The sequence below is a fragment of the Acinonyx jubatus genome, chromosome A3 (assembly GCF_027475565.1).
Source record: "Acinonyx jubatus isolate Ajub_Pintada_27869175 chromosome A3, VMU_Ajub_asm_v1.0, whole genome shotgun sequence".
NCBI classification, from domain to species: domain Eukaryota; kingdom Metazoa; phylum Chordata; class Mammalia; order Carnivora; family Felidae; genus Acinonyx; species Acinonyx jubatus.
In genome coordinates this window covers 130,653,785-130,793,868 of record NC_069388.1, presented here as the reverse complement: position 1 = coordinate 130,793,868, position 140,084 = coordinate 130,653,785, and the positions used below count along the sequence as shown (strand labels likewise).

The 140,084-nt window shown below is 50.1% G+C and overlaps 3 protein-coding genes and 1 long non-coding RNA gene across 19 annotated transcripts in view; 3 read left to right on the top strand and 1 right to left on the bottom strand.

The window, feature by feature from the left end:
• Positions 1-55,313, top strand: part of GRHL1 (grainyhead like transcription factor 1) — a 56,972-nt gene extending 1,659 nt beyond the window's left edge. For 2 of the 5 annotated variants that reach the window (XM_053201256.1, XM_027077865.2), the window contains exons 2-16: positions 2,361-2,547; positions 4,908-4,978; positions 6,878-7,268; positions 8,294-8,370; positions 9,821-9,977; positions 10,447-10,558; positions 11,565-11,659; positions 34,408-34,566; positions 43,115-43,202; positions 44,954-45,093; positions 46,165-46,202; positions 48,490-48,581; positions 48,936-49,021; positions 52,415-52,479; positions 53,611-55,313. In XM_053201256.1, coding sequence (XP_053057231.1) covers positions 2,482-2,547; positions 4,908-4,978; positions 6,878-7,268; positions 8,294-8,370; positions 9,821-9,977; positions 10,447-10,558; positions 11,565-11,659; positions 34,408-34,566; positions 43,115-43,202; positions 44,954-45,093; positions 46,165-46,202; positions 48,490-48,581; positions 48,936-49,021; positions 52,415-52,479; positions 53,611-53,725 — 1,752 coding nt within the window. In that variant the 5' untranslated portion in view covers positions 2,361-2,481 and the 3' untranslated portion in view covers positions 53,726-55,313. The other 3 variants (XM_027077866.2, XM_053201255.1, XM_027077867.2) reach the window with 3 other exon arrangements.
• Positions 55,314-80,902: 25,589 nt separating this feature from the next.
• On the top strand, positions 80,903-90,177 carry KLF11 (KLF transcription factor 11). Of its 4 annotated transcripts, none has more exons than XM_027077872.2 (4): positions 80,903-81,119; positions 83,034-83,303; positions 84,781-85,759; positions 87,594-87,730. In XM_027077872.2, exons 1-4 carry the CDS (start codon positions 81,078-81,080, stop codon positions 87,662-87,664), a joined length of 1,362 nt encoding a protein of 453 aa, XP_026933673.1. In that variant the 5' UTR covers positions 80,903-81,077; the 3' UTR covers positions 87,665-87,730. The 4 variants fall into 4 exon arrangements, with proteins under 4 accessions (XP_026933673.1, XP_026933671.1, XP_053057229.1 ...); XM_027077870.2 differs by having other exon boundaries at positions 80,908-81,119; positions 84,796-85,759; positions 87,515-90,177; XM_053201254.1 differs by lacking the exon at positions 80,903-81,119 and adding an exon at positions 81,254-81,413 and having other exon boundaries at positions 87,515-90,177.
• A 6,746-nt stretch (positions 90,178-96,923) lies between these two features.
• Positions 96,924-117,572, bottom strand: CYS1 (cystin 1). Of its 2 annotated transcripts, none has more exons than XM_027077874.2 (3): positions 117,151-117,572; positions 102,671-102,723; positions 96,924-98,570 (listed from the first exon to the last, which is right to left on the bottom strand). In XM_027077874.2, exons 1-3 carry the CDS (start codon positions 117,487-117,489, stop codon positions 98,456-98,458), a joined length of 507 nt encoding a protein of 168 aa, XP_026933675.1. In that variant the 5' UTR covers positions 117,490-117,572; the 3' UTR covers positions 96,924-98,455. The 2 variants fall into 2 exon arrangements, 1 of the variants encoding a protein (XP_026933675.1); XR_001432152.3 differs by lacking the exon at positions 117,151-117,572 and adding an exon at positions 115,916-116,295 and having other exon boundaries at positions 98,484-98,570.
• LOC106987066 (uncharacterized) lies at positions 116,355-128,507 on the top strand. 8 transcript variants are annotated; one of them, XR_008289695.1, is made up of 4 exons: positions 119,548-122,995; positions 123,344-123,436; positions 127,209-127,406; positions 128,309-128,507. It is a non-coding gene; the product is annotated as an uncharacterized LOC106987066 (long non-coding RNA). The 8 variants fall into 8 exon arrangements; XR_008289699.1 differs by lacking the exon at positions 128,309-128,507 and adding an exon at positions 127,784-128,026; XR_008289696.1 differs by lacking the exons at positions 127,209-127,406; positions 128,309-128,507 and adding an exon at positions 116,355-117,019 and having other exon boundaries at positions 120,548-122,995; positions 123,222-123,751.
• Positions 128,508-140,084: the final 11,577 nt, after the last annotated feature.

The window sequence follows — 140,084 nt, the reverse complement described above, 5'->3', positions numbered from 1 at the left end:
GGTGGTAATGTAAGATGTTAACATTAAGGGACACGGGGTGAGGGATATTCCTGTATTTTCTTTGCAGCTTTTCTGTAAATATAAAATTGTTCCGAAATAAAAAAATTTTAAGAAAAAAGTGAATCGCACCAAACGAATGGGTATATCTCAGATCAGTAAATCCAGATCAGACGTATTCCTTCCAGGTTGTAACTTACGTGTGCTCTTTTTCTGATTGAGGGGGTTAGATTGTGTATGGGATATCTTAAATGGATTAACCTGGTGTTGTCCATTAAGTGATCACTTGAAATATATTTCAGAAATCTTGGAGAGCTCATTGGTGAAGGGTTTAAGACTTACCCAAGGCAGTGAGGGGCCTTTCGAGACTAGCACCTGCCAGTGCCCGGCTGTCCTAGGAGGAAGTAGACTAAGACAGGCAACTGGGGACTGTTTGTTTCTTGACTTAGGGTTTAGATAAGGCAAATTTCCAAAGCTCAAATTTTGGCCTCTGGCACGCTTTGGAAATGTAAGGCACCTACCTTCAGGGTGATCCCAAACAAAGCCATTTGCAAAAAATATTCTCTGTTGCCTGGACAAATTTGGGATGGGGGTGGGAGAAGAAGGGAAGTTGAAAAACTAGCATTACGGGAATTGAATGAGCCAAGTGCTGTCATAATCTTCTGGAAGTAGCTATTACACTATTAATAATAGCTTAGCCGTGCCCCAGTAAATCACCTCAAGATAGCACTGATTCAGTGGTTGTTAATACTCGGCTCGGAATGGTGTAGGCAGTGCCCTTTTGTATGTGACGTATTTATTTCTTGTGCGTGTGAGATTTAAATCCACTCCTGCACTTCTAAGCAAACTGCCTCATTGAGTTTGTTTTGTGTTAAAATAGTACATGCACCACCTCGAGTCTTCTTTTCCGGCGAAATGTAAGCTCCTTGGATTTTATGCCTAGACATGAGTTTAAACCATTGACTTTGAAAGAAGACCTGATTTTGAGGTTACGTGGTCGGCCCGTGTCCCCACCCCTTTTCAAAGATGTTCTTCTTTCTCAAAATCCGTATCTGCTTTTAAAGGGCCTGGGTGACTGCCAAACCCTAACCTGTGTTGATTACTTGAAAAGATAATCAATCTTTCTACATTCACTTTTAGAGTAGGCAGGTCACCTTTAGGCCATTTAACATATTTCATTTGTGTGTTGCAATGAGGCCTGATCCTTAAATTTGCTTGTTAGAATAGTGATAATTCAGAGCCGTTTTGAACATTAACAGGTTTTTGGTGGGGTTTTTTTTTTTTTTTTTTTTTGCCCCTTCAACTTCATTTTGCTGGAGTGAGTGTTCCATTTTTTCTCTTTATTGACTTATTAAATAGCGCCAACCGAACAGTTGTTGAGACTGTTTACATTTCAGGGTTTTGGAATCAGTCATGTTTGTTTTAATCTTTAAAATTAAGTCTTCTGTAAGACTCTACTAAGATCTCCGTTGATTTTTCTGGATTTGTCCCACCAAACGACAGTGTTGAAACGAAACCGTTCTTGCCCGGTGTGAGAAACTAGAAAAGATTTTTAAAAACAAGATTTCCCACCTATTTTTTTTTTGAAAAAGCTCCTTTCGTTCAGTGGCTTTATTTATTGTCGTGATTCTCAAGTGTTTATCTCTGAGATAAACAGTTAACTCCCATGCCAGAAACTTATGCCTCCTTATTGATTTACAGTCCCCTTTGGCCACATTCCATGCTCAATCTGCTGGGAATCAGTAGAATATTCTAACTTTCTCATATACCCCGGAGGATTAAGCAAAGTTTCCCTTTTTCTTTCCGCCCCCTCCTCCTCTCCCCCTCCTTTGTGGGTAGGAAGGTTTTTAAGGCATGATATCAACAGGAGAAGGAAGGAAATAACATGTAGCAGCATGATGATCGAACCATGTAAACTCTTCTTGAGGAGGGTACAGTCCTGATCGGAGAGGTCTGAAGGGAGTGAATGTTCTGTTTTGCCTGACTTTGTCCTTGTGTTTGTTTACTTAAGTGGTTGAATAGCCTGACATTTTCTTAGAGCATTTTTTTGTTTTGTTTCGTTTTGCCAAATACTAGATCCTGGGTGACAGGTACAGGTAAACCGCCCAAGGTTTAGGTTCCCTGGCTGCCTAAATACCTTGCATCTTACTGGGTGACCGCTCGGCGTGCGTGTAAGTGGGTTGTCTCCCACTTGTCTTGTCTTCATTTTCTTTGCCAGGGCGGGTCACTGATGAAACAGTAAAGAACAAAGCTATTTGATTGGAACGTCCAGGAATTGGTTGTTTGGGTCTTGAAAAATGAGCTCATGGTGCCTTGCGGTAAAAAGTGCGATATACATACACGTGTTTCTGATTTCTCCGAAGCAAACGGCCGGTGTTGGTTCTTCAGAACGAAGCACTTTATCCACAGCGGCGCTCCTACACTAGTGAGGATGAAGCCTGGAAGTCCTTCCTGGAAAACCCTCTCACCGCAGCAACCAAAGCAATGATGAGCATCAATGGGGACGAAGACAGCGCGGCCGCCCTGGGCTTGCTCTATGACTACTACAAGGTGGATTCGCCTCCTCTTTTACAAACCTAACAACAGTCCGAGAGGCACTTGATTCAACAGCATATAAAACAGTAATTTGCTGGCAGAGTGTAATGCGAGTTGCTTCTCTAGTGACTATAAATAGTCTAATGAGTACTTTGGCTTACTGTGGTTCAAAACTGAAAAGGGACGATCATAGAATCAAAGGGTTGTTTTTGCAGTGTGTGCAGTAGCCCGCTGTGCTAGCTCTATCTGAGAGGCGAAGCTACCGCAGAAGAAAATGGTAAGATGTGTCGCATCGAGATTGAACGTTTTACCAAAGGTACTTCTCAGTGCCCTCAAGAAGAGACCGTGGTTCATTTACCTGTGCTCCAGCCGACATTCTGACGCAGTCAGAGTGACTTCCTTTTCCTTACGTGACATGACAGAGCTTTTGATTTGATTGTAGGAGTCGTGAAGGGAAAAAAAGCGATTTTCTAGTCTTGGGCTTGCTTGTTCTACGCTCAGGGTATATCTCGTTGCCTATTTCTGTAGGTCAGTGCTAAGCATTTATATCTCTGCCCGAAATCATTTATATCATTTATTCTCTGCCTGAAGTTTTACATGGTGTTCCTACCTGGAGATTTGTATCGTCGTCGTCGTCCTCATAATACTAGCCAGCGCTTACTGATTGTCTGTATCACGCTAGACGTGTTACCAGCACGTGTGTTCTTTTTGATCCCTCCAGAAGGCCTGCAAAATATGTGCTATTATCCCTATTTTGCAGATGCGAAAAAATTAAGTCCTCAGGTCACACAGCCAGGATGCGTAGCGGTCAGGGTCTCAGTCCCGGTCTGGATTGTGCCAAAGTCACCCTCTTCAGTATGCCATGCCGTCTCCTCTGGGACACACTTTGCTTCCTGTATTTACTTTGGCATTTTTCTCTCTGCCCAACGATAGTATGTGGAGATGGCCATACATTACAGTTTGGTTTTGCCCTATTTTTTTGTTTTTAGAACTTCCAAAGCCATAGGAAACTTAAATTTGACTGGAAAATTAACCCCCAGATACAGTCACCTAGATTCACCAGTTGCTTGCCTTCTGTTCCCTTCTGGCACTGTATTCTTTCCGGAATACAAGAAATGCAGAGGGGACAAAAGCAAAGAAGATAGTTTGATTATGGTCACCAAATAGAGTGGGACCTAAACGCAAGATTTAATTATTTTCTTATGTGAGGCTGTGTATCCGGCTTGTTGTGTTTGAGAGGCTGAGGTAAGATTTGTTTTGTTTTGTTTCCTTTGAATATGAAGGGAAACTTGTGACTCAGGATGCTGGAAGAAATCTTTGCCTGGGAAGTGTAGCCGAAGGATTCCTTTCAAGTGGAGCTTATGATATATGTGTTCTCCTTACGGCGTGTTTTATTGACTCAATCAGTATAAAAATCATAAGTTCCTAAGTATTATGAAGTTTGAGGTTACATATTTTTTTAGGTTTTTTTTTGTGTGTGTGTGTATTTATTTGGAGAGGGAGAGAGAGAGGGAGTGCGCACACAAGCGGGGACGGTGTAGAGAGGGAGAGAAAGAGAATTCCGAGCAGTCTCTGTACCGTCGACACAGAGCCCAATGCGAGGCTTGATCTCACAAACTGAGGTCATGACCTGAGCTGAAACCAAGAATCAGAGGCTTAACTGACTGAGCTACCCAGGCGCCCCAAGAAGTTTCATGTTTTTAACTGAAATTTTGAGAATGGGAAGACACCAACAAGTGTAGTGGCAGAAAGACTGATGTAATAATACTGATTGTAGTGCTTGTATATATGTATGTTTTAAATATAGGGTCCTAGAAGTATCTTACATCTTAGGGGGAGATAAATCATCACGTCTGTACTTTAAAGGTGACCATCTTATGTCTGTATGTCAGACTGCTTATGATCGGTGTAGGGTGATTTTCTTTTCTAAATGAACTGATGAGTTTGAGGGTTTTTTTTTTTTTTTGCATTTGATCTGAAAGGTAGGGCAATGGAAAGGAGCAGCGAGAACACCGAAAGAGCCCAGTTGTGTTTTCAGTAGCTTCTTGTTTGTTCCACCACGTGGATAAATGGGTAAAACCAGGCCAGTGGTTTTTGTTTAAGAGATGCGCCCAAACTCAGTGACACATTAAATTTGTGATGCCCTGGGTTTATTTGGCAACTAAAGAATCGTTGGCTTTTGCTTATTAACCTGGTGACCAGAACGGAAGCTCTTGAGGGCAGACGCTGCCTTCATCGCGTTGTCCCCACAGCCTGGCATTGGGTGGGCAGTCTGGTAAACCTGTGAATGGTTGAACTTAACTGAAAAATAAAAGGCTGGGTCTATACTCCGCTAAGTGAGAACTGAATGGTCGTCTCGTGTGTTCATATCTAAGGTTCCAAGAGAGAGGAGATCGTCAACAGCAAAGCCAGACGTTGAGCACCCAGAACCAGATCACAGCAAGAGGTAATGTCTAATAGCACAAAATCCTACTCTTGAAAAATGCCAGGTTTCTGCGAAAATAAGACTGGGAGTTTGTTTAAACGAAAAAGCTCTGGTGGAAGAGATAGGTGGTAATTACGATTCTGTTGCTCCGAAAAGTTACCAGGTTCTTTAGACATAGTTGCCTTTTCTGGAAAACAAAGCATTAACTCTCTTTTCCTGTGGAGGGATGTTTTTAGTAAGAAAGGAAGGGGAAGGGACGCGTTTGCTTATCCTCTTTGAGGTTCTCTCAAAAGAGGTGTGGCTTAATGCAATGGTAGGGGTCCTTTTAAAGAAATTAAGTAGCCAGCAATCTTGAATAATTGCCTAAGCAAAACTTAATGAAGTCGCTCGTGTTCCCAATTCTGTTCCCAATTCGTGTTGAAGTTATTTTGAAAATATTTTAGGTTAAAACTTCTAGAAAATTAAGGCTTCGCTTTGGCCAGGAAAAAAAATTAAATACATCTTTTAAATTTCCCTGTGTTCTATTAGTAATAGAGGAGTAAAACAGTTTTAAAGAAAGAATGACCACTCAGAATCCTACTGTCTTGACGATTTCTTTATTTACTATTTGGGTGTGTGTGCACATTTTATGCGGTTGTGGTTGTATTCACAGATCGGATTTGATAGTTTGGGTTCTGCCTAATCCCTTCTGTGAGTGTTTTCCACGTTGCTGTTTTAATTGTCATAATTACCCTTTGGAGAAGGGCTGATGGCTTTTATTATGTTACTCTTTATCATGGGCATTTTCAAACAACAGAAGTAGAGAAATAATATAAACCCACATACGTCATTCCTAGCTTCAGCAGTTACTGACATGATTCCTCCTGTTTGATCTACTCTTCCCTGTTCTCCAACTGTTAAATTCACTTTGTATTTTATTTGTTTTTTGCTGTAGTATTTTAAAGCAAAACTTAGTGTCCTAACATTAAGTCCCTGTCTAATTTTTTTTACTACCACGAAGGCTTACTGACCCACTTTCTAGATCGCTTTTTCCTTTTTTCTTTCTTGAGGATAAATTCTTGGGAGTGAATTTATGGTTCGAGGTTCGAACATTTCATTGATCATGCTCTTTTCTGTAAAGGTCAGCCTGTATTGTTTGAGGGAGCTTTGAAAATTCACGAACTGTGCCCTGGACAGGAAATCATCTTCTGTTGCCCAGAACCGTAACTAAACCAAAAAATAATTTTATGCAAATTTATCTACCTGTACAGTGTAACCGTAGGTTTTCTTGTGATGGTAGAGAGAGCCGCGTAAGTGCAGGTACTAGGGAGAGTGGTGGCCGAGTAGGGACAGTTTATACTTGGCAAACCCTTGTGCACCAGGCATTATTATACACAATCTGGTGTGCCGTCTCATTTCATCTCGCCACGACCTTGTGAGCATAGATACCACTGTCCTCCCCGCTTTAGAGAGGAGCACACAGTTACAAAGAGATGAGATAGCTTGCTAAAGGTCGTAGAGTTTGAACCCAGGCGGTCTGACTCTGGAACCTGTACTTGAACTTTCTTCTGCTCCGGCCATTAGGTTTATATCTTTGAGCTTCTAATGAAATAGGATAATTTTATCAGGATTATTGGGAATAGAGAGAATTGCAAGGTCTCTGTGTTTCAAATGAAATTTTACTTAATACTTTTGGATTTTACTTGACTGATGACTATGAAGTCTTTTTTTCTTTCTCGACTAATGGAATGTCATTGGCATTTTCTATTTATTTGGTTCTTCCCCAGTATTGTATTATTATTATTATTATTATTATTATCATTATTACTATTATTATTGCTGCACAGGACCCAGCAGCCCACTGCCATTAGGAACATTTAAAAATTGTCAACTGTATCAGCATTGAATTTGAAAACACAGTTTGCTTTTCTTTTCTTAAAGAAACAGCATACCAAGTGTGACTGAGCAGTCCCTCGTTTCTGCTGGAGAAAACAGAGTGCAAGTACTGAAAAATGTGCCATTTAACATCGTCCTTCCCCATGGCAACCAACTGGGCGTTGATAAGAGAGGCCACCTAACAGCTCCCGATACAACAGTCACGGTCTCCATAGCAACGATGCCTACCCACTCCATCAAGACAGAAACCCAGCCCCATGGCTTCGCTGTGGGAATCTCTCCAGCAGTGTATCATCCTGAGCCCCCTGAGCGGGTGGTGGTTTTCGACCGGAACCTTAATGCTGACCAGTTCAGCTCTGGTGCTCAACCCCCAAATGCTCAGAGGCGAACTCCAGACTCTACCTTCTCAGAGACCTTCAAGGAAGGCGTTCAGGAGGTACAGGAAATGAAAGCATCTTCCTAAGACATTTGTGTGTTTGTATAAGTATTGAGTTCCACCTCTTCCTTGTTACGTAAGCTTGAAACTCAGCCTGAAATGAATGGATTAGGAACAAAAGATTTTTTTTTTTCTAAGAGAAAAGGCCCATGGGTATAATTTGTAAACTAAACCTACAAAGCCAGAAATGATTATCAAGGGCACATGGCTAATCTTACCAGCATTTGAGTTAACAATTATGATTTCAGCTAAGTGATTTGTTGGAGAAAGGGAACCCCGTGCATAATCTTCCATCGACAACAGAGATCTCTTCTCAGCTTTTGTCCTAGACCAAAACAAGATTCCTGCAATTGCTCTTAGCATAAAATGATTTATCATGGACTTGCTTGGTCTCTCTCGGTTGGTAGTGTAGTCAGGGAGGCAGTAGGTCTTGATGACAAATGCGGTGTGTGAAATTTACAAATTAACCCCCAAGGCTTCTGGGGGGTTTTGTGGCGATGAACACCTGTCAGGTAAAAATTAGGGACTGAAGATGTTCGAAGCCATCTTTAACGTCTCACGGGGGACAGGAGCATCTGTCTGCTTATGGAGTCAAGGACTAGAATAGTAGCCTTTTCTGAGACAACGCACCGATCCATCCAGCCACGGTACAGACCTGATACTGTATCTTCGCTTGGTACGATGATTCCTAAAAGTCACGAGATTTTGGTTGCAGATTCTAGAGTTTGAACAGAAGTGAGATGTGTGGGAAAGATGGGAAAAGGGAATAACGTAGCACTCTGTGGGAGTACCCGCGGAGATTGTCCCCGTCGGATTGAGTGGCATGTAACATGGGTGGGTATTTTTCTTTCTTTTTGGTTTTCTCTTTACATCTTTTGTAGAGTGAAAATTTTTATTTTAAAGTGAATATTGAATGAGCAGTGGGTTGCTGTAAGCCACATACTCCTGTGCTGTACCAGATAATTGGTCTTTAGTAAGCCTGATAACCAGTTAAATAGTTGTGGCTTATTGCATTGATATTTCAGGTTTTCTTCCCCTCGGATCTCAGTCTGCGGATGCCTGGCATGAATTCAGAGGACTATGTTTTTGACAGTGTTTCTGGGTAATCGTTGTCTTTTAATTTGATTTTTAACTTTCAGCTCTTACGACTTTTTTGTTAATTTGATACTGGAAAATCAGAGGTGGCTTTGGTGTGCTTTCACCTGTATTTCATCTACAGTTACTGTGGTGTCATCTTTGCTCGAGTCCGTTTAACCTTGGAATCTGTACTGTGTTTCACGTTTCCTTAATTCTTGGTGTTGGTGCTTTTCCTTTCCTTCGGTTTCTTTATGTGATGGCTGCAGAATGGAATCTAAAAGAAGAGGTGAGGGGATTCAACTAGATCCCCGAGCTCCCTTCTGTTTGCAAGAGTGTGTACTTCCGTGAGAATTTAGGAATAACATCAGGTGGATAAAGGCTTTTATTCGTGATTAGGCTCGCTAACGGTAAAATAAATGAGGTCAGCTTTTTTCTGACCTGACAGCCTCTTCTTTTAAAACCTCACGAGATTGTGTCACACACTGGGAATATGAGTATCTTCCAAATGAATTGTGGAAATGTAAAAACACCTCCAGACGGTTTTTAAAAGAGCTTAGGATTTCATTTTATAATTTCGTTCTTTGCAGTTTTTGGTATGTTGTATTTTGAAGCGAACCCCGTTTATTTGAAAGCCTAGGATTTTGTGGGAATTGAGACTTCCCTTAGAGACCTGCCTCAAGGAGCGGGAGTCACAGACTCGAATGCCTTTAGGATCTCAGATAGGGGTCACCACCCTTTTTCTGTAAAGAGTCAGATAGTATATATTGAAGCTTTGTGGGCCTCCCAGCCTCTGTTGCAACTGCCCAGCTCTGCCACTCCAGCACAAAAGCAGCTGCCGATAACATGTAAATAAAGGGTGTGGTTGTGGTCCATAAAACTTGATTTGTAAAAATGGGTGTGATTTTCGACATCTGGCCTAGGAAGGCTGTTTAACACCTTTAGGGAGATTTATGCGTGTTACTTTAAGGTGGTGGGAAATGTAGGGAATCGTGGAATGCCCATCTAGACATTAAATTGCAAGCAAAACCAACAAAAAGAGTGCGGTGCAGACCACATCAGATTTAATCAGAGGACTACCAGCCACCTGTTTGCAACCTTTGCAGTGTCTTCTGGTTGCAACCAGATTGGCAACATGTCTTGGGAGATTTCCTTCCAAAATCCTTTTTTAGTCACGGGTATCTTTAGTATCCTTTGCTTCCCAACTTCGAATTTTTAACGTTACTTCATAGAACTTCTAGGAGGCATTTTGTAGCCCCACATATGAGAGATTGAAGAATTTCCGTGTCGCTAAAGACAACCTTTCTTGTGGAAGAAGTACCAGTGCCATTTATGATGTGACATAGTCAGTTGGATGTTTCCTGGTAGTCGCCTGTTGGCATACATCCACACTGAAGCGTTTCAGGATTGAGCTCAAGCATAAAGGAAGCTTCCCAAAGAGTGGATTAGAGATCTGTGACTTTTGTTTCATTCTTTAGGAACAACTTTGAATATACCCTGGAAGCCTCAAAATCTCTTCGACAGAAGCCAGGAGATAGCACCATGACATACCTAAACAAGGGCCAGTTCTACCCTGTCACCTTGAAGGAGGTGAACAGCAGCGAGGGCATCCAGCGGCCCATCAGCAAAGTCCGAGTAAGTTCTGCTCTCAGTTCTGTTCTCTAGGAAAGCTAGTCAGAGCTTAGCATTCCCCAGTCTGAAGAACATCAAAATGAAGATCTAAAATTGTGGTTTCAGGGGCGTCTCGGTGGCTCAGTCGGTTGAGCGTCCGGCTTCAGCTCAGGTCACCATCTCGCGGTCCGTGGGTTTGAGCCCCGCGTCGGGCTCTGTGCCGACAGCTCGGAGCCCGGAGCCTGCTTCCCATTCTGTGTCTCTCTCTCTCTCTCTCTCTCTCTCTCTCTCTCTCTCTCTCTGCCTGCCCCTCCTCTGCTTGCATTCTCCTCTCTCTCTCTCTCAAAACTAAATAAACATTTACAAAAAAATTAAAAAATAAAATAAAATTGGCGGTTTTAAGCCTTACCTGTAAAATATAACACTAAGTTTTCCGAAAGATCCTCGCCTCCCCCTTCAGTGTCTTCATGTTATAATGCCTTCTCTTTCATAGAGTGTGATCATGGTGGTTTTTGCAGAAGACAAAAGCCGAGAAGATCAGTTAAGGCATTGGAAATACTGGCACTCCCGACAGCACACAGCTAAACAAAGATGCATTGATATCGGTAAGTAGCTCCGGAGCCTGCTTTTATTCCCAGAGGTGCACGCATCCAGTTTTCTGATTCCAGTTATTTTTGGCAGTGACCAGCTTCCTGCCGAAAGCATTTGAATTTTTATGCCAGCTACTGATCTGTTCCAAACCCTGTCCTCGGCCTCCTGGAATCAGTGCTCTTAACCTTACTTCCTTCATGAGGACATGTGGCCCGTGCAGTGGCTTTCCATATGACACCGGGACCAGAGGCTGTGTAGCCTGCCCACGCAAGCGTGCCCTGCTCTTTGGTCTGCAGAGTTTTTGTGGTGAAATGTGTTCTCGAAGAGATTTCCGATCATTTGTAAATGATAGTAAGGTGGACAAAAACCCTAAAGAAACAAGTAAAAGGAAAAACGGCTAGCGTGCACTTACCTGACAGTGTCCCCCGGTTGCATGTTGAAGTGCACCGCTAGACTCTTCTGTCTTCAAAGAGGCCCAGAGATGCGTCACTCGGGTGTAACAGCAGACCTGTGCAAATCCATGTTTAATGAAGTGGCTTTATGAGAACGAATGCCTGGTCTCTTGCTGTGTATATAAGTTTCGTACAAAACCATTATCTATATCGCAAGATGGCTCTTAACCTGAGTGTTGCTGCTGCTGCTGCTTCTTTTTCTTTTTTTTTTTTTTTTTTTGTCTTTTTTAACTTTCGTGGTCTCTTTTCAGAACAATGAAAAGAACTGAGTTCTGATCTTGGCTCTCGGGGCCAGTTTCGTGACCTTGGGACAGTTACTGAAACTTTTTAATCCTAAGTGTCTTAATTTTGACATAAGGGGAAAAAATTAAATACTACATAAACTTGCCTCTATTTTAAGAGCGCTGTGATTTTTTTTCTTCATTTTTTGAACGCTTTTCAACCCAACAAAATGTTATATTAAGTTTTTCAGAGGTGATAATATGAAAAAACAAAGCGTACTTTGAACTGCTATAATCTCGTGTTGGAACCAGAAATCACAAATTTCTCTCTTTCGTCACTCATACAGCTGACTATAAAGAAAGCTTCAATACCATCAGTAACATTGAGGAGATTGCGTATAACGCCATTTCCTTCACTTGGGACATAAACGACGAAGCAAAGGTAGGTAATGGAGTTCAGGGCCTTTTCTGTTTCCAGCTTCGTGAGGAAAAGTGGGAGGAGTTTAATGATTTGACAACTGATCTTTTTCTCTCCTTTTTTTTTATGGTTTTACACGTTTTCATTCTTTTTTTTTTTTTTAAGTTTATTTATTTATTTTGAGAGAGACAGCATATGTGCGTGTGGACGCGCGGGGCAGAGAAGAGAGGGAGAAACAGACTCCCAAGCAGGTTCCGAGCTGTCAGCGTGGAGTCCGGCGCGGGACTCGATCTCATGAACCGTGAAATCATGACCTAAGATGAAATCAAGAGTCAGATGCTTAACCGACCGAGCCACCCAGAGCCCCTTCGTGTTTTCGTTCTTTTGCTCAGGAATAGGAGAATAGGCTCGGCTAAGAAGATAGGTTCTAGCCGTTAAGTCGTGCCGTGCATGGCAAGGAGACAAGACTTTGGGAGAAGAAATAGCCACTGTGTCATCAGCGGTGCCCTCTCTTCCGCTGGGTGGTTCACTTCCTCTCTCTTCAGCATTTTACATTTTCTGAAGTACAGCTTCTTGCCAGATGCTCTGAAACTGCCCTTGACCCCTCTCCGTCCTCTGAAAAGAACCACCCGTGGCGCAGCACGCGAGCCCGCGGGGTGGGTGGGAGCCTGTCACTGCACGCTGTGCGGCGCGGAGCCTGACGCCTCATTCTCTGTGCTCCGTTCCCTCATTTGCAGAGCTCATACCTGCCTCCTCTCTCCTTCGGGCACGTCGTGGGCTTATTCAAACGGTGCCTCTGAGGCTGTTGGAACTTCTTCAGAAAGGCCCTTAAGTACAAGTTGTTGGTAGCAGTGCTCTCGTATCGTTGCTCTCAAATACAGCTCGTGGAAGGTTCTCCTCTCTCGGGGTTTTAAAGCGAAGAATTCCCTCCAATTCACATGGTCACTTGGATCATTCTTTTTTTCTTTCTTTTTTTTTTTTTTTTAACGTTCATTCGTTTTTGAGAGACGGAGCGCGAGCCAGGGAGGGGCAGAGAGGGAGACACAGAATCCGAAGCGGGCTCCGGGCTCTGAGCTGTCAGCACAGGGCCCGAACCCACGAACCGCGAGATCGTGACCTGAGCCGAAGTTGGACGCTTAACCGGCTGTGCCGCCCAGGCACCCCTGGATCATTCTAATTGGAGTTTTGGGCCCTTTTAAGAAAAATTAAACATATTCTCAAGTCATTTCTGCCCTTCCCACAGATTCCTTTTAGAATAATCCCTCTTTCACTAAATTATTAGAGTTTGGGTATTTATTTTTTTTCTTTGGATCAGTTTAAAAATTGGGAGCTGAGGCAACACAAGAGAAACCTAAAATTTTGGGGCAGTTAGTGTAAAACTGCTCTTTACTCTTTGTTGCACTTTTCTACATCAGGGTCCCGGTATGAACTGAGGATAACCTTCCTGTCCTTCTCAACCTCTTTTTGTTTTTTGTTTGTTTGTTTAATTTATTCAACAAGAATTATAGCCATTATGGAGTAAGTCTGCCTCAGGTACTAATTATTACATCATTCAATTTTTTACTGCCTAGGGTTGCTTTTAAAAAATCCTACGAGCGGGTTCTTGAGGACCATGTTAACTTTGCAGTAGGATTGCTTTCCTTTCTTACTGTGGGCACCCTGTCCACGGCAAAGACGTGTCCTCAGTGGAGGATGTGGTGAGTGGGTCTGCCGGTCTGTAAGGAAGTGCGGGTTATTGCAGTTGCACTGAGGTGTTCCTCCTGACCACCTTGGTCCTATACAAGTGTCCTCAGGTTGCTTAGTCCAGAGTTCGGTGCTTGACTAAACCACAAATTCACTACAGAAGAGCTGTTAGGAGGAAAAGTAAACTTTTCACTTTATAGCATGGTTGTTACGGCTATTTTGAAATTAAACATCATAGTAAGACCCAGCAGCCTGCAAGAACAGTTGGCTCTGTGCCCTCTGGGTGCTTCTGTTATAAACGCAAACCAGGGATAGGTTTCCTGTTTGCCAGTAGGGACTAACTGAGAAATTGTGGAAGAGGTGATTGAGAGCATCTGAGTCCTGAGCCCACTTTGCTGACTTACCTGTGACCTTGGGTTTAGTCCCTTAGTCTACTCGCTCAGTTTTCTCCCCTCTGTCCCCCTAGGAAAACAAAAAGCCTAGGGTGGCCAACTCTCTTTTCTGTTGGCACGTCATCAAGTTAATAAGCACTTGTCAGAGTGCGAGGAGAGCTGGGCGGAAAGCCCTGCATACGGGCAGGGTGCTTTGTTTGTTTGATGTGTCACTCTCCAGGATGGGAGTGAAGCCAAGATGACGGGTGGGATAACGGCTGCTTTTATTCTGGAAGACCTTCAGCATATTTGTATTAAAGAGAAATATTGCTGGAGGTGTGTCTTAAGTAGTCTTAATAGCTACCTGTTAATTGGTATAGGTAAGTTCAGTTTCATTTCCCCCTTCAGACCCCCAACGCTGACTTGATCTTTAAGCTTTTGCCTGCTGCTGGAAAGAGTTCGTGCCATTTCTTAACGAGGCCGTTACCTTTTGATGCTGATAGCAGGCATCTGCTTCAAGCGTGTGTTGGAATTCAGTATGTAGATTTTTTGCCTTCCCTGGCCAAGTGGATGTTTTCTGTTTTTACACTTAAAGTAATTGATGCCCCAGGGCAGCTAGAGTGAACAAGTAAACGTGCAGAATCTTGTGTAGGTTTTTTTTTTTTTTTGCTTCTTTTTCAAAAGTATCCACTTTCTTTGCCCACTTACTTGTTCAAAGTTGGAATACATTTGATGATTCTTAATTCCAGTGCATTCTCCCCCATACACGTAAGGGTTTATTGTGTGTGTGTGTGTGTGTGTGTGTATACTGTATACATATATATGTGTATATGTACATATATGTGTATGTATACATATATATGTATACTACATATAATATACACATACTATATGTATGCTATATATATGTATATTATATATAATATGTATACTACATGTATATTGTTACATATATATGTAGTATATATATTATATATATGTGTATGTATGTATAAATATATAAATATATATATGTAGTATATATATTATATATATAATATAATATATATGTAGTATATATATACTATATATATTACTATACATATACTATATACTATATGTTATACTATATAGTGTAAATATATAGTATATTATATATACTATTATATAGTATATAATATATACTATTATACAGCATATAATAATATATACTATTATATAGCATATAATAATATATACTATTATATAGTATATAGTTATATATACTATTACATAGTTTATAGTTATATGTACTATTATATAGTATATTATATATATAGTGTATACACTATATAGCATATATATAGTGTATACACTATATATATACTATATATATAGTATATACTATATAGTATATATAGTAGTATATATATAGTGTATACACTATATATACTACATATATATATATATGGCATTCCTTTTGTCCCTGACACATCTTAAAAAAAAAAAATCTGGGGCGCCTGGGTGGCTCAGTCGGTTAAGAGTCCAACTTTGGCTCAGGTCATGATCTCACGGTCCGTGAGTTCGAGCCCCGTGTCGGGCTCTGTGCTGACAGCTCAAAGCCTGGAACCTGCTTCAGATTCCGTGTCTCCCTCTCTCTCTGACCCTCCCTCATTCATGCTCTGTCTCTCTCTGTCTCAAAAATAAATAAACATTAAAACAAATTTTTTTTTAATTAAAAAAAAAGAATCTAATACATCCTTTTGGCCATGCCAGAATGAATAAAATCAGAATTCTGTCCCAGTGTTGACACCTGAATCTTCCCTGTAGTTTCTGAAGCTTGCTTTGGAGGTGACTCTATTTTGATCCCATATCAGGTTGAATCTTGAACACCTTGGCTTATGTTCCACTTTGGGAAAAACACTGCCCAAACTGGACTCATCTTCCATCGTCCCTGTATATACTCCATCCGTCAGTGTTATCACATACCTATTACTGTGGGAACTTGAAGATATTAGGAAACTTGTCAAAAATCATGAGTTTTCAAAGCGGCAGGTAGGAGGGAGCTGCTTTGAAAAGCAGAAATAGCAAAGGAACAGTCCCCCAGGTGGCCCTACCCTCTGTGCTGTGCAGACCTATTTCATTCATTTGCCTGTCCTCCACACAGACTTGGATTTGTCTGGATAGTCCGGTATCTTTTAAAGAGGCAGGAATCTCTGGGTAAGTTAACCTTCATCGGCCACTCATATTCCCCTGTGGAATAACTTTTATCAGATTTCTTCCCCTTCAGACTACAGCTGAGATCAGCTGCTTGAGGTACTTTTGGCAGGGAGAAGCATTTGCCTTCGAAACATTGAAAGGTGGATCTCTGGTGAGGTGCGGAAGTTTTAGAATTTGTGAGTTCTGAGGGCACGGGTCACATGGGGAAGAGAGGACTAGGACGTGAGGAGGGCGCATGAGGAAGGTGGCATAAGACAGGCCCCTTCTTGGGCTGTATAAAGATTTTACCCGCAGCCGGCTGTGCTCCTCCCCCATCCCAGGGACTCATGATGGTAGCAAGGATCCAGTGCCCGCTACGACCAGGGCACTGCACGAGATGGAGGCTGACGATGCCAGTATTGCAATTCAGGTATCAGGTTTACTGTGGGTTAAATCGGCTTTTGCAGGGTAGCCTGAGATCCTGATTCTGACTATAGTCAGAAGACTATATATAACCCTTCTGACTAATGTTATAGTCAGAAGGGTGTTGTGTGCTGTTCATACTACTTTATAAATGGACTTGGGAGACCCAAATAAGTTATAAATTGGGACGGTTTTATTCCTCAGTTACAGTATTTCCAACACTCAATACTTAGTTCTGGGTAGGCTGCACATCTTGGCCTCGAGTTTTACATCTTGCTTGGATTGTAAATCTAAGAGTTCATAAGAGCATTGGGATTTGGTTAGTGATATGAAGTAAGGGCCTCTCAAAGCCTGAAGATCTAAAATAAATAGAGGAAAAAGAAGTTAGGGAGAGAGAATTAACTTCTTTGAATGTCTGTTTTATGCTGAACGCTGCCGGGGTGCCTTACGACCGCACTTAACGAGGCAGTGCCAGCTGCTCAGTACCGAAAAAATGACGTGGTCCTCTAGATGAGCACGTTTGCTACTTGGTCATCACAGGTGGCTGTCGAGCAGGCAAGAGTCTAGACCTTGAAATGGACAGAAAGTGTTTTTGACAGGAAGACTGTTTAAAATAGTAGGGGCACCCGGGGCGCCTGGGTGGCTCAGTCGGTTGAGCGTCTGACTTCGGCTCAGGTCATGATCTTGCGGTTCGTGGGTTCGAGCCCTGCGTCGGGCTCTGTGCTGACAGCTTGGAGCCTGCTTCGGATTCTGTGTCTCCCCCTCTGTCTGCCCCTCCCCTGCTTGCATTCTTCTCTCTCTCTCTCTCTCAAAAATAAATAAAATATTTTTTAAAAAATAAAATAAAATAAGTAAAGTAAAGTAAAATAAAATAAAACCATAGGGGCACCCGGCTGGCTCAGTCGATGGAACGTGCGACTCTTGATCTTGGAGTCGTGAGTTTGAGTCCCACATTGGGGGTGGAGAGTACCTTACAACAGTAAAATCTTTGAAAGGGTAATAATTCTCGTTAATAGAGGAGCGTTATGGATTCACTAGTATAAATTCCTGTAGTAGAAGAACACTTTGCTAACGGGAAGTAATTTATGTTGATTGTTGGGTAAGTGATGTTTAACCACAGAGAAAGAGAAACGACAGCTGTGTCGGAATCAAGTGAAAATTGGGCCAGCCCACTCAGAGGGGACCCTGAGATCCAGAGGAACGCTAATTGGGACGGATCCGTGTTGATGGTATAGGAACATACGGAATTACAGTTAACCTAGACAATATGGCAAACAAGAAAATAGCTACAGTTCAAAGCAAAGCTCAAGATTTCTTTGATCATTGAGATGTAGCTGTGAGCTTCACGAATACTAAGCAGACCTTTTAACGATGGAGTGGGCCCCAGGGATACAAAATATCTCACAGATTTCTTTTCCGGTGGTGACTTCTGAATTTTTACACCAGAACGTGCATTGTGGCGCAGCTCCTGTTCACAGGTTTCATTTTGAAACTATTGACAGCAAAGCACTTGCTGTCAGACAGGCATCAGGCTCCTGCTAGAGGAAGCCGTGTCGAGAAGAAGTCAGACGTGGGGTCTGATTGCGTGTTACTGTCTTGCGCGTCCGTGGCTTGCGACAACCCGGAGGTGCGGCCCTTTTTCCTGCAGGGCCGTCGTGGAGCCGGGTTGCTGTTTCACATCTTCATTAGACTCTCAGGAGGCAGCACTGCATTTCGGTCTGTGATCGGGCTTTCCGCGAATAGATGGAACTATGCCTTTTCCTTGGTGGCATGATCTTGTCGCGGGGGGGTGACAAAAATCAGTTTCCACATATGTTTTGTCTCCCCACGGTCCTTGAGGAGGGAACGAGGGAGCCGTCAGAGATAGGGCAGAACCAGAGCACCCCGTCCTGTGGGAAAACACCCATCCTCGAGAGCACTTTGTGCTTTTACGTTTAATCTGTCGGCTCTAAGAAGGAGCGCCAAGGCGTTCTGAAGGATCGTCACTCTGAGCCAAATGTTTTATGTGTCATGGAGAGAGGCTCATGTTACAAAAGAAAGAGGATTAAAATAGAATGCATAGCCCCCCTAGGGGACTGGAGCCCTGAGTAGCTTTACCGCGAGGGGCCTGTGCTTGGAGGCAGCCCTGGTTATCTTTCCCTTTTGTCTTCTTGTCTCGGCAGAAATGTGTGGAGTTCCTGGGGAGGGATTATTGGGGCTGGCAGAGTTCATTCTGTCAGAGGGGTGTAACCATCCCGGTAACTTGAACTTAAGGCTTTCTGTAGGTGCTTGTGGGATACAGGTTTATGGGTTTAATAACCGTTTGTTGTTTTGTCTAAGCGTAATATTTGGAGTTCATTGTGAGAGTAATTTTTAATTTGTTTGGACTGAGCATATTGCATGCATTTACAGGGATTCCATTCTAGTGAAGCATCAATTAAATGCTCTATTAAAGAAAGGTGTTGCCATGTTTGGTTGCGTTAAGCAGGGACAGGTTTGGTTTGTTTCACCGCTTTAAATTTCCAGTGTGAATGGGAGGGAGGAGGGAGAGAAGGGAGTCAAATACCTTACTTGCAATTGCAATCAAACGCAAGCAGGTGATTTAAAACAAAAGCATATACTCCCTGGCCTAGAGAGGAGTCAGGAAGCATTGCTACTTTTAAAACGAAGGCTAAGGGGCGCCTGGGTGGCTCAGTCGGTTGGGCGGCCGACTTCGGCTCAGGTCATGATCTCGCGGTCCGTGAGTTCGAGCCCCGCATCGGGCTCTGTGCTGACAGCTCAGAGCCTGGGGCCTGTTTCGGATTCTGTGTCTCTCTCTCTCTCTCTCTCTCTCTGACCCTCCCCTGTTCATGTTCTGTCTCTCTCTGTCTCAAAAATAAGTAAACGTTAAAAAAAAAATAAAACGAAGGATAAGAGGCTTTTAGTGTTCAGGCAGATGCTGGGCTGACTGCACTGAACGGGCTTATCCCTGTGTCCTGTCCTTAGAGCTCTGGGGAAACGGACAAGAAATAAAGAGCCACGCAGGCTTCAGAAGTGTCATGCGTCTGACTCCACGGGTTTCCTTTTGTGCAGGTTGACAGTATGTATTTATCAAAGTGAAAAATACACTTTTTTTGGTGCCAGAAAGATAGTCATATTCCTCTCTAGGGAATGAATAGTCTTAAGGGTTTTCATTTGATCAGGTTTGGAAATGGTGAGAAGTTTTTCCTGGTTGGAAATTGTGGAGAATGCCTTTAATTAGCTGATACGGATTAAATTCTTAGCAACTGGAAGGTTTGCTTCGAAGAAACTCTCCTGGGTCTGACTGTGAGGAAGGCTGCTCTTTGAAGCTTTCGTTTCTTTTTGCCGGATTCTGGCCTCAAAGTATTTCACGTGGCATACTCTTGTCGCCTAAGCAAGGGGTTTGTCCAGATGGAACGTAAAATGCACTGAATCCTGGTGGAAATTCAGAATCCGCAGGTAACAATAGCACACATTTATTGTAGCACATGCCTGAGGGTAAGAGCCAAGTGCATGATGTTTTTGCTTGGACAAGGGAGACACTTGGCAGCTGAAGAAAGCTTTAGTTCAGTACTGAAACCCGTATCTTGTGAAACAGGTTTGGAGCGTCATGTCTATTTAGACACCATTTGTGCTGCCACTTGAATTTGTTTTTCATTCTCTCTCTCTCTTTTCTTTTTTTTTTTTGTCCAATTTTGCCCCTTCCACCACCCTACCGCTGTCAAGAAACACTGAGCTCCTCTACAGAACTTTTCTTCTTTGACAGCTTGTCACCTCAGCCCTCCTTTTCTACATCCTTCCTGGAAATTCCATCTAAAGTGGTTTTAGAAATCTGTCATTTCCACCAGTTTTGCTACTCGTAACTAAATCAGAGAGCTTCGACTCTGGCCTGACATTCGTAGTAGTAACCGAATTTACCTGGAACGGATTCCAAGGCAGCAGGGGGCCCCGGACTTCGGGTTTCTTTCATACGGCAGATCTCTACGCGAGACTCAGATCCTTTAGTAAATCTCAGTGAGCTGTCTACATTCGTTACTCACTTGGGCACTTTTTCTTTAGCTTCTTTTAAAATGGAAAATATAATCAGGATTTTGATTGGAAGTCTGCTTGCCTGCCGAGTCTGCCCTCATGACCCATATGCTTACCTGCCCTGTTCTGAACCTGGAGATGCCGGAATGTGGTCTGTGTTTGCCTGTGTCACACCTGCATCCAGTTCTGCACATTTCACAACGAACGTCCTACTTGTTTGGGACAACAGGTGCCAAAACACTGTACCTGCCAAGTGTCCTTAAGTTCACCAGGTCCTGCTTAAAGGATATAACAGAGGGAGGTTAATACGTGGGTGCCTCTGGAACGTCTCTATGTGTCTCTCTTCCCATCTCCTTCTCTGTTTTCTCTGCCTCTGTTTCTCCGTCTCTGTCCCTTCCTTTTCTCCTTGTCTTTGTGACTTTCTCCCTGGCTCTCTCTGCTGTCTGCAGAAACAGAAGCTGCCATATGGGTGGTGTGGGAAGGCAGCACTGAGGCCACCGAAAGGGTGATGACTGCTGGGGCCTCGTTTTTTCATCACGGAAACACCCCACGTAGAGGCGAGAAGGTTTCAGGTTCGTGCCTCGTTCTTCCCAGATCCCTCTCCTCCCCGCCCTCAGCCCTCCAATTCTTTTTCTTATCTCTTGATGGTCGTTCAGTAGTCTGAGAAACAACACAAACACTAATTGCACACTTGGAAGCTTTTAGTTCCATGTAGTAGGATTTCTTAACCACCTCGTATCATCAGAGTAGTGGGGAGGTCGGACTCTCCGAGGCCGATCCGATGAGTCAGTAGCGGAACTGGATTCTACTTCTGAGTTTATGACTCAGCCTTTGATACCTGCTGGGGCTTCATTAATCAGGCGGGCACACGGAGTAAGTCGAGGAGCTACAAGGCAGAAGTAAGACAGTCAGGGCTTGTTTGGTTTTGTTTGTTTGGTTTTGGTTGGGCAAAAGAATACTGATCTGGATTCAGTGTCTGCTCTGCAGGGCTCAGTAAATGTTCGCGTCGACGCAGACTTTAGCCACGAATTGGATCTTGATTTCTGTTTTTTTTTTTCTAATTTTTTTTAACATTTATTTATTTTTTTTTTTTTGAGACAGAGAGAGACAGAGCATGAACGGGGGAGGGTCAGAGAGAGAGAGGGAGACACAGAATCCGAAGCAGGCTCCAGGCTCTGAGCTGTCGGCACAGAGCCCGACGCGGGGCTCGAACCCACGGACCGTGAGATCAGGACCTGAGCCGAAGTCGGATGCTCAACCGACTGAGCCACCCAGGCGCCCTGGATCTTGATTTCTTAGTTTACACTGTTTCCCACTCCCATTGGCTTCAGTTGACAGAACTTCCTACCAACCTACTGGGAAAATGGTGATTTTATTTTCATGAATCAGTGTTGTTGGATTTAGGGTGAGAATAAACTTTGTTTTTATGGGGCACCTGGGTGTCTCAGTCGTGTGAGCATTCAACTTCGGCTCAGGTCACGATCCCACGGTTCATGGGTTTGAGCCCCACATCGGGCTCTGGGCTGACAGCTCGGAGCCTGGAGCCTGCTTCTGATTCTGTGTCTCCCCACTCACACCTTGTCTCTCTGTGTCTCTAAAAAAAATGAATAAAAATGTTTAAAAGGAAAAACAGGTTTTTAAAAAAAAAAACTTTTTTTTTTTTTTTAAGTTTTTATTTAAGTGATCTCTACACTCAGCATGGGGCTCAAACTCACAACCCCAAGATGAAGAGTCACACACATGCTCTTCTGACTTGAGCCAGCCAAGAGCACCGGGAATAAACTTCGCTTTTGACCTCACGTTGTAATTTCATATGTCAGTAGAGATTTCTGACTAAGAAGAGTTGCTTTTAGGTATGTTTTCGAGTGGCTACCTTGACTGATGTGGAAGAGAGTAAAACTAAAATTTGTCCTGAGTTTTCTACTTTCAATTTAGTAGATCAGTTACGGTCTAGGAATAAAATTACAAACATTATATCCATACTTGACTAAGTTGAATTTTAATACTAGACTGGGTTAAAGTGATAAAAACTCCCAGAGGCAACTGGAACTGTATCCAGGGTGGCCGTGGCTGTCTCTGAGGGGACCACTTCACCAACTAAATCTCGTGACTTAATATGAAGTCAGTAGGAAGTTGGCACGGAGACTTCCCTTTGATTTAAAATACAGGGACCTTTAATTTCACGCCTCGTGATCCAAAAACAACCTGTGCTCACAGCCACTTGGGGGTCACTTTTTCCCTGTTTTTTTTCTTCCCTGGACAGTTTTCCCATTAGATTCTTGTTCAGCTTTCTGTGCATCGTTGTACCGGTGTGCTTTCAAGAGCGCGGGGTTTGGTCCCGGCCTCGTCTCTGCCCTCTCTCTCCCGCGTGCCTTTTATTATCTGTCTTCAGAGCCTGAGCCTCGGCCGCAACCGAACGCTGTCTCTCTTGAGTTAAATGGCATTGAGTGGCCAGACTCTGAAGCGTGTAAGGCTCACGCTAAAGGTAGATGTTTTTAGGGTATATGACAGATCTATAAGTACATTTTTGAAGTAGAAAACATTTTTCAGTTATCAGTTTTTTGATGTGTCTTCCATAGGTAAATTAACCGACTTTTCTTTTTTCTTTTCTTGCTTACGATTACCAGACCGTTGACACGCACTCGAACTGTGCGTCGTAACTGACGGTATAAAATATTGACATAGGTAGTCAGGTTATCCATATGCTGATACTTTTCCAAAAAGTCTGCTGTGTGTAATCTTGTTTGCAAGAGCAAAGCACCATTCTGACTTGAAGGATTTTTTTCGTAATGTGTTCTTTCTTTCTTTTGAGAGGGAAAGAGTCTGTGCACGCGTGAACAAGTGGGAGAGGGGAAGAGAGAGAGAGAAAGAGAGAGAAGGAATCCCAAGGAGGCTTGGCGCTGTCAGAGGACTCTGTTTTCAGGGCTCTGTCTCTTGAACCGCGAGATCATGACCTGAGCCGAAATCAAGAGTCAGACGCTTAACCAACTGAGTCACCCAAGTGCCCCAGGATTTTTTTTAACTTCAGTTATTATCGACCAGTTTATTTCCTTCTAGGAAGTCTGTGCAAGGTAATTAATCTCTTGCTACGGTGTGGAAGAACTGGCTTCTGAAACATGTTGCAGAGGGTTGTCTTTGTTAACTATACATTCATTCGTTCAGCAAATTCTTATACTTTTCTGTGCAAGAACTGTGAGGAAATAAAGAAATGATTGAAGCATAAAGCCTGTCGTCAAAAGAGATTACACCGTCTATGTAATGACACAGGTCATAAGTGAGGTTAGAAAAACTCTGACGATTTCTAGGGCAAAAGAGTACTTTCCGCTAAGGGGAGTGCTCTTGATGTGACTCTTTGAGAGCTTGCACCTGCAGAATATTTTTGCAGTCTATTTGATTGGGCTTTTTTTCTTTTTCCTTATTGTCTTTTCCCCCGCACGGATTAGCTGTTGCGAATTTCAGTGGAAAAGAGGCAGCTAGAATGGTTTAGCCTACAGAGGTGCTTTGACATATCGAGGCCCAGACATTGTGTAGTATAGAAAACGGCATTTGGGACTTGTCTTCTATGACACTTGAATCGAAGAAAATGTAGACCGTACCACACCCATCAGTATAGCATGCAGCTGCGGGTGAAGGGTCACAGATTTGTTTATCAGAAGCAAAATTGTTAGATACCTGCACTTTCCATAATGGAAAGCTGGTCACCGTAGATAAAGTTATCAAGTACAAGAGTGGATAGATGCAATAGAAAATCACCTCATGGCTCATTATGCGGCTTCATCTCGACCCTAGAACTTCTCTCTCTCTCTCTCTCTCTCTCTCTCTCTCTCTCTCTCTCTCTCTCTCTCTTTCCGGCTCTCTCTCTATAGATATAGATGTAGATATATGTCAGTGAGCCTCGAAATATCGTAATCTTTCCCGAATTAATTGAGGGTATGTGTATAGTCGATTTAATTATCCGCTCAACAAATATTTATTTTACGTCCAGAATGGGTAAAAATCTGCTGTCCGCCAAGATGACCTAGGTGTTCAGGTCATCTTGGAGGAGAGTTATGAACATAAATAACCTGTGAACTTGGGCAACGTGTTTCTAACCTCTAAGCCTCCATTTCCTTATCTGTGAAATGGGGTCAGAATAGTACCAATTTCCTGTGTTATTTTGAGGACCAGAGTCTGGTACGTTGTAAGAAGGCAATAGATACAGCTCAACTATCCTAGCAGCACGTGGTTCAATTTGGCTGGAGTTGAGGAGGCTGGGGTCATTTGTTTAGTGAACGTGTGGTTCTTATCGGCCAAGTGCTGCCAGGATGTTCTGGGAACGTAAAGATGAGTCAGATCTGGTCCAGCTCTCAGAAAACTCAAAATTTAGTGGGGGAGATCGCCACCCATGAGTCCATCGACAGAAGAACACAGAAAGCCTAGAGCGTCCCTCAGAATGGGGGGTGGGGGGGGTCAGAGGAGACCGTTGGGGACACTACCACCCACGAAAGGATAGTAGGAACTGGCCAGGCGTTCAGAGCCGGGGATGGCCGACGGCCTTGGGAGGTAGGGGTGCAGAACCAGCTGGATTTTGTGTGTCAAAGGGCCCAACGGTGTTTCGGCCTTCGTGGATGCAACCCGGCACCCCCTCAGTGACAAGGCAGAGCAGCCACAGGTGGATGTCGTGGTGCTGTTTTCAATAAAACTTTATTTACATAAACAGCAGCTGGCTGGCCAGGGTTTGCAGAGAGCTGCGGTTTGCTGAGCCCTGATCTAAATAAACCATTCTCTAAGGTGCTCGAACACTAATTGACCGTTATATCACATCACAGCGCAGTTAGGAGCGAGGAAGGATTAGTTCCCTTTTTGTAATTCAGTATTTCCACTGGACCTTGCCTGAGGTCTGCAGCGGGTGGGGGTGGGGGGTGAGGGGCGTGGGGGCCAGATCCCGAAGGCCCTGACACGCCCCAGCAAGGCCCGGGACTACACCCTGTAGATGAATGTGTCTCAAAACCTTAGGGTCTGTTGGCCAAGTGTACTGGCCAATGCTCAGTTTCTTTGAGATTTCTAATACTGTAGGCTTCTTTAAAATCATAGAAGATCATGTAAGATTTTTTAAAATCATAAGTATGTTGAAAATCACAGAGTACATACCTGCCGCCAGGAAGTGTCCGTGCCAGTGTTTGTGCTTGGGTGTCAGGTTTGGTCCAGATGAAGACCAGATGAGCTCTCGGGGTGCCCTGTGATCAAGCATTTTGCAGCTGTTTGGATAGAGCAGTATTTCTCAAACGAGGATCTGGATATTTGTTTACGGGTTAGGGAACTTTTTTTTCTCTTTTAAAAAGGATACATGTAGGGGCTCCTGGGTGGCTCAGTCGGTCGGTCGAGTGTCCGACTTCGGCCCAGGTCACGATCTCACGGTTCATGAGTTCAAGCCCCACGTCGAGCTCTCTACTATCAGCACAGAACCTGCTTCAGCTCCTCTGTCTGTCTCTCTCTCTTTGCCCTTCCCCCACTTACGCTCTCTCCAAAAGAAGTCAAACATTTGGGGGAAAAAAAGGATACATCTATTATTGACATTGGAGAAATAGCGCAGTAGGCAGTAGAAAACGTGACTGGAAAGGTCCATCAGCATCACCCATAGCATCTTGAATGCTGAGGAATGTAGTTGCTATTATGTAGCCAGTGGTGAGCTATAGAAAAGTTTTTAGTAAGAAATGAGTAAGATTCGTAGTGATAACTGTGCTCGGCGATCGCCTAATGTCACCGAAGCAGTCTCTTGTTTCATTTGGTCACCTGATTGGTAGCCATTTTATTGTCCAGAGGGCTCTCTACTTGGGGTTGGGAGAAAGAAGGGTTAGTTTGTGTAAATTGAGATCAGCTCTTTTTTATTGAGTATTTTGTTTTTGAGGGGCAGTATTGTGTGTATTTTAAGTTCTGTGAGGATTTGACAGTTGCTAAATTACGATTTAGAGGTCCTGTGTAGCTATTTGCAGACCCGTGGTTTTTCTGTCATTACCAGCCTTTAATTCAGTACCGATGTGTAAGAGGCATTGGGAGAAATACAAAAAATGTACTAAACACTGGAAAACATTTTAAAAGTTTGTTTATTTTTGAGAGAGAGAGAGAGGGAGGGAGGGAGGGAGGGAGAGGGAGAGGGGCGGTGAGCAGGGGTCGGGCAGAGAGAGAGAGACAGAGAATCCATCCCAAGCAGGCCCTGTGCTGCCAATGCAGAGCCAAACACGGGGCTCAAACTCACGAACTGTGAGGCTATGATCTGGGCCGAAACCAAGAGTCCCTGCTCAACCGACTGAGCCCCGCAGGCGCCCCAAACGCCGGAAAACATTGGAAAACCGTGGAACAACCTCTGCCATCGAGGGCCTTAGAGCACTTACATTTACAGTGTGGCAGAGTCCCCGAAGTGTTACGTAGAGAGGTGGCACGTTCAGCAGCCCTGTTTGTTCCTCTCTCTGGCCTAGGTGACGAGGGTATAGAGATGTGGCTCTTTGCCCCAGACCGAAGCTCCGAGTCTGGTCTCGGGGGAGAGGAGGCGAGCTTCTTAAGTACAACTTGCTAAGTAGTGAAACGGCTGTCATTCTATTTGGGTCATTAGGGAATGCTTCTTGGAGCAGTTCTGTCGATCGACCTTGGTCTTTATCCATGGGCGATGTCAGTAGAGAATGAGGTATGAGCTGGGGTGGGAGTTGGGAGCTAGATTTTGGACGGCCTTGATTATTTGGGTCCCTTCCGTCAGAGGGAAGTGAACCACTGACGGTGATGATAATTTATCTAGCCTCTTTCACTTTCTGGGCCATCGAGGTGATGTTACATGGACGAGTTCCCGTGACCCCTCATGTAATGAGCCTAACACTGTGTTACATTGTTTTAGTTTAAAAATCAGATCTCTTGGGGGCGCCTGGGTGGCTCAGTCGGTTAAGTGTCCGACTTCGGCTCGGGTCGTGATCTCACGGTTCATGGGTTCGAGCCCCGCATCAGGCTCTGCTGACAGCCCGGAGCCTGGAGCCTGTTCCAGATTCTGTGTCTCCCTTTCTCTCTGTGCCCCTCCCCTGCTCGTGCTCTGTCTCTCTCTCCAAAACAAATATTTTAAAAATTTGTTTTAAAAAGTAATAAAAATCAGACCTCTTAAAAAGAAAACTTTATCCCAGCTGTTATGAGGGTGGTTCATGTCTTAGCAAATCTAAAGGTTTACTTTTTTGTTCCACTCATTGAATAAACTAAATTATAAAATTAAAAGAAAATCATTTTCACCATTCTAGCAGCAATGTTATAAAAATATGCAAAATTCTACCCAGACCTCATTTAAAAAAATTTTTTTTAATGTTTATTTATTTTTGAGAGAGGGAGAGACAGAGTATGAGTGGGGGAGGGGCAGAGACAGAGAGGGGGAGACACAGAATCCAAAGCAGGCTCCAGGCTCCGAGCTGTCAGCACAGAGTCTGACGTGGGGCTCGAACCCACGAACTGAGATCATGGCTTGAGCCAGAGTGGGACGCTCAACTATCTGAGCCATCCAGGCGCCCCTACCCAAATCTCTTAGTGGGGAAAAAAATTAAGACTATATTATTTTGATGTCAGGTTCTTGTACACGAATAATAATAGAGAATGAGTATTAGAGTTGTGGTAAATTTTTTAAAACGAACAGGCTTTTTGTTCATGAAAAATATCCTAATATAGTGTACTTAAGTCGGCCAGTTTCATTATTTGGCTTCTGATTCAATACTTACAATTTTTGTAACTTTGGACTGATAAATTTCAAGTGCTTTGTTAACACTTTCTGTGAAATTATATTTCTGTAGTTTCTCCCCACACATTCACTTGTGAAAGCTCACAGATCTGAGTGCTCTCTTCAGACGGGACGGTCAGCATGTTTTACCAGCATTGTGCCTTGGTTTATTGTGTTAATGAAGCCCCCAAAGTGAGTTGGGGGTTTATAAAATATGTTCTCTGTTGCCCTCGCTTCACTGGCTGGGAAATGAACCTCTGAGGGCAGCCTGTGTTTTGAGCTTACTATGTCCGAGTGTCTCTGTCCCCCTCCCTTCTTCCCTTTTGAGAAGTAACAGCGGGGACAGCGGCCCCCAGCTCTGGGAACAATAGTGCGCGGCTGCCACAAGCTTCCTGGAAAAAGCATCAGAAATTAGTTCAAGATCTGATTTCTTGTTGGTTCTGCACTTGCAAGCATTTGGAATTAAAAAATCAGTACAAGTTAAGCCTTTGATAATATCAGTCTTTTCAATCAATTTTCAATCAATTTCAATCAATTTTCAGCTGAGGTTTGAAAACAAAATTTAATCTTCTGAAAAGTTTTAAGTGCGGGAATTCTCAGCCAAGAATGAGGAACTACATTAGAAAAACGGGCTGGACGTTTGAAAAGGAATCTTGCAGAGCATCTTCAACTTGTTTAGCAGTTTATTCTGTGGTTGGTTGTTTTTTTTCCTCTCTCTCCTAGCGATTTTGGTTGGGAGCACTGGATGCTCGTCTTCAAAGATTTATGTTTCATTTGTTTGAATAAAATCAGACTTTTCCTCAAAATCAGTGACAAGGAAGTGTGAACAGAGAAGAGGTTATCACATGCATGTATTCCATGGAGGAGGTGAACCTGTAATAATTCTCTTTCTTTGAACCTCTTTCCCACCCTCTGGGGAAGATATTGGCAGCTTTTCTGTGATCACGTCTTAGGAAGTATTTTTCTCTGCACAGTGACAATGGCCTGAACATTCGTTTTATCCAGATTTGGGTGACTTGGCCTGTTGTCCTGCTTATTCGGGGTGTCGCCCATTAGGTAGAACCCATCCCGGTGTTAGCGCTGCAAGGAGCAGACTGTAGCCACCTTGTTGCCCCCCCTCCCCCCGGACCTGGACGCGAGCTCTGCCTTTCGTTTCTACACTTGGCCTCCGACCTGCTTTGGGTGCTGCTGATTAAAGATTTGTCACCTTCCTAAATAAGATTCCCTAGAAACAACTTCTCCCTTAAAATTACCCTAGTCCCTTCTGTGGGTGTGGGTTGTACTGATAAAATGTGTGGTTCATGGGAAGAGTGAGACGTCAGCGGGAGCTCCTTCTTAGGAAGTCACTTGTATAGAAAGTGGAAATACTGAATTACAAAAAGGGAACTAATCCTTCCTCGCTCCTAACTACGCTGTGATGTGATATAATGGTCAATTAGTGTTCGAGCACCTTAGAGAATGGTTTATTTAGATCAGGGCTCAGCAAACTGCAGCTCTCTGCAAACCCTGGCCAGCCAGCTGCTGTTTATGTAAATAAAGTTTTATTGAAAACAGCACCACGACATCCACCTGTGGCTGCTCTGCCTTGTTACTGAGGGGTTGCCGGGTTGCATCCACGAAGGCCGAAACACCGTTGGGCCCTTTGACACACAAAATCCAGCCGCCTCCTGGTTTACACCGACAGGCGACAGCTGTCTTATGTGGCTGCGTTGTATGCCGCCTTAGCCCCATTTATTCACTGCTCCCTCTGCATCGTCCTTCTTTGGTTAAAAACATGTGCTGCTCACCAGGCACCAAGAAACAGGGCTGGCCCAGCATTGTCTCTGTCTCCAGGGCTTGGCAGCTCGGTGGGGGTGACCCACAGGTCACCCGAACGCACGGTTCACCCGCACACATCAGCCCCTGCGAAAATCTCACGTCACGTGAGGAATAAACAGAAGTATTGTTTGAAATATTTTTTTAACTGTATTTCTTTATTTTGAGAGAGAGAGAGAGAGAGAGTGAGAGCGCGAGTCAGGGAGGGGCACACAGAGGAGGTGGGTCTCGAGAGAGAGAGAGAATCCCAAGCGGGCTCCACGCTGTCAGCACCCAGCCAGACGTGGGGCTCGAACGCACCAACCATGAGATCATGACCTGAGCCGAAATCAAGAGTCAGACACTTAACCCACTGAGCCAGCCAGGCACCCCAAATTTGACAGAGTTTTAATAGGTTTTTTGTCTGGTCACTATTTCATGAACTGTGGGTTTCTGACGATTTGTATGACCTTACTGAATAGTAAGTTTGAGCAGATGCTTTAATCTTTATCCTTCCATTGGTTGAATGAATATTATTATTCGATAGGGTTATACCTCTGTAAAAAAAAAAAAATTCAATCAAAAAGAAAGCTTGAGGGGATACTATAAATACATGTAGGAATATCTGAACTCTTCAAAGAAAGGAAACCATATGTTGGGGCTTGTTTTAATCACCTCAGTTTTGGAGTCAGAGGAGGCCTTTGGTGGATCAAAGCAGTAAGTATACAGAAGATTAATCACCTGACGGCCGTGGCTTTTATCCTGACTGATTGCTGGAATTACTTGGGGAGCACCTGAAGAAGGCCTTGTGTCTGGAACCCACCCCAGGCCAATGACAGCACAACCTCTAGATGTGGCTTTACTGTCTCCAGGAAGGGCTGACGTCCTCCGGGTGATTCTGATTGAGTCAGGGACCTGAAGCATCCAAGTTCCCAGGCAGTGCTGATGTTCCTGGCGCCATGCTTTATGAACCTCCGCTTTATAAGATTCTTAATTCCGTACAAGTAGTTCATATAATTACTCGAAGTGGCAACTTTACACGGTACTTTTAAAATTACATGATTGGTAAAAAAAATTGATAAATGTATTACACAAAATTACTGTCCCTAATAAATACATAGTAGAGAAAAAAGCATTCACAATCTTTTAACGTAAGTGTAATCCTAGGACTCAAGAGAACTGATCTAGACACGGGGCACCTGGGTGGCTCAGTCGGTTAAGCGTCCGACTCGATTTGCGCTCGGGTCCTGACCTCGCCGTTCAGGAGTTGGAGCCCTGCCTCCAGCTCTGTGCTGACCGCGCCGTGCCTGCTTGGGATTCTCCTCTCTCCCTCCCTCTCTGCCCCTCCCCTGCTCTCTTTCTCTCTCTCTCTCTCTTTCAAAATAAATAAACTTTAAAAGGAAAAAAAAGTGATCCAAACGTCATCTAATACAACCTGCATTTGACAGGTAAGGACCTCGCCCATGGTCACGGCACTAATCAGCGTTGGAGCTGAAACTCCAGTGTTTTCGTTTTCAGACCAAAGGCTTTCCCTTCCCGTTGACCACGTTATCCCTTGCTAGAGCACACACACAAGACATCTTTGCACTCTTGCCAGTTTTCAGTCGAGGCTTACACATAGCAGATGCGTCCCCTTCAGTGGTGGCAGCGTGGACCCGGGACTGCCCTGCCGGTTCTTGCCGTGAAACAAGAGGCTTCAAGGAGCACCGCCCCCGTTTCTTGAAGGTCTTCGGCCCTTCGTCCTTCTCGTACCTCATGTCCCTGGCCTGGAATGCTTACGCTGCCCATCTTGTTCGCTGTTTACGGCCGTGTTTACGTATTTCTGTAGACGAGGTGGTGGTTTTTAACGTTGAGTTAGGAATGCTGTGAGCTTTTCTTTGTTGCGTTTAGAAATACCGCCAAGTTTGGAAAGAACTGATTTTCAACATAGAAGAATGTGCATAAGAGAGCAGTTGCCAGTAATCCTCAGTAAAAGGGTAATGTCCCTCTGAAGGCTCCGTGTTCAAGCTGATCCTAGGATTTGGTTCCTGCTTAGTTTTGCTTCGAATAGAAACTTGACACTGGGAAGCAAGGGGAGGTTAGGTTTTAGGTTGGATTACTGTGAAATCCTCTTGTAAATGGAATATCACTTTGGGTCAGAGCCTTCCTGGAATTGTTGAGGGTTAAGTGTAACTTTCCCAGGCTGCTGTTTTTGAGTCATAAATGGAGCCATGTGGCCTCGTATGACAGAGAAATTTAGATTTTCCATTTGGTTATAAAATGAAAAAATAACGGCGATTCGGTTGCCTGATGGGCTCAGATGTTCACAGGGACTACTGTCTTTCTGTCTGTCTTTTTGTCTGCCTTCCTATTTTGTCTTTCCATAGTCTGTCTCCTTAACTCAGATTTATACATCGTACGTGAAGTGTTTTTTAACAGCATACAATTGGCCATTGAACAATGACACAGATTTGAACTGCACGGGCCCACTTACATGTCAGTTTTTTCCGATAAATATATGGGAAACGTTTTTTTTTTTTTAATTTGCAACAATTTGAAAAAACTTGCAGATGAACTGCATAGCCTAGAAATAACTGAAAAAATTAAGAGAAAGGTACTGTAAGGCTCTAGCATATGAGTACATAGACAAAATATGCGTTAATTGACTATGTTATTGGGAAGGCTTCTGGTCAACAGTAGGCTCTTATGTAGTTAAGTCTGGGGGGAGTCAGAAGTTGCACGTGGATTTTCAACTGTTGGTAGTCGGGGGCAGTTGGTACCCCTAACCCCTGCGTTGTCCAAGGGTCAGCAGTACAGGAAAAGAGACCAAGTCAAAGCACAAGGTTTCCGTAATGGATTTGAAGTTCCTATGTACCGCTTTTGGCCCGTATATCTAGATTGCAGTGTTTTTCAAAATGAAAGCATTTTGTTTATTTACTGAAAATGAGTTAAGTGGGAAGTAAAATGGTAGCAGGCTAGGAAAGGCAACCCTAGGCCGGGCACTGTGCTCCTACGTATCGAGGAAGCTGCCGTGTAGAGAGCAAGGGGCTTGCCTGCTGCGTCTTGGCGCTGCGTGTAAAAATGGCAGACCGTTCCAGGTAGTGAAGAAAAGCCAAGTGATTCGGGTACAAAGTTGACTTGGGAAAGCGAGGTCACAAGGTGTAAAGGGGGGAGCCCCGGATATGAATTCCAGCCCTTTGCTTTCTACCCTGGGGACAGTTTAAAAAAAAAAAAAAAAAAACTCTCTGAGCCTCACCTGGAAAAGAAGGATTAACTGTCGCTCAGGGTTGTGAAATGAGAGCGTGTGTATAAAGTGAGTGCCCCGTGCAGGTCTGGAAGCGTTAGGTGCTCACCGCTGTGGGCTTCACGACACGGGTGGGGGGTGAGTGGCGGCCGTCTCTGGAGGTGTCACCGGAGCCCACGTGCCTGCAGAGGTGGAGGGAGACACAGGGAGGAGCTGTGGAGGTGGCTCGGACTGGGACAGAGGGACACAGGAGGAGGAGGGAGAAGGACAGAGATGTGAGGCAGGAATGGACGTTCGAGGTGTGTTTTGGGGACGGTAAATAGCCTGGTCTGAGGGACACAATGAGAGACGACTTTTCAGTCTGTTAATGTGGACAAGTTCTCAGTCTTTTTCGGGCGTTTTGGTCTTTTCCTTCTTGAAAATAACGTATAGACTAGAACAAGAATAAAACTCCTGTTTCGGCATTTGCAAACCTTCTAGAGAGCGGTGAGATCTTCATCATTACAGTTACAATCTTTTTCTCCTTACCCTTCCCACCCCCTTCTCTTTTATCTGCATTCTCAGAGCACCCCCCCCCCCCCCACTCTTCTGGCTTAAACTTCTCCCTGTCCGGGTCTCGGTTCAGCCAGTGGCACCCTGCGCTGTTGTGGTAGATCTGTTTGTGGTGTTAGGGCTGGGAGTTGTTGGCCCCTGGACTGGAAGGAGTCCAGCCTAAGGGTCTCGGGTCTTTGAAAGGCGCCGATTTTTAAAACTGTAATTCCAGTAATATCCACTGTGTGGTGCTCACGCACCAGATACAAATTCTAAAACTGGATGGTTGAAAGGGAGCTCGAATGCATCGTGACCGCGTATGAGAGGTTAAAACCCGTATCACACACAAAAAGAGGGAAATGGAGCATGTTCTTTCGGTGTACCAAGATTCACTTGAGTCTCTCCTAAGCAACAACCTCCAGTGCCGCTTTAATAGTGTGATTCACTGATCTCATAAATTCCCAAATATTAGGACATGCATAGGGAACTACAGGCCATCAGAGGTGGTGTAGACACGACACGGGCAGGTTCTCAGTTGGTACTGAGCTCCAGACCAGCTGCCTAGAGAACGTGGGCTATTGGTCATATTTAAAAATGACATCAAGAAAGACGTCCAGCCTCTTCCACAGTATGATGCTAAGCAAAGCTGCTGTCTGTTTTTTTCCCTTAAGGTCTGCCATTCCTCTGACCAAAAGTAGCTTTGAAATAGACCCTTTATTTTAAAAAGTTTCTTTTAAGTGAGCAGCTGAGCTCTCATTTAGAACATATTTAAGTGATTTCAGTGATGTTAGTATTTTTACAAGCTCTGCTAAGGTTGACTGTTGGTGCCCGTTACTTACAATGCCGTTTTTTCCCTCTGCAGGTTTTCATCTCTGTCAACTGCTTAAGCACAGATTTCTCTTCTCAGAAAGGCGTGAAGGGGTTGCCTCTTAACATCCAAATTGACACCTATAGTTATAACAACCGTAGCAACAAGCCTGTGCACCGGGCGTACTGCCAGATAAAAGTCTTCTGTGACAAGGTAAGATTGTCAGATTGGGTAGGGACCCTTAGAATGAAGCGTGTGAGTTTTACTCTTTCTCCCAGAAGATGACCAAGGTCCTCGTAATATTTAAGGCTGACGTAAACGTATTGCTAACAATACTAAGTAGCCTATTTTAAATGAGAAAGTATTGTGGTAGCCATGCAAAGACACATTATATCGGGGAGGGAAAAAAAAAAATCTCATTTTAACTGAAACACTAGAAGGTCCAGTGAGTACGTTTCGTTGGGCGTGTCGGTAGAGTCAGGCGGTGCGCGTAGGAGCCATGAGCTCGGTCGTAGGCGGCGCCCAGCTTACTAGACTTATAGACAGCGGCTGCCGTGCTGGAGTTCTTGAACTTGGTGTCTGTGGACTCCGTGCGGATAACCGGAAAGGGCTGTTCTTTAACTGGCTCACCCCCACTCCCGGCCCTTTGGTAAGTCGCCGGCCAGCGGGCTGAAGCAGGAGAAAGTGAGATTCAGGTTCTTCTGCACAGCAGCAAGGAGGCAAAAAGAGAAAGTATAGGCCCAAATGATCTCGGCATCATTTCTTTTCTCTGGAGAGGAAACGATCACTTTTGTCAGGTGCGGAGCCGCGGGCTGGGCTGGATGAGATCCAGGGAGCCGCGGGGAGGCCCGCTGGGCGTTGAAGATTGCAGACCGCGCTCTGCTCGGGACCTGCGTGTTGGCCATAGAGAAGTGAGCGCTCCGTTGAACTAAGACTGAAGACGGCTGTAACTTTTCCCTCTCAGAAAATCATGGGCCGCATTCTTTGCCATCCCCTCTTTTTAGCCTGTAAACCAACCAACCGACCCTCTTTATTGTTAAGATTCTTAAAAGGCGGGCCCCTGGGTGGCTCGGTCAGTTGAGCGTCCGACTCTTGATTTGGCTCAGGACATGATCCCAGAGTTGTGGGCGCCAAGAGTCGGACACTTAACCAGCTGAGCCACCCAGGCGCCCCCAGCACACATTGGTGATTTCACGGTTCTATAGGCCAGAAGTCGGACACAGATCTCGCCAGGCACAAATCGAGCTGTTAGAAGGTTGTATCTCTTTCTGGAGTCTCTACGGGAGAATCTGTTTCCTTGTCTTTCTGTCTTCTAGAGGCACCCGCATTCCTTGGCTGGTGGTCCCTTCCCCCTTCGAAGCCGGGAGACTCACATCACATCCCTCTGACACTGCTTCCGTCGTTGCATCTCCTTGTCTGGTTCTTCTGTTTTTAAGGACCCTGTGATTATATTGGGCTGACACAGACCATCTCGGACACTCACCCTTCTCTCAGCGTCAGCTGATTAGCAACCTAATGTCTCCTTTGCTGTGCAAGCTGACATATTCATAGGTTCTGAGGATTTGGGTGTTTACATCTTTGAGAAGCTGTTAGTCTGCCCCCCACAGGACTTCCATGTATGCTCCGTTTTACAAATGACGAGTCACATCAAGTGTGGAGCCGGGATTTCTGACCCCAAGGCACATTTCTTTCCTTCATACTGCATTCCTTTTATCAGGCAAAAGAAAACCTAAAGAGGTGTCCAAAGCCTACAAACTATAAGCCCCATTTTTTTATTATTTGATTCAACAGACTTAAAACTATTCTAGTTGTTTCCCAAGCGCTTACTCTGTTTCTGATGTATCATTCTGGGACCGTACAGTTTGTGGACTTATCCTGGTCCATGGATCACCCTTAGAATATCTGTATTAGACCATGTCAGCATGAGTTAGAATGAACTGGAGTTTTCCGTGTCAGATGGCAAAAATACAAGCAGTTTCTCAGAGAAGGAACTGTATCGATTCATGATCTTAAACGAATTTGGGTTTGTTTTGTTTTGTTTTTGTTTTGTTTTTTCTTTCCAAGATTTTATTTAAATTCAAGTCAGAGGCACCTGGGTGGCCCAGTCGGTTAAGTGTCCGACTGGATCTCACCTCAGGTCTTGATCTCACAGTCATGAGTTCAAGCCCCACATTGGGCTCTGCACTGGGTGTGAAGTCTACTTGAAAAAAAAAATGAAACTCAAGTTAGTTAACATCTAGTGTAGTATTGGTCTCAGGAGTAGAATTTAGTGATTCTGCTCATCACAGCAAGTGGCCTCCTTAACGCCCATCACCCATCTAGCTCATCCCCCAACCCTCTTCTCTCCAGCAGCCCTCAGTTTGTTCTCTATGGTTAGGAGCCTCTTATGGTTTGCCTCTCTCTCTTTTAAGTTTACTTACTTATTTTGAGAGAGAGAAAGTGAGCAGGGGAAGGGCAGAGAGAGAGAGAGAGAGAGAGAGAGAATCTGAAGCAGGCTCCATGCTGTCAGTGCGGAGCCCAACGTGGGACTCTGTCCCACCAGTCATGAGATTGTGACCTGAGCTGAAATCAAGGGCTGGATGCTTAACCAGCTGAGCCACCAAGGCACCTTGTCCCTCTCTGTTTTTCTTTTCTTTTCTTTTTCCTTCCCTTCCCCTATGTTCATCTGTTTTGTTTCCTAAATTCCACGATTTACTTTGCTTAGCATAATACACTCTAGTTCTATCCATGTCGTTGGAAATGGCAGGATTTCATTCTTTTTGAAAAATTTTTTTTTTACATTTATTTGTTTTTGAGAGAGTGAGACAAAGTGAGAGTGGGGGAGGGGCAGAGAGAGAGGGAGACACAGGATCGGAAGCAGGCTCCAGGCTCTGAGCCGTCAGCACTGAGCCCGACGCGGGGCTCAAACCCACAGACCGTGAGATCATGACCTGGGCCGAAGTCAGACACTCAACCGACTGAGCCACCCAGGCGCCCCGACAGATTTCATTCTTTTTGATGGCTGAGTGATATTCCAGTGTCTGTGTGTGTGTGTGTGTGTGTGTGTGTGTGTGTGCGCGCACGCGTGCGCACGCACCTGCTACATTTTCCATTCATCAGTCGATGGACATTTGAACTCATTCCATAGTTTGGCTGTTGATAATGCTGTTATAAATATCGGGGTGCATGTGCCCCTTTAAATCTGTATTTCTGTATCCTGTGGGTGAATACCTACTAGTGCAATTGCTGGGTCATAGGATAGTTCTGTCTTTAACTTTCTGAGGAACCTCCACACCGTTTTCCAGAGTGGCTGCACCAGTTTGCGTTCCCACCAACAGTGTAAGAGGGTTCCCCTTCCTCCGCATCCTTGCCAACTTCTGTTGTTTCCTGAATTGTTAACTTCAGGCATTCTGACGGGTGTGAGGTGGTATCTCATTGTGGGTTTGATTTGTATATCTCTAATGATGTGTGATATCGAGCATTTTGTCATGTGTCTGTTAGCCATGTGTATGTCTTCTTTGGAAAAATATCTTCATGTCTTCTGCCCATTTCTTAAGTGGATGATTTACTTGGGGGATGTTGAGTTTGAGAAGTTCTTTATAGATTTTGGATACTAGCCCTTTATCAGAGGTGTCATTTGCAAATATCTTCTCCCATTCCATAGGTTGCTAAATTTTTAGTTTTGTGGATTATTTCCTTTGATGGGCAGGTTTTCCTTTCTTTCTTTATTCTTCCTTTCTTTCTTTTCTTCTTTCTCTTTCTTTCTTTCTTTCTTTCTTTCTTTCTTTCTTTCTTTCTTTCTTTCTTTCTTTCTTTTTTGAGAGAGCGTGAGCAGGGGAGAGGGGCAGAGGGAGAGAGAGAGAATTTTAAGCAGGCTCTAAGCTAAGCGTGAAGGGGCTCAATCTCACAAACTGTGAGATCGTGACCTGAGCCAAAATCAAGAGTTGGATGCTTAAATGACTCAGCTGCTCAGGCGCCCCTACAAAGATATCTTGTTAATCAGTGGGTGTACAAAGATTAGAAACCGTTTGCTGTGTACATGTGTGCCGATGTACAACTTTTCTTCAGAGTTGCAACGTTGAGTGTGGTTTGGGACAACACATGATTTCATCTTCTGGAGTTGCTGCTTGCCGACTCACCGGTTCATTTGGATCACGTGGGGTAGGAGCATATTATCCAAGGTCTTGGATAGCATGGCCACTGTGTAGGCCAGTCACTGTTTTCTTTTTTTCCCATTACTTGTGCGTAAGCTCCGTACCATTTGGGTAAAAGGAGATCACACAAAGCTGTAGTTAGAAAGTAGGCGTCTGTACCTAGCAGTGCTTTGTGTGGCCTGCCTGAATGCCCGGATACCTTCAGCCTTCCTGCATATGCTGTCTTTGTAAGGCCCCTAAAATGACCAATGTTTCCCTTTTGCTGGAGCAGAGGTCTCCGCGGGGATGAAAATTGTTGGTCTCCTTTCCCCTTTGCCTCCCTCATGGCACATAGCAGTGGTAGGAAGTGTCATTTAATTGCGAGGTATCTAAGGGACGTGGCAGGTGATTTACACACGGCTTTCATCCCCAGATTCTACCTCAGAGCTCAGGGTTGCTATAAAATCCTGCACGGGAAGAAAATACGCATTGCTGTGTGTTCATTTTTGAAGTCCTTGAATCTTTCAACCACATGAAACTCCTCTATGACCTCACACCTTGATTCTTGTGTATCTTGTTGTAACTGCTGTTGCCCCTTGCGGTCGTAATTGCTTCTGCTGTTTTTTCTTTTGCATGTTTTATTTATTTTTGAGAGAGCACAAACAGGGAGGGTCAGAGAGAGGAGGGGAGAGAGGATCCAAAGCAGGCTTCGAGCGGACAGCAGAGAGCCCAGTGTGGGGCTCAAACTCATGAACCGTGAGATCATGACCTGAGCTAGAGTCAGACCCTCAACTGACTGAGCCACCCAGGCACCCACTTGTGCTGTTCTGCATTGTCTCGTGCTGCCTCTTCTCCGTGGAATATCCCACCTGCCTCCTTGATTCCCGCCTTTCTAAGATTTTACTCACCTATTATTTGGTGCCTGTGAATTCATTTTTCTCTGCTGGTTCTTAAAACTCTCACATTCTATGAATCTGGTCTACATCTGCAGTAAGAAACAGGAAATAAGACCTCTTTTCGTATCCTGCAGAGGTACTTGCATTGGTTTTCTCTCCTAAGAAGAAGGTTTTCTTAGTACTTTATTATGAATTGCTCAACTGGTTTGATGAATGGGATTTTCTCTTATTTCAGAAGCAGCAGTGATTTAGCAGCTTTTCAGACAAAACAGGAACAGGAATTGGATCTCTGACCCTTGAAAATTTGGCAGCTCCTCTTTCTACAAGCTTGTGTGTGTGTGTGTGTGTGTGTGTGTGTGTGTGTGTGTGTGTGTATCTGTAGTTTATCCGTATAGAGAAAAACATCATTGACATTTATTTCCTACAGATAGTTTTCTTCATCAGAGTGATACCCACCGTAGCTGTAACCAGGAACAGATGTCATACATCAACTTTTTAGGTCATGGCTGGAGGTGATTGCCCAAGATCAGTCTCTTCAGTTGTTGTGTGAGAGAGTGAAACAGCGTGAACTTAAATGGTTTTCTGTAATGCCATAGGACTTCCTTTAACATTTCTTGCAGAGTCTGTGATGAACCTTCCAGCTTTCGTATGTATGAGAAGTGTTTCACCTCTGGTTTTTATTTTTTGAGAGAGACAGAGGGCATGAGTGAGCTAGGGGCAGAGAGAGAGAATCCCACGCAGGCTCCACACTGTCAGCGCAAAGCCTGAAGTGGGGCTTGAGCTCACAAATTGTGAGTCTGTGACCTGAACTGAAGTCAGGTGCTTAACCAACTGAGCCATGCGGGCGCCCCTCACCTCTGATCTTGAAAGCTCCTTTTGCTGGGTATAAAATTCTGGTTGCCTGCTTTTTCCTTCAGTGCTTGAAAGACATGACTCTGTTGTTGTCAGGCTTACATTTCTAATGAGAAATCTGCTCTCATCGGTATCTTTGTTCAATGTGTCTATTTTTCTGTGACCCTTTTTAGATTTTTCTCTTCTTACTGGTTTTGAACAATTTGATGTGTTTCTTTACATTTCTTGTACTTCGAGTTTGTTGAGCTTCTTGGATCTGTGTGTTTATAGTCTTCATCCTATTTGAAAAAATTTCCAGCCATTGTTTCTTCAGATATGTTTGTTCTTGTGTCCTTCTTTGAGAATGCCAGTTGCACATGTACGTGTACGGCTGCTTAAAGTCCCACAGCTCACTCGTGCTCTTTTCATTTTCTAGAATGCCTTTCTGTCTCTGATTCGTTTTGGATAGTTTCTGTGCTAATGTCCTAAGTAAAGTTCATCACTCTTTGCCTTTGCCTTGTCTGACCTGCTCCCAATCCCATCCAGTGTGTTTTTCATCTCAAGATGTTGTAGTTACCGTCTCTGGAAGATCAGTTTGGATCTGTTTTAGATCTTTCATATCTCAATATGTTGTTTTTTCACTGACTTTTTGGACATATGGAATGCAGTTATAGTAACCATGTTAATGTCCTTGCCCGAATTCTGTGTCCATTTTGGGTGCTTTCAGTGGTTTGCTGTCCTCCTCAGATGGTCACGTTTCCCTGCTTCTTTATGTGCCTGGCCATCTCACTGGACACTAGACGTTGTGAGTTTTATCTTGTCAGGTGCTGCATGGTTTTGTAATCCTCTGAATCTTCTCAAGCTTTGTCCTGAGAGCAGGTAAAGTTACTTGGAAACATTTTGATCCCCTGCAGGTCTCACCATTACGATTTGAGAGGTGGGTCAGAAACAGTGCTCACTGTCAGCTAATTATTTGCTGACTGTTCTACCCACTACCCTGTGAATTTTAAGTTTCTCCAGTCTGACTGGTGGGAACAGGCACTATTTTCAGTGAGTTTCGGGCACTGTTTTCTCGTCTTTACTGAGGGCTTTCCTTCCACCCTTGGGTAACTTTCATAATTATACCCGTTTATCTCAGTACTCTGCTGACTACTTGAGGGGACCCTCCACAGATCTCTGGGGTCCTTCCTGGGGTAACTCTTTCCCCTTTGCTACTTTGTCCTGCTTCCTTGATCTGTCTGGATTTTCAACTCTGTCTCGAGCCAGGGAACCTAGACAGGGCTCACCTGTGGGACGCCCCTCCCTGTGCTGCAGCCTGGGAGTTGTGAAGGCAGTCCGCACCTGGAGGGCTCGTCTTGCTGGTTTCCCATTTCAGGGAGCCCTGCTCTTTGTTGCCTGGTAGCCCAGGCCTTGAAAATCCTTGCGGTGTGCAGCCATCTTTTTTCTGTTCAGGGTGGAGGGTAAATGATCTGTGAGGCACCCACCTTGAGCGGAAGGGGAAGTCCCGTATTCTTTTTTTTTTTTTTTTTTTTAGTTTTTTCTTTACGTTTGTTTATTTTTGAGAGGTAGAGACAGAGCACGAGCAGGCTGAGAGAGAGAGAGAGGGAGACACAGAATCCAAAACAGGCTCCAGGCTCTGAGCTGTCAGCACAGAGCCTGACGTGGGGCTCGAACCCACAGACTGTGAGATCATGACCCAAGCTGAAGTCGGACACTCAACCGACTGAGCCACCCAGGCGCCCCAGAAGTCCCGTATTCTTTATGGAGGTATCTGATAACTATGGGAGGAGCCGTCCTACTGTTTTAAAACCACCTTTTGGGAAGTGTAATTTATCATCAGAATGGAGCTATTGTTAAACTGTTGGAAGGGACCGAGAGAGACACAGACCAACTCTGTACAACGGTGCGGGGAGAGCAGACTTATTTACCTGTGTGCCATGTCGAGAAGGTGGTGCTTCTCGAAGGATCAGCGTCACATGGCAATGTTTCGAAAAGCAGGTTGTGTGTTTACCAACATGTTAGTATATTAACACCTTCTAGAAGAGTCAGGAGGGGGTTTGTGTTTGGTTTTTTAAACGTGGTTTTATTATATAATAGTGCCAAGATCCGTGGGATGATTTTTATTGGCTCTCTTTGCTGTCAGGGAATTTATTTTCAGAAAAATAAGCTACTTGTTCATATTTAACTGGGTGACTTGGTAAAGAAACCTATGCCACCCAGAAATAAATGCTACCAGATGAAGTCAAATGATTAATTAGTAGTTATGTTTTTTATTATACTGACTTGCTTAATTTCAGGTCATGTTTGTTAGTAACACGGTTTTGTATTTTTGCGGGTTCAACTGCATGGCACCGCCGTTCGTGTAATCGATATACGTCGTGTACGTATGCTCCCTCTATAGGACGAGGAGTCCACTTTTTCTCTTTTAAGTGATGATGCAGATTTCTAGTTAAATCCTTGCGCTTGTGAGTTACAGCGGTCAGATCTGTCATTCGGTTGACGCCAGGTCCTTGGACAGGATCCCAGCTTTCGGTGATGTCATTGCCCACGTAGGGACGTACACTCGAAGCAGGGGTCAGCTTGTCTGCCAGACAATGGGAACAGTCTCTGATGTTCTTGAAGGCAATGTGGTACATTAGCAGATTTTCTCAGCTTTTCATTTAACCTGACCACATGCATTGTGGAGGGGATTTTGCTTTGTTTATTGGTTTTTTAAGTAAATGTTGTTTCCCCATGGTTTCACATAGTTACACATAGTTTTAAGAACAGGCTTTTTAGAGGAAACTGCTATAAGCTCCATGAATATAATAAGTAATAGCGTTCATCTCCAGAGATTTTTTTTTCCCCATTAGTCAGATTAGGGTTCAATATTTTAAAGAGGATCAGATAAAGAATCGTGCCTTGTCTTCTCTTGACCTATAGGGAGCTGAAAGGAAAATCAGGGATGAAGAACGAAAGCAAAGCAAAAGAAAAGGCAAGTGTACTGACCCCAGCTCCCAGTTGAATGCCTGTAAGTAGAAATGTTTCCGCCAAGTGTTTCAGACCTTTTGCATTCAGAATGGCCACTGTGTTTTCAAGCAGAACATATAATCATGGATACTTAGTACTGGGAAGTGGTAGCATTGCTTCCTTTACCAGTTACAAAACCAGCCGAATGGCCGAACTAAGGGATTTTCTTGCAGAACTACAGGAAAGGGTTCTTGAGTTTTTCCAGAGTTCAGGCTGTTTTGGCTGTTAGTTTTAGTTCGGGTTGCTGATTCCAGTCCTGAAAAATAACACATATTCTATCTGGATAGCTGATGATAAAATTGGGACTTGTCTAGATTTTGAAGAATAACACTAATGCCCTTGAGAATTCAGGACGTCTTACTCCTGAATGAGTGTCGTTTTCCTATATACAGTATTCTAACATTATAGAATCTGTAGGGCTCCTGTTTGGACATTTCACTGGAAAGGCTTGCTTGCTTTCAGTCTTTCTTTCTTTCTTTCTTTCTGTCTTTCTTTCTGTCTTTCTGTCTTCCTTCCTCCCTCCCTCCCTTCCTCCTTCCCTTCCTCCTCCCTCCCTTCCTCCTCCCTCCCTTCCTCCTCCCTCCCTTCCTCCTCCCTCCCTTCCTCCCTCTCTCCCTCCCTCCCTTTCTCCCTCCCTTTCTTCCTTCCTCCTTCCCTTCCTTCCTTCCTTCCTCCTTCCCTTCCTCCTCCCTCCCTCCCTTTCTCCCTCCCTCCCTCCCTTTCTCCCTCCCTCCCTCCCTTTCTCCCTCCCTCCCTCCCTTTCTTCCTCCCTCCTTCCCTTCCTCTCTCCCTCCCTCCCTTCCTCTCTCCCTCCCTCCCTTTCTCCCTCCCTTTCTCCTTTCCTCCCTCCCTTCCTTCTTTCCTTCATTCCTTCCTCCCTCCCTTTCTTCCTTCCTCCCTTCCTTCCTTCCTCCTTCCCTTCCTCCTCCCTCCCTCCCTTCCTTCTCCCTCCCTTCCTTCCTCCCTTCCTTCCTTCCTTCCTTCCTTCCTTCCTTCCATGTAACCAGTGTTCATATTCACAAAATCCTGTATCTCTCAACTACAAGGGGAAGAAAATGCTGCTCTGTGGCAGTAGTGTTCCATCGGCAGTATGTGGGCCGCTAGCACCTGGTCTCTGAACAGTCTGTCTGGCTCAGCAGACATTTGCCCTGTAGCACATTGGTCAGGCCCCCCGACCGGCATCCACATACAGACGCCCAGGAGAGCTCATCACCGAGCACTGCAGAGCAGATGACAGGGGAAAACGGAGTCTACAATTTAATAAATAAAAAACCTAGACAGTCATACTTATTTTGAGCTTCTCTAAGGTTAAGTTCTGAGGTCAAGTTGGAGGTCTAAAGGTGTGGTGGGCTCTGAAAGACCAGAGTGCATTGCTGTTAGAATGTCAGCTGTTTAATCAGGATAGCTAAGGTGAAATTACTTCTGAGTTATGTGTATGCAGTTTGACGCTTTAGCCTTTCAGACAGAAATTAAACATGCTGCTTCAAATTTTCTTTATGTGTCTGTCTATATTTAAAAATAGGCTTTTCTCTGATTTTGGTAAGACGTTCAATTGATTGTAGTATAAATACAAGCAACATATTTCTTCACATAAACCATGCTTTTCTTCTTTGTTTAGGCAACGTGACCTGTACCTTATATAGTGCTGCAGTTTAAGTTTCTTAAATCTGAGCAAAGTGCTCTGTGGCCTGTATCTAGTCTGTGTATATAAGCTGTTGACCAGGGTGTCCGCGTTTTTTTTTTCTTTTTCAGTTTCCGACGTCAAAGTGCCACTGCTTCCCTCTCACAAACGAATGGATATCACGGTTTTCAAACCCTTTGTTGATCTGGACACTCAGCCTGTCCTTTTCATTCCCGATGTGCACTTTGCCAACCTTCAGCGGGGAACTCACGTAAGTAACCAGGATCCCGGATCCCGGGGCGGTTGTGAGGAACTAAGACTCGACACAGAGAAGGTCTTTGGCGTTGTTGTACACAGAGGCCAAAATTTAGCGAGGTTTGACCAGTGTTACGGGTCAGCTGTCTGGAACATTCAGTTGGGAAGTGTGTGTAAGCACTGTTGACAGAAATGCAGGACCAAGCCTGTCAGCGTCAGCTTCACTCTGTACCTGCGTATTTGTATCTTTGTTCATTTAAAGATGCTGGAACAGTAACATAATTTGAAGTCTGAGTCTGTGATCTTGTGGATTTAACTCGTGTGGTTCTGGGCAGGAGGGAAAAGCCAGAGGAGTCCCTAGGGTAGAGGCCCTAAGGGCAGAAAGAACGCCCAAAGGCTCTTTCCGTGGTTTTGGTTACTGAATTGCAGTTGGCACATGGATCGCCGGATCTTGGCAACTAATGTGAAACTAGCCACACCCTGCTTTGAGCAGAAGCTTCGTAGAGATAACAGCTTGCATAGAGTGGAGCCTGCTTTCTGTGCAGAGCTCAAAAAAGTATGCAGAAGAGACCCTGCCCTGCGCTTGGCGCCCAGATTTCTCTGGGCTCGTGACTTTATTTAGAGTTCTGGGGTGGGGGTGGGGGGCATTGCCAGTGTATCCAGTTTCTAATGAGAAACTTCTGGTGAGCAGGGGGTCAGCCAACTTTCTCTGTAAAGGCTCAAATAGTAAATATTGCAGGCTTTTGGGGTTACACAGTGTCTGATGTGACTGTTCAGCTCTGCTGTTGTAGTGCCGAAGCAGCCATAAACAACGTGCCAGTGACTGAGTGTGGCTGTTTGCCACTACATACTTTATTTATATAAACAGGCACTGGGCCAGACTTGGCTCGTGGGCCATGGTTTCCCAGCCGCTGGCTTAGAGGAGTTCCAGATACCTGTAAGAATCTGGTAATTGAAAAATAAGGCTAAAGGGTGGTGTACGAGGTTGGTCAAATTCAAAATTATTTTCGTTTTAGGAATAAGTCACTTAACGGACTGAAATACTTTGAGCATATACTTGAAAAGCTGTCTATTTTTTTGGTTTTAGGTCCTTCCTCTGGCCTCAGAAGAACTGGAGGGTGAAGGGTAAGGCTTCTGTTTTGTTTTATTTTGTTTAAATGTTTGTTTATTTTTGAGAGCGGGAGAGAGAGCATGAGCAGGGGAGGGACAAAGGGTGGGGGACGGGGATCCAGAGCGGGCTCTGCGCTGCGGGGCTCGAACTCACAAACCTCGAGATCATGACCTGAGCCAAAGTTGGATGCTTAACCCACTGAGCCAGCCAGGCGCCCTGTTTTGTTTAACAGGTTCTTTTTATCTGTAAACAATCTCAAACTTACAGAAAAATTGCAAGTATAATACAAAGAACTAATTTTTTCCTGAGTCCTTTGCAAACTCAGTGACCCACCATTCCTAAATACATGTGTATTTCTTGCAAACGAGGACAGTCTCCCACATAACAACAGAGTCGGGATATTAACAAGACACTAGTCCCAGCCAGTCCTCGTTCCTCATTTGAGTTTTGCCGGTTGTTCCAATAATGTCCTTTATAGCAAAAAAGGATCCGATTCCGACCCCGTGTATTCAGTTGTCTCCTTCAGCCTCAGACAGTCCAGTCTCTCCTTGACTTTCCTGACCCACTACTTCTGAAGATTAGAAACCCGTTGCTTAGAATGTCCTTCAGTTTGGGTTTGTTCGTTGTTTTCTCATGATTAGATTCAGATGACTCTGCACCTTGGCAGGAATTTCCCAGACATAATGGTGCATCCTCTGTGCGTCCTGTCAGGTGGCATAATTTCTGTGTTACCCCCTGCTCGTGCTGTTCACTCAGATCGCTGGATCAAGGCCGTGTCTGCCAGGCTTCTCCCCCGCGAAGCTATTTTGTAATCAGTGGTTTGTGGGGAGGTGCTTTGTGGCTTTTAAAGATCTCATTCCTCATCGGACTTCGAACTTATTCATTTTTTTCTTTATATCGGTACGGGCTCCTGGTTTCCAACTTTATTCAACAAGTCGCACGTCATTTACTTGCTCACATTGTCGCAGTAGGTCGGCGGACCCCTTCAAGCTGCCCCTGGGTCCCCTGACGTGACCCTCTCCCCAGCTCCTGGAGCGCCTTCCTCACCTTCAGGCATGATGTCTTCCAGGTGCTTGTGTTTTCCCTTCCCAGCTTGAGAACCTGCTCCTTCTCCAGAGGGAGCCCGGCCCTGGGTGTGCTCCTGACTCTCGCGCCATTGCTGTCACCCGCCTCCCCCAGCACACGGGCGCCCTCCTTGGTCCGCTCGGGCCCTGACTGCCCACGCCCCCAGACCCCCTCCTCAGCGCTCTACCGTGTTGAGGGGCCGGTCCCCTCTTCCGGGCTCCCCCTTCAGACCCACGTTGCCTATGGAGCCTTTTTCTCTGAAGGCCAGTCCTCCACTGCCTCTAACTCCTCGTGTGCTCAGAGCCTGCACGTGCTCTCAGGGGAGGTCTGGGATGTGCCGGCAACTGAGACGGACACGCTGAGTATTTTAAGGCCCAATTCCTGCGCCTGAAGTGTCGTTCTGCTCAAAGCCAAGCACTCTCTTTCTTCACTTCCAGTTATGGGACTGTTTCCCCGCTCGCCCCCACTGACCTCCCTCACAGCATAGAACTTGCACCCTGTGACTGAGCCTTGGAACCACTCAGTCCTCAGCGGTGTCTCCTTCCCCTCTTTCTTTGCACAGACACTACTGTATTCTGACCCTTTGGGATTTTATGCTGTGATGGTCTCCAGGGTCCTCTCCCAGGTTCTGCTGCGGGTCCTGGAGTCCCCTCCAGTCTCCACCACACACACGCGTTGAGTACAGCATTCTCGTCTCAACGAACCTTTGAAAGGTTTCCTAAATGCCTGCAGCATTAAGTCGGAAGTTCCTTATAGCCAGATGATCAAGGTATTCCATAGTAGAGTCCAGCCTTCTGGATTTGTCTTCCTGCAGAGCATCGTATCTTAGCCAGCCCGGCTCTGTGGCTACACTTCCCCCCTTGGTTGACGTGTTCTCTCCTCTGTTAGCACCTTGATGTACGTATCTCAGGTTCTACCTCCTCCATAAAATGTTTCCTGAAAAGAAGCCCTGCGTTCCTGCGAAGGCAGCTTGATCTAGTGTGAGAGCGATGGAGGGTGTCTGGCAGGTGACCTGAGTGTAGTCCCAGCTCTGCCATTAAGTTGTGTGAGCTGGTTCAGTCACTGTCTTCCCTTGGGCCTCAGGTTTTCATCCACAGACTGAGGAAGCTGGACCAGGTAAAGAACCAAGGTCATGTTAAATCTAAACTTCGGTAATGTACCCTAAATCTCTCCTTTGTTCCCACAAGCGATGTTTTCAGTCGGCATCACTGATTGCCTCGTTTGGATTGCCTGCAGGTCTAACTTGAAAAGGGGTCCGTACGGATCAGAGGATGACTTTGCCATTCCAACTCCTGCTAAGCTGACTCGGGTGGAAGAACCAAAGAGAGGTGCGTTGGTTCACATTTCTTGTGGGAGCTTTCAGTTAGAAGTGAATTCTGACTCTGTCAAAAGCATGAATTGCTCAAACCAACCCTGTCTGGCTTGACTTTCTCGAGCATTCTTCCGTCAGGCCAGCTCTTGGCTTGAAGCTTGGGCTTCTAGCAGAGTTCCAAGAAGCTGAGAGCCACGTTCCTCAAGATGGAGTTGACTTTGGTTCATGTTTACTGTTCCTGATGCAGATGTCTCTTTTTATTTTTATTTATTTTTATTCCAGAGTCTCTTATTTTGCTCATATGAGTAACCGCGTCCTTTCTCTTCCCCCCCCCCCCCCCCCCCCCGCTGTACTCCTGGCTGGGAATTAGTGCTGCTGTATGTGCGGAAGGAGTCAGAGGAAGTCTTTGATGCCCTGATGCTTAAGACTCCGTCTTTGAAAGGCTTGATGGAGGCCGTAAGTAGTGGAAACTTGGAAGCCCTCTTTCGAAAGTAAAACCCGCTTAAGTAGAAGTTTTCTCTGAAACAAATTTTATCAGACCTTCCAGATTCTCTGTTATACTGAAATCTCTGCAGCCTGTGCTGTGTGGCACACGTTTCATCCAGCCACACGTGGCCCTGAGTCATCTGCCGGGCCATCCCCGCTGGGTCTCACAGGGTCTCACCCAGCAGACTAGTTGGCAGACGGTAACCTCTGAGTGATGTCTACTGAACTGAATTGAGTGCTTTTGTCTTTGGGTTTTTTTTTTTTTAATGTTTTATATATTTGGGGGCGGAGCAGAGAGAGAGGGGGACAGAGGACCCAAGCAGGCTCTGCACTGTCAGCGGCAAGCCTGATGCAAGGGCTCGAACTCACGCACCGTGAGGTCATGACCTGAGCTGAAATCGGATGCTCAACCGACCGAGCTACCCAGGCGCCCCCTGAATTGAGTGCTTTTGCGATGGTCCGTGCAGTAGTTTTTGCTTGTTCGTTTGTTTTCTTAAACATTCTACTCTTTTTTTGGGTTTAGTTATTTTGAGAGAGTGCAAGTGGGAGAAGGAGTAGAGAGAGGGCGGGGAAGAGAGAGAATTCGAAGCAGCCTCCACACCATCAGCATGGAGCCTGATGGGGGACTCACACTAACTGTGAGATCGTGACCTGAGCCAAAGACAGACTCAACCGACTGAGCCACCCGGGCACCCTGATCCGTGTCGTAGTTTGTTATATACTTGGTTAAAAGCAGATTGCTGTTTAACAAACCATTTAGACACTGACAAAAATTATTTTTAATCAAATAGAGATCTTGGAAAATTTCATACATAAAAACAGTGGCTCCTTGGTCGGCCTTCGAAACACCCGATCCTGGGGAACGACGGAGCTTATGTCAAGTCCTTACCCAAAGCCTATTTTTGAAAATGTAGACATGTAGCCAGTGATGACCATAAGTCTTTCTCACAAGACCTCAGCAGTGAATAAAGTTACCCCAGCCGAGCATTCTGGGACTTCAGCAAGAGGTGGCCTGAGAAGGAGCCCATTTTGGCTTTGCTCCAGGACAAAATACAAGGAATCTACACTGTATCCTGATATTTATCAGCCCCCTGTAGGTCATAGGCATCTTTGAGCTCAGAGCATGTGCGTAACTGGGCTAGAAACCTGTTTCCTCTGGTTCTGCGGACAGCTGCGGTGCGTTCAATTCAATGAACAATATTTGTTAAGCATCTGCTTTATGCCAGATAGTGTTCTGGCTTCTCGAGTTACAAGAGTAAGTGACACATTGCCAAATGGAGTTTGGGTGTTAGGTAGGAAGGTGGGGACAATAAAATAGGCAAAGAAGGAACGCCTGGGTGGCTCGGCAGGTTGAGCGTCTGACTCTTGATTTCGGCCCAGGTCATCACCCCAGGATCATGGGATTGAGCCCTTAGTGTGGAGCCTGCTGAAGATTCTCTCTCCCTCCCTCTGCCCCTCTCCCTGGCTCACGTGTGCCCTCTCTCTCTCTCTCAAAATAAAAAAAAGAAAATGTTTTTAAATGGGCAAAGAAACTAAGAAGTAATTTTCCAGGCACTGATAAATGCAGTGAAGAAAAAGAAAGTGGTGGGGTACAGGGACGAGGACTGGGGGAACCACGGTCTCTCGGGGTCCCTGAGCTCAGAGGCATCTCCCAGCATATTGCCTTCCCCCACCACAGCCAGTGCCACCGTTAGCCTCTGCTCTGTGTTGTTTTTCAGCTTCCTGCGATTTCTCCTCGGTTACCCTTTCTTACCTTGTCTTCTGGTAACCCTTCCTCATTTAGAACCACGCAAACTCCTAATTATGGAGAGAGAAGAAACGAGAATGGTTGAGACTTTACGGTGCAGATACAACTTGCTTGTAGCCCGTAGAGGATTTGTCAGTGTTTCCTAATGGATGTTCCACAAACACCCGAGGAATTACTAGCCAGTGATACAGAAAAGAGGTGGATTTGTTTGGGGCGCCCGGGTGGCTCAGTCGGTTAAGCGTCCAACTTCGGCTCAGGTCACCATCTCACGGCTTGCGAGTTCGAGGCCTGCATTAGGCTCTGCGCTTGCAGTGCGGAGCCTGCTTGGGATTCTCTCTCTCCCTCTTTCCCTCCCTCTCTCTCCGCCCCTCCCTTGCTCGTGCATTCGCTCTCTCACTCTCTCAAAATAAATAAACTTTAAAAAAAATCATTTAAAAAATTGAAAGATAAACATTGATCATTCTTTTAAAACAAAAGGAAGTGGATCTGTTTGTACGAGAGCTTGGATGTGGGCTGAAAGGGGTGTTTTGTGAGCCCGACAGCGGTCCCAAGGCTGGCCTTCTGGCCTTTCTTCGTGCCGCCTTGAGTTCTGCTCTTCGTATGGAAGGTCAGCTGTGGCCCCAGTTTAGGGGTGGTCTGCACAATTCTGAATAAAGCATTTGGCCTAGACGGAGTCAGCTCATCCTTGGATTAATTCATCCTCTCTCTCTCAAGATAGCCTCTGGGCGCTCGTAGGAAGCCTGCAGACTTGACCCTGTACTGATTTCCCTGCTCCGTGTGGACCCTCGCCGATGGTAGCAAGGGGGGTGGGGGAGCTGGGGCCTGGGAGGGGCAGAGGGCCCCACCCCAGCGGCTGCAGCCACAGTGGCCGGAGCCCTGATGGTTTTGTGAAAGTCTGTGTTCTCCCTGGAGAGGCCTCCGGTAGATCTGGCCGAGGCGCCCTTCCTGGCTTGTGATCAGGGACTTGGACGTTTCCTGTGGGCTGTGGGACACTGAAATGTTTGTTTCCTTCTGGAAGCGAACTCCTGCTTTGTGCCGGACGCTCGTCAGTCGTCACCGCATCCCGTGGTACTCCAAGGGAGGGTCTCTGCTGATGAGGACTGTCACTTGTGTTGATTTCTACACTTGATCAGAATACTCGTGACGGTGTGGCTACGTGCCCTTACACGCTTCTCAAAAGCCGTAGAGTGTGAACCTAATGGGAACTGTGGATGCTAGTTATGATGCTGGAGTGATGTTGGCTCCTCACGGACGACGAAAGCCCCGCAGGGATGTGAGATGGTGGCACCCAGGGTCTGGTGGGTGTGCAGCTGTGTGCTTTCTGCTCAATTGTTTATAAACCTAAAGCTCTCTATAAAGTGTTCATTTTCTAAAAGGATGACCATACGGGACACTTAGGGACTTCAGCAAACTGGGGGGAAGTGACAGGCACCTGATTGCAGCCCCTCCAAAGGCAGGTGACGCCCCCCCCCCCGGGGATATGCGTGGTGTCGTGTATGTCTTTGCACGTGCATTTTTGAAAGACAGAAAGCTGAGTGACTGGGCACAGTATTTATAATTTGTGTTTTAAAGCCATGAGATTAGCATTTTATCATTATTTTTCTTGGTTCTTTTAGATCTCAGACAAGTATGATGTGCCCCATGACAAGATTGGGAAAATATTCAAGAAATGTAAAAAAGGGTAAGCATTAACTGGCATTTCTCCTCCCTCTAAACAATATCAGTCTCGCGTCACATGAACGCTATTCACGTGCGTTTGTGCCCAGTCTAGAAAGAGTTGTACAGACGTGAATGCGAGGATGTATTTTTTCTTAAGTTATCCACACGAAATTGATCTACCTTTCTGAGACAACTTTGTGGATCTTTTTTTCCAAGCAAAATTTTTATGTGCTCTTGCCTTGCTTGGCAGCAGTGAAATGGCTCCAGATCCCAGAGCCCAGGTCGAGATTTAGGAAGGGTAACCACGGTCGCTACCCCGTTTACTGAGCCCTCATCGTGAGGCAGGCACCCGATCGGGCACTTCGCATGCTAAGTTCCCACACTGCCCTCTGAGCTGGTGTGATGTTCAGTAAGTCAGGAGTTCACACGCAAGGCAGCTGAGGTGCAGAGAGCCTGAGCCGCGGCCACAGTCGGGCAGAGGTCAGTGCCAAGGCTCTGGTTCCGGCTCAGTCTCTGCTCCTTCTGTATTCTGTCCTGGATCATGTTTTCAGTCACTGGACGTTGCTGCCTCGTCCAGAAATGAACATTTTTAGTCCCGTTTCACTTGAGCGTCTGTGCTGTTTGACACGGGTGAGCCGAGTGTGGCTTAATTCTAAGGCAGATCCTAATTGGAACTTTCTCGATGGGCCTACCAGGGAGCGTTGGACTTACTAGCAGTTCGGTTAAAGTTTGAGGATCTGTTGCCAGGGAAGATGACTTGTCAGGGAGCCGTGGCTCCAGATCCCGTAGGTTAATTTTACCGATGCGCCTTGGGAAGCCGGCCCGGCGCGGTGCTGCTCCCGCAGACGTGGTTCGTGTGTTGTGAGGGCTCCTGCGTATCGAGTCGTGACCACGTGCTGAAGTGGTAACAGGGAAGAGGCCGGCGCGGTTTGTTTTCCCTCGGTTCCCGCACTGTTATAAGCGCTTTACTTGAGCCCCTCAAGGTAGGCACCGTGGTTACCCCCGTTCCACAGATGAGGGGATCGAGGCTTAGGGAGGTTTTGTAAATGACGCACCTCCTGTGCTGCAGCCAGTGAGCGGCAGCGCTGACTGGGAAACCGGATCTGGCTCGCAGTCGGGCAGGGATGAGCACAAGGGTCTCGCTGTCTTCCAGGATTCTGGTGAACATGGACGACAACATCGTGAAGCATTACTCCAATGAAGACACCTTCCAGCTGCAGATCGAGGAAGTGGGGGGGTCGTACAAACTCACCCTCACTGAGATCTAAGGGCACACCGCCGCCCCCCCCCCCCCCCCAGCGAGTTCATGAAGGTCTCACGTAGGTCTTACCCACCGGAAGCAGGTGCATAGCAGGCGTGGACGGATGCCGGTGGAAGGGACTCCTTTCGAGTTGGAGACGGCGTTGCGTTTGGCTGGTAGATAGCGTTCAACACGCCGCACTGGCGTTTTTCAGGCAGCCGAGGAATCCATATGCCATCATGTTTGAATTTTCTGATATAGATACTTAGGATTAAAAGTGAAACCTTTATTCCAAGATTTAATAGACTCTCTGGGAACCTTTAGAATATCTGCTACATTATTTATATAAAAATACTGGAATATTTGTCTCTTCAATGTTAGTGGGCCTGCTCACCAGTGCAAGTCAGAAAAGGCAGCGGGCTTGGCTTTCAGGGTGCTGTGCCCTTGCCCGAGCTCAGCGTGACCGACTGCCTCAGGGTAGGGGGGAGCGGCGCCCCAAGGGGGGGGGGTGCGCCCTTTCTCCCTCAGCCTCTCCGCCTCCAGAAAATGTTTACTCAAGTAGGGCATGTTCCTGAAATCTCCCCGTGCAACTTTCTTGAACATATCACCTGCCTTTCTCATGAAGAACCTAAATGGGTGACAGTGTGAATCAGTTAAGCTAACACTGCATTGTATATAAGTGCAATACGTTTTTGAAGGCCTGTGTCTGTAAATGTGTATATACGTGTCTTATACAAATAGATAATATATAAATACGGTGTCTGTACATACAGCGTAGAGATGCAACAAGGTCTACCTTGCAGACTTTCCCTAAACGAAAGGTTAAGTTATTTTTGGTAACGTCTACCAAGCAGACCGAGTCCTGTGCTTGGTGGAACTCACCAAAACGCCTCGTCTGCGTCCTCGCCAACAGCAGTCATCCCAGAGCACGGCAAAACCTGCCCAAACAGCAGAGATTCTGTTTGCTCTTGAGAATGCGGTTGGTTATTCGGATTTCTGCCCTAACGAACGAAGTAAAGGAAGAACGCCAGCGCATTTCCCGTCTGTTGCGTATGCCGTTCTCAGTCGTGTGTCCCCGCGAGAGTGAACACGCAGCAATCCTAACACATGCTGCGATTATCGTGGCCTCGGTGATACGACCCCAAATGGAGTCCTTCCTCATCTTCCTGTTACGCGAAGTGATTTCTAGTTCATCGTGTTCCAGAGCCTTCAGGCTTCGAGCACCTTGTGTGCTGCAGACCATTCTGGAAAGCACTCATGAGTGCATGAGACTGTATTACTCTGGCAGGGGAACAATTTGTACACGTGTTGAAATATATAAATGTACTAAAGAGTGTAATTTTATAACAAGTACAATCACGGGTATCCAGGTTCAGGGAGCTAGAGTAGGTCATTTGTGTAAGTAGGACTTGTAGTTGCATTTTTACGTTAAACTGTCCTAATGAAGTATGTGAACTAAATTAAATTGCTGGTTTTCTAAGATAAGATACCATGGGACACGGGTCATGACTATTTTCTATTTTGTGTTATGAAATTAATTTTTGTCTTGTTTGTTGTTTTTCACTGTATCACTGAAGATGCATTTTAAACCAAAGGGATTAAATTTTGTATATCTATTTCGTAAGATGTCACTTCCTGTCAACTCCATATCCCTTTACCCTTCCGTTACTCGCTAACGCGCGGTGTGAGATCGTAACCTCGTGGGGCTGAGAAGAATCTCCCTGGCATTCTCTCCTCATTTCTCAAACGGAGAGTCCTCTTTTCCCTTCGGCTTCATTTTTCCGTACAGGTGTCTGAAATGACCCAAGTAACTGTTAAATAAGGGAGCCCCGAACGATTGCCACTGTTACCAAAATGTAACCACTAAAGCCGAAGGTAGACGCTTCGAGACCCAAAATCTTAAGGGTTCTTAGTTTTTTAAAAGCTTAACAGAGCATGTTTGGTTTTAAAAAATCTGCCGATAATGTTTCAGTTCGTCAGACTTTCTGAATCAAACAGCTGTCAGGAGTTTATTCAGGGAATCCAGGGCCTGAATGTGATGGGCACTAAAATACATTTCTAACGAATACATGATCGGGTCAATGACGCGAACTGCCTGCTGGATCTCCCGTGATACCTATTCGTTGTTCACGTTAGTCCTTGGGCCGCAAGTGGAAAATCTAGGGGCAGACTCCGCTCCTGTCACTCAGCGGCCCCAGAGCCGGACTCCGAGCCTTTCGCCGGACTCCACGTTTACCAAGGCTCCAGGGAGCTCCCCGGGTTCCCTTCTGCTCCCTGACCTTCCCGCACGCAGCTGCGTCTCTTTCTCCCTTTGTCAGTTAGCAGAGAGGCTGTTTACAAGTCAGAAGCTCACAAGGCAGTCCGGGCTGGACCCGGAGCAGCAGGCCACGGAGTCGGCGTGGTCTGTTTAACGAGGCGACCGTCAGTGAAGAAGTCCCTGAGAGAGCGCCCAGAAGGGGCTTCCGTGAGGCGGACAAGACTCGGCAGGGAGGAAGTCCCAGAAGAAGGCAGATGTGGGACTGCGTCTTGGTAGGACCCCGCAGAGAGCACTCTGCACCTGGTTTCCATCCCTCCGGCTACTCTGGGGGAAGCGGTGAGCAGTGTCATCCAGTGTTGGCGATACTGGCCTCTCACCTGCAAATTTGGTCACCGATGTGTGGCAAATCCAGGCCACCCAGTCAGCACGCGACGTAGTCAGACCTTAAACCCACGCCCGAGGGCTGGCCCAGCAGGTGTAGGGTAACAGCAGGTACACAGGTGGTTCCTCTCCATTCACGTCTCCTCGGTCTCACATGCACTTGGCCCTGAACTTCTTTAGCCAAAGAAGTTTAGCCCTTCAAATCTTTCAGCCAAATTCTGTCTCAGCCCTCTTACTGTGAATGTAACACAGGCTAAGAAAAAGAAAAACATAGGGGCGCCTGGGTGGCTCAGTCAGTGAAGCATCCGACTTCGGCTCGGGTCACGATCTCTCACAGTCCATGAGTTCGAGCCCCGCGTCAGGCTCTGTGATGACAGCTCGGAGTCTGGAGCCTATTTCAGATTCTTTGTCTCCCTCTCTCTGACCCTCCCCCGTTCATGCTCTGTCTCTGTCTCAAAAATAAACATTAAAAAAAGAAAAAGAAAAACATAAGCCATTAGAGTGAATGTTGAGCTCCATGAGAAGATTTCTCTCAGAGATTTCCTACCTCTCCTTATCTCGCTCCCCAGAGATAAGCGTGGGTGGTCTCTCCACAGCCACACACGACTCCCTCAGGCAACGGAGGCTACTCCTGAGACGGTTTTACAAATAGTGGACTAGTTTTTCCTTCCTTTTCTTTCTTTTTTTTTTTTTTTAGTTTTATTTATTTTTTTTTAACTTTTTTTTAATGTTTATTTATTTTTGAGAGAGAGAGAGAGCGAGACAGAATATGAGTGGGCAGGCTCCGGGCTCTGAGCCATCAGCACAGAGCCTGACGCGGGCCTTGAACTCACGAACCGTGAGATCATGACCTGAGCTGAAGTCGGATGCTCAACCGACTGAGCCACCCAGGCGCCCCCCCCCCCTTTTTTTTTTTTCTTCAAACGTTTTCATTTATCGCCATCCTTTGGATGTGCTCTGGTTCCTGACTGCATGGTCCTGTCTGACGCCGGGATCGTCACCTGATCTGAGCCCACCGGAGAGCGCCCAGGCCAGGTTCCGCCATCACAGAAGGAGACAGGCCGACACGTCTGCCCTTGCGCCCCCAGCACACGAGTGCTGGGTCACCAGACACGGTCCGTAAATACGTTGTGGGCACTGCCACGTTGCCCTCCTCAGTGAAACCGATTTGCATTCCTACCCACCGAGTCTGAGAGTCTTTCCCGACATCTTCCCGCCTGGATTGGTGCTTCTTGCGTTGGAGTTGAAGTCGAACATAACTTCGCGTTCGGCGGCCCTTTGTGCTTGCGAACTGTGTACGTACGTCCTTGAAAGACTCCGTCCGTTGTCCCGCTTTCTCGCGTCTTGTGCCCTTCAGTGCACCCCACCATCCGTCCCTGCCATGCGCTTCATCTGACTGTACCAGACCCTTGACAAGGTCCTTGAATCCCCACCGGATCTAATGAAAGGAGCATAGAGCCCCCCTCCCAGCTGCAAGGGTCAGGAGGCGACACTAACGAGATAGACGTCCACCATTTCCCTCCACTGTCACATGCCCTTTCCCCCGCAAACTCCCTTTCCCAGCTCACCGATGACCTGACACTCTCTCTCTCAAAATAAATAAACATTAAAAAAAAAAAAAAAAACCACTTAAATACTCCCTCCTTGAATTATGATGTTTTGAGCATGCCATCTGATTCCCATTGAGGGGCTAGTTGATAACGATGACCAATAGATTTTCACAGACTCGAGCAGTCCAGTGTCAGCCCCTGGAAGATATCTTGTTCTTTCTGGAATGTTCTCTTGTATGTTGCTGCAAAAGAGGAGCTCTACCGCTCTCTTTTCCAAGTTCTAGAATTCTGAGGAAGGGGAGGGAATCTGGTGGGCGGGGTTTCTTTCGGTGATTGGGAGCGAAGATGGGACTTTCTTTCCCTCCAGCTTTCCCATTCCCAGGCGCGCACCCGAGCTCAGGTGTAGGTGCCCTTCGTGTGCTCGAAGGAGGGTCGTTTCAGTGATCGGGAGTGGAGTTTGTCTTCTGACCTCTACTCCCTTCAGTGCATGATTTCCCTGTCATTCTTTACAGAAAATTAAGCCCACAGCCCAGGGACACCGCCTCACACACGAGCGCACACCAGCCTGAGTGCAGGGACCTTCTGAGGACGCCCAGTCACATCATGGTTAGCTCTCCATTTCTCGCGTGACCTGGTTTCTTTGCCCTACTGAAAAAAAGCACAATTTGCTTAATTTTCAGGAAAATCTTAAGTGATACAAACTAAAAAAGTGCAAGATAATTTTTTACTTCCTATTTCCATTGAGGACCTTCCTTTTTTTCTTTTCCTTCTCTTTCTCTCTTTCTTGTTCTTTTTCTTTCTCTTTTTCTTTTTTCTCTCTCTTTTTTTCTCTCTCTTTCTGTCTCTTTTTCTTTTTTTTCTTTTCTTTTTCTTTTCCTTTCCTCCCTTTCTGTCTCAGTATATGTCAAGACCTCAACCACTGACCAGGGAAATTACGGGATGCAAACATGTTTAAGGATTCCAGCTGGCCTGTTATCTCATCTGGAGGACGGGCCTCACCCTGTAAACAACCATCTGCAGGAGGGGGCCATGATTCCTTCTGGTCTCAGAAGTTTAAAACTCACCAGGGAGTTGATCACGCAGGCCTGCTCTGCCTAGGCCGCCATAAAGGAGGGTGGGAAAGGAAAGTGCCAGTGCGGTTCACATATTACCCTTTGGAATGGACACAGAGTTTTCTGCCCAAATGAATCTAGACACAGACCTTTTAACTGTCACAAAAAATTAACTCACAGTGGATCACGAGCCTAGATATAAAGTGCAAAGCTATAAAACTCCTAGCAGATAGCACAAGAGAAAACCTAGATCCCTTTGGGTATGCCAAGGGCTTTTTAGAAACAACACCAAAGCACAATCCACGAGAGAAATAATTGACAAGTCGGATTTGACTAAAATCACAAACGTCTCCTTTGTGAAAGGCAAGGTGGGGAGAACGAGAAGACGAGCCCCAGCCTGGGAGAGAATAGTTGCCAAGAATCGTCTAGCAAAGGACTGTTGCTCAAAATATACAAAGAACTTTTCATACTCCACAATAAGACAACAAACTACCTGATTAAAAAAACAGGCCAAACACCTTAACAGACACCTCACCGAAGAAGGTATACAGATGGCAAGAGTGTGGAAAGATGCCCCACATCAGACGATCTCGAGGAGGTGCAAATTAGAACCACGAGGAGACCCCACTGCACGCTGACCAGAAGGACCAAACCCTGGAGCCCTGAGGACACCGCCCGCTGGGCCAGGGCCAGGAGAAGCAGGAACGCTCACTGGTGGGAGTGCAGAGGGGAGCGGCCACTCTGGGAGACAGCCGGGTGGCCCCTTACAAAACCAGACCGTTACCCTGTGACCCAGCGGTCGTGCTCCTCGGCGTTTGCCCCCAGCGAGCTGAAACCTTAGGTCCACACAAAAGCCTGCACACAAATGTTCGTGATGGCTTTATTCCTAATTGCCAAAACTTGGGAGCAACCCAGGTGTCCTTCGGTAGGTGAGCGGATAAAGAAACCGTGGTCCATGAGACAATGGAACATTTTCAATGCTCAAAAGCAATGAGCCACGCAAGTCATGAAATGATGTGCAGGCAGCCTAAATGCATGTGTCTAGGTGAACAAAGCCAATCGGAAAAGACCACGTGCCACGTGATTCCAACCATAGGACTTTCGGGAAAAAGGGAAATGATGCAGACAGTGAAAAGATCGGGGGTTGCCAGGGTTTGTGGGGAACGAATGGATAGGTAGAACACAGAGGATTTTCAGAGCAGTGGAAACGTTTTTTTAATTCTGGTTTTTGGGGGAGGGGGGCGTGTTAATGTTTATGTTTGAGGCGGGGGGCCAGAGGAGAGGCAGCAAGAGAGAGAGAGAGGATCCGATGTGGGCTCTGCGCTCGCGGAGGGGCTCGATCTCGCGAAACGTGAGATCCTGGCCTGAGCTGAAGTCGGAGGCTTAACCAGCTGAGCCATCCAGGGGCCCGTAGAGCAGTGAAAATATTACAATGATGGATGCATGTCCACGCGTCATTACACAATTGTCCAAACGCGTAGAAGGCACAACACCAAGAACGAGCCCCAATGTAAACTGTGGACTTTGGGTGATAACAGTGTATTGTGTGGGTTGAACAGTTGTGGCAAATATATCCTCTGGTGGGGGATGTGCATAGTGGAGAAGGCTGTGCATGTGCAGGGAAGAGGGTAGAGGGGAAACCTCTGTACCTCCCCAATGTTGCCGCGAACCTAAAACTGCTCTAAATTTTTTTTGATGTTTATTTATTTTTGAGAGAGACCCACACAGAGTGCAAGTGAGGGAGGGTCAGAGAGAGAGGGAGGCACAGAGCCCGAAGCAGGCTCCGGGCTCCGAGCTGTCAGCCCAGAGCCCAACGTGGGCTTGAACTCACGGACTGTGAGATCATGACCCGAGCCGAAGTCGGACACTCAACCGACTGAGCCGCCCAGGCGCCCCGAAAACTGCTCTAAAAAAATAAAGCCCTGCTAACAAATTGTTTGTTCCCACACAAATGCACAGACCTGCCCCCTTTCAGGTCTGAGGGCCTACGGGAACCCGCAAGCCCTCCGTTTCTGACTTGTGTGTCTAAACCCAAGGTCAAAGAGCGCTCCCGTGGGAGGTGTGCAGGCCACCTGTCGAGGCTCCTCATCCCTGGGCAGGGTCTAGGGGTGACCCTGTGCCCGAGGCGGGCACTGTGGGTAGCCTGTGTGACCCGATCTTAGGCTCAGCCGCGCAGGGAGGGGGGTTGTGGACGGGCACGGCCCCCCTGGCCCCCGGGACCGGGGACAGCCAGCTCTGCTGCCGTCCCCCGGCGCTCAGCAAGTTGGATGCTCCCACGTCCGCGTCCCGCTGGACCAGACGGAGCGGGGGACATCTCGTCCCGTGGCTGCAGAGGGAGCCCGAGGTGAGCCCGGTGGCCGGCACGGATGGCCCAGTTGCCAGGGACCAGCACGGAGCGCTTCGTCTCTGTTTGCGTGCTGGCTGTGATAAGAGTGAACAAACATCCTGCAGGCCACGCAGTCAGGCACAGGGAGCTGTGGCTCCAGAGGGCAAAGGTGCCCGGGGGACGGTGGCCGCGCCCCAGAAGGGCCCCAGGGGGAAACCAAGCGGGAGGAGGGAGCGGCTCTTGGTTCCCACGTCGGTAGTGCCGTCGGTTCGACTCAAGGCCACGCTGTGAGGCGGGAGGGCAGAGATCATCGGCGCCACTTTGCAAAGAAGCACACGGGCTCCGAGAGGCTCAGCGGCCCGGCCCGTGTCACACAGCAGTGGGCAGAGCCGGCCGGCTCTCAGCCTCCCCCAGAGCCATGTGGCCTCGGCACTCCGAAGGCAGCAGTGCCCTCGTCGTTTCCGTCCCGCTCCCAATAGCTGGCTCCCTTTTGCATTTTTGTTCCCATGGCATCTGTCCTCAAAGCCATCGGCTCTGTGGCCTAGAGCGGACAGGCCTAGCTGAGGGAGGAAACTCTGGAACGGTGAGTGCTGCAGGTCCCCTCGCCATTCTGTCCCTGTCTCTCCTCTGACAGCCTCTGCCCACAGCTGTGGGAAGACGGACAGTTGGCGGAAAGCCCCCGGAGGAGGCTCGCACCCGCCGACGCCCTGCGCCCAGGCCCCTCTGCCTGGCTCTCCGCTCCCGGCCCCGGCCCTGGCTGCAGGACCCCTCCCGTTAGGAAGCCAGGCCCCGGCCTGGGGACCCCCGGGTCAGAGGCAGCCAGGGAGGCGGCTGCAGGGAGGCCTCCTTCCGCGGCCTCCTCACGCCTGGCCCGCCCGCCTGGGAGGCCAGATGCTGGCCAGGCCCGTGTGAGGTTTGTGCAGCCTTCCCGGGTGGCTGAGGGCCAGGCAGGGGCCGGCCTGTGGGTGTCTGGCCCAGCTGGCCGCCGGCTGCCTTTCTCCCGCCGGCCCTGGCGCACAGCCCACGGCTGGCGCGACGCTGAGACCTTTCCCCCACTTCCAGCCCGGGCCTCCAGATGATTCCAGGCCCCTAAAGTTTCCAGGAGTCACATGTTGCCGGCGCAGTGCTTCTCGGTCGATTCCCAGCACCCCCGCCCTTGCTTGGGCCTGAAGGCCACAGTGGCAAACAGGGAAGGGAACCGGGCCCCCCCCCCCCCCCCGAGGAGGTCCGTCGCAGGCCTGCAGGGCTGGGACCAGGCTGGAGCGGGACGGGGGGCCACCCTCTGTGCACCGAGGCCCCCAGCGTCTGCCCCGGATCAGCACAGCGCCCGCCCTGCCCAACCTCCGCGACCTTCCCAGCCCCCCGCATGTCGCTGGTCGGCGTTAGTCCTGAGGGTGGGGCCTCAGTGACCCACTTTCTCTCAGTCATCATCATGGGACCCTCCCCGCATCCCCAGCCTCTCTTGTCTGCTTCTAATTCCCTCGACCTCGATACGCCCGGTCTTCCCACTCCTGAGCCCAAGGCATGGATGGAGAAACTGAGGCACAGAGGCGAGCGGAGGCCAGACAGACTGGGCCCTGGCAACCCCCAGCCCCAACCCCAGGCCCTGCCCAGACCCCGGAGCAAAGAGCTGGCTTTGGGGAGGCAGGGATGCAGGGGGCTGGGGGCTCCCAGCCTCCTCACCCCTGCCTGAGGGGCAGGAAAAGCCACTTCCCCAGAGGGACACGGGGCCAGGCCCCAATCCTGCCTCCGTAGCTCCCTGATCAGAGAGGGCATGTAGGGAGGCCGCCTTGGCTACCCCTCCCCCAGCGTCTCAGGGAGCCCCATCTAGATGGAAGCCGGCAGACATCAGATGCCCTCCCCCCACCTCCCGTAAAGCGCCTCCAGCCTGCTGTCTTATCAGAGGCGGCAACAGAACTGTCCCGACTGCTTGGGGATTGTAGGACAGAGGCACCAGAGTCAAGACAGTGGTCTGGGGAAGCAGTGAGGACTTATCAGCAAGCAGGCCAGGCAGTGGTGTCCCAGGCCACCCACAGAGCCCTGGGGCTTCCTTCCAGATCTCCAGGGGCTGTGCCCTTCCCAGGCCAGCCTCCTCCGGCTCCCAGCCCTGGGCAAGTGCCGGGCAACCTGCACCTGCCCAGCTCCTGGGTGGGCTCCCTGCCTTCCTGTCCCCTCAGGGACAGTTTCTGGGGGCTCACAGGCTGTGTGGGGTGGGGGCCAGGGGATGACTACAGCCCTTATCCAGAGCTTGAAAGGACATCATACCTGGTGAGGAGGGCCCAGAGCTTGGGGGCCTGGGGCAGGTGAAAAGGGGAATCTAATTGTATTTCTAGATGTGTCCCAGACATCTGGAAACGTCCAGGGAGCCGGATGCCTGGGTGCTGCACCCAGGGGCTGGTCTGAGAGGTGAATACATGATGGAAGCCGGCTTTCTCCCTGTCAGAGAAGGGTTAGAAGAACACAGGAAAGGAGAGAACTGGAGCGGACCTACGTTGTTGGTTGGAAGTGGAGACGCTCCCTCCGGGAACCCAAGTTTCCAATATTTACAGATTCAGAAGTATCAACGCGCATGTGTGTGCACACACGTGTGCACACACATGTGTGCGTGTGCGTATGAGTGTGTGCGTGCATGTACCTGTGTGTACGTGCACGAATGTGTATGCATGTCCGTGTGTGCATGGGCGTGTGCATGTGTGCGTGTGTGTGCATGTGTGTGTAGCTGCTCTCCCAGGGCAGCTGAGAGGGCCTGGGAGCTGGGACCCCCTTACAACAGTGGGCACACTTGAGGCCCAAACCTGGGCATCCCAGAGCCCTTCTCCACCAGAAGGAGTCCGAGTTCCTTGGAGAAACGGCCAGTCCCGGGGACGGGGGCGGGGCAGAGCACAAGATGAGCCCGGAGCACCTCGTTGAGCAGAAAGCAAGAACGTGCTCAAGGATGGGGACACGGTGGAAGGACCCCAGTGTCAGCTCAACGGGGCTCCGCCGGCCAAATCTAGGACAGCTCGGGCTTCAGAATAAGTGACTGTCACAGAACAAAATAGAAGATCATAATCTTACGTACACGCAGATGTAAACTGACAGAATACACCAAATTTTTAATAAAGGATCAGGTATTCACGTACTTTCAGAGTGTCATCCCTCAGAATATTTACGAATTACGGAATAAAAGAGCAGCGCGTCTACAGCGGAAAGCCCAGGAGACGTCACCTTAGTCGAGTGATCAAAATGAGCAATATTAGTAACAGGAGAAATCGATACAGGACGCAGAGACAGTTGCACCGAGAAGAACACGGCATCCCTTAGGAGGTGTTCCTGCCAAAGATGCCCCGCCTAATTCTAACTATTAAGTAGAGTCCGGGGAACCCAGATGGACGCCCCGAGTGGGCCCCTCCCCCACCCCCAGGGATACCTCAGACAATTCTCTGGCCCGATAGTTTTCCTAAAACATCGTCCGAAGTCAGGGCCTTCTCCATCCGGGGTACTTGTTCCATCTCACCAGCGTAGTGAAGGTCTGCTGTGTAGACAATGCCCAGGGCACTGGAGAGGGGTCCGTAGGGAGCGCCTGTCCATGGACGTTGCCAGACTCTGGCCTGAGAGCGGGGGGTGGGCCTGGGGTGGGGGGCGGGGTGGCAGGCGGGGGAGAGGGCAGAACCGTGACTCAATGAAGACCTCTGGAGAACAGGGAGGCGTTTGACCCCAAGCAGCCGAAGGGGCTGGGCGGTGGGAAGACAGGAAACAAATCCGGCTCCAGTGTAGTTGGAGAGCCCTGAAAGGGGGTGTTCAAGTGAGGGAGCACCCCTGAGATCGCAGTGCTCGAGGGGGGCACTGGGGAGTGCAGGCTGTCACCTGGCAGCCAAGGCCTTGCCCAGATAAGGAATGGCAGCGACAGGTGCGTGTGCACTGTGCACACACGTGCAGGTGTGCGCATGGGGTGGGGGGCGGGGGTGGCTCAGCCCGACGGGTTTCCAGTGGCCTGGGCTTCTGGGAAGGGGGCTACGGGGAGGGGGCTGTGTGAGGCTGGCCCCGAGTCCCTGGGAAGTTACACACAGTCAGCCTGCTTCCTGGGACACTGTTCCTCCCTTCTGTTTCTGCCCCCCGGGGAAATCTGCCATCAGGTGGGGGCATTGGCCTGGAGACGGAGGGCTGCCTTCCGAGGGCAAACAGGAAGGGCAGAAGCTAACCTTCCCCGGGCTCAAATCTGGGCGCCGTGCTGGGTGGGTGTGGGGGATTCTGCCGGCTTGCAGGGCTCCTGGTTGCAGAGAAAACTCTCTGAGGCAGAGAGCTGGGAAACCAACATGAGAAAACAGGCAGGAACCGTGGCCAAGGCCGTGCCCCAGAAATGGGCCACGCCCATGGCTGCCCAGGATATGTCCTCCATCCACCCTGTCGCTGGTGGATGCAGGGCTCCCCACCTGGCCTCCTGGGCCCCCTGTAGGTATCTCTGAGGGTGGAGGCTTGGCTGAGGCCCCAGAAGGGTGAGGAGGATTAACCCAGGGCTTCTGCAGAAGGACACAAGCCTGCCTCCGTCTAAGAGTTTCTAACCAGGTTTCCCAGAGACAAGAAGGGCCCGGGGGCGCGTGTGCTCACATCCCAGTGTCTCAGGACCACTGGAAAGGTGGGCAGCATCCAGAGTGTCAGGGGCTGCACAGAGAGGCCTGAGGGGTTGTGGTCTCGGAAGCCTTCCTGGAGGAGGTGACTGGTCAGGATGGCTAGCAGGAGCCCCCTGGACACATGGAAAGCCTGGGAGCCTGCTTCAAAGTAGGCCCGGCTTTGCTGCAGGGACCAAAAGCGGGGACTCGGGCTGGAGACAGAGTGTCCTATCAGAGCCATCTGCCTCCTTCCTTCAAGGGTCTTCAAGGATCTCCTTCCCCGGAAAGGGGCAGGGTCCCCTCCCATTGCCTGTCCCAGCTGACCTGGGGCGCCCTCCCCGGTCCTTCCCTGGACGCCTGCCTTACCCAGCCAGGACACAGCTGTGGGTGCAGCCCCAGGCCTGGGACTCTGAATTTCTCACTCCCAGAGAGTGGGTGGAGCCACTGAGGGGCCTTGCCCTGAGGGGCAAGTTCTAGACCCGAGGAGTCTGGCTAGAGACGGACAAGGGACGGGAGACAGCAGAAGGCAGGCGACTACTGAGAAGGCCGTGGTAGAAATCCAGACACAAAAGAGGTGGGGCAGGGGGAGGGGACAGACAGAGGGGGCTCCGTGAGCAGGGGTGACAGGGAAGTACTGACCCTACTTGGTGGCTGTTTGGATGTGGAGGGAAGGGGGAGTCTCAGCTTTCCCTGAAACGAACCTTCCCGCGGAGGGAAGGCAGCACGATTTCCGTCCCACCTCACCTGCTGTCCCTCTGGCCTGTCCTGGCATCGCCCAGGTCCCGCCTTGGGCCATCTCCTCCCCCAGAGCAGGGGCCTGGGCAGCAGGCTCAGAGCCAGGTGGCCTTCTGGAAAGGTGGCTCTGGTTTCCTGGAAGAACTAAAACAGCAAACACACGGCATTTCTCTGTACTTCCGACAGCGCCGGGCCCCCGCTCTGGGAGATAAGGCTGTGTACACAGCAACCCCCTGGCCAGGACTCACTCACCTCCTTCCCCCGCAGCTGCTGAGGGCAGAGGGAAGGGGGGCGGAGCACAGGGGTCCGAGGGCACAGAGACCCAGGAGCCAGTCTGCCAGCCTCCTTTCCCAGGGGAGGCACCTACCACAGGGATTCTCGGCCAGAGGCCACGAAACACTGCCACGTACCCGAGATCCGTGAGCACGCGGGGCCCGCTCTGAAGCCTGCATGAATCACGTGCGTGCGTGTGTGTGCACACACGTGTGCTGCTTTATCCTCTGTTCAACACACATCCAGGCCCGGGGCGTGGGAGTGGGATGTAGCAGGGACCAAGGTGGTGGAACCTGCCCTCACCGACCTCTCAGGGGTCGGACCCTCAAACGGGAGACACACAGGTTGAACAGGGCGAGCAGGAGCGCGTGCGTGGTGGGGGGTGGTCAGTGTTCTGGTTGGGGGCACGGGGGGGAGGGGCACACAAGCGTGGGACATTCTGGGGATCTTTAATGCAGCAACAGGATATACGTAGCTGCACCGGTGAGAAAGAACACAGGAGCCCACCGTCTGAATTTACACAGGACTCCCTGCGACTCCACCTGCAGCCATCGGAGGGCAACAGATATCGGACCCAGCTTGCGGCTGTAAATAATGAAAAACTGGGGCAGGTTCTATGAAACGCTGGGAGGCACGGCGGGGGGCTGTGGTTCCTCGAGAGGGTAAACTTGGGGACGGCTCCCGCTTTCCGCCGGGGGGGGGGGGGTGGGCAGCCCAGGGGCGTTCTAAACCACAGCACGGGGAGCTCATCTGCAGTGTTTGCTGATTTCTGCGGTGTAAATATTCCCATCGTGGCTGATTTCAAGCTACGAAGATAGCATCACTGCAAATGGAAATGAGGACATGGGTGCCATGGGCCGGTGCGAGCTGGCTGCAGCATGTGACAACCTGCAGAGACTGGCGATCAGCGGCTCAGATAAGGGAGGGAGCCCCGGGCGGGCACCGTGTGTGGTAGAAACATTTTTTTCTCGTGGGGACGCAGAGTTCCGGGCTCAGCCTTATCTTCAGGGCAGCTGTTAGGGTGGAAAGCGCTCTGGGGGCCAAGCACCACAGCCCGTCTCCTACTCTCTTCCTTTCAAGTAGCAGAGGCAGGGCCCTGGGCTTGAGAACCGGAGCTTCTTGCCCGCATCTGGGCAGACCGAGGCATTGCTCATCAGGCCCGGGTGCCGGGGCTGGTCAGCAAAGAGGGGGTCTGAGAACCCACTGTTAGCTCCACCCCTGGGCTTGATCAGAAGTCCTTCTCCCGAGTCCTGGGCTGTGCACGCATCTGTGTGAAGCCCTGGGGACAGGGTAGCCTGCTCTGTGACCCCGAACCTCCCCTACGTGCACACACACACACACACACACTTTTCTTCCCCCCTTTTTAAAAGTTTACTTATTTATTTTGGGAGAGAGAAAGAGAGAGCAAACAAGAGAGGGTCAGAGAGGAGAGAGAGAATCCCCAGCAGGTTCTGCGCCGTCAGCACAGAGCCCGACACGGGGCTTGAATTCATGAACCTGAGCCGAAAGCAAGAGTCAGATGCTCAACCCACTGAGCCACCCAGAGGCCCCTCCCCTTCCTCTTTGAAGCTCAGCTCAAACATGGCCGGGAGGCGGTGTTCTGAGCCTAGGATGAAGTGCCTGTCTGCCTCCGGTCCCTCCTACCTCGCTTACTTCCTCTGGTCCCGTCCCTGATGCCTGGTCACCTGTGTGTCCCCCACAGTCCCCCACCCCCAGACTGTGCGTGTACTCAAAGCTCGCTGTCTCGGGCCATCAGCTGAGATGAATTCATGGATGGGGGTGGGGGTCATTTAACCTGTTCACGCCCTCTCAGTCAAGAGCAGGGGTACACACGGATGGGGCGATCTTGAGGACAAATGCTCCCCGACCCCACTCCCAGATCCTGGAGCCCAGACATGTGCTGGAATCCAGAGGGGCTGGTTGAAGCCCACGTGGGCTGTTTGATCCAACCTTCTGCTCTAACCCTTTGCCACCGTACTAACAACATCCTCTGATAGCCAGAAGGGGAAACCGAGTCTGGGGCAGAGAGGAGCCCTCTTCCCCATGACCGCTCCCGGCCTCCTCCCCACTGGCTGCTGAGGCCATCAGCGTGGATATGTCCCTCTGCAGAGGAAGTGGTGGCCAGGCCCACCCCTGTGCTGGGAGGAATTTTCCCAGGGTGGGGAGTTTCCTGCTCCCCGAGTACCAGACAAAGCCCGCAGTAGGACCCTGTGGGACAGGGAGCTTCCAGCACCCCTCTGACCAGCCCCCACCCAGAAGAATGCGCTGGGCCTGTGACACCCTTGTCCCCTCCCTTCCTCCCCCACCCAGAGCTTTGTGAACTGGAGCCAGGGAGCCCGAGAGCTGGGAACTTAAATGGTCTCCGAGCCCGGCGCTGAAACGTCTCCGCAGCAAAGCGCGTGAGGTGGTGTCCAGAATGCTCTAAGGCCTGGCTGTAGGACGGTGCGCACCCCAAGAGCTCCCTGGGACCACCCAGCCCGGGCCTGGCCCGCCAGCCTGGGGGTGCAAACTCGGTGGCCTTCTGCACCTGAGCTCGGGAGCTGCCTCCCCCGCTCGTGGGACTCCGGGCCCTGCCCCTCCCGGGGTTTCCGGGGGTCCCGCGCGCACAGCCCTCAGGGTCCCACAGAGTGAGGCGGCCGGCTGTCCCCTCCAGCCCACATCACACACAAACCGGTCCAACAGCAGGGACCGCGTCCCTGGCGATTTGATTTCTCTAAGGGCCACGTTTTGTGGAACTGAACCTGTAATTCTTAAAACATCTCAGCTGGGGAAGTATTATTACTTCCATCTATTTATTTATTTTAATTTTTTTAATGTTTATTTTTGAGAGAGAGAGACAGACAGCATGAGCAGGGGAAGGGCAGAGAGAGGGAGACACAGAATCCGAAGCAGGCTCCAGGCTCCGAGCTGTCAACACAGAGCCCTCCACGGGGCTCGAACCCACGAACCGCGAGATCATGACCCGAGCCGAAGTCGGACGCTTAACCGACGGAGCCCCCCAGGTGCCCCGGTTACTCCCATTTTGAAGTTCAAGAGACTGAGGATCTGGGATAAGTGGGCTCCTGCGGGTCCGTAAAACAAAAGGGCGAAGGCTGTCAGTGTGGACCCGGACAGAAGATGTCCAGGGCAGAAGGAGACCTGCAGGGTGACATAAAGCTCACTGGATGCACGCATGACTTCCAAAAGCCAAACCCAAACTAAAAGAAAATGTGTGTTCTATATGTAAACATAGAGAAATAGGGCTGGCGCCGATAACCTGCCTTCAGAGGCAGAGTGGATGGGGGAAAGGGGGGAGACTCTCACCGTCCGCAGATGAGAGAGAGGAAGGAGAGGCAGAGGGGAGGCAGAGAGGGGGAAGGAGCAGAGAAAAATGTTACTTTCTATTAAAAAAATTTTTTTAAGTTTATTTATTTATTTTGAGAGAGAGAGGCAGGGAGGCACAGAGAGGGAGGGAGAGAGAGGATCCCAAGAGGACCCTGCGCTCTCAGTGCGGAGCCCAATGCGGGGCTTGAACTCGTGAACCGTGAGATCACTACCTGAGTCGCAACCAAGAGGCGGACGCTTAACCGACTGAGCCACGCAGGCGTTCTCTACTTTCTTTTCACGTACTTTTCTCTATTTCTCTGTTTTCTATAATGAGGACGGTTACTTTTGCAGTAATAATATTAACATTTATTTGAATCATGATGTAAAATTATTAAAGTAAATCTTCAATTGGACCAGCTACAAGAACGTTGTTCAAGGAGTTTCCAGACAGCGGCACATGATGGCCTTCAGAGTGCTCTCACTACGGGCAAGGTCAGGGGCAAACGGGCAAAGGGCCGAGCTGGCCCCCCACCCCCTACCACCAATCAGCTGTATGATCTGGACAAGTTCCCTAACCTCCCCGTCCTCAAATGCCCCCTCTGGCAGATGGGGGTCATCTGTGCCTATGATGCAAAGTCCGTGTCAAAATGAAATGAGATCATGAAAACCCCTGTGCCGACAGTGACCGGCACACCTCCTGTGATAAATGGTGGCCAACGTCATTAACCGTTTGTTTACTTTATGTTAACATGATACCGCTCCTACTCCTAAGAACAGGAGTGAGAAATCCGGAGTGCTTGGCATGAATTGAAAGCATTTTGTTAATAAGTCCCAAAGGTTTCTCAGGGTTCACATGCAAGTTGATCCTTTACACACTTTCTATGCTACAAATTTCCCAGTGACGTTTATCTGGATTACCTTACGGCCTCGCCCCACCTCGCGCTGATGGAGATCGGCTCCGTGGGTTAACGAGCAGTTAGCTGGCGTTCCCTCTGTGGGTGCCCTTGTCCACGTGCCCGAGGGCACAGAGGTGGCCTGGATTCACACGTGGGAGCCACCTGCCACAGCTGGTCACCTATTGTCTCTGTGCAGGTAGCATAGTGGATCCCCCTGAAGAAGGGCAGACATCCCACGGCCACTTGGCGATCTCGCCTCACCACCCTCCGGGACGCCCCTGGGCACCCCCCAAGAGTCAGCCTGGCATGGCAGACCAGTCCACAGGCCTCAGGCGACCTTGACGAGTCAGGAGTAGCCTGTCCCCGCCCAGAGCCGCCCACCCCTGGCTCTAAATCCCCCTTCCTCTGCACGCCCTGTGCCCAGCCCTGCGGCCCCTCCTCCGGGGCTCGACTCCCCCACTGCATTTTGGAATGGCTGGTCAGGTGCCTTCGTGGCCCACCCTGAGGGACACCCGTCCCTGCCCAGTAATCCGTCCGGTTTCCCTGAGAGTTGAGGGGTCAGCTCTGGCTGGCACAACACATCCCCTTTCCTGGAAACCCAAGCTCCTCACTGTGACTTAGCAGAGACTTTGCCCCTAGTGGCCCTGCCTGTCTCCCAGGACCCCCTGACACTCAGATCCAGGCATGCTCAAGGCTCCCACTGAGTCTTCACGGTCTCCCCTCCAGCCCATGTGGCATGCACATACCGCTCCCTAATCCATGTATGTACACACATACACACATATGTGTGCTACCTGGAAACCTGCTCCGATTCATTTCTGACGGCATGTTATTTAAAAAAAAAAAATGGGGGAGGGGGGCCTGGGTGGCCCAGTCGGTTGGGCATCTGACTTTGGCTCAGGTCACGGTCTCGAAGTTTGTGAGTTCAAGCCCCGCGTCGGGCTCTGTGCTGACAGCTCAGAGCCTGGAGCCTGCTTCCGATTCTGTGTCTCCCTCTCTTTCTCTGCCCCTCCCCAGCTCATGTTCTGTCTCTCTCTCTCTCTCTCAAAACTAAATAAACGTTAAAAAAAATTTTTTTTAATTTGGTAATAAGTTTAGATTTACTGAAGAGTTGCCAAGATGGTACAGAGAGTTCTGGGATACCCTGCACCCAGCTTCCTTAATGCTAGCATCTTACGTGACAGGGTCTGTTCCTCAGAACTAAGAAATCAACATTGAGATAATACTACAGACTTAACCTCAGGCTTTATTCGGAGTTTGCCAGTTTTCCCACCAATGCGCTTTCATGATTCCTGGGTCCCATCCGGGGACCACGGTGCAATTAGTCCTATGTCTCCTTAGTCTCCTCCCATCTGGGATGGTTCCTCAGTCTCTCCTTGAGTCATGACTTGGACTCCTTTGAAGACTCCTGATGAGGCATTTTTCAGAGTGTCCTTTGATTTGGGTTTGTCCAGCGACGCTCATGATTTGACTGGGGTCATGGAATTGAGGAAGAATAACACAGAGCTGAAGTGCCCTGCTCACCTCTCTTGGGGGTCCATAACGTCAATGCAACTTACAACCACTGAGGGTAGTGCCCACCTCCCACCCCTTGCTTGGGCATGTCTGCAAACTCTTCCCACTGCAGAGTTACTATGTTCCCTTTCTGTACTTTGTTAGAAGCCAGTCGCCAAGTCCTGCCCACTCCAGGGGACAAGGCTGAAGCTTCCCTCCCTGGAGGCCATTCTGTCTGATATGACTGGGACTCTTCTGGAGCAGACAACTGTCCCCTCTCTCGTGTTTGCTTAATTACAATGCATTTATCTCCTCTTTAAGAACCTCGAAGATGAGTAGCTAAAATAGCTCTGGCCGGGGCACCTGGGTGACTCGGTCGGTTGAGCGTCCGACTTTGGTTCGGGTCATGATCTTGTGGTTTGTGAGTTTGAGCCCCACATCCGGCTCGCCGCTGTCAGCACAGAGCCCGCTTCGGATCCTCTGTCCCCTCTCTCTGCCCCTCCCCCACTTGCGCTCTCTCCAAAATAAGTAAACATTTAAAAAATAAAATAAAATAAAATAAAATAGCTCTGCCCCGGGTATTGCCACAGCCCCACGATACTCTCCTCTCCCGTTGCACTTACCAGGCCATATCATTATCATTACTTTCTTTGTGAGCCTCCCGATCACAGAACAGGTTTTTAGTCGTCATTTATTGAGTAGTTGACATGTGGCAGGCACCTTTGCCAAGAATTTATACGAGCATCATCTCATCTAATCCCCATGACATTCCTATAAGCAGAGGAAACAGGCTCAGAGAGGTTAAGCAACCTGCCCAGGGTCACAAAGGTCGTAAGTGGACCCCATGAGGGCAAGAACTGTGTCACACCCATCTCTCCCCAGCGGCGAGCTGAGCACCAGGCTTCAGCAGGAAACACTTGCTTTGCGACAAATGCAGCAAACCCCAGGCTGTCCATCTTGGTAACTGCCTCTGTCAATTACCTCCCGCCTTCTGGCCCAGGGACCAGCAGCACCAGTGATGTCCCTCCTGCCCTCCTGAGTCTCCACCTGGCAGGAGGCAGAGGGAAAGGCAATGAAGCCGCTCCCAAACCCCAAACAGTGAGCGTGGAGCCCTTGCTCCCCCCCCCCCCCACCTCGCTCTGCAGATGCCCAGAGAGTGACCCAAGGAAGGTATTTCGGAAAGGGCTCGGGACAAATCAGGGCAGGAGGCGTTTTCTAAGCTCATCCTGGCGAGGCGGTTCCCTAACTTCCTGGTGCGGGGTGAGCCCAGCCAACAGCCACCTCCCCTGTGCTCAGAGCGGCTGGAGCTCCTAGTTCAGGGTGGAGATGAGCGGGAAATGGTAATTCTGATAAACGTGGGTGAACAGATGCCACATGAGGACACCGAAGAAGGGCACTGACTGCAGCCTGGGGTGGGCGCTTCCGGGCAGAGGGGGAATCACAGCCAGCAGGGGTCTCCACCCAGCTGTCCCTTGGTGCCCAGGAAGGAGCTGGCAGCGGGGCCCTGAGGCTCCTGGTTCCGCTATGCTCGGCCCTGTGCCGCAGTTGGCCCGCAACACATGGGGCATCTCCTTCAAGGGGTTGCAATGCGTTCCTCTGCTGAGTCAGGGTGCTGGCCAGCGGGGGCGGGGGGGCCACAGGAGCAGGGCAGCCTGACAGAGGCTCGGCTGGGCACTCCCCACAGGGCAGGAGTGAGGAGGAGCAGGACAGATCCAGGCTCAGGCCCCTGCAGGGTCCCTACAAACCCCACTGTGAGACGCCTCTTCATGGGCCACTGTGCCAACACCTTGAGCTACTGCCCAGCTGGCCCTGCAGCCGGGCTGGGCAGTTGCCGGCCCCGCACCGGGCCCGCTGCAGAAGCCAGGCTGGCGGCGTCCCCAGCTGCAGGCAGATGGCCAGGCAGACGGGCTGGGTGGCCACGGAGATACTTGGAAGGCTGCCCTCCCAGGCCAGCAGGTAGTCCAACGCCACACTGGCCTCCAAAGCCTTTCTTCTGGGGCTGTTCCCGGGACAGCAGCCCTGGGGCATCCGTCCAGGGGGCACCGAGCTGGGAGCCAGTTTGGAGGTGTGGGTTCTAGTAGCTTCTCCGAGCACACTCAGAGGACAATTTGGACAAGTTGCTTCTGTTCCCTGGGTCTCCTTCTCCTCCCACGAAATGAGGGGACTGGCCTAGATCAGTGGTTCTTGCCGCACAGTCCCCGGACCAGTGGTATATCAACAACATCTGGGAACTCGTTAGAAACGCGGAGTCTCAGACCCCATCGGAGACCCCCTGGGCCCCCCAACCTGTGTTCTAACACTCCCCCCCGGGGAATTCTGGTGCTGCTCAGTGTGACAACGGACCTGGACACTCTCACAGGTCTTTTCCCGAGGCTCCCTCGCTCTATCGGGCGCCCACTGTGTAGGCAGCGTGGAGGTGATGTGTCATGAATGCCAAAACATCACTTCCCTTCCCTGGATGGCTCCCGCCCACCGGTCCCTTACTTCTAGTTCCGATGACATCCTCTAAGGGACACCGTACCAGACCACCCCCCACCAGGCCCGAAGGCAGAAGTAGTTGGATGTCCTCTGCTCCCTCTGCACCTGTGCATCCAGCATGGCTCAAGGTACATTCCCTTGTCTGTGGATCAGTTTCTCCTGCGAAACGGGACCTGAAGGGCCGGGGTGGGTCTTCTTCCTCCGTGGTCCCAGAGCACCCGGCACAGAGCAGGGGTCTCCTTCCCAACATCATAGGTTGCCCTGCCTGGGCTCTCAAGGCCCCCCACCAAGTACCTTCCCCCCCAGAGAAGCCTCTAGGGGCCCATCCTCAGGCTTTCCTTGGGCAAAAGTTGCAGGTTGAGGCTCACGTGACCCTTCTCCCTGAGCCTGGGGGCCTGACCCATAGATATAACCTGGTTCTCCCTCTTGGAAGGTGTGAGGACATAACACACAGGCTGTGCTCGAGCCGGAGACACAGGGTCACGGGGGTCATGGTCAGCAGAAGCAGAGCAGGAGCAGAGCTTCCTCACTCACCGCCCCCCCCCCCCGCCCCTGGAGGGACGAGACTGGGCCCTCCCCTCGTGTCTGGTGGGGGGCGCCGCTGCCACCCCAGGCCCACTTACAGGGACTCACATGTGCTCTCAGCACCTGTTTCCTGGGAAAACGGGTCCCGGCTGGGGCAGCCCCAGCCGGCGACAATGGACAGGTGGCTTGGCCTCTCGACTTCTCAGTTTCTTCATCATAAAATGGGGCTGAACCAGAGGATTAAAAGGGAGGAAGAGCTGGCACCTTGCAGAACTCTTGACCCGCATTGACCCACATTTGATACCTAATAAATGTCTGTTGAGCTGAACCTCCTTTATAACTCCACTCAGCGGGGCACCTGGGCGGCTCAGTTCGTTAAACGTTTGACTCTTGATCTCAGCTCAGGTCTTGATTCAGGATCATGAATTCAAGCCCTGCATAGGGCTCCAAGCTGGGTGTGGAGCCTACTTAAAAAAATACATATATATACACACACACACACACACACACACACACACACACACACACACACAGAGATAGATATAGATATCTATTTCTTTCTATCTATCTATCTAGCTATCTATATCTCACATTAGACATCACTATCATTTCTCTCCGGAGCAAAGCGGCTCCTTGCGGACCCGCTGGGCCTCAATTTCCCCATCTGTAAAATGAATGGATTGCTCTGGATGATGCATGCCTCAGCTACCCTCGCAAGCCCGTCCAATGCCAGTGCCCCCAGCAGGGGTGGGGACAGGGGCCCTAGGGTGTTAGGCATGGCAGATGCCCACGGTTGGTGAATCGATCACCCAACAGGTGGGAGACTGGTGGGTTGGTGACTCATTAATCCCTCCACCAGTCAGTCAGTGATTAAGTGGGTCATTTAGTTAACCGGACCACAGTCCACAAGCTAGTCAGTTTGCAGCACGTCCTGGTCCTTGTGTGGCTTCCAGCCAGTGAGCTCAAGCCAGGGGGAAAGAGGGAAGGATGGGACCCAGGCCCCATGGGGAGCCAGCTGTCCCCTCACATCCACTCTGCCTGCCCCCTGCCTGTCCCCCATCCCCCCTGCAGCCTGCTTTGCTTTGCGGCTCTTGGTTCCACAGCTGGGCTCCGGCCAAGGCCAAAACACTCAGGAGCTGGCAACGCCTGGGACTGCCAGTTGGGGACCCGGGGGAGGGGTACTGAGGGTCAGGAGGAGGAGTGAGTCAGCCTGCTGTGGGTCCAGGGCTCTGGGGGGGAGGGGGGCACCCAGGCCAGAGTGCAAGGAATGTCAGCTCCACCCATGTTTCCTCCAAGGCTTTGAAGTCAGCCTCTCTAGCTGAGCTTGGAGGCCAGTCCAGGCAGCCCCTGGATAATCACGGTCATCAGAGATGGAATGGGCCTCAGAAAACATCTAGTCCAGAGATCCCCGGATTTGGGCATTTCACTGACCACAGACTTTCCCAACAAACCTGGGAGGGCCAGTGTTTTGTTTTCACAGGTTAGGGCGTCCTGTCCCGTCTGCGATCCCTGCCTCTGCCTACAACACAGGACATTCTAACAAGAAAACATGAAGAGAAGATGGTCTCTGAATAAACAACAGTCCTTAGGTGGTACTTAACTACATGAAAAAAACAATGCAACAAAACCACAAAGACCAACTTGATCATGGTCCGGGACGGATTAGGATCACGAAGCTCATCCACCGCCATTTTGCAAGTCAGGAAGCTGAGACTCACAGGTGAGAAAGAGGCCCATTCTAGGTGACCCAGCACCACCATACCAGGAGCTAGGACAACAGTCGAATTCAGTCCAACAGTGCGACAGGGACCTCAGTGTGGAGGGCAATCGCTGTCACGATCCCTGGCCGTGTCTGTTCCAAATGTCAGGGCCCCCTCCCCGGTAGATGACTCCCATATCACCAAGAAGGTGGATCATACGTGAACACCCTGGCCTTCTCTCCTCTCCATTCCAGAATCTTCCTGGATCTCCAGCCATTTTCTCTCCCTTCCCCTGTTCTCCCATGAGGCAAGTCCTTCTTCCTGCACCGGACCAGCATCCCCATGGTGACAAGGACCCCTTGTCCTCCTCAACACATACTGAGCAGAGGAGAGGTAGAGAGAAAGGGAGACACAGAATCTGAAGCAGGCTCCAGGCTCCGAGCTGTCAGCACAGAGCCCGACGCGGGGCTCGAACTCACGAACTGTGAGATCGTGACCTGAGCCAGAGTCAGACACTTAACCGACCGAGCCACCCAGGCGCCCAAGATGGCTTTTAAATACACGTAAAACTCCAAAGGCAACTCCCCCAAAGAAATACAATATAATATGATGAGTTCTCATCTTTTCCACTTAGCTTGGTAAAGGTCAGAAAATTCGCGAAGGCCCAGCATTTGTGAAGAAACAGGGGACTGGCTCTGCAGCCCATTGTTGGGGGGATAAACAGGCACAAGTTCATGTTTGGAGGAACATTGGACAATCTTTCTAAGTTTGAAATAAACACACTCAGGTATCAAAATTTTTATCGCAGCATTATTCATGGCAGACTGGAAACAATCTGGATGTGTCAACAGAAGAATGGGCCCAGGCACCATGGTCTGTTCTACAGCCACAAGAATAAATGAATTCCAACTGCACGCAACTACATGCCAGACCCAAAAAAGAACACACTGTGGGATTTTCTCTGTACAAGCTTCAGTACAATATCCTATGGTGTGAGGAACCATGGTGGGGGGCACCCGGGTGGTTCTGTTTCTTGCCCCGGGTGCCAGTGACACAAGCGTGTGCTTTGCGAAAATTCAGAAAACCCTTCGCTTTTCACGTTTTCCTGCATCTGTACTGTACTTCCGTAACATTTACCCAAAGGAAAAAGGACAGAACAGAACGAAACGTGTAGGTGACCCAGCAATTCCAGTTGGAGGAAGCGATCTGGTAAGTCCCCTTGCACGTGGGCAAACCATGCTTGGACATCAGGCCCTGGCAAACTTAACCTAAGCACCCTGGTGATTTAGCCAGGGGTGCTTAAAAAAATTATGTCACTTGCCTGTAGGGTAATATTCTTTAACCCTGACAAGGCATGAGACTGGTCTCCGTGAGCTGATCGGTCACACCCTGGAAGACACGTCGCGAAACCAGCCGGCAAGATTCAGAAGGTGCACGGAGCACCACCCTCTGCGTAAACAGCATGTTTGCAGATACGTCGTGGCCAGAAGGCCCCTTCGCATAGGAGTCCTCTGTGTCCACATCTGGGCTGCCCACCCCTGTCTGAGGGTCTGTGGGGCCTGGTACCGACCGGGGCCTCAGAAATGTCCCCGAGTGAATGACTGTAAGCGTCTTTAGTTGAGAAACATGTCAACGCCCCTCGGGCTACAGGCAGGACCAGCATCCGGGCTTTGGGAGCAACCACCATGTGGCGTGTGTGTGTGTGTGTGTGTGTGTGTGTGTGCGAGTGTGTGTAGAAAGGCTTCGTGCAGAAGCGGTATCTGGGTAGAGGTGAGGGACGATGGCCTGGGCCGGTTATGCAGGGTCAGAGATTCTTGCCTAACGAGCGAGCGAGGCTCAGTCCAGTAGCTACTCGGATGCCAGTTGAGAGTTTGCATCCTAGCGTGGTACCAGCTCTGCTTCCAGAAGATCATCCTAGCAGTGTGATGAAGAGCAGACGGAAAGCCATGAGGCTGGAGGCAGCGAGACATGCTGGGAGGAGGCGGCAAGAATTCAGGCGAGAAAGGGGGGTGGCCTGGGCTGGGGCAGGAGTGGGTGATGAAGACAAGCCAGTAATTTGAGAGATACTTGGGAAGAAGGGGAGGCACGAAGTAGCTGGGAGAAAGGAAGCAAGTGCAGGGAAGGGAAGGGGCCAAAGTGACTCTGGTGTCTGGGTAGAAGTAGCGGGGTATCTGGTGACGCCCTTCCCAGAGGTGAGCAATCCGGATGTGGGGAGAATGTGAGTTCAGTCTCCAGGACGCGGAATTAGAGGTGTGGGCAGGATGGCTGAGTCGCGGGGGTGGGGCAGGGGGGTGTTTGGCTTCAGTGGCTCATCCAACCAATCACTACTGTGTGCCAGTCACCGGGAGTTCGCAGTGAATCCGACAAGCTCCCTAACCTAGGGAGGGTTCCTTCTGGTGGGGAGGCAATTAAATAACTAAAGAGACAGAACAGGCACGGGTCATGAACCGTGCCACGGAGGACCTGAGGAAGAAATGGAGAGAGGGCGGCCAACTTACCCTGCCTCTACCCAACCAGGCCTGTGAGGAACAAGCAGTGGTCAGATCCCTTGGCCTCACCAGTATAAGGAGGAGGTCCTGCCCGCTCCTGTGGCCTGTCCCTTGGACCCAGAGCTTCTCTTGCTCAGAGCACAGCACCCACAGTGCAGGGATCCTCTACTTTCCCCTGCCGTTGGCTTTTAGGGCAGAGGACTCTTTGCTGTGGCCTCTGCACCTTAGCTGTACCCACCCACATCAGGGCTCAGCAAGTGTGGGCAGCACGAGTGGATGAAAGGCTGTCCTGCGCTGAGCTGCAGGCTGCAGGGGTACAAATACACACAGATTAGTCCCTGATCTTCAAGAACTTAGAGCTGCAGAAGTGGATAAACCATACCCAGAGTCATGGTCAACCCAAATACAGGGAAAAAGAAAGATGTCGATGGGTATCTCACTCAGGCCCGAGGACTTCCTAGAGGGGGTGACGCTTACACCGGGTCTGGGAAGAATGGGTGGGTTTCTCCCGCTCCCACTTAAAAGAGTGGAAACTGCGGCCCAGAGCTACCTGGGAAGGGGCGTCAAAGGCAGGCTCAGGTCTAGAGGCTTGGGCTCTGGGTGCCTGCAAGGAGCCATGGATGCAGGAGTGTCACCTGCAGCCAGCCTGCTTTCAGAACTCTTCCTGGTCAGGGACGCACTCCTAGGAGCCGACCATAGATCAATCAAAATAAAAACAAGCAAGCAAAACCCAGTGGGTTCCCTCTACGAGTCGAATTCACTCCACAGGTCCTGCACTTGGGCAGGCTGCGGGCGGTACCCCTTTAAACGGCGTGGCACTCACCAGCCAGCCCTGCCAGGGTACTTCCCCAGCACCATGGGCACCGCCCCTCAGTCCCGCCGCGGCCGCCGCTGCCGCCGGGACCTTTCCCCTACTTTCCAGGTCCTCAGGCCCCGCCCCTCGCTCGGACCAAAACACGTGCCGCATCCCGCCCTGCCAGATCACGCCTCGACCAGGCTCCGATCACGCGGCTCCCCGCGGCGCCCATTGGCCGGCGGCGCAAGGGCCTGGCGCGGACTGGCTGGTGGGCGCCCGGCCCCGCCCCGGTGGGGGCGCGGTGTATTTTGGTTTGCCTTCGCGCCACGCCCCCACGGCCGCTCCCTCCGCGGCCGCCCCGCCCCTCCCGCACCGCGAGGGCCGCGCCGGGGCAGAGCGGCGCGGGCGGGCGGAGGCTCGCGCCGGCCGCAGGAGCTCAGGGTCGCTGCCGCCGCCCGCGGCGCACGTGCGGCTGCTGCCGTGCGCTGAGCTCCCGCCCGCGGCTGCTTTGTTGCCTCCGGGCCTCCGGCACCATGCACACTCCGGGCTCCGTGGGCCCGGGCGACGCGCATGCGGTGAGTGAGCGCCCATCTGAGCGCGGGGCGAGGCGGGGACGTGCCGCCTGTGCGGGGCCGGGGCGTGGAGGAGGGCGGGGACGCGCACGGGGCCTTGGCGGAGCCGTGCGGTTAGGGGCGAGAGCGGGCTCAGGAGCTGGGAGGGGCAGCAGCCGTGCAGGGACGCGCCGGGTGGCGCGGGGGCGTGTGCCCCGCGCCGCCCTACGCGTAGCTTTGTCTGGAGTATCCGCAGCGGCCCCCGCTTTGCCGGCTCCCAGCGCGGGGCTATTTCCAGCCATGACGTCACCAGGCCGTGTGAGGAGGCGGCCGTTGGGCGGGGCGCGGCGGGCGGGAACGCGACCGGCGGACGGCGGGGGTCCGGATGATGGAAAGGGAGAGGGGGGCGGGGTAAAAGCTGGCGGGAAGGTGGCACGCGGGGGGTGGGGTGGGCGGGATTGGGGGTGGGGCAAAGTCTGGCGGGAAGCCGGCAGGCGGTGGGTGACGTAGGGGGCGGGGCAAAGCTGGCGGGAAGGCGGGGCAGGGGAGGGGCAGAGTTGGAAGGAAGGTGGTACGTGAGGGGCGGGGCAAGACTGCAAAGAAGGCAGTACATAGGGGGCGGGGCAAGGCCGGCCTGAAGACCACAGGTGGTGGGTGGGGGTACAGGGAGGGGCAAAGCTGTCGGGAGGGCGGTACGTTAGGGGGCGGAGCAAGCTCATTTGAAGACCACTTGAGGTAGGTGGGGGTGGAGGGCGGGGCAAAGCGGACGGGAAGGCGGGGCAGGGGCGGGGTAAAACTGGCCTGAAGACCAGATGCGGTGGGCGGGGCAAAGCTGGCGTGAAGACCACATTCGATGGGTGAGGGGAAGAGGGCGGGGCAAAGCTGAAAAGAAGGCGGGGTGGGGGAGGTGAAGTAGGGTGCTTATTTCCTCAGCCCTGGCCACCTCGTGTCCGGGCTTGAAGGCGGCTGGGACCTTGGTCGTCGAGACTCGAGGACCCTGAGGGCTTGAGAGAGAGAGGTCTGAGTGCGCTGCATACCTGCCGTCCACAGCCTCCTGTCTGTGACCTCCTGATTCCGGGGACCAGGCCGAGGTCAGAAGCCCGGCCAGCGGCGGTCACGATCCTGGCCTGCTCTGGGGGGACCTGCGGGAAAGCAGGATTTGATGCTGAGGCGAGCTGAGTGGAAACCTGTATCTTTGCAGATTTAAAGGGTCTTTGGGAAGGGATCAGTGGATTCCAGTTGCTTCTGTCCCCCCTTCCTGCTTAGACTGGTGTGACACGCAGGAAAGATGTCCCTCTCCTGGGTTGCAGTAGCTTTTTAAAATTCTTCTTCCTGTCTGCCGCCTAGCCTTGTGGCGTTAAGGAGTGACTGAGTGTTCTGAGCGTGGAGAACAGGGCTAAACCAGCATGGGCTCCACCTTCCTGGCACACGTGGAGTTCAGCCGCCGGGAAGTTCTGCAAGTGGTGATGCCCTGAGTTTAGAAGGCTGTGCTCAGTGCTTCAGAGAGTTCCAGAAACGCATCCGTAGGGATGCGGTGCCAACTCTGAAGAGCCATGTTTCCTCTCGCCAGCCGAAGACTCAGAGTCCGAGTCCGTTTCTCCCCCGGGGCTTACACCTGTGGCATTAAAGGCTTACTGGTCATTTACTGGAGGAAAACGTTAACTTTTTTTTAACAATCGGGGTTTTCCGTGGACAGTGTCTTGCCAGCCGAGTCCAGTCGTCCTCACTGTTCAGAACGTTGGCTTAAAAAAAAAAAAAAAGTGAAATTGATGTGAATGTTCCATTGGCGTATTTTTCTAGAATACGGGGTTTGTATGTGGTCATGTGTGTGTGTTACGTGTGTAGTGCACGTGCTTGGGGTGCGTATCCATGCGCCCCTCGGGGTTGCGCCCTCAGCTTCCCCCGGACTGAGAAGCCATTGTGTTGTGTCGCCTTTAGGTGGACCTCATGGACATCTGTGAGTCGATCCTGGAGAGGAAGCGGCACGATAGCGAAAGGTCTACGTGCAGCGTCTTGGAGCAGAATGACATCGAAGCCGTTGAGGCTCTTGTCTGCATGAGCGCCTGGGGTCAAAGATCCCAGAAAGGTGACCTATTAAAGATAAGACCTCTCACGCCTGTCTCTGACTCTGGGGATGTCACTACCACTGTGCATGTTGACGCAGCCGCACCTGAGCTACCAAAGGACTTCGATTCTTTATCGACTCTGGTAAGAAGCGGGGAGAAGAGCATTTTGTGTAGTGGCTGGATTACGTTAAATAAATGTGTTGAAGACCTTGCGGGTAGAGTCATTGGCGTGCTGCTAGTCAAGTGCATAACCTCTGTGGACCCTCAGGGTGCAAACTTCTCTTCTCCCTTCAAAATGCGCTCTTTCCGTTGCTAGATCATAGCGTGCAGCCACAGGGTACAGCGTTCATAAGATGAAATCTGCAGATCAATGTGAGGAGGTAAAATGTACTCGTTTCCCTGGGGTATTGCAGAGTCGGGGCTTAGTTCCCCGCCCCCCGCCCCGATGCCCCCATCCGGGATCAGGAAAGACGGGTGGCGGCCAGAGACAGCCCGTGCTTTGGCTCCGGCCTTCCTTAGCTGGGTTGGAGTGCTGGCCTCTGCCTCCCCAGAGCAACCCGCTTCTCACGTGTGCCAGTTGAGTGCAGTCAAGCAAGGTTTCGTGTTTGTTTTCTCGCCTTGCTGGCACTACAGAATCACTGGGAGAGACCGCTTCTCGGCTTGGAGAAGTTGAGGACAGTCCGTTGGTAACAGAAGCGAAAATCAGAATCTCGTGGTGCTGGGCTGGAAGCTTGCACTGGAAGGAGAGTGTGGAAGGCAGACTTGGGAGGAGGGAGGAGAAGGGACTTGTGGACAGTGGGGAGAATTAGACAAACAGTGGGCCAGAACCCCCTCGCACAGTTACTTGGCACCGGGCTCCGTAAGCGGGAGGTGTTGGGTGCTACGAGGGAGGCTCGGTTCAGGCAGCGCCGCTGGTGAGAGCCTGGCCTTTGGGGATCGTTCCAACAGATTTTTACCTCGCATCCAGTAGGCTCTGGATAAGTGTGTGTGAAATGGCTAACGCCGGGGGGTTTTTTTGAAAAAAATTGAGAATCAAAAATTCTTATGAAAAGCTCTTGTTTTGAATATAAATTAGTTTTCTCCTTTGTAGTCCTAATACTTCAAATTGCTCGTTTCAGTGGCCGTGCAAGCCCAGGAGGGCACTGACGTTCTTTTTTTTTTTTTTTTTTAAATTTTTTTTTTAATGTTTTTATTTACTTTTGAGACAGAGACAGAGCATGAGCAGGGGAGAGGCAGAGAGAGAGGGAGACACGGAATCCGAAGCAGGCTCCAGGCTCCGAGCTGTCAGCACAGAGTCTGATTGGGGGGGGGGGGGGCTCGAACTCACGGACTGTGAGATCATGACCTGAGCTGAAGTCGGACGCTTAACCGACTGAGCCACCCACGTGCCCCAGGACACTGACATTCTTAAAACTAAGCAAATTGATTGGTTTGGGAGAGGTCCGATAAGGGGGAAGAAGCCTAGAAAGTAAGGTATCTCACGTTGCCTTGAAACGTGCTGGGTGCCGTTGTGAGCGGGCTTGGATGAATTTTTTCTAGATACTCTTTGAAGGCATTGGGGACAACGTGATCAAAGTAAGTCCCCTTTAAAATGTAACCAAAACAACCTTTTCACACAGTACTTTTTTTTTAAGTGCATGACTCCTCCTCAGAGCCCTGATCTTGTGGAGCCATCGACAGGGACACTTGTTGCTTCCCAAGTAACTGATTCCAAAGCGTGCATGGTCACGGCCGTCCCCCCAGCCTCTGCTGAGGCAGCCCAAGTGCTGAGCGGGAAGGTGGAGAGGGGCCTTCCTGGTTTGAAGCCAGAGCCACTGGAGCCAGACCCCGGCCCCTCCTGCAGGCCCGTGGTGACGAGTGTCATCCGCCACACCGGGGGGAGTCCTGCTCCTGGCCACATTCCTACTGCCCAGGTTCAAGAACGCCAACTTTCCGTCAACAGAGAAGGAGAAGCACGGTTTCTGGGACACATCGAAGCTTTGCTGGGCACACGACTCACGGACAATCTACTGAACACTGACTCATTGTCCTGTCAGCCTTGCTTGCACGAGTCTGGTGGCCTGATCCCCACGGACAGAGGCCAGCAGGCAGTGTGGCCTGTCGCAGTTCAAACCTGCTCACCAAAGAATTATGAAAGTGACTTGCCGAAGAAAGCCACCCCTGTGATCTCTGTCCCTGTCCCCAGTTCCCCTGTCTTTTGCCAAATGATCCCTGTGACTGGACAGAGTGGCACGTTACCGGCTTTTCTGAAGCCTCCTCCCCAGGTGTCTGTGGGGACCGTGAAACCCATCCTACCCCACGCTGCTCCGGTGCCCCAGCCTGTGTTCGTGGGGCCGCCTGTGCCTCAGGGAGCCGTGATGCTCGTTCTGCCCCAGGGGCCCCTGCCCCCGCCTGCCGCCGCCTCACCCGGCGGGATGGCCGTGGGCAGTACAAGGTTCCTGCCCCTGGCCCCTGCTCCAGTGTTCATCGCCTCCGGTCAGAACTGTGCCCCTCAGGTAGACTTTTCCCGAAGGAGAAATTATGTTTGCAACGTCCCAGGCTGCCGGAAAACCTACTTCAAAAGTTCCCACCTCAAGGCGCATCTCCGCACTCACACAGGTGAGTACTGACAGGTGTGAGGACGCCGGGTCCTGTGTTCAGGAGACACGCCTGAGCCTGCCTCCTGTGGGAGGGACACGTGAAAACCACCGGGAGGAGAGGAAATCTGGCCTGTTTCCTTTGGTCCTGAAAAACCCTCGTGGTCTTGTAGGGAGTGGGGTTCACATTAGCATACCCATCATTGGTTTTTCTGGAACATGCCGTCCGCTCATCCCCGCACATAGAACGTGTGGTTCTGGGATCGTGGTTCTTTGATAGGTTTCTCAGGTGGTGCTCGTACTGTCCCTTTCTCTTCACATTGCCGGAAACTCCTCAGTCTTTCTTTCAGCATTTTAGAAAACATGAATTTCACATTCCGTAAACATCAGCGTAACTTATTTTGGTTCCCTCTGGGGAAAGGTCTCGCTAAAGTATGGAAAAGTTTGAATTCAAAAATATGTGAACTTTAAGGGCATGGAGTTTTCTCATTTGGGGGAATATATAGTTTTTTGTTCGGAAGAACTCCGAGACTCTGATGACTTGGTGACATCTTTATTATCTCATCGGCTCGGTCCAGTAGAATTTTTGGCAACGAGGGAAGTGTTCTCTGCCCAGTTAAGGTAGCCACTGGCCACACGTGCTTGAAATGTGGACAGTGGGACCAAGGAAGTAAATTTTTCATTAAGTTTATACTTACATAGCTACATGGGGCTGGTGGCCTTCGTGTTTGACTGAGGTCTGAGAGCTGCCTGGTAGAGTTTCAGCTTTAGTAGATTAGGTTAGAATATCTCTAATGTTCTGTGGCACTCTTGTTCCTTGAGTTGGTGTTCTGTTTTGCTTGTGAGGCTCCTGTGGTTAAATAGTCTGCTTGTTAAGCTCCCCTTTCGGAGGGTCGCACTCTTACATAAATGTCAGTGCAATAACCGGTCACGCAGGGTCTGTAGTATAAACCCCTGATCTTGGAACTCCCTTCCACCGAAATGTCTGCTGATGGCTTGTAGGACGATAGCGAGTTGTGGAACACAGTGTAGGAAAGGCTGAACTGGAAGGAGTGATCATTGTATTGTTTTCCACAATGCATTTCAGGTAGGCGGGTTTTGGTTAGCACATCAGAGCTTGAATATCGGCAGCTCCGACTAGCAGAATGAAGCAGGGTTTAGAATTGAGGCATGAGCGTCCTGGCTGTATTGGAGTGAATGGGTGCCTCTAAGGGGCTCTGCTTTTCAGGGAAGGAATTGTTCTTTCAAGAATCTTCCCCCTACCCTAGGCTATACCAATGAAAGATTTGTTTTTATTTAAAAAACACCTGGGTGTATTTTGGGGCACCTGGGTGGCTCAGTTGCTGGAGCATTGATTTCAAGCTCAGGTTATGATATGGTGGTTTATGGGTTCAAGCCCCACATCGGGCTCACGCTGCTGACAATGCAGAGCCTGTTTGGGATTCTCTCTCTGTCCCTCTCTCTCTGCCTCTTCCCCCCTTCTCTCCCCCCCCCTCTCTCTCTCTCAAAATAAATAAACTTTGAAAAAATTTCTTGCGAAATGTGACATTAGTTTGACATCTCCGGGCCTTGACATGTATATTCTGTACTTTGGGTGTGGCAAAAAGAAATGCATTTTGGAAGAATTCTTGACATTTGAATAACTCAGTACCAGAATAAGACAATACTACTTTCTTAGATTTTGATGAACAGAATTTAAAAGTGACATGAATTAACCTGTCCAGTAAAGCCGCTGAGCATTTACGTCTTCTTTAATGTGTGTTTTCCTGCCTCTTAGGAGAGAAGCCTTTTAACTGTAGCTGGGATGGCTGTGATAAAAAATTTGCCCGTTCTGATGAACTTTCTCGCCACCGCAGAACTCACACCGGGGAGAAGAAGTTTGTGTGCCCCGTGTGTGATCGGCGTTTCATGCGCAGTGACCACCTGACGAAGCACGCCCGGCGCCACATGACCGCCAGGAAGACCCCTGGCTGGCAGGCAGAGGTTGGCAAGCTGAACGGAATCGCCTCGGCTGAGAAATGCGGGAGCCCGCTAGTGGGCCTGCCAGCCTCTGCCTGAGAGGTCAGCCAGGGAATTGCCAGTGCGAATTTTAAAAAGCATTTTTCAGGAATGGAACTGTCCCCCCCCCCCAAAAAAAATTTTTTTTTCTTGTGGGGGGCTAGGAGAAAGTGGGGAGCTGGTTCTGATGAAAGTATGTTAACTTTTCCTTTTTCGGTTGGGACCCTGTTCGATAACGTTTCGTAGTTTCAGAAGTTTTGTTTTGTTTTTTTGAGGAAATGGAAGAAAATTTGATCATCGGAATCACCAGCATTCAAATAGACATTTTGGCAATAAAGTTTACAAAATCTGGATTTTTACAGCCTTTCTATTCGTGTTTTATAGAAATGAGACAGGGTACTAATTTTTATACTGTTTTTTATTAAAATATTTATATTGTTGGTGTTCAGATCACCACTTTCTAGGTGATTTTACAGTCTTCTTTTCAGCGTTCAACGATGTTTTTCACAATAACTCTACTTTTAGTCAATTTGGCACATTATTCGGCCACAAAAAGAAAAAATTACAAGTCTGTAATCAGGCCCTTTAGATTTAAGAATTGTTACGAATCAGAACTGGTTGAATGGGGGCTTCTTAAATGGGTGGGGAAGGGATTTGCATTTAAGTTTTTCATAGCATTTTCGAGGGAAATTCCAGGCAACCATTCCTTTAAGGCTGTGGCCCAAGGAATCAAAATTTTGGTTAAGTAGAACGAGTCATTTATGTCGGTAGTGTGACTTGTGAAGGATGTGCCCCAGAGAATAATTTAAAATACCTGATAGGTACCCGGTGAGCGGTGAGCTGCTGTCGGATCTGAGCGTCTGCGTCTTTGGGGGCCCTCGCTTTACCGAGAGCAAACTGCTTAGTTGCCTGTTTGTACCTCAAACACCAAAAAAAGGTAATGTAAGCACTCAAACCCAGCCGCTTCGTCAGTCGTCAGTCGACTTCTTTTGCTGTGGCCTTACACGTAGTGTTTTATGGGTACAGTGACTCCTTAGAGAAGAAGAAAATGTCCTTACCGGTTGGAGGAACTTTCCACCAAAGTACAGTTGATCTGAGCTAAAGTGTACATGCAAACCGCCCAGCTCCAATATTCCGATTCCTTTATTTAAGAACTCTAGGAAATGCGAGTTACGCTCTATGGCACTGGTGCTACCCAGCTTCTCTTTCGTTCATTTGATTTGAAGGAAATTGACCAGACAAAATTACTTGGAACGGGGTATTTTGCAATCCGCCTAGAAGATGAGACCCGCAGCAGCACTTTGAATCCGTGTGATCTCAAGCCCTAATTACACAGACACTGTGGCCCTGGTGTCCGGGGAGCCACGGAGATTGCTCTTGCTGGACGGCGTTGGGAATCCAGGCGACACGGTGCGTGCAAGGAACGTGTGAACGTGGCACCGCTTTGTGAGCCCGGGAACGGGTTTTATTGTGCCTCGTGTACTTAGATCTTGCCTTTGCGTCTTTGTTATATTGGCGTTTACTTTTATCAAAATGATGGTAAGGTGAAATATTAAATAAATACAATTAGGTTTTATGTTCAGGTCCTTTTAGTATGATAACCATCACCTGGACACCCTGTAAATTGCCCTTTAGTATCAACCGCTAATTGATGTACACGTCTGTGTGCTGGCTGTTATGTGCAGATGGCCCTCACATTTTTGTACACTTCGTTGTTGAGTATTCCTACAGGTCATGGGACGTAAGACAGGTGCAAGAGAACCATAATTAAATATTGTAGCTCATGTTTCCTCACCCCCCCCCCCCCCCCCCCCCCCCGTCTTTTCTCTTTCTACTTACATCTTAAATCAGCATAAATATTTCTGACTCTATGTCGTAAATGGCATTCAATTTGCATATTTTTCTTAGTTATGCAAAGTAATGGAGGTCCTATTGATAACACAGGGTGTTTGAGAATCGGGTTGCTGGTTACATTAAATTTCATTCTCTGAGCAGTGTTGTTTGTAAAGAATAGATGTGTTAAAATGGGTTTGATTTCTACTTCCATTTCCTGATTAGATTTAAAAATACCTTCTGTAAACTTTTCCCCCTCTGTTTTGTTGACTGAAAGACTATAAATTAGGAGAATTTCCATCTGAAAAAGACTATCCTGAGAACCAGAACCTTGTGTTGTCCCAGCAGAGTCCCTCTGCTGGGAGCAGGGCCCCTGCGGCAACCCCCCCTCCTCACTACCCCCCCCCCCCCCCCCCCCCGTGCACTTTATTGCCTGAGCAGTTTGCTTGATCTTTTTTGACTTTGAGCCTTTTGTAGTTTCAATAATAAAATTTTAAATGTTTCAGAATTATGTTTTATGTAACAGACTTTGACATTATTTAAATGAACATGTGTGATGTAACTTTTTTCTTTGAATCCTATAAAACTTTTTTGATTTGCAAAACTGAACTTGTGTCCTGTGTCATTTAGCTGCCCCGGGACACACCCCAGTATCTTTTCAGAAAAGAATCAACAAAATTCATTGTATATTGGCCCAACCCGACCCTTCTGTTGTCCGGGGTTCTGTTCTGCTCCCGGGGCACCCTTCAGATTCCTCGGAGGATTCTCTACAAAGGAAATGAGGGAAGGGGTTGCCTCTGCTGACCGCGGTCACGCTGGTCCGGTTCTGGCAGGGTGAGACCGTGAGAGCCACGTAACCTGTGACAAGGTGGAACGAGAGGGAGCCTCTTCCCTCCACTCCAGCCCGGACTTAACAAGTGTTTCGCGGAGCCACGCTCTTTACTCCTGCTCTTGGGGTACGTTCTGTCTTGAACCCGCTCCGGCTGGGGCTCACGTCCACACCTCACTGAGGGAGCAGAGACCTCCCCGAGTTCAGGCCTCAGTCTTCATACGTTTCTGCCAGCGGCGCTGGGCAGAGCTGAGCCCCGCCCCGCAGGCCACACTCCTGTCTCCCTCGTGCTGCCCTGTCTGCTCCTTCGCTGGTACCCCTCCTCTCCCTGCCCCCCTTTCTGCCGCCCCCCCCCCCGCCCCGCCAACCATGTGATCTTTTCCAGTCTCGTGACTCCGAAATAACATCTCTACCATAGAGACCTCCGTGTGTGCCTCCGTCCTGTGCACCTCTCACCTGAGCATCAGAGTCCCATATCCAGCTGTGTCCACTTAGCATCTCAAACTTGGAATGACCGAGCTCTTCGTCTCTCCCACACCTGCTTGCCTCACAGTTGGCCCTACCGTCTTCAGAACGGTGAGTCCCTCCTTCTAGCGTCCCGGTGGAAAACCCTGGAGTCACCTGGACTCCTTTCGCACTTCACACGCCATCTGTCACAGGCCTGTTGACTCCCTGCCTCCCAAAGCCAGCCGACCTGGGAAGTGATTCAGTAGGCCACGCTGCTCCTGGTCGTGTGCGTGTGTGTGCGCGCGTGTGTGCGTGCGTGTGTGTGTGCGTGCGCACATGCAGGTGGGGGTTGGGGGGGGATCAAAGATTTATAATGGGCCTTGCATCCAGCAATTCAGCAATGTGCCTAGGAAAGTCTCTCCGACTCCGAACGTGTTTGTTGCCAGGGGCCAGCCTGTGCCTTTGTACCTGTTGTCCTCTCTGTGGCCACCAACCGCTAACTGCTTTCTGGCTCTAACATCCACTCTCCCTCATATTTCAACCAACCTGCCTTCGTTCAGGGACTTCTACAATGAGGAACTTGAGACATTTTCCTAATATCTGTGACCCCCTCTTGAGAGAAAGCCCAGGCACCAGGACTCCCCACCCTAGAGGGTGAGACACCGTCCCCTCTGAGTGAGGGAGGTTCATTCCCAAAGGCCCCTCACCACTCAGAAGTTTAGTGGGTTCCAGGACTGTCCTGAGCTGGCCCTGCAGGCAGCCTGCAGCTCCCCAGCACGTCTCACTGAGCTCAGGGGACAAACTGGCCAACAAGCAGAGCCGGTAAGACGCCACGAGCCAAGTGCTGGACAGGGCTGCACAGGTCCAGTGGAGATGACAGTGCTACAAAGTAGTGACAGTATTCACACTTCCTCCTCAGCTGTCAGTGCCCAGTTCTGATGGCAGCCTCTGCGGAGCCTTCCCCCCCCTTTTCTGAACTCTCGTAAGACTAGAGTTTCTGTCCAGGAGCCTGGGTGGCTCAGTCGGTGAAGCGTCCAACTTCGGCTCAGGTCATGATCTCGTGGTTTGTGGGTTTGTGGCCCGTGTCAGGCTCTGGGCCGACAGCTCGGAGCCTGGAGCCCGCTTCCGATTCTGTGTCTCCCTCTCTCTCTGCCCCTCCCCCACTCGTGCTCTGTCTCTGTCTCTCTCTCTCTCAAAAATAAACATTAAAAAAAAAAAAAAGGCTAGAAGTTCTGTCCTCAAGGCTAAAACCTGTCATATTTTATTGAATTTTATTGCGAGCCTAATCTACCTGCTGAAATGTAAGCTCCCCCTTGACAGGGATCAGATCACATCCACCTGCCCCCCTGCCCATCCACCCATCCACCCCTCCATCTACCACCCACCCCTCACCCATCCATCCATTTATCCAACACCCAGCAGCATTTAATGGAGTCCGTTGCGTTGGGGCAGAAACCCAGAGGTGAGTCATTCTAGTTTCTGCCCCCAGAGAGCTCACAGTCCTCTAGGTAAGACGCGGAAGCACACGAGGAACGTTTTGAGCAGCAAACAGGATAGAAGATAGACGGTCGGGGAGCGCGGTGCTGTGAGTGGCCGATGGCGCCACTGGAAAAGTCTCCTGGGGGGACATCTGAACTGAAGGTGAGGAGAAGGTTTTCCAGGCCCCGAAGAGGACGGCAGCGTGCGCAGAACAAGGATTCCGACATACGCCCCAGGCTGCAGGTGCCAGAGGGTGGGGCGTGAGGGCCCCCGGCGGAGCGGAGAGGGTGTTGCCGGGGAGGTGGCCTGGTGTCTTCCCTAAGGGCCAGGCAAGTGTCGCTGAGGGCTCCCCGGGGCAGGAGTAGGGAAGCAGCCACACCTGCTCCGGGACTCACCTGGATCCTGCAGAGGGATGTGGGGAGGCTGCGGGTCTTTGCCCTTTTCCCCCTTTCCTGAACTTCCCTTTCATGCCCACTCTCCACCGCCTCTCCTAGCTGAATTAACTGCCCGGCCTTCTTTCAGGGACCTGTCATTGTAACCACACCCCTGTGTTCGCCCGTTTGTCCCCCGTCCATAGACGGTGGGTTCCCTGGGGACAGGGGTGACAACCCCTCCCTGTGGCTTGTCTGTGTCCCTAAAGCCTAGCATCCTGCAAGGCTCAGGTGACTCCCTCAGTGTTTGTTAAATGTGAGGGGTGGGGGGCGGAATTTATGCTCAGGTCAGACCGCTCCGGCTGAAGGGACCGCAGGGGTGAGGCTGGGGCAGGAGTTCAGTTAGGAGACACTGACCAGCAGAGAGAAGGGAGCATGTCGAGAAATAGGTGGGCTTTGGGGCACCTGGGCGGCTGTCCAGTTAAGCGTCCGACGTCGGCTCAGGTCATGATCTTGGGGCTCGCGAGTTCGAGCCCCCACGTCGGGCTCTGTGCTGACCGCTCAGAGCCTGGAGCCCGCTTCGGATTCTGTGCCTCCCTCTCTCTCTCTGCCCCTCCCCCACTTGTACTCTCCCTCCCTCTCAAAAATAAATAAACATTTAAAAAGATTAAAAAAAGAAAGATGGTCCACGGCCATACCACCCTGAACGCGCCCGATCTCGTCTGATCTCGGAAGCTAAGAGGGTCGGGCCTGGTTAGTACTTGGATGGGAGAAAGATGGTCTTTGAGAGGCAAAGGCTGTGAGGTCTCCACAGGAAAGGCGAGGAGGTGGGCAGCCCTGTCTCTCCCAGTGTCCAGTCCGAGGGCACGCGTGCAGAGGCAGCGGGCAAGAGAGCGGCCTTCTTTTCCACCAAGAGGTCTCCAAGGCCTTGGATTCCTGACCGGCCACTTCGCTAGCCTGGCTGAGGCAGGCCGACCCCCTGCAGCCCTGTGTTGCTGGAAGACATTCTACCTTTCTGAACTTTAGTTTCCTCATTTGTAAAATGAGGACCAAGTAAAGACAAGAGATAACACGCCCGTCTCAGCGTCCGGCACTTTAATTTCTCATGTAGAAGAAAACCTGAGTTGTTTCCTACCCCAGGGAGCCGGGGCCCCTTGAAGGGTAGCTGTTTGGGGCCCAGAAATACCAGAACAGGCTTACATCGTATTCTCGTATCGCCGGCTGCCTTTGACAATGGCAGGGACTGTGCTAAAGAGCAAAGAAGCCTTTCAAAGGGACGGCCACGGGCCAACTTGTGACAGCGTGAACATTAAAATAATAGAAACACGAATTCCATTCCTGCCCAAGAGGGAGTAACAAGAACCGAATACCCCCTCACATCTGAAAGAGCGAGGGCACGATGCCAGCTTTTCCAAGGAACTGGACCTTAGGCCATGAAAGACGGTCACCCTGAGAGACAGGAAGTCAGTGGGGTGAACCCTACAATCGCCCCCGTTTGCTGCCTTGAGGAAGTGTCCAGGCTGCCGTGGAGGGAGGGGAAACCAGGCAGGACCCAGAGGAGTCCCTGATTGAGATGGCACTGATGGTCCAGGGACACTAAGGCGGTGAGACATCACAGGACAGAGCGCCGGAGAAGAGAGGACTGTGCAGAGAATCCTGGAGACCCGCCGAGGTGCCCCTGAGCAATCCGCGCGTGCACAAACCTCGGGGGCGTCAACACCCTGAAGCCAAAGGGAGCCGTGTCACACACGGGCAGGGGTCCGTTTTCTGGGCCGAGGGGCCATCGCTCCTATCGGCTTCTCGAAGAGTGACTTGACACGGTTAGACGTCTTCTGAGAACGAGGCTGGTCGGAGGAGGCACAAGGGGTACACGCAGGGGGACAGGACACTGGCCGGGCCAGCCCTGTGCCCACCGGGCTCCATGTTCAAATCCAGGGGAGCCGTGACACAAAGTGGCCAGGCAGTGTCGCTGTGGGATACCGAAGTACCGCAGAGGGGGTGGCGTGATCCCGCCCCCCAAAAAAGACCCTAAGACGTTGGCCTTGGCAGCGGCTGGGACCCTTGAGGCAACCGTGTTTTCTCACAAGGCCCAGAGCCTTGTGGTTGGCCTCAAGGGGGCACGATGGAGCATGGGGTCCCCAGGCCTGTGAGTACATGGCCGGGGGACCTCTCAAACATAACACAGGGAATACCAGAAAGATGCAGAATTCCTGCTGGTAGACGGGGGGGGGGGGGGGGGGGGGCCTGAGGCCATGGGTCCTCGCTGGTAGCCTCAGGGGCATCCCTGAGGAAGAGCTGTGCCCTCTTGGTAGACCAGACCCCAGACCCCAGCCAGACCTGACTGGCCTCCTGCGGAGCACAGACCAGCCCCTCCACACTGAGGGGCCTGACAGGGTCCCCCTTCCTCACGACCAGGCCCCCACTTCTTACCTATATGGGCTTTGCAGTGACAGAGCACACAGCCAGCCGTCTGTCATTTAAGCCTCCCGGTAACCGTGGGCGGCAGGCTGGACAGACCTCTGCCCGCTGGAAAAATGACGCTAAGATGCCGGGATCACTGGAAAGTGAGGCCAAGACCAGAGTCCGGGCCTCCTCCCTCCACGAGGCGCTCTCCCAGCTCTCACTGCAGAGAGAAGCCGATCGGCCTCCAGACAGAGCTTGGCTACTTCCAACCCCACGTTTTCCGAGGACGCGTGAGCAGCGGGGCCTGCAGGGTCCAGACCCCAATGGCTCCCTGCACCTGCTCGCCCGGCACTCGGCTCGCTCCTATCACATGTGCATTTTCTACCTCCAGGGCCCACCTAGCACAGACCCTGGCGGGGAGCAAACCCTCTTCAGGTACTTGTACAAATTACACACACACACACACACACGCCATGGTTCTGTGACCTGTGCTTCACTCGCGTAAGGTGCCACCAAGGTCGTATTATTTTTATTTTCCACTCAGATTCTCTCCTGCCAGATTAGTAGGAACCTCAGCCCTTGCCTCTGTACTTTCTCCGCTTTCCCTACAAACTGTTCGAAGCCTCTTGGGGCTCAGCCAGCCCACGCTGGGATCGTTCCAGCTGCAGCTCCCCAGGGATCGAGCCAAGAAAGCCAAAGCGACGCTGCCACGGGTGATTCTCGCTGCCAAGTGGTGTCACCGCTGACAGCTGGCCACAGGCCCCTGACACTGGTGGAAGTCGGGGTCTGGGCAGGGCAGTCCCGTGCCCTTAGCACTACACGAAACCACGCGCTCCTTCGGTCTCCTGTGTAGCCACACCCCCCAGACACCGGCTGCACGGGGCGTCCGTCAGGACTTACACTGAGTGTCACCTTTCCTTCCCCGTGTCCACACCGCACAGAAAAAGCAGCTTTTCCTTTCCAACTCTGGAAACTGAAGATTTCAGCACACCAGAACATAGAGCCCTGGCCACCTGTCAAGGTGGGATTTGTCCCCAGGGGGTCCAGATGTCACCACACCAAAGGTCTGATTTCGTGTTGCCTCTTTCCTGAGCCTCAGACGTGTTTTATCCTCCCGATGACACCCATGAAGGCCTTTCTTCTGCCTAATTATCGCCAGAAGAACCTCCACCCACGTGGATTAGACCTTCAGTGGGGCGTCGGCTACACTTCTTCCACGGCCTTTACCTTCTCCAGGGTGAATACGTGTTTCTGGGTGTGCCGGCCCCTGGAGACAGCACGTCGTGCCGAACAGAGACCAGAGCTGACTCACGCACGAACCTGGCATCCAGTGGAGGGCCAGTCTCCAAGTGGCAGGGGCTCGGAAGACGCAGCCCTGGGCAGCATTGAGCAGGGCCTCCAGGGGGGCACAGCCCACGAAAGGCAGCCCGGTGTGAAATGGCTTGAGCCTCTGGACCACATGGGGCACCTGGGTAGCTCAGTTGGTCGGTTCAGCGTCCAACTTTGGCTCAGGACAACTCAGGATGATCTCCCGGTCCGTGAGTTCGAGCCCCGCGTCGGGCTCTGTGCTGACAGCGCGGAGCCCGGAGCCCGTTTCGGATTCTGTGTCTCCCTCTCTCTCTGACCCTCCCCGTTCATGCTCTGTCTCTCTCTGTCTCAAAAATAAATAAGCGTTAAAAAAATTTTTTTTTAAGTCAACATTAAAAACTTAAAAAAAAAAAGAAGACACTTTTCTGAATCCAAGAAATTAAAAAAAAAAAAAAAAAAGACCTGGGAACAACTCCTTCGCTTTGGTTACAGGCATTCACCTTGACTTCCACACAGACTGCAGTAACGACATGAGGAATTTTATTTTCTTAACACTTTCGTGTCCTTAAGGGTTGTGTGAGGTTTCCCCTGGACGAGGCAGGGGTATCATCTTTCTCTTGGAAACCGGCTGAACGTTTTCTGCTTTAACAAAATAACGACGTAAACTTGTGAACACTTTACATCATTGAATTCAAGGCCTTGTCCTTGAATAACATTTTAACTTCTCTTAAAAGGAGTGTTTCATATTATTAAAACAGTAATGGCTGTCATCTCTGATCAAAAGAGAGGATTGGGGCTTGGATGGGGCATAGCTGTCACTGTCAAGGTCCTGGTCCATCCCTCAGGGGCGGCTGTGGGAAGGCTCCGGCGGGCCCGTCCTCTGGCTCAGCGGGAAGAACCTCCCAGCCATGGAACAGCCCATCAAAGGCTCTCTTGTCAAGTAATAAAAGTTCATGGCAACATCCGCCTGCCGATGACGGCAGCAGGCCCGTGGGTCTGGGGACGGTGCCAACGGGCCCTTCGTCAGCTCCCGAGATGCTCTTGCATCTTGCGGGCGACGCCAGGGAGGTGGTAAATGCAACAAGCTGAGACCCATCCTGGTTTCGGCCACAGCTGACATCGCCCCCACGTGCCCCTTTGTTCTGACGCCCTTCTACCTTCTACCCGGTGGGAAGAGAGTAAAACAGTCCCGTCAGGCCGTGGTCTGCCGAGAGCGGGTGTCCCTCAAGACCTCCTACAGGTGCACAGGGGCGCCCACCCTCAGCAGGCGGGGGGCAGGCCTGTGCCCCAGCGGGTGGCGGAACAGCAGGGATCAAGGAAGCCTGGAATTGTCTAATTCCAGACTGTCAGGGCCAGAATGCCCGGAAGAGCCTCCAGGACCCACTTTCTGGAGAGGGAAACTGAGGCCCAGAAGGGGAAAGTGGCTGCAAGGGAGTGCGAGAGGGAAGATCAGAACTCGGGGCTCCAGCTCCCGGCCCTGTGCTCCCCTCTGTCACCCAGGCCCAGCACCAGGAAGGAAGCATCACATGAGGTCTGAAGCTTAGACTCAATCCCTCCTACCCCAAGGGAGGCTGGGGCCCCGGGGGCCTGGGTCTCACCTGGGAGCTGGTTAGAAATGCAGAGTCTAGGCCCTGCCCCGGGACCCACAGAGGGCAGCTGGAGCCGGTGAGCCGGTGAGCTGTCCCCAGCCCAGACAGAGAGAGGGCCATCGGAGAGGGGAAGGACCTTGTAGACAAGCCCTCCCCGGGGACTGAGAGGAGCCTCTGGGAGATCCCCTGCCCACGCACCTGTGGGGCAGCCCCGGGGTCTCTCTTCAGGCCATGGTCGGCACGACGGACCCCTGGAGCCAGCTTGCTGGAAGCCGGGTCTTTTGGAAGAGCCGGGAGTAACTGCGTGTTGGAGGGGGCTCAGCTCCAGCCAGAGCCTGGACAGGGGGAGGTGAGGCGCCACCCCAGTCCGGTCAGGTGGGACCGGTGGCAGAGGAGCGGCGGAGGGGGGCGGGGGCGGGAGCAGGGGGGCCTGCCAGGCGGCGGCAGCGGCCTCAGCGGCCTCAGCGACAGTATTCCTGCTCGATGCTGGCCATCAGCGCCTCCTCTGAGTAGTCATACGAGACGGCGGGGATGTCCGACTGCCCCTCTGGCCTCCCGTGGCTGCCGTCTGGGGCTCTGCGGGCCGGAGACACGGACAGGGTGTCAGGAGGTAAGATGTCACCTTCAAACTCGTCATCTCTACAATGGCCCCTTCGTGGACTCCTGATCCGTCCTAAGACCCAAACTGAAAACCTTTGTGGGATACCTTCGTAATCTTTTCCATGAGCAGGCCTCTGCCTACTTCTCTGGCTTCGTTGCCCATGACATTATCCGCTAAGACCTCACTTCCTCCTACTTACCCAGGTGAGGAAGCCAGCGGCTGGGAAGTTTAAGGGTCAGGGCCCTCAGGGTAGAAGGGCCAGGGGTCAAATCCCAGCTCTGTCACTTACTAGCTCTGCGACCCTGGCCGAGGCATTTGCAGCTCTGAGCATCAAATGTTTTCCCTCTAAAACGGAGCTGTGTTCAGGGGCGCCTGGGTGGCTCCGTCGGTTCAGCGTCAGACTTCAGCTGGGGTCATGATGTCACAGTCCGTGAGTTCGAGCCCCACGTGGGGGCTCTGTGCCGACAGCTCGGAGCCTGGAGCCTGCTTCGGATTCTGCGTCTCCCTCTCTCTCTGCCCCTCCCCAGCTGGCTCTCTGTCTCTCTCTCTCTCTCAAAAAATAAATAAAAAATACAATATGATACCATACAACAAAATAAAACGGAGCTGGGTCCATAAATTCATTCTAGCGCATAAATAATATCGTGCGCAGACAGCGTGTGACACTGAATCTTACACGCTACACAGCCCCTCGCAAATGTGACTGACTGCAGACATCCGTTTGCCTGACTGACGCGCTGGGCCTGCGCCCTCGGGGGTCACACAGGAGGTGCGGCATTCGGACAGGACTGGACGCGGGAGAAGCGACCACAGTCAGACCCCTGTTCCTGCTACCCAGCCTTCAGAAAGTGCTTCCCTCCAGCCTACACCTGATGGTTCACCCCCTGACTTTCTGGACTTTGTAGGGACTTTTGGGTGGTGTTCGCTGTACCCCAAACTTCCCTTTCTTTCCGGCCGCTCCCCGGTCGTGTCGCAGGGACCTCCCACCTGCCTGCCGGAGGCTCGCTGCTGTGCTGGAGAGGGAGCCCGCACTGCCCTGCCGGTCGGAGGGCTGGGCCGGCTCCCCCCTTCCAGGTCCGTTTCCCCACCTATGAACACAGGTGGCCGGGCTGGGGGATCTTCAGCGGCAGGTGCAGACCGGAGCCACCGCGATCGCCAGGCTTCCCCTCCTGGGGCCTCAGCTTCTGTGGCCCAATCCCCAGAGACCTCAGGGGAGGCCAGCCGTGTCCGCAAAGCCAGCCTGACCGGCCCAACCCTGATGCTTCTACATGTCTCCGCCCTCGTCCCTCAGAAGGACGCAGATGTCATCAAGGATGATCAGGTCTCGGGGGTCAAAGGTTTTCACGTTTGGTCAAGGCCCCCGTGGCCCAGGTTCACATCAAACAGGCCTTTCCAAGAAGCATCTGTGAGATGCCTACTATGTGCCCAGTGCTGTGAGGGACCAGGGATGAGTCAGAGACCCATCCTGCCTTCCTGAGGCTGGGCGAGGGTATAAGCCCGCCTGTCCTGTGTAGCTGCTACGTTACAGGTCACAAGTGTGGAGGCTGGGTGGCAATCAAGGAGGGAGAGACGCCAGCTTGATGAGGACAGAGGGGAGGGAGAGAGTTTGGGGGAGGGAGATATATTTTAACTGGGCTTTGAAGGATTTTGCTCATCAACATTTTATTACAAAGACTTCCAAGCATAGGGAAAGGTTGAAATTGTAGATTCAACGGTTAAGTAAATACATTTTTTTTTTTTTGCTGTATTTATCACAACATCCACTTCATCTGATTTCTGCAGGTATTTCATAGCAAACTGCAGATGTTAGGATATTTCTCCCAGAAATGCTGCTCTGACAGGTTCTGACAGCAGCGCTGGGGGTGGGGGAGGAGGCAGGGAAGGAAGTGTGGCCACCGCAGCCCCAGAGAGCTGCATGGGGGGGGAGGGAGTGGGGAGAAGGGCCACGGAGGGCCCAGAGGCAACGGGAGCCACAGCAGGTGTGGGGCAGGAAACTTGCTGCTCACTCCCCGAGGGGGTTCTCCTCAAAGGCCGCGGAGCCCAAGTTTGGGGACCAGAGGCAGGCTGCCGCCTGTCCTGACCTTGGGGAGGGTCAGCGCCCCCACAGAGCTTGCCTCTGTGACCCTGTCCTCCTTCCTGAGGCACTGGGGCAGGCCGACAGAGCCTGACAGGGCCAGCACTTTCCTGGGGAAAGTGGGGACACCTGAGGGGCGTCCTGGAGTGCGGCCTCTTCTCTCGAAAAGAAGAAATTCATTTGTGGCAGAATTTAACCCTTCTAAATTCCTCGGGTTGATGGAAACTGGAGAAAGTCACGCTAATTCTCTTTAAAATCAGTGGAAATATTCATCCAGGACTGAGCTGTGGGCGGTTTGTTCCTGGGGACCCATAGGCAGGCCTGTCCCCATGTCCCCAGGTCCCCAGGAAAGAGCCACATGCTCGGGCGCCCCCCGGGGCAGGCGTTACAGTGGGACATGCTGTCCCGCCCCAGCTCACGAGACCACACCCGGCTGCCAAGGGCGAAGCCCACTTCCTCCAGGCAGGCAGAGCCGTGAGAAAGGTTTGAAGGAGGCCCAGGGCTCTCCGTGATGCTGATAAGGCTCTGGGCCTTGACTGATGGTGCAGGGGTGGGGGTGGGGGTATGTGCTCTCACCGCTTCACCCTCTACACCAAGTTGGGGTCCCAGCAGGCACTTAGTGCCCTCTCTACAACCCAGACCTTCCCGCCCTCCGTGCCCTCACCGCCCTGTGCCCAGATACCACCTGCCTGCACACGGCGTCCTCGGCTAGAGAGGCTACTCTGACCGCCCCCTCCCCTCGGTGAACTCCCACGTGCCTTCAAACCATTGTCATCGTCCCCAACTCCTCCGTGAGCCCTCAGGCTGCTCCTGTCCCCTCTCTGACCGCTGCCTGCACTTCTGAAGAGACCAAGCTCCTCCGGGAAGGACCCCTGCAAACGTGTGTCAGATAAGGGGCCCCTGGGTGGCTCAGTCCATTAAGCAGCTGACTTCAGCTCAGGTCATGATCTCACGGTCTGTGAGTCTGAGCCCCACGTCGGGCTCCGTGCTGACAGCTCGGAGCCTGGAGCCTGCTTCGGATCCCGTGTCTCCCTCTCTCTCTCCTCCTCCCCTGCTCAGTCTCTGTCTCTCAAAAATAAATAAACGTTAAAAAAAAATTTTTTTTAATGTGTGTTAAATAAGGGAAACCAGCAGGGTTCTTGCCCTGAAACCATTTGTAATCAGTAAGAAAAACAGCTGTTAAGCCCAAAGTTTGACACCTGTCCCCACCCATGGTCCTGGATACCACAGTCACCCACATGCCAGTGACAGGGCGGATCACGGTCATCAGACTGGAGGTGAGGAAGCCAAGAGGGCAGGGTCCGGGGGGGAACAGAACAGGGGCCCAAAGTCATTGCCTCCTGCTGGGCTGCTGGTCGCTCGGCCCAGAGCCAGGCGGGATGGCCTGGAACAGACAGAGAAGGCCTCGTCTCCGGGCCTGGGGTCCTCAGCTAACCCTACAGGGGTTTTAAAAGCACTTTCCCGAGAAAATTGTAATGCCATCACAGGAGACCCATCTGTCATCCCTTCAGGGTATAAACTCCTGAAGGCTGAGGCCCACGTCTCCTCCACAAATGCGCCCCTGCACACAGTTTCGGAGCGAACAAGCGAGGCGTTTCGGAACGAACGAACGCCCTGGATGACCCGGGTCAGGCTGGCCTTTCTCAGGAGGAAGATCAACGCGGCTGGGAGGTGTAGGGCTTCTGAGCTCCTGTGTCTGGGGCCCTCCCTGTAAGGACAGGGCCGCATCTGGACGGCGACCTGTGAGCCACAAGGGCTCTGCAGGCAGCTGGAGCCAACACAAGAACCTGTGGCTTCGGGGACATCGGGGCGGGGCGGGGGGGGGGGGCTCAGTCGGTTAAGTGTCTGACTCTTAAGTGTCAGGTCATGATCTCTCAGTTCATGGGATCGAGACCCGCATGGGGCTCTGCGATGACGGTGTGGAGCCTGCTTGGGACTCTCTCTCTCCCTCCCTCAAAGTAAATGGCAGAGGCAACGTGCTGGCCCCAACCTATCACTTACCCGTAGACACTGCTGCTCCCTGGGTGGTCGTCAGCGCTCTGCTTTGAGGACACCTGGAAAAGGACAAAAGGAAGGAGCATCAAAATGCGCCCCGCCTAACATTCTGGCCTTCTGCCGGCCGATGACAGCCACCACCACGTTCAACCCGGGACTAGGCAACCCAGCGCCGAAAAGTTGCCCTCCCGCTTTCTAGTTCATCCGCTTATTTCACAGGTGGGAGGGCTGAGGCTGGGGGAGGGGGCGACTTTGCAAAGCTCACACAAAGCAACTCCCTGCCTCCCAGCCAGGTACCCCCGCTACCCCCCCCATCTCTCATCTCCAGGGGTCACCGTCCGCCGTCCTCTCTGCTCGGCCAAGCTGTCTCTGTCCCAAGACAAGGGTGCACGGACACGGTGCACAGCTGTGTGTGGGCTTTTCCGGGAGTCAGTGCCTCACCCCATAGGTTGCACACAGCTTTAGAACGAGCCTGAACACCTGCTCATGCAAGTCTTCCCCCGCCCCCCCTTTTTTTTTTTAAAAGAGTCTTGACCACCCTTGGTTCTTTGCATTTCCCTATATACGTATGGAGACCAACTTGTCACACTTTATGGGAAGAAAAAATCTTGGGGATTTTGTTGGGTTTATATTAAACTATGGATCATTTGGAGGGAACTGATATCTTCTCCATTCATTCAGGGCTTCTTTAATTGAGTCTTTTTTTTTTTTTTTTTTTAGCAACGATTTTTTTTTTTAATTTTTTTTTCTTTTCGACGTTTATTTATTTTTGGGACAGAGAGAGACAGAGCATGAACGAGGGAGGGGCAGAGAGAGAGGGAGACACAGAATCAGAAACAGGCTCCAGGCTCTGAGCCATCAGCCCAGAGCCTGACGCAGGGCTCGAACTCACGGACCATGAGATCGTGACCTGGCTGAAGTCGGACGCTTAACCGACTGCGCCACCCAGGCGCCCCGCAACGATTTTTTTAAGTGGATTTATTATTTTTTTCTTTTTGAGAGAGAGAGAGAGAGAGCAAGAGAGAACGGTGGAGGGACAGAGAGAGAGGGGGAGAGAGAATCCCAAGCAGGTTCCACACTTGGGGCTCAATCCCACAAACTGTGAGATCATGATCTGAGGCAAAACCAAGAGCTTGACTGACTGAGCCACCCAACACCCTTAGTTTAGTCTTTGAAGGAATTTTTTCATTTTCCCTGTGGGGACCATGGACCAGTTCCTAGACAGTTGGTGTTTGCAATGCTATTATCAACATCTGTTTATTTTTATTTTTATTTTTTTAAATTAATTGTTTTCTGAGGGAAAGAACACGACTGCACGCAAGAGGGGAGGGGCAGAGGGAGAGAATCTTAAGCAGGCTCTATGATCAGCACAGAGCCTGATGTAGGGCTTGATCTCACGACCGTGAGATCATGACCTGAGCTGAAACCAAGATTCTGATGCTTACCCAACTGAACCATCCAGTCGCTCCATCAACATCATCTTTTTTTTTTTCTTTAATGTTTATTTATTTTTGAGAGAGAGAGACACAAAATCTGAAGCAGGGTCCCAGCTCTGAGCTGTCGGCACAGAGCCCGACATGGGACTCGAACTCATGAACCAAACTGTGAGATCATGACCTGAGCCGAAGTCGAATGCTTAACCAACTGAGCCACCCAGGAGCCCCTACGTCATCTTTTTAAAGTAAAATTTTATTTTATATCTCTCGTTGTTGCAAAAATATAACAGAAATGTATATATTGGTGAGGGGGGTGGTCAGTGAACTTACCAATTCACTTGTTAATTTTAATAATCTACTTATAGATTCTCTTTGTATTGTTTTTGTTCCCATTCACATTCTCTGGGAATAATGGCCATTTGATTTCCCCCTAACCTTTCTGTACTTCTGGCACCACATGGAAAGAGGTGATGATAACAGCCATCTTTGTCTTGCTCCCTTATTGAAAGGGAAAGTTTCTATTGTTCCACAGCATAACGCCTGCTGTAGTTTTTTTCTCGAGCATTCTTGATCCGACCCTCATCTGGCTGCTACGCTCGGGGTCATTTCTCCAGTTCTGTCTTCCAGCTCGCCAATCTTCTCTTTGTGCCTGTCTAATCTCCCGCTAACCTGTACCTCAGGACCTTTAACTTTGTTTATTCTAGCTTCCATTTCTACAAGTTCTGTTTGGTTCTTTTTCAAATATACTAGGTCACTTTCTCTAGGCCCTTGTCCTTTGCAGGTATTTTCTTTAAACAGAATAAACGTAAATTGATTATAACCTGTGCCTGGTAATCCAAATAACTGAGGTCTTCACTGATCTATTTTTTCAAGATTTTATTTTGAGAGCACCTGAGTGGCTCAGTTGGTTGAGCATCCGTTCAACTCTTGATTTGGTTCCAGTCATCAGTCCAGGGTCGTGAGATTGAGTCCCACACCGGGCTCCGTGCTAAGCGTGGAGCCTGCTTAATATCTTCTTTCTTTCCCTCTGCCCCTCTCCCACGCTCACACAAGCTCTCTCTCTTGCTCTCCCAAATAAATGAAATGCAAAAATTTTTTAAATTTTATTTTTAAGTAATCTCTACACCCAATGTGGGGCTCAAACTCACAACACTGAGATCAAGAATTACTCTCTCCACCAACTGAGCCAGCCAGGTGCCCTTCTGACTATTATTTCTTCTAGTTTCCACTGGGTCCCTTGCATAGTTGGGTTTTTTTTTAACGTTTTATTTATTTTTGAGAGAGAGAGGGAGAGAGCACAAGCAAGGAGGGGCAGAGAGAGAGAGAGAGAGAGAGGGACAGAGTATCCAAAGCAGGCTCTGTGCCAACAGTGGAGAGCCTGACGTGGGGCTCAAACTCACCAACAGTGAGATCATGACCTGAGTAGAAGTTGGACACTCAACTGACTGAGCCACCCAGGTGCCCCACAGTCGGTTATTTTTTTTATGCTTTGCTGCTCATTGTCCCTGGAAACTTCTTTGTGAGTATCCTCTGAGGCCTAAGAGTAAGATGACTTTTGCCAGGCACCTCAGGGGCGTTTCCAGTCTGGGACCACTTGAGATTAAACCTATGCATTCAGGCCTGGTATAGGGACCTTACTTATTCTGCAGACATTGGGAAGGTTTAAAGGTTTTGTGTTTTCACTGTAATAGTACAGCAATTGTGTTCCTCATTCCATGATCCTACACTGTGAAAAGAGAGGACTTTGCCTCCATAGGAAGCTGTTTATATTCTCTCCACATTCTCTTTCAAAGCCCCCCTCCCTCCTCTGAGTCGGAGATGTAATCACACGGATCAATCATTCAACAGCCATTCACCCAGCGCCCCCAGCGTGCCCAGTGCTCTATCAGCTGCCATGGAGACATGCGCTCCACGTTCTTGAGGTGCTGGCGACGTCACTGGAGAAGTAAGTCTTAGACACATTAAACAGCTGGCAATATGTGTAAGAGCACAGAGACTGTGGGGGTGTGCAGTTGGATAGTGTGGGCATGTGGTAGTCAAGGGCATGAATTTTGAAAGAGTGATAGACCAAACCCTGCCCTACCAGCTATGAGGTTGTGGGTGGTTTTCCTGACCTTTGCTTTTCTTTCTTTCTTCCCTCCTTCCTTTCTTTCTTCCCTTCCTTCCTTCCTTCCTTCCTTCCTTCCTTCCTCTTTCGTTCTTTCTTTCTTCTTTCTTTCTTTTTCTTTCTTTTAATGTTTATTTATTTTTGAGAGAGATAGATAGAGAGCCAGTGGGGAAGAGGCAGAGAGAGAGGGGGAGATAGAGAATCCCAAGCAGGCTCCATGCTGTCAGCACGGAGCCCAACGTGGGGCTTGAACTCACAAACTGTGAGATCGTGACCTGAGCCGAAACCAAGAGTCGGACGCTTACCTGACTGAGCCACCTGGGCACCCCTGGCTTCCCATGTGAAACGCAAGTTTTCTGTGAGATATTTTAGGGTGATTCCAAAGTGCCTGGCACGTAGTAAGTTCTCAGTAACTATCAGCTGTTATTGTTTCTATCATCGGACCGATGCGGTATTCTATACTGTCGTCTAGTTATTAACCTGTTAACGTTACTTAGTCCTCCCCAGCAAGAGTACCAGTTCTCTGAAGTTTACAGCTCTCCAAGCTGAGCACACAATAAACACGAAATATTTCCCAAATTAAGTTGTATGTCAAGTTGCTGGGTTGTTACAATGTTGAGTTTAAAATCTGTACAGCAGTCGGCATAGTTGAGTAAAAATAGCATTAATACGGAAAAGGGCTCAAATCTCAGTTCTGCCATTTAATAATGATATGCCTCCGGGTGGATTGTGAGGCTCTCTGGGCCTCAGTCTACCCGTCTGCATAATGGGGGCTTACCCATTATCCATCCAGCTCATCCTTAGTGTAACACCCATCCTATCGACGACCAGTAAGTATCCGAACCAACGTCCGATCTAGAGTGACGTCTGACAAAGCTCCCCTGGAAGGTAATCGGAGCACACGAAGAGGTTGGCCCAGGGAACATCTTGGTCTTCAACGCGTAAGGAGAGGGTCCGGTACGACATGTTGTTCCCGGAGAAATACGTTCTGACATGTTCCTTGGGAAACGTCCGTGGTGGGAAATGGAAGGAAGCACGCACTGGGTATGTCCTGCCAACCCAGGCCCTGTGGGGGTGGGCAGTGGACGGCCAGCCAGCTTCAATGCATTGTCCGCATTGTTCTTGCCCGCCCAACGCGGTCTGCAAGTGGGGGCCGGCCGCATGGCAGAGGTGCACAGCCCCGTCTCAGGGGTACCCCAAGGGGTGCCGCTGCGGCTGCTGGCGACTGGTGATCGTGCTATGGGGGAGCCAATATCATGGCACGTTTCTTTGAACACTCATTGTTGCCTCTGGGGGGTATAAAGATGAAGAGGAGACGACTCCCACGTCAGCAGGGAATTCACAATAGGAAGAGGGACAGAGAGTGGGGGGTGGAGCAAAGACAGAGGACAGGAAGTGATACACACATACACAACTCACACACACACTTACCTCTGCTGCCTCCCGAAGCCACCCATCCCCTCTCAGAGCAGTGCAGACTATCCAAATGTTCTTTTTGGTTGAAAAAAAAAAAAAAGCCTATTGGCGTAAAATACACATAGCCTAAAATTTACCATCGTAACCATTCTTAAGAGTACATTTCGGTATCACGTACATTCATAGGGTTGTGCGACCAATCTCAAGAGCTCTTTCCATCCTACAAAACAGAAACTCGGGCTCGTTAAACAACTCCCGGTCCCTGTGCACATCCCTGGTAACCACCCTTTTATTGTCTATGAATCGGAGTGGCCACCTCATTTAAGAGGAGCGGTGCAATATTTGTCCTTTTCTGTCTCGCTTATTTCAGTTGGCATGTCTTTGAGTTGCATCCCTGCTGTAGCATGTGCCGGAATTTCCTTCCTTTTCAAGGCTCAATAATACCCCGCAGGACACACGCACCGTATCTTGTTGATGCCTGCTTTGGATTCTCTTGGGCACGTCGGAAAGTTCTCGTTCATATCGGTACCAACCTGCCTCCCTACAGCTTTCAGTCACTGGGCCCGCGTGCACGCTGAGAGACGCCAGAGAAGAAAAGTAGTCCTTTTACCCAAGCACCCTGGAGCTACTTTTTATGGTGTCATCCTGTTTGGACGCTTGTTCCCTCTTGTCAGCTTCTGGAACCAGCTTCTGTCGTCACCTGCTTTGGCTTTCCCCTATACCCCCCAGACTGTGTCATAGGGTTGTTACAAATGTAGTTTCTCCCATCGGGAGGGCAACCGAGGGTCAAACCTTCGCAGGATCAGCCTGACGGGGACGCACTGCCGGCCACGCAGGGCAGCGACGACGCGGAACCGCATCCGCCACGTGAACACCATCCCCCACGTGAACCGCACACCCTACGGCGGGGTTCGGAAGGAAGGTCATACTCTTGCTTTTGTAATTTCCCTGATGGCTCAGCCCTGTTCCGTCTGCTTAACGTTTGCTGGGGCTTCGTTCTGGGCCTGCGGTTTGAACGCGGGGTCCTTTCCTTGCCAGTTTGTTTAAGCCTTTAACTTGACTGTCTCACAGGCGGACTGTGTTAGACGCCCTCCCAGAGACACGGCTTGCAGAAGCCACCGGGGAGCGTGGATGAAAAGCAAAGACACAGCGGCCCCTGCCGGCCGCTCCAGACCTAGTGCAGCCACGAGTTCCCGCCGCCTGCCAGCTGGCGGCCTGCCACCCCTGGGCCAGACAGACACCGGGCCGGTGGGGGGCCGGTGGGGGACCGGTGGGGGGCCGTGGCGCCTGGGCTGGGGCCGGCCGTGGGAACTGGGCTGAGCTCAGGGGAGCGCGTGAGTGCGTATGGGCGGGCGGGGGATGTGTCATCACTCGAGATCTTACCGAGGCTTTGAAGAAGCCAGAGCTGACGGAGAAGCAGAAAAGAGGAGGAGGAAGTGAATAAGACGGTCTCTTGCAGTCTCCTCAGACTCTTACAACTAAGGGTTTTCGAGAAAGGTGAGGTATCAATGGTGGATTTTTAGAAAATCCACTGCAGCTTTTATTTACCAAAATGTACACATTCTGCTTCTTTTGTTTAGAGATTCCTCCCCACTAAGTCTTCATGGTTAACAGATTTGTATGTATATATACATACACATATCAAGGACGCGGTAATTGACATAGAACAAGCCACAGATGCTGAAAGAATTCAATTTGGTTGGCTTCGACAAGTGTATGCCGACCATCATCGCAGTCATGCCCTCTGTGGTCCCTCCTTCCCTCCGCTGCCCTGCTGTCTCCAGGCAACCATCGATCTGCTTCCTGTCACTGCAGATTCGTGTACTTTCTTTGGAAGCCAAGACGCATGGAATCATAGAGCGCGCACCCATTTTCTGGCTTCTTTCATTCAGTATAATTCTGAGATCCATCCATGTATCAATAACTCACTCCCTTAAAAAAAAAAAAAACTTTTTTTTTTTTTAGGTAAACTCTACACCCAACGCCGGGCTTGAACTCATGACCCTGGGATCAAGAGTCATGTGCTCTACAGACTGAGCCAGACAGGAGCCCCCATAGTTTGCTCCCTTTTGCTGCTGGGTAATATTCCACAGCACGGATAGACTTTCCCCTTCTTCGTTGGTGAAGAATTATCCTTCTTTGAAGCTCACGTTTCTTTGGTTGATTGGCTATTTTATGTTTCATTACGGACATTGGAACACAGGCAGTAGAGAGAACAGTGTAAGGGAATTCCTGGTACCCGGCCTCCCGGCCTCAGCCATTTCCAGGGTTTTGCCCTCGGGCCCAGACCTCCCACCGCCAGCGGGCGCTCCTGTCCCCACACAGCCCCTGTCCGCCGCTTCCCAGGCAGCAAACGCTGCGGGCCACGGTGGATTCTGCAGTAGACCTGTTCTGCATTGTTAAAATGACAACCAGACTTTTTCAAAAACAGGTTCTGAGTTTGAGACCACCAGTCCTGGAGCCCCCCACCCCCCGGCCTCCACGAGGCCCCGCCTTCCGGAGCCCCCACCTCCCTCCACGAGGCCCCGCCTTCCGGAGCCCCCACCTCCCTCCACGAGGCCCCGCCTTCCGGAGCCCCCACCTCCCTCCACGAGGCCCCGCCTTCCGGAGCCCTCACCTCCCTCCACGAGGCCCCGCCTTCCGGAGCCCCCACCTCCCTCCACGAGGCCACGCCTTCCGGAGCCCCCACCTCCTCCACGAGGCCACGCCTTCCGGAAAGGGTTGCGGGAGAGAAGGAAGGCCAGGCGGCGCCGGAGAAGCTAAAAGGGGCGGAATTGGAGGAAAATGACAATAAATTGCATTTATATAGCCTTTTATCACCTTATAAATCACACTCACGTACGTTGATCACATAATTATAAACACCGAGGGCTTGGCTAGACTCACAGATGGGCTACAGTTGGGCCTGTTGCCCACCCTAGGGTCCTCCCCCACCCAGCCGGTGTGTCCTTGCACCGGCAGGGAAATGACCTGGCGAGGATCCTGGGCCTGCCGGACCCTTGGGCAACTCCCCCTACTGAGCCCCCGAGGCCTCCGATGTAAATGAGATGTGGGCCTCATGGTCTCTCAGGACCCTTCAGTGCTAGCAATCTGATCCTCAAACTAAAGAGACTACCGACGTTGGCCGTCGGAAAAAGAGTCCAGAGGCCACCTTAGCTGGTGGCCTTGGGCTGGGAGCTACCTTCCTTGCCGGTCACGGGCCCCTGGCATTGAGAAACGCAAGAACCCCCAGTTCTGCCCCGGCCACTGCTGGCCCTCCTTCACCGGAGCGCAGGTAGGGCTTGTCCCACGCCCGAATCTGAGTCACCTGTCCCAGAAAGTCTTCGCCAGCGCCCCCCGGAGGTCATGCACGCTGCGCGACACCCTGCCCACTGCATTCCTTCACCTCTACGCCCAGCGCTCAGTAGCAATTGCTGAGGCCTGGCGGCGGGCCAGGCGCGGCGGGACCGTGATCTCAGCCCTTAACACAGCTAGCCTCCCCACCCCCACCCCCGCCCCGCCGCCCAGCACAGCAGCCAACAACCTGCGACCTTGGAGGGAGGGAGCCCTCTGGGGTCATCTGTCCTACCAGCAGCTCCAGGCACTGTCCCTCTCACGGTTTGAGATCTGTTTTTGTAGATCCCCTGAGGGACAGATTCTTCTTTCAGTGTTTGATGTTCTCCAGGCTTAGCACTCTTCTCCTCCAATCCACATGCTTCTCCGCTCCCTCCCTCCCCTCCCTCCCCCCGCCCCCCCCGCCCCCCCCCCCCCCCGACTGCCTCTGCCGGCGGCGGCGGCGGCCTGTCCACCCGGCTGTCTACACTGGTTGTGAATTTCTGACAGCCCGAGGGAACCGGTCTGACTCGCACATAATTTGCGCAACAAAACCTAATTTGCACAACACTGAGCATCATTATCCACTCAACTACACAAGCCAGAAGCCTTGGAGCCTGTCTAAAACCTCCTCTACCTTTGCTTGTCACGCCACGTGTCACCTTGTCTTCTCCCACCTTCTCTGACCTCGATTAGCACAGTACCCTCCTACCTGAGCTGTCCTGCTTCCTGCAGTCTCCTCTCCTCCCCTCCCTCCTGCCGCCTCTGACTCTTCTGAAGGGAGGCTGGCAAGGAGGCTCGAGAAAACAGTGGTGTCTCCAGGGAAGGGAACCCAGGAAAAGGTGGGGACGGTAGAAGGGAAACCCTATTTTCAGGGCACCTTTTACATTTTTTTCTCCTGTGCATGTATATTACCTATTCTGGTTTTTAAATCAACATTTAAAAAAAATGTTTATTTATTTTTGAGAGAGAGGGCACGGAGGAGGGGCAGAGAGAAAGGAAGACACAGAATCTGAGGCAGGCTCCAGGCTCTGAGCTGTCAGCACAGAGCCCGATGCGGGGGCTCGAACCCACGAACCGTGAGATCATGACCCGGGCGGAAGTCGGACACTTAACGGACTGAGCCACCCAGGTGCCCTGACATTTAAATATAATAAACAACAGGAAACTTCTACCAGCTTCCCACTGCCTACAGGCTGAAGTTCCATCCCTCAGCCTAGAAGGTCATGAAATCATGACCCAAAGCAATACGGTTGCCTTTTATGCTGCATCTGGCCTCACCTTGCTGTCCAGCCACGTTGGGCCACAGGCCATTCTCCTACAGCACCCACATCCCTCTGGGTTTTTCTACACGCTGTTCCCTCTGGATGGAATGTTCCATCCTTTTCCCACTGCTGGAAAACTCAACGGATCCTTTAGAACCAACTCGGGCATCAGGTCCACTGGGAAGACCCCTCCCTTAGATGGGATTATCTGACTCCTTGTGTGTATATAACACCACCCCCCCCCCCCCCCCCCCCGTGCTCCCGCTGCACGGCTTCCATGCTGAAAGACGCTTGTGCGTTTACACAACCCTCCACAACAGAGTTATGACATTTTTGGGGTCAGCACTATGTTTTACTCTTTAATTAATCCTACATTGATCAAATACCACTTACTACCACTTAAATTTGTGTTCTTTGCTGGGACGCCTGGGTGGCTCAGTCGGTTAAGTGTCTGACTCTTGATTTCAGCTCAGGTCTTGGTCCCATGGCTGTGAGATCGAGCCCCACGTCAGGCTTTGTGCTGGGCCTGCTTGGGATTCTCTCTCTCTCTCTCTCTCTGCCCCTCTCCCCCACCCAGGTGCGCGTGCTCTCTCTCTCTCTCTCAAAAAAAAAAAAAAAAAGCCAACCAGAACCACTCCTGTATTCTCCAGCACCTGCTGCTTTATTGTTCTTTACACTTTATTTTGTTCACTGTTGGACTTAACACGATCAGAATGTTAGGGGAGATTTTGTCTATTTGGTTCACTGATGTACGACCAGCACCCAGAGCAGTACCTAGCACATGAACGTGCTCTAATAGTATATATTGAATGCATGGGTCGATATTAGATGGTACATTTCCCCAATTAATAGAGCACTGAGTGGCAGAGATACTGCTGCATTTTTTAAAAATTATAATTTGAGGGGCACCTGGGTGGCTCCGTCGGTTAAGCATCCGACTTCGGCTCAGGTCATGATCTCACGGTCTGTGAGTTTGAGCCCCGCGTCGGGCTCTGTGCTGACAGCCCAGAGCCTGGAGCCTGTTTCCGATTCTGTGTCTCCCTCTCTCTGACCCTCCCCCGTTCATGCTCTGTCTCTCTCTGTCTCAAAAATAAACGTTAAAAAAATTTTTTTAATTATAATTTGATTACATAACTTAATAAAACACAAATCCAAATCATCAGCTTTTCTCACATACTTTTCCCAACCTAAATAGTTTTCAGCTTCAACATCCCACTAAATACTGTTAATTTTAAAGTTCCACGGACTTGGTGAAAGGAATTCTGCCTTGCACCCCTAACACTGCACAGGCAGGAAGTTGGAAATTAATCCAGGACATAATAGACGATGGTTTAGTGAATTAAAGTACATGAATTTGGTGAATATTTTGCATTTAGTAAAATAATAATTGGGGCACCTGGGTGGCTCAGTCGGTTAAGCGTCCAGCTTCGGCTCAGGTCATGATCTCACGGCTCGTGAGTTCGAGCCCTGCGTCGGGCTCTGTGCTGACTGCTCAGAGCCTGGAGCCTGTTTCAGATTCTGTGTCTCCCTCTCTCTCTCTGACCCTCCCCCGTTCATGCTCTGTCTCTTTCTGTCTCAAAAGTAAATAAACGTTAAAAAATAAATAAATAAATAAATAAATAAAATACAATAAAATAAAATAAAATAATAATTAAGGATATCATGCAGCAAGGACGCCTGGGTGGCTCAGTTGGTTAAGCGTCCAGCTGCTCAGGTCATGATCTCACGGTTCCTGAGTTCGAGCCCCGCCCAGGGCTGTCGGCTGTCAACACAGAGCCCACTTTGGATCCTCTGCCCCCCTCTCTCTCTGCCCCTCCCCTGTCTCACTCTCTCTTTCAAAAATAAAGAAACTTAAAGAAAATTTAAAAAAATTAAAAAAAAGAATATTATGCAGCAGTATGAAAAGCTGGTTATGAGATTAAGTATAAAAATTCAAAATAGAATATTGTCATTTCAATGATGTCAACACAATGCTACCAGGACCACTGCAGTAGCCCCTCTATGTAGATATATATCCTTCTATGCCTCTATAGAAAAAGAGATATATGTCATCTATACAGATATATATGATTGATTGAAATACTTTTCACACTTCATTTTAAAAATTCCAGTTTTAGAATATGACAATACTTCATTCCTATCCAATAACCTTAACTGTATCAGGAAAACAGCCAAGAATTGAGAAAGAAGACAAAAAAAGAGAACTTGATCAACTGAAGTAATTGCCCCAAGCAACAAGCCCCGTGCTTATGTGATTCTACCCCCGAAGGGCAGCGCCCAGAGAGGGCTCCACCAGGTCAGGGGATACAGAGAGGCTGTGACAGTTGCCAACTGACTGTGGACCAAGGCAGAGACGCATCACAGGTATCACAGCTGGTGGGGACACCTTGATAGTAAGGGTACAGGAGCTGTCAAGAGTCTGATCTCTGCTCTGCCGTAGCTGTGTGGCTTTAGTTAAGTTGCTTGACCTCTCTGTGCCCGTTTCCTCTTTCCCATCCGTAAAAATGGATGATGATAATGTTAAAGATTAAAAGAGTTCATGCATGTTTGGGACCCCAGTGCACATTAAAATATTGGCTTTAACTATTCTTGAACATAGTCAAATGTAATACATAATATTCAGGATAATGGTTCAGAGATAGTGTACATAATTAGCCTCCAAGAAATTCTCATCAACAGTGGGTAAAATTTTTATTTTTATTTATTTATGTTTTTAGTGTTTTTATTTATTTTTGAGACACAGAGAGATAGAGCATGAGCAGGGGAGGGGCAGAGAGAGAGGGAGACACAGAATGTGAAGCAGGCTCCAGGCTCTGAGCTGTCAGCACAGAGCCCGATGCGGGGCTCGAACTCACAGACCGCGAAATCATGACCTGAGCCGAAGCCGGACGCTTAACCGACTGAGCCACCCAGGCGCCCCAAGGAGCTTTCTTACAGATCGAATAATCTGTGATTCTAGGATCCACTCAAGAAAGATTTATGGCACAGAGGATACATACAATCCACATCCATAAGAACAACCACTGCTGGCTGATTTTACCTTTAGGTATCTCTGGACTGGATCTCCCCTTCAGCCCCCTGGCTGTCCTGCTTCGCCCAGGACCTGCTCACCAGACCACTGAGGCAGCCCCCAGCTGGCCATTTGGGCTCCAGGCTTGCTTGGCCCAGCCCCTCCCACAGCTGCTTGTGTAATCTTCCCAAAACACAGAAGATCACTCTGCCTCCCCCTTCAAAGACACCCAGAGCTTTCATGGCAAAGTCTGAACTCCCTCCCATGGGAAAGTCCTAGCATGACCTATGACAGCATGGCACGCACCCTTTGGGGCCTCTTCAACCCATGTCCCCGCCACCCACAGACTGTGCACCGCCGACCCCACCCCCTCGCCTTTGCACAGGCACTGGGGTTCTCTCTGCACAGATGCCTTCCTCTCCTTGGCTCATTTGCCCGGCTCATGCCACAGATCCTTCCAGAGTCGGGTCCACTGCTGTCCTTCTGGAGGGCCACCCTGGCTTCTCCAGGGGGCTCCTCCTGTGGACTCTTTATGCAGGTCTGTCTCTGCTTTTTGTCGGGTCTCCCCCCCCCCCCCCCCCCGCCCCCGACCCTTTCAGGCAAGGACCGAATGCCATCCGTGCCCGCTTTAGCATCTGGAGCGGTGCCGGGCACACAGAAACGTCTGCAAGGGTGAGTGAGGCGGCCCTGCACCCCGAGACTCACTGTGATGCTCAGCAAATCAGGGGAAATCCATTCTTTTTGTTTCTTTCCCCTTTTCACTTGGGAAGTTTCCACGGCACCGGAAGACGGAGCGCTAAGTGATTGCCTCCATGCTGTCTCAGAATTTCCCCCCAATTTCTCAACTGTGTAGCCACCTTCAGGGTTATATAACTGAATGGTGGCGTAGTCCTGAAGGAATCTCGTAAACGAATCAAGTCCCACCTACTACGGCTCACTTTGGGAGGATGCAGGGGACGGGCCAGGGGACCCGGAGGAAGTCGTCCGGCACTGTCTGCCTTGAACCGTTGCTCTTCCCCAGCCCTCACGGGGGCTTTTTCAGGGTTCTACTGTTTGGTGGCTGCCCGGGAAGATGCCTTCCTCGTGTCCCCTCCTGTCCCCTGCCCCACGGTCCCCAGCATTAAGCAAAGCCTGTGGGGGCTCCGGGGAAGGGGGTGCTGCCTTTGGCGTCCTCCCCAAGCCCAGGAGCTGATAGCAAAGGTTTTGTGCATTCTGCTCTGCTGGAGCGGAGACTGCTGCCAAACCGGAGTGCTCGTTTTTATTGTTTTTCTAGAACAACGGGGCTGTTATTACAAGTGTGCTGGAAGACAGGGTGGGGAAGCCAAAAACAGATCCCGCAGCATCGTAAAAATAGCCGGTAGCTTGGGAATTACTTTACTAGCAAGGCAAGGACCTTGATGTGTCTGACGCGCGGGGCGTTGGGGAGCCACCGTTGGCTACCGGTCCCACCACGTTAACAGCCTCCTCTTGAGACGGGAGCCCTGGCCGGCTCCCACCGGGGCTGGAAGGAGTCTGGGATGCCGGGCTGTGAGGGTGCTCGCACGGCTCTAAAAGCCAAGGAAGGCGAGTTCTGGCCGGAAGACAGCCCGGGAGACGCTTATCTGCCAAAGGGTGTGTACTCTCCCCCCGCCCCCCGCCAGCTCTTCGAGGCTGCTCCCGGCACGGTCACCCCAAACTCCAGGCAGTGAGACCAGCACCCGGAAGAGGCAGAGAGGGAGACGATGGGGCGGGGGGGGGGGGGGGGCGGTCAGGGAAGGAGAGGCCCCGTGATCGGCAGAGACCTCGGAGGCATTCGGAGACACGGAGACGGTGGGTGACCCTCGAGGCAGAGGGGGGCAGGGCACCGCGGGCGCGGAGGCGGGTGGGGGCGAGCACGCGGCTGGGGCGCCGGGGGGACAGGGCGCGGCCCCAACGGCTCCGCGGGCCCCGCCGACACTCACCGGGCTCCGGGCGCCGGCTGCGGGTCGGGGCCGCGTCGGGCCCCGCGGGGCCGGCTCGCCCGGGCCCCAGGCCGCCGACTCGGCCAGCAGCTGGTCCAGCAGGCGCAGGGTCTCGTCCCCGCCGTCGGGGGGCGCCGCGGGGCCCGGGTCGGGGCCGGGGTCGGCCGCCCGCTCAGCCGCCTCCGCCTCCCGGGCCTCCTCCGGGGCGGCCGCCGCCGTCGCCGAGACCACAGGCCGCGTCCCTCCCTCCGAGGCTGCCCCGCCGGGTCCCGCAGGCCGGCTGTCGGGGCCGCGCAGCCGCCTCAGGGCCCGGCCGCTCCGGCTGCTGCCGCTGCCCATGGCGCCCCCGCCGCCCGCCGAGCAGGCCCGTCTCCCCGCAGGAGCGCGGCCCCGGGGCGGGAGCGCGGCCGGGGCGGGGACGCGGGAGGGGGCGCGGCCGGGGCGGGGGTGCGGGCCCGGAATAGAGGGGGGGGGACGCGATCCGGGAATGGGGGCGGCGACGCGGAAGGGGGTGCGGCCGGGGGATGGGGTCGCGGACCCCGCGGCGGGGTGAGGACGAGGTCAGGGTTGGGGGCGGGGACTCGGGAGGGGGTGCGGCCGGGGATTGGAGGTGCGGATGCGGGCCTGGGGTTGGGGGGACTAGAGGGGCGGCCGGAGGACCAGGGTGCAGATCCGGGCTTGAGGGACGTGGATGAGATGCGGAGATGCAGACCCGGGCCTGGGGGACGCGGAGGTGGGGGGCAGACTTCGGCTGGCGCGGATCCGGGCCGGGGGTGAGGGGTCCAGACCCCGAGAGGAGGGCCAGAGCCAGGGGCGGCCGGGAGGGAGGCGGGGGTGCGGCCCTAGCCCGTGCGAGGTGGTGCGGAGCCAGAGCTGAGTGGGGAGCACTGGGGTAGGGGGTGGAGGACATCGGAACCGAGCATCCCCTCCTCCTCAGTCTTCTTCGGCTCCTCCTCCCGCCTGGGGTCGGGACCCCCTAGCAGGTCCGCCTGCAGGACTCTCGATCCGCCGCCCTCGGGGCACTGAAACCACCAGGGCGCGGACAGGCCTTGGGGAGAACTTGACTGGGCTTTTCGTTTATGGGAAACACTCCCCAGGCAAACGCTCAGACAGGCCCGCGAGAGGACGTGATGAGTGTAGGGAGGTGACATCACAGCCTTGCCCCACCAGAGCCCCACCATCCCTCAGTGGTTCACCCGGGGGAAGGGGTACAAACACCTGAAGGTTGTGTAAGATGATGAGCAGGGCCTCGCACCTCAGTGGCCCCCCAGCCTCAGATCTCCGCCCCTCTCCTTCCCGCGCACGGAGGGACCTAAGAGGAGACTGAAGGAGCGAAGCAGGGAAGATCCCCATCCAGCCTTTCTTTGAGCCAGCGAGCGAGCTCAGCGGCAGGCAGGGGCAGGCCTCGGCTTCCCGCCCCTCCCCTCCTGCCCCATGCCTGCGCCCGAACGCTGCCCCTCTTCCAAAACCCTCATCATAAAGAGTAATCACTGTTAGGAAAGAAAAATTACAAAAAGGGGGAACAGAGAAAGCATCCTCTCCCCTCCCAGGAAAAAAAAAAGGAAGCAAAGGAAATACCAATAGGTACTGACCGTTAATTCTAGCTTTTGGTCATTGCCTAATAAAAGAAAACGCTTATTCGGAGGGAACTAACCCCCCAAATAAGGGCAGGAGACTCCTCAGAGCTGTCTCCTTCAACCCCAGGGATGTTATTGTTGGTTGTGCCTGTGTTGGATTTACTCTTGATTTCTTTCTCTCTTTCCCACTTACTTAAAAACCCAATTTTTCCAAAGTAAGAGAATGCCAACATCGTGAGCCTTGCTTACCCATCTTGACTTGGAGTCAACCAGAATCCTGACTTGAGTTGCAGAACGATTGGTAAGATGAAATTTAGGCTAACCTTTCCCAACCACGGACTTGAAATGTGACTGTTTTATCACTCCAGGAGTAGGGATTAAAACTTCATGCCGGAGAAAATGGAATAAACATGGGATTCAAGTCCATATCCATTTGTCTTATTCTCAACAGACCAAAGAAAGCTTTCTAACTACCCCCCCCCTTTTTTTTGACGTGCAGTCTTAACCATCCAGATGTGGGAGATGGGCCCAATATATCATTATTTAAACTCATCTGGGTGTTCTAAGTCCACAGATGTGTCTAATTTGGAAGCTATTGATTTATGTTTTTAAGAAAACAAATCTCATCTTGAAACTCTTTAAGCCTGGGGGAAAAAAAAAACATTCAGAGGGAAAAGGACATTCTCTTGAACTAAGTTCAACTAAGATTAATCATCTAAAGGAAAACATGTTTTACTTCGGCCCAAGTAGAGTCTAGTCATGTGACTCATAGTTTAAATACATCCAGAGCTCCTGTGTTCACCTCCCAGGGCAACCACCATTCCCGATGCATCACCAGCGGTTATATAGGAAAGATACACCGTGTAGGGTCTGGTTATTAGGAATATACAGGAAGTATTTATGGTCAGACAAAAAATGATGCAGCATTTGAAACACAGGCCAGCCATGTTTCTATTTTCAATGCTTGGTAACTTGAGAGAGCCACGATGCTATCAATTATTGCTGATTCGTTTGGAGGGCAGTATCTCATATAATTGCTATTGTCTTCTTGCAAAGCGTCCAAGCTTTTGCATTTGGTCTCATGGTTTCACCAGTGGGGAGAAAGGAAGAGGCAACACTATTCATTAAGGCTAATTAATGAGTTACAGAACTCTCTGGCAGTGCTTACTCAGAAATCTTGGGGCACCTGAGTGGCTCAGTCAGGCGTCTGACTTTGGCTCAGGTCGTGATCTCATGGTTCGTGGGTTCGAGCCCCTGGTCGGACTCTGTGCTGACAGCTCGGAGCCTGCGTGGGGTTCTGTGTCTCCCTCTCTCTCTGTCCCTCCCCCGCTTACATTCTCTTTCTCTCTTCCAAAAACACGTAAAACATTTTTTTTTTAAAGAAATCTTAAGTCCTCAGAGTTGGCAGGCATACATCACGATAGATTCTATAACATTGTAAAAAGTTGTGATCATATGCGGTAAAACTTGGGTGACTCCTACCCCTCTTAAAAGGTGGAAAAGCAGGGTTTAAGATGCAGGCTTTCGGGGCGCCCGGGTGGCTCAGTCGGTTAAGCGTCCGACTTCGGCTCAGGTCATGATCTCCCAGTTTGTGAGTTCGAGCCCCGCGTCGGGCTCTGTGCTGACAGCTCAGAGCCTGGAGCCTGCTTCATATTCTGTGTCTCCCTCTCTCTCTGCCCCTCCCCTGCTCATGCTGTGTCTCTCTCTGTCTCAAAATAAACATTAAAAAAAAAAAAAAAAAAAAAGTGCAGGCTTTCCATTGGGTGACCTGTTCTCATTGCTTAAAGAGAGATCTATGGACTTCTGGTTCAAAATGGCAGGTCGGGCACCTTTTGCTTCTCTTATTACTTGAGACCTCCCCCCTGCAATCAAGATATTGAAGTGAAAAAGAAAAAAGGATGGGGAAGGAATTGTGAAGGGAGAGAAAATCACAGAGAACATCTCAGCACCTTTCTCGAAGATGGAAAGCTGATCGTAGAGAGTTTCCGGATGGAACAGGAAGAGAAATTACAGCTTCCAGAAGGAAACGGGAGTCAGGGTCTGACAGTGAGGCCCTGGGACTCTGTCAGCAGATGTGAACGCAGCTGGGAGCGAGAAGTAGGGGGACGAGCCAGAAGACTGGTGGAAGGTCTTCGTGTGGACAAGGCATCGTCCTCCGGCCTCACCCAGTTCACGTGTAAGGAAAAACGGATCGGGTCCCTGGCGTAGAGCTGTGCTGCCGTGTAAGAAACACTCTCTTCCCGGTGAGTTTTTACCTGGAATGGGGAGCTCTGGTTGGGGTGTGGTAGTTACCGATGGGCACGCTAGAGCTGGGCTACTCCAGGTTCAGGCACCCACACCTGGCCCGTACTTGACTCTAGGCTTCATTAGAGTTATTTTCCATCCTGAGGACGTTGTGTGGCAGGGGTGGGGAGAGGGGGGAGGACGGTGGTGGGGTGCGGACAGGGAAGCCTGTGCAGATGTGGACTTGTGGGTTCCAGGCCCACATCGGGCTCTGTGCTGACAACTCAGATTCTGGAGCCTGCTTGGGATGCTGTGTTTCCCTCTCTCTCTCTCTCTGCCCCTCCCCAGCTCGCACTCTGTCTCTCTCAAAAATAAACATTAAAATATTAAAAAAAAAAAAAAACCCCACAAACCAAACCATGAAATGTCCAACTTTAAGTTCAAACATCCCCACGAGGAACGGCGACTCTGCAGCGTGGAAACTGCTGTTAGGCTGGTCCCCTCTGCACAGAACCAGCCCGTGGCCCCAGAGAGCTGGGGGGATGCGTCCATTCCTGCTTCTCCTGGGAGGCCTGAGAATTTTCCAGTGAACTCAGCAGCGAAAGGAACAGAAGTCTCCAGTTAAAGCTCGGGTTAAATATTAAGTTTGCTCAGCCCTTTCATTCACAGTGTTTTAACTTTACGTGGTATTGAAGTCCTGGCCTGTGAATTATTTGCACAGGTCCTCCTGCTGGGAAGGACCTCCCGTCCTGTGGAATTCAATCAACCATCACCCAGGGGGCACAGCTGGCACTTCCTGGTCCCTTTACAGACCTTGGTTCCTTAAAGGAGCCTCTCCACAACCTCCTTCCTCCGTTTTATGGACGGCAAAGCCGAGGCTCAGAGGAGCAGTGGACTTGCCTAAGGTCTTGAAGTTAGGAAGTTGCAACGGTGGGACTCGAACCCAAGTCCGTCGAGTCCCCGTGGTCTTTTTGTTACGCTGGCTCCACCCAGATATCGAGAAAATCAGCAGAATAGACAAACTGACCTCCGTGTAAGGAATGACCACCCTGGTACCCAGAGTTACCATGTAGGTACGGGTGACCAACCGTCTCTGTTTGCCCAGGACCGAGCGTATTCCTGGGTTGTGGGACTTTCGACCCATGAGTTGGTCACCCCACAGGTAGGGTTGTACAGATTATTTACTGAACAAAAGCGCCTGACCCAGGAGCAGGAAGAGGCTGCCGTTCAGCCGTGCTCCACGCACCCAGCTGTCCCCTGTGCATCAGGGCTGTGTCCCCTCCCCGCCAAGGAAGGTGCAGTGTGGACTAGCAGAGGCCCAAGGGCAGCCTGTCTCAAGATGAGCCACATTGGCATGGGGATTATTTTGAGCTGAAGGCAATTGAGATCCTACAGGCTCAAGAGAAACGTTTGCCCCTCTTTCAACTACATAAAAGAATCTAAATCAGAGGATCTTTCCAGAAATAAGGGTTATTACCAGAGATAAGTTTTATCTTGAGTGACCCATCTGTATGGCAGGGCAAATGTTGGTTTTCCAAACATGTACTCCTTTTCATCTTCCTGTGAATTACATTCTTTCCCTTTGGAGTCTGAGACCCCTACCCCCTTCTTCTTAGTTCAGAATGGCATACGTACCTCATTTTGCCTGTCTTCGGAATTTCCACGTCTGTGTGGATTCCCTGTACGTATGCTATTAAATCTGCTTTCCTCCTTTCCTCCTGATTCTTAGTCCAGCTAGAATGACCCTTGAAGGGGACAGGAATTCTTGCTTCCTGATGCTGGCTACGGTCCCACCAATTCCTCTGACATTACTAACCCAGAAGTTTATAAGCAGATGAGTAATCAAGGTAATGTCCTCATTTTTTTTTTTTTTTTTGAGACAGAGAGAGAAAGTGATCGAGGGGCACAGAGAAAAAGAGAGAGAATCCTACAAGGGGCAGAGAGAGAGAGAAGTGGAGCTCACCCAAAGTGGGACTCGAACTCACAAACTGTGAGCTCATGCCCTGAGTCAGATGCTTAACCGACTGAGCCACCCAGGCACCCGGGTAATGTTCTCATTTTAAACTAACCTTTTGACCCTCTTTGGCCAGAGAATTTCTCCTAGTTCCCCCCCATCCCCCCACCCCCCAACATACACACACTATCAGAACAAATTCCTAACCGTGTTCTTACAAACTAGACCTGTCACAGATGGGAAGTGAAACTGGAGGGCTATGGTAGATCTAGAATGCTCTGTCTGATAGCAAGCCTGTCCTCCTGGGTATATGGTAGGAATGCACTTTCCATCTTGGAATCTCCAGCCAATGACTTGTGAGCAAAACTGAATGCGTGCTTCTGGGCTACGGCCATCAGTTCTGCTGAAAGTTCTCAAATGGTCTTCCTCTGTGCCACAGTGAGGGCAACGTTCAAGATGGCGGCAGCTCTGTCCCAGGGGTCCTGTCACTGAACAGATCCCCTGGCTAACGTGTGATCGACATGGAGCCTAGGTAAGAACTCAATATGTGCTGTTAAAAGCCAGTTGTCCTTGGGGGGCGTTTCTCACTGTGGCATAACCCAGCCTCGCTGCGCTCCATGGCAAAGAAGCTTACACTTGATTCTGTGAACTACATGTGGGGCTCTGGAGGGGAGTGTAGTCAGGCTTGCAGTTTCCAAAGACCACTCTACTCTATCTCACTGGGGTTGTTAAACATAAATAAGTTTAATAACAGGGCTTAAATATATTCTTATGTATATTCTTCAATATATTCTTAGAAACTACGATTTTTTTTTTAACTTTGATCTTTTTTTTTTGGTAAACGTTACTTTAATGGTAGTTGTGATGGTTGGTTCTATGTGTCAACTTCATGGAGCTAAGGGATGCCCAAACAGCTGGTGAAACATCATTTGTGGGAGCGTCTGGGAGAGTGTTTCCAGAAGACATTAGCATTTGAATCGGCAGATCGGGTAAAGAGATGTCTTCACCTGTGTGGCCGAAGGTTCTGATCAGAACAGAAAGGAGGAAGGGTGAGTTCTCACTCTCAGCTTGGGGACCCCATCTTCTCCTGCCCTTGGACATTGGTGCTCTCTGCTCTCAAGCCTTTCGGACTCGGACTGAATTGTGCCACCAGCTTTCCGGGATCTCCAGCTTGCAGACGAGAGAGGGTGGGCCTTCTCAACCTCTACCATCATGTAAGCAACTCCTGTAATAAGCCTCCTCTTACATATACGTCACTCTATACATCCTATGGGTTCTGTTTCTCCGGAGAACCCTGGCTAATACAGGAAGCCGCGAAAAATCTCCTGAGTGATACAAAAAGCAAATTTATTGTCCTACATTGATTAAAAGTTAACACTTCCAGTCAGGCCCTATGGGGCTTTCTCAGCCACGCTGCCGGCCCCAAGGTTCTGCATAGTTTTGTGTCCTCCCAACCCTGCAGTAGATCAACACAGCCCACAGACTCCCTTCTGGGCAAACAGACCTGGAAGATAGTGGGGGGCTGGGCAAGGAAGGGGTCAGTGACAGCAGGAAGTGAGCTCTGCCCTGGCTAGAGGCTAGCCGTCCTTCTGGATCAGAAGCCACCATTCAAGACACTTCTCTAAAGAAGACATCCGGATGGCCCACAGGCACATGAGAAGATGCTCAACGTTGCTCCTCATCAGGGAAATACAAATCAAAACCGCACTCAGATATCACCTCACGCCGATCAGAGTGGCCAAAATGAACAAATCGGGAGACTATAGATGCTGGAGAGGATGTGGAGACACGGGAACCCTCTTGCACTGTTGGTGGGAATGCAAATTGGTGCAGCCGCTCTGGAAAGCAGTGTGGAGGTTCCTCAGAAAATTAAAAATAGACCTACCCTAGGACCCAGCAATAGCACTGCTAGGAATTTATCCAAGGGATACAGGAGTACTGGTGCATAGGGGCACTTGTACCCCAATGTTTATAGCAGCACTCTCAACAATAGCCAAATTATGGAAAGAGCCTAAATGTCCATCAACTGATGAATGGATAAAGAAATTGTGGTTTATATACACAATGGAGTACTACGTGGCAATGACAAAGAACGAAATCTGGCCGTTTGTAGCAACGTGGATGGAACTGGAGAGCGTGATGCTAAGTGAAATAAGCCATACAGAGAAAGACAGATACCATATGGTTTCACTCTTGTGTGGCTCCTGAGAAACTTAACAGAAACCCATGGGGGAGGGGAAGGAAAAAAAGAAAAAAAGAGGTTCGAGTGGGAGAGAGCCAAAGCATAAGAGACTCTTAAAAACTGAGAACAAACTGAGGGTTGACGGGGGTGGGAGGGAGGGGAGGGTGGGTGATGGGTATTGAGGAGGGCACCTTTTGGGATGAGCGCTGGGTGTTGTATGGAAACCAATTTGACAATAATTTTCATCTATTGAAAAAAAAATAAACGCTTCAGGCAGACTCAAAAAAAAAAAAAAAAAAGCCGCCGTTCAGAGGTTTGCTTGTTTCCACTCATTTGATTCTGTGTTAAAATGGCAACACCCGGGATGCCTGTGTGGTTCAGTCGGTTAAGCATCCGACTTCGGCTCAGGTCATGATCTCACAGTTGAGCCCCGCGTCGGGCTCTGCGCTGACAGCTCGGAGCCTGGAGCCTGCTTCGGATTCTGTGTCTCCCTCTCTCCGCCCCATCCCTGCTTGTGCTCTGTCTCTCTCTGTCTTTCAAAAATGAATAAACATAAAATAATTTTTTTTAAATAATAATAAAATATATTTACCACCTGGCCTGTCCCAGAAAGTTTGCCAATTCCTGGTTTAGTTGAAAGACATGTGAGTTGTCACCCATTTGTTCCGGATGACAGTTTATTCATGAAAGAAACAGTTAATATTAACCACCTGCGATCTTTATTTAACTTATTTCTGCCTTCATACCGAACTGCGTTCTCACCAGAGGCCTTGGGTGGGCGCGTTGAGCTATGCAATCCAAAGTAAAAGGTTCTTGTGGACCAACCAGCCTTCCCAGTTTTCACATTCCTTCTTTTGTAGGAACCAGAAGTTAGATCTGCAAGTCATTATTTTTCTACTTGTACTGTTTTTTTCCGTCACAGATGAAATGTTGAAGGCATTCCCCTCCCCTCATTCTTTCTCTCATTCAGACACAAATAAGGGGAAAAAAAATTTTTTTTTTTTTTTGCTTTCCAGTTCTGCAAACCTCAACACTGGGAATGTATCAAAGTTATTTTAATCCATATAGGAATACATATCCAATTACGCTTCGATTCCTTAAACTGAAAACAAACTTATTATACCAAAAGGAAATCATCAGAGAAGAAACTCAATCTGCTCGAACAAGTGTACGCCCCACGTGTATTCAATGTGGTTAACTCTACAAGTATTTGTAAAACACATCGCGATAAATTTGGGGACTAAACAAATAAGTGATCCATAATCCCTACCCTCCAGAACTCGGGAAGAGACAGCTGAGTTAAATAAATAATCAAGGTAAAGGGAGATACGGGAAAGAACAGGTACAAAACAGAGAGGAAGTAGAGGTAACAGAAGCGAATAATAAGTCTGAGAGAGCTCAGGAGAGCGTCACAGAGAAAACACCAGAGTGGGGTTTTAAATTTTGTTTTTTAATGTTATTTTTATTTTTGAGAGAGAGAGAGAGAGGAGGAGGAGGGGCAGAGAGAGAGAGGGAGACGCAGAATCCGAAGCAGGCTCCAGGCTCCGAGCTGTCAGCACAGAGCCCGATGTGGGGCTCGAACCCACCAACTGTGAGATCACGACCTGAGCCGGAATCGGATGCTTAACCAACTGAGCCCCCCAGGTGCTCCCGGAGTGGGGTTTTAAAAGAGGAGCAGAAGGTGAGTGTCCAGAAGCAGGGGTGAAGGCCTGGAGATGTGGAAAGAAGTTTGGGGGGTGAGGGCCGAGAAATGAGAGCCGGTGCCCTCTTCCAAATGTCCTCATGGACACTTAGCTTACTTCTCTGGTGGAGAAAACCACAACCTGATTTTTAAGTAGAATCCTGTGTTTGGGGGCGCCAGGATGGCTCAGTCGGTTAAGTGTCCAGCTCTTGATTTTGGCTCAGGTCATGGGATCAAGCCCCACATGGGGCTCTGCGCTGAGAGTGGAACCTGCTTGAGATTCTCTCTCTCCCTCTTTCTCTCTACTCCTCCCCTGCTCACACACACTCTCTTTCTCATAACTAACTAACTAACTAACTAAATAAAGCAAAAATTTTTTTTAAATCCTGCATGTGGACAAAATGAAATCCTCAAGTACAGAAAGACTTCTCTCCACCCCAGCTCATCGACTCCTCCCGGTGCCCACGTCATTCTGCCACTTGGAGCGTGGCCCTCACGGTCCCATGCCGGCGCTGTGTTCTAGACAGGCGCGGGGAGGATGGGCACACAGCTGTAGAGTCGGCCCCGGAAGGATCCTGGGAAGCACACGCTCCGAACAGAGTCCTGAAGAAGGAAACGTGACTCACCCAAGGTCCCGCGGTAAGGATTTCAGATGTATCATTTATTGAGGGCTCCACATCCTGCAAGGTTCTGATGGTTTGACCCTTGGCAGCATTATGGGGTAGATCCTGTAGTCCCCCCACTTGACAGGCAGGGCACTGAGGCTCAGAGAGCCCAAGACGCTTACCCACAGTCGCACAGCTCATCAGGACCAGAGCCTCCGGCAGTCTCCGTGCAAAGCCCCTGCTCCCCTAACACCCGTCCTAATGCTAAGGCCAGGTGTCATGGTCCCTGGCTGTGCCCTCCACCACCAGTGGGCCACCCCAACCATAAGACCAGTAGACAGTAGCACAGCTTTGGTGACACGTATAAAGCACGTGCCCTTGTCCTCTGAGGCGCCTCTCTCCGCGACCCAGGCTGGGTCGGCATCTTCCAGCCCCTGGAAAGACCCCAGCCCATCTTCGGTGCGCACGACCCGGCACCCTCGTGCCCACCTCGAGCGGGCAAGTGCAGAAGAGAGTTACGTGCCCGTGCCATGGTCACCGGGCCATCAGACTCTGCCCGATTGGAACAGGGCCAGCTACACCACCGTGGTGGTAGTACCCAAACCCAGCACTCAGCGAGCCGCTCACGTGCCTCTGGCTACAGGCTGCAGAACTCTGGGGGGGGGGGGAGGGGGGCCTGGGGGGGAGGGGGCGAGGTGGGGTGAGGAGGGGCAGAGAGGCTCTCCCTGCCTGACGGTCACAGTGTTTTTCAGCCTCAGGAGCAAATCGCCGAGTCAGTACTTTGGTCCTGGCCGAGCTCAGGAGAGCCTTTCCCAGAAGCCTTAGCCTTCTGGGTTTTGTTGGGGCACCACATGGGGACGTTTTGCCGCCCCCCAGACCCATCTCTGGTGGGTTTTTTTTTGTTTTTGTCTTGTTGTAAGATTTTATTTGTTTCAGTAATCTCTGCACCCAACATGGGGCCCGAACCCGCAACTCCAAGATCAAGAGTCACCTGCTGCACTGACGGGAGACCCCCCCTGCCCCCCGCCCCACCAGCTCTGTTGATAGAAGTGGCCTTGGTGTCCAGGGATTGGCAGTTCCCGAGGCCAAGAGCTGCCGTGAGCAGGGGACGAGGGCGGCGGGCCAGGCCAGGGAGAGAGTCCTGCTTTGGCTGCTCCTCTCTTGGTGCTGGCTGCCTGGGCGGGCGGCCAGAGCTCCACCTGTATCCCACACCCACACCCCAGACCCTTGTCCAGACCTGGAGCCCAAGAGGAAAGAAGAGAGATGTCAGGCAGTTAACAAGGAGATGGAGAAAGTGTCTCAGGGGGCGCCTGGGTGGCTCAGTCGGTTGAGCGTCCGACCTCGGCTCAGGTCATGACCTCGCAGCGCGTGAGTTCGAGCCCCGCGTCGGGCTCCGTGCTGATGCCTCGGAGCCCGGGGCCGGCTTCGGATTCTGTGTCTCCCTCTCTCTCTACCCCTCCCCTGCTCACGCTCTGTCTCTCTTTTCCTTCAAAAATAAATGAACATTAAAAAAATAGAAAGTGTCTCAGGTTGGAGACTAAGGAGATGTGGTAACAACACACAGGGAGGGGTCCCGCATCGCCAAAATGACAGCAGGGAAGATTCAGGAAATTGGAATCAAGCCTGCAGGAACGTTAATAGTGTGGTACCAAGGTCAGCGTCTTGGTTGTGTAATCATACTATGGCCATGCCATGTGGTAACAGTGGGGGAAGCTGGGTGCCCTCCGGAAACACCCTGTACTATCGCGACAACTCTTCCGTAGGTCTAAAATGATTTCCAAATAAAATGCTCAAAGCTTGTGTATTTTTCTGCAGGAGAATTAAAGGAGGCACTACTGTCTTTCCTAACGGGGGACATCAGCAAACAATTTTGTCAGGCTGCCTTATTTCTTTGCCCCTCCCACCGTGACACACACCCCGGCCACGGCCACGGCCACGGGGCAAAGGTCCAAGGAGGCGGTGGGGAAACAGAAGAGAGAGCGGCCGGCCTCTTCTTCATGCTACGACATTTTCCTAAATTCTCTATTATTCCTTTATTGTTGGTTGTTAATTCTTCATTGTTGCTCAGGCCGAAAAGCTTGGGGTCATCCGTGGCTCCTCCCACTCACATCCCACCTTCACACATCGGCAGTTCCCTCGGTTCCGCCTTCCGGTTACGTATCCGGACCATCCTGGCCACCTCCATTGCCCTCTCCCGTTCCTCGACAGCCTCCCTGGTCTCCTTGCCCATCCCCGGTCATGCCAGACACACGCCCACCCCAGGGCCTTTGCACTGACCGCATCTGTGTCACTCTGTCAGAAAGGGGCACAGCTCACGTCCATCCACATGGATGAATCCTGCTGAGTCCCGTTTCGTCATTGCAGGGAGGCCTATTTTAAGTCAACCCCCACCCTATACTTCAGACCCTCTATATTCTGCTCTATTTTCTTTCCTTAGCTCTTTCTCCTTCTAACATACAATTTAATATACTTACTGATTGTGTTTATTGTTTGCTTTCTGTTTCCCTTCTGCTAGAATATAAACTCCCAGGGGCAGGGATTTTTTTTTCTGTATTGTTCCCTGCTATGCTCCCAGCACCTAGAATGGTACCTGGCCCTCTGTAACTATTTGTTGAGTCGATGATTAGTGTGAGAGAAGGGCGGATGACAGCCACTTTTTCCTCTCCAGGGACCAGCGTGGGCAAACTGTTCACAGAACTGTTCTTTTGTAGGTTTCTCCGGCCAGGGCCAAAACCGAAATAGGGTCTGTTTGCTCTCCACCATCTGTGTAGTCTCAGACAGATTATTATTATTTTTTTAGTGTTTATTTATTTTTGAGAGAGAGACAGAGGGCAAGCGAGGGAGGGACAGAGAGAGAGGGAGACACAGAATCCGAAGTGGGCTCCAGGCTCTGAGCTGTTGGCACAGAGCCCGTCGCGCGGCTCGAACCCACGGGCTGGGAGATCATGACCTGAGCCAAAGTCGGACGCTTAACCGACTGAGCCACCCAGGTGCCCCCAATGGATTATTTAATCTCACTGTGCCTCGGTTTCCTCATCCGTCAAATGGGCATTCATAATTCCTGCATCTAAAAACAAACAAAAAATACTTCCTGCATCATCCTGTTGTCGTGAGAAGTGAATACAGTTAAATGTGGTCGCGCATGTCAAGCCATCAGAACGTAAGTGTTTAGCACGTAAGAAGCACTCAAAGAATGTGAGCGAAAAATGCATTTGAAAAGGTAACTGTTTAAAATTCAAAATACACTTTCCCCCCAGGGATTTAGTTACTCCCTAGCGCTCCCAAGAAAGTTTGGTAACAGAACTGCGAACGTATCATCAGCCCAAGGCTGGTACCGGTTCAGTGAACGTTTACTGAGGACCCACCACGTGCCCGCCACTGTCCCGGTGACAGCAAGGACTGGCTTCCTAAGCGCCGGCCACCTTTATTTACCTTCTGGCTCTGGACTCATCAAGGGGAGTAGAAATCAGTTGTCAGAGCTCAAAGGACACTTAAATGCCATCCTCCTGGGTGGGCAAGCTGAGGCCTGGAGAGGGTGTAAATAACGTGCCCAGGGTCACGCGGCTGCTTCCGTCCAAAATCGTGCTCCTTTTGATGTTCAACATGACCGTACCCGTAAGTAGGAGATGGAATAAAAATGTCTCCTTTGCAATAAAAATGTCCCAATGTCTTCTATACAATGAACAACTGTGTCACTGCTCTCAGGCGAACGTCAGTCCTGAGCTCCCTTCTCCAGCGTCTCCTTTAGGTCAAGTTTTATATCAGCTCCTAGGCGGCCGGGAGAGGCCTTCTTCTGTTTTGCTTCCAGCCTGGAAGGAAAAGAACCGGTTACTGACGTCGCGCCCAGCGCGCCCCCTGCCGACCATTAGTGGGATCCATCTTCCAGAATTCCGATCCGGGCTCAGGCTGAACCCGGGTCTTGCAGAGCCTCTAGATGGGCAGGGCTGAGGGCCAGCCGTCTGCCCTTGAGGGTGTGAGAGTGGCCATGGGACTTGACCTGTAGCCTCTGCAACGCGCGCTTTTTGATTTGGGTCCTATGTTCATTTGAGGAGGGCTTAGGCGACATGCCCCATCGCCCCCCTCCCCCAGCACTCCACACCATCACCGACTCGTTCCTTCAATGTCACTTAGCTAAATGTAGTATTTATCATGCCCTGCCGTGTGCAGGCATCGTGCTCAGAGCCGGAGGAAATGTGGAGATTAACAAGATCTTTCTGTCTATTCACAAAGACGAAAGTACCGCGTGCTGTTGGGTTCAACCTGTGGAGCCCCTAACACGTGGGGAGGAGCGTGCCCTGCATTGTGTAAAGGCAGTAACGGTCAGCAGCCTTGACCGTGAGACAGGTGCACAACACGGCTCACGGTGCGTCCTCCATAAATGTCAGGGGTCATCATCTTTACCACCGGCCAGGATAGACGGACTCACTGAAGGTCCCCGAGTGGGAGATAAAGGGTGGGATAAAGGTGTCTGTATCTGCTTTGGCTCAATGCTTCTTCTTCTCTCTTAGCGCACCTATGGCACTGGAAAAAAAGAACTTGGGCTTGAATGGCTTCTCTCTCTTCCTGGAAAGGCTGGTGAGAGCGGAGTGGGGTCTATTTCCCACACCTCCTCCTGTGGCTGAGGAAGTTCCAGGGGCTGACGGCAAGGTGGTGGGTCCAGTGTCCAGGAGGGAGGGGTATACGGGCCACCCGTTCCAGTCACTGAGGCTAACGGGGTCTTCTCGGCAGGACGTCTTGGGTCTTCAAATCTGCTAATGTGGCCTCTGGGAAGGAGATGAAGAGGTGACATTTCCCTGAACCCTCTGTCAAGGAGTACCTCTGAGGGATAAGTTTTCGGAGTTGAGTAGGCCTTGGCTGTGGGACCCTGTACGGCCAACCAAGATGGCAGCTGTCCTTGGTGCTTCTGAAAATCAGCCCCGGCCATGCGGAGCCGCCTGGAGAGCCAAGCTGGACGGAGCCCACTGCCGGGGAAGAGAAGGCCAGGTGGTTTCCTAGCGATGATGCCTGAGCTGTGCGCTCCAGACGGGGTAGGAGAGTGTGTGCGTGTGTGTGTGTGTGTGTGTGCGTATTTTTAAGGGAGTATTGCTAAATAACAGATCTATGTGTTTTATTGTCAGGCCCTAAATGAATCGCCAGTCTCTATTTATGAGGAAGTAAGTAAAAAGTTCAGATTAAAAAAAATTTGGGGGGGGGCGGCGCGCCTGGGTGGCTCAGTGGGTAAAGTGTCCGACTTCCACTCAGGTCATGATCTCGCGGTTCGTGAGTTTGAGCCCGGCGTCGGGCTCTGTGCTGACAGCTCAGAGCCTGGAACCTGCTTTGGATTCTGTGTCTCCCCCCACTCTCTGCCCCTCCCATGCTCATGCTCTGTCTGTCTCTGTCTCTCAATAATAAATAAATGGCAAAAAAATTTTTTTTAATTTTTTTAATGTTTATTTATTTTTGAGAGAGAGAGTGAGACAGAGTGCGAACTGAGGAGGGGTAGAGAGAGAAGGAGACACAGAGTCGGATGCAGGCTTCAGGCTCTGAGATCTCAGCACAAGGCCCTGTGCGCGACTCGAACTCACAAACCGTGAGATCATGACCTGAGCCGAAGTCAGCCGCTTAACCGACTGAGCCACCCAGGGGCCCCCAAAGCTCAGACTTTAAAAAACTAAATATCAGTAGGATTTTTTTTTTTTAAACTCAAGCTAACATTAAGTAATGTTTAGACCTTTTCTGTGCTGTCTCTTGAGTTCTCCCCGAATTGTTAACAGATAACTGGAGGGTCTCATACACACCCCCTCTAGTCTTAGAAGGGGCAAGAGGGTGAGAAAGGAGGGGTCGCATGGAAGAAGGTGCTTAGGCGTTAACAGGCACGGGGTGGGTGTGTGAGCAGAGGTGGGGCAGAGGTAGAGGGTGCCGGCTGAGGGATGGGGGGCAGGGGGGGACAGCCACTCTGGGCTTTTCAGGCACATAAACATCCTTTTTGCTCCCGTGTCTATCACTTGCAACCAGAAGAACTCTTAGAATATTCCTCTCGGTTCTGCTTCGCTCTGCATCGAGTCCACTTTCCACTCTGTGCTTCTGAGTCTCAGACTTAAGTCTCGAAGCTCCAAATGCAGCAGGAAGTCAGAGCCTCTCTCCCCGCCAAGGCCAGCAAATGGCCTGAAACTGGGCTTCCTTAGGAAGGCTTGAGTCGGTTGCCCATTCCTAACGGGTTAAGAGCTTAGGAATTGCCAGGGTCATGTCCTTTTCCCTACACCTTCAGGGGCAAGGAGGACAGGTGGGGAGCTGACCCATGGGCCTTGAGGGCCTCACAAGGACCTGGACATCTGCTCGCATTGTGATGAGACCAGTTGTGAGATCGAGCCTGGCATCAGGCTCCATGCTGAGTATGGAGGCTGCTTGGGATTCTCTCTCTCCCTCTCTCTCTCTGCCCCATCCCCCACTCATGGTCTGTCTCTCTTTCTCTCCCCAAATAAATAAGTAAACATTAAAAAAAAAAATGAGATGAGACCAGTGAAGGTCAAAGTCATCGGGACCAGCACTGGGTGTGGAAGCCAGGCATCCGGGCCCTCTACTTCCTGGAACACCGTCTTGGCACTTTGCGTTATGTTGACCCGCCCAAAGTGTGATTCTGCAGGTTTTGAAAATGCGCATCTACCAGGCCCAGTCTCTAGCCTCTGTAATCTCCCCATAGTGCTGTCCTCAGTCTTGGGACCAAGCCTAGATAAGCCTCCTGGGGCCTGCCCATCAGGCACCAGCAGAGAAAGCACAGTGTCACCTCCCCTGGGTCTCACTGGGCAATATATAGGGCTTTCCTATGGTGGAGGGTGGGGGGAGGGCTTGGAAAACCCTGGAACAAAACTCCTAATCCTCATTATAGCTACCAATTACTGAGGATTACCAAATGCCAGGTACTGTGCTAAGTTCTTCCACGGAAGCCTCACACATCCTGCTGAAGTATTAACAGCCCATTTTACAGACGAGGGAGGGGAAGCTCCACGAGGAAGCAGCTTGCTCAGTCACACGGCCAGGATGTGGCAGAGGGCAGCGGACTAGTCTGTCTGACTCCAGAGGCCATGCTCTCAAGTCACGGCCCCTCTGCTCCCAGGTCCCACTTCAAATGCATCTCTGGTCTCTTGTCAAACGTTTGTGACCTTTTTTGGGGTGCCTGGGTGGCTCAGTCGGTGAAACATCCGACTTCGGCTCGGGTCACCATCTTGCGGTCCGTGAGTTCGAGCCCCGCGTCGGGCTCTGTGCCGACAGCTCGGAGCCTGGAACCTGCTTCAGATTCTGTGTTTCCCTCTCTCTCTGCCCCTCCCCCACTCAAGCCCTGTCTCTCTGTCTCTCAAAAAATGAATAAGCGTTAAAAAAAATTTTTTAAAAACCCCATTTTTGACCTTTTTCATCAGATAGGGTTATACGATAGGCAACAGAGAACAGTATCCATTTGGTTCCAAACGCTGCATTGTCAATCCATTAAAATGCTCCTATCCAAGTTAATGCTGGCAATATCAAAGCTACAATGGTTATTATTTAAAAGAACATAAAATAACAAGTATTGGTGAGGATGCAGAGAAACTGGAACGGTTGTGCACTCTTGGGATGTGTAATGGTGTGCTCACTACGGAAAACAATACAGCAGTCCTCAAAAAATTAAAAATCACATTGTTCTCTGTATTTTTATTTTTATTTTTTTTAAGTTTATTTATGTATTTTGAGAGTGTGTGTGGAAGAGACAGACAAAGCATGAGCAGGGGAGGGGCAGAGAGAGGAAGAGACAGAATCCCAAGCAGGCTCACGCTGTCAGCACAGAGCCCGACATGGGGCTCGATCTCACAAATCCTGAGACGGTGGCCTGAGCTGAAACCAAGAGTCGGATGCTTAACCGACTGAGCCAGCCAGGCACCCCGTGTACTTTTTAAATTTTTTAAAAGGTGAAGAAAGGAAAAAGTACACGCCACATGATCTGATCACAGTGCAGTAAAAACGAAGAGTGGAAATGAAAAGATATCTGAAATGGAAATCAGATTGTATGGATAATTAACATTTTTGACCTTCTAAATCGCTCAGATCAGGTGGAAATCAAAACCAAAAATTCGGAATACTTAGGAAAAAATGCAAAAATGAGACCACACCCGTTTAAACCTGTGGAATTTGGTCAAAATATCCTCGAAAGAACATATAAGGGCATTAATAATTTCTTCTAAAAAAAGATGCTTAAATGCAATGTGGGATCCTGGACTGGATCCTGGAACAGAGAGGACGTTAGTGAGGAATGTAGTGAAAGGGAATACAGTCTGTAGTTCATAATTTGGTACCAAAGTTAATTTTTTTTACTTTTAACAAATAGAAGATGTCATAATTAGGGGGAGGTAAATGGAGGGTCCGTGGAAACTTTCTGTAACATCTTGGCAATTTTTCTGCAAATCTAAAATTATTTCGGAATAAAAAGCTCAAAGAACAAGGTGGCAGTTTATAGCTACACGGGCGTCAAGAGGAAAAGCATGGAGCATCTGCTTGGCAGCGAGGATCCTGGCGAAGCAGTGTGGACTTGAACCCTGAGCTGGCGCACTGGCCTCCTGATCCCAGTCCTCTGGCCATGCCACTGGGAGCAGCCGCTTGGGGGCCAGTTCTACAGTGTTCTGGGAGATGCTGCTCGAAGCTCCACCCACAGCCGACCCCCTCCAACACTTCCACTCATTTTGTAAGCATTAACTCCCCCTAGTCAACCCTTTTCTGCTTAAATCAGCCACGGTAGTTTCTGCTGTTCTCAAACAGCCCCTGACTGAAATGCAGATGGAAACACTGACTATATTCACCCCATAGAAGGAAGTGAAAAAGTTATCAAAAATCTACCTCCCCCTGCAGCAGAAAAGGTGCTAATGCTTGATAGTTTGTACAGGCAAATTACATCAAACTTACGAGAGAGAGAGAGAGAGAGAGAGAGAGAGAGAGAGAGAGAGAGAGAATTTAAACTATATCAGAGCAAAGAAAAATATGGGAAGATTCTTAATTTTATTCCAATGAACTACTTAGATTCCATAGATTCCAAACTATATGAGAATAGAGAACATAGCTTAAAAATTAACAATGGGGCACCTGGGTGGCTCAGTCGGTTAAGCGTCCGACTTTGGCTCAGGTCATGATCTCCCAGCCCGTGGGTTCGAGCCCCATGTCGGGCTCTGTGCTGACCGCTCAGAGCCTGGGGCCTGCTCCGGAGTTTGTGTCTCCCTCTGTCTCTGCCCCTCCCCTGCTCATGCTCTGTCTGTCTCTCTCTCTCTCTCTCAAAAGTAAATAAACATTAAAAAATTTAAAAAGTTAACAATATTTATGTGTGTGTGTGGCTGATGCAAAATCTAAACAAGCCTATTGGTTCTAGTAGAGTAGTAAAAGAATAAAAGACCTTGGCAGACACACTTTGTGGTTAACAGCACAGATTCAGGAAAGACTATAAGGCTCAATTCCTAGTTTCACCTGCTTGATTTGGGCAAGCTACTTAACCCCCGTCTCACTTTTAATATGTGCAACAGGAATGATGATATACCTACCTCGTGGGGTTGTCAGGAGTTAAAATAAAGACATAAAGACAAAAAGTGCCAAGAACGATTCCAGAATTATATAGTCAAGGCTGTGTATTAGTTGGCTTTTATTATTAATATCATCCCAGGATGCAATGTAGCAAATCGTATGGATAGATTTAAGGAGAAGAATCGCATAGTTTTATTGGTAGATGCCAAGAGTATCTGATTGAATTCAAATACCCTTCTCATAAAAGCTCCCTGAGATCTAGGAAAACAGTGACATTTATTGAATGCAATAAAGGATATGTATCAAATATTGACAATAACTACTTGTGGATAAAGAGGGTGATGTGAAGCCAGATCATAGATTCTCTTTTCCACCATTCATTTAAAAAAAAATGTTTTTAACATTTATTCATTTTTTGAGAGACAGAGAGAGAGCACAAGCAGGGAAGGGGCAGAGAGGTGGGGAGACATAGAATCCGAAGCAGGATCCGGGCTCTGAGCTGTCATCATGGAGCCCGATGCGGGGCTTGAACTCATGAAACACAAGATCATGACCTGAGCCGAAGTCAGACACTCAACCGACTGAGCCACCCAGGCGCCTGCTCCATCTTTCCCACCATTCATTAAGTGAATATTTATCAAGACCATAGGGGGACCCCTTGCTGACGATGCAGCAGTAAAGAGCTTGCTGGGTCCTGCTTTCCCAAGCTTACATTCTAAAGAAAAAAATCCAAGAGAATGATAAGTGCTATGCAAAACATTACAATGGGGGGCGTGTCCAAGTGACCAAACAAGTGAACACTATGCTGAGATCCAAGTGAGAAGGATGAGCTGTGCAAGAGACCAGGAGAAAGGGCATCTCAGCCCTGAGAACAGCCTCCCCCAGGGCTCTAAGTGGAGGTCAGCTTGGAACGGCTCGGAAACAGAAAGAAGGACCAAGCACAAAGGTATGAAGATAGTGAGGATTTAAAAAAAAATTTTTTTTTAATGTTTATTTATTTTTGAGAGACAGAGCATAAGTGGCGAAGGAGCAGAGAGAAGGAGACACAGAATCTGAAGCGGGCTCCAACCTCTGAGCTGTCAGCACAGAGCTCGACGCAGGGCTCGAACTCATAAACCGCGAGATCGTGCCCTGAGCCGAAGTCAGACGCTCAACCGACTGAGCCACTCAGGCACCCCCAAAACAAAATCTTTAAGAAAGAAGTAAAAAGTAGAGCTCAACCTTATGCAACCGCTCAGAGATTCAAGTGTACAAAATAAGTTGTCAATGGTCTACAAGAAAATGTATCTTTGTGTGGTTTAGCAGGACAGCAAAAACAGAAACAAGAAAAGGAAAAATTGAACAGTTTCACCACATAAACACTTACAAACTTCTGAATGGTAAAAGACACCATAAATGCTATTAATAGTTTTTTTTAACGTTTATTTATTTTTGACAGAGAGCACAAGCAAGGGAGGGGCAGAGAGAGGGGGACAGAGGATCTGAAGCGGGCTCTGCTCTGACAGCTGTGAGCCCACTGTGGGACTCAAACTCACGAACCACGAGATCATGACCTGAGCTGAAGTCGGATGGTCAACCGCCGAGCCACTCAGGCGCCGCATCCAAGTTCTTGTGAAGAAGGGGAGCGACTGGAACCGGCATTCGTTGCCAGTGAGAATGTTAACGGGACAACCAGTCTACAAAACAGTTTGGCAGTTTCTTCTGAAGTTAAATATACACTTAGCAAATGACCCAGCAATTACACTCTTGAGTATTTATCCTAGAGAAATAGAAGCGTATATTCACACAAAAATCTCTACAGTTGAGTATTCGTAACAGCTTTATTTGTAATAGCCAAAACCTGTGCAAAAAACCCAGATGGCCTCCACCAGGAAAGTGGTTAGACATGTGGACATAAGCCATCCACGCCATGGGGCACGACTCAGAAATGAAAAGGAACAAACACGATCCACCTCACCTCAAGCTCATTAGGCTGAGTGAAAAGAGCCAGTCTCCAAAGGTTACACCCCGAATCATTCCATCTAGGTATTTACCCAAAGGATACAAAAATGCTGACTCGAAGGGGCACATGCCCCCCCAATGTTTATAGCAGCGCTATCAACAATAGCCAAATTATGGGAAGAACCCAAATGTCCATCGACGGATGAGTGGATAAAGAAGATGTGGTTTATGTGCAATGGAATATTACTCGGCAGTCAGAAAGAATGAAATCTTGCCATTTGCAACTATGTGGATGGAACTAGAGTGTGTTAGGCTAAGCGAAATAAGTCAGCCAGAGAAAGATAAGTATCATCATTTCACTCATACGTGAAATTTAAGAAACAAAATAGATGAACATAGGGGAAGGGAAGCAAAAATAAGATAGAAACAGAGAGGGAGGCAAATCATAAGAGACTCTTAAATACAGAGAACGAACTGAGGATTGTTGGAGGGGAGGTGGGTGGGGGGGATGGGCTAAATGGGGGATGGGCATTAAGGAGGGCACTTGCTGGGATGAGCGCTGGGTGTTATAGGCAAGTGGGGAATCACTAAATTCTACTCCTGAAATCATTATTACACTATGTGTTAACTAACTTGGATTTCAATAAATTTAAAAAGAATAAGCATACTAAAAAATGATTATTTTAACAAAAGTGCCTATGAGGTTAGATCCTAGCCAATAAAAAACAAAACATTCTCTAACTAGCAAATTATGGTGATGGAGACAGATTGGTGATTGCCAGGAGTTAGGGATGGGCTGGTTTGGACTATTAAGGAGTAACTCAGGGACTTTCCTGGTGGTGAGGGAACAGTCCTGCATCCTGATTGGTAAGGATAACTCACATCTACACATGTGACCAAATTGCCAAGGACCATTTACACGTACACACTCACAGAAGTGCCCGTAGAAACTGGTAAAATCCAAATAAGCTTCAAAGCTTACTTAACGGTATTGCACCAATGACAATTTCCTGATTTTGACAATCCACTGCGGTTATGTAAGATATTGAGGGAGGCTGGGTGAAGGGTGCATCGGATCTCTGTACTAATTGTGCAACTTCTTGTGTGTCTTAAACTATTTCGAAAGAAAAAGTTATAATTTTAAGATAAGATATACATGAAATACAGGAAAATACAACTGCTGCATATGTAATAGAAAGAGAGGTACATTCCAAAACAAACAGCGCTCCTATAAATCAATAAGAAAACGTTGAAGGTT

Excerpts from the sequence above, each read along its gene's own strand:
- KLF11 (XM_027077870.2), top strand. The coding sequence starts at position 81,078 with ATGCACACTCCGGGCTCCGTGGGCCCGGGCGACGCGCATGCG. Across the intron at positions 81,120-83,033 it reads GCCCGGGCGACGCGCATGCG|GTGGACCTCATGGACATCTG; the intron begins GTGAGTGAGCGC and ends TGTCGCCTTTAG. Across the intron at positions 83,304-84,795 it reads TCGATTCTTTATCGACTCTG|TGCATGACTCCTCCTCAGAG; the intron begins GTAAGAAGCGGG and ends TTTTTTTTTAAG.
- CYS1 (XM_027077874.2), bottom strand. The coding sequence starts at position 117,489 with ATGGGCAGCGGCAGCAGCCGGAGCGGCCGGGCCCTGAGGCGGCTGCGC. Across the intron at positions 102,724-117,150 it reads CAGCCGGCGCCCGGAGCCCG|GTGTCCTCAAAGCAGAGCGC; the intron begins GTGAGTGTCGGC and ends GTCCTTTTCCAG. Across the intron at positions 98,571-102,670 it reads GGGAGCAGCAGTGTCTACGG|AGCCCCAGACGGCAGCCACG; the intron begins GTAAGTGATAGG and ends TCCGGCCCGCAG.